Genomic DNA, 113,715 nt, shown 5'->3' with positions numbered 1-113,715 from the left:
TCTAAACTGTCGTGCGGAGCGACCCGTTTCTAGAATGAATAACCGCTTGCTGGTTTGCGCATCGATCACCGCGCATGATGTCGTTTTTCTAGATTTCGTTGCGGTGATGATCGAATTCGACTGCTTCAACTGATTTGGTAATCTACCAGTTTTTCGACTTCAAGGCTTCCCTGAGCAGCCCTCGTCCAGACGCGGTACTCCGGGAACACAGAAGTTAAACGGGAGACCGAAAAAGTGAGGTTATTAATCCACGGGATATATGATTTCGTAAAATCTTGGAAGGTGATCCGACGCCACTTTATCGACTGATAAAAAACGTAAATATTTAAGGGGTTTCGGTACAGGCGATACAATGTTGCAATGCTAAACCATGCTAAAAACATAAAAAAAATTCAAAAAGTTCACAATTTTATAAAATTTGGTCAACATATTCTTTAGTGCCAAATTTGACAATACAAATTTTTTAAGATTTTTCTTCTACACAGTTATATCGAGTAATTGATCACTAAAGTTCACGTGTATAAGCATAGTGTTTCCATATATATAGGTATACATTCCGGGCATAAGAAATCTGCTTTTGCGTAATTACTCGATAACTAGGCAGAAGAAAATTTTGTGTTTTCGCACTTGATATTGAATTACATTATCACCAAATTTGATAAATTTCTTAATATTTAGACTTCTGTACCGAAACTCCTTAAGGTTGATCCTCTGCGACAGCCCCAACCAAAAGTTATGTACCGTCTGCATATTAAAAGGGTTGATAATTCGTTCGGATCGTAATCAATAACTTTGTAAAGACCCTATAAATGTACTCTGTGCCAATAGATATAGTACAAATATCATTTGCTTTCGTAAAATTTATTCTAAAAGTATTTTTGATCTGAGATCGTGAGTAAATCTTTTGACGGAACTATCCGGGTTGCGCTTCAACACACAGAAAAGATTGCTTATACAGACGACATTCGCTTGTTCGCTTGCAAAATATATCGTACGCAGCCTAAACCTTCGTACTTCTCGAGACTATATCTGTCAAACTAGATGGTCAATCACCTTGATTTTTTTTCACAATATCTGTGATATCCTGCTCTAGCTCCTCCTCGTTTTTTATAAACTTCCTAATTTTAGTACTAGCGGTAGAATTAATAATGTGCTGTTTGCCTATGCATGGTCCATATGTTACGTGTTAATTGAGTCAACTTCAATTACATATATCTCGGGTTCGGGATGGTGAAACTTGTTAAAATTTTATAGAGGTGATGTTTATATGTTAAACAATACGTATGCCAAATTTAAATAATTTCCTAATTTAACTGTCTCGTGGAGGAACCACCTTAAAAAGAACGTTGAACTGGAGGAAATAAAATAATCATTTATTTTTAACCCTCCCACGTGCGTACATGTCTCTGAGAAATTCCTAAAATTGAGTAGATTGAAATTTCTGATAAATCATACTCGTGCAGGGTCGCTTGCACCAACGCGGGCGCTTGTCCGGTCAGTACGATTCATTCGATGTAAACCAAAGATCGGTGATCGAGTTTGAACGAGATATTTTACCAGAAAAATAAGGTTTTATCTCAATTTCCTTAAATACCTACGATAACGATGCTTTATGTATTTCCGGCGCGTGTGGACATTGCCACAACAAAACAGACTCATCGTCGACTCCACATTCAAACATAACCTCGAGAAAAGTTGCTCAAAAGAGCGAGCTCGTGCTAGATTCTCCATGAAGTTTTGTATACAACACGAGTCGGTTCAATGATCATCGAGTTGTTGTTGTATACAGCATGTTTGTTCGGATGTGTATTTATATAATTCTCAGAAGTATTTCTCGTGTCGACCACCTCGAAAGCGATAATTCTGGATTATGAGCGCATACAGCGTACCTCCTCGCAGCAGATAAAAGGAAAAAATATGAAAATAGAAAAAAGTTTGGACAGCAGCAAAAGCCTCGTGCAATCAAACCATTTATTTTAAGGATATATTGCACAGGCGATACAATGTTGCCATGCTAAACCATGCTAAAAACATAAAAAAATTCAAAATGATCAGAATTTTATAAAATTTGGTGAACATATTATTTAGTGCCAAATTTGACAATACAAATTTTTTAAGATTTTTCTTCTGTACAATTATCGAGTAATTGATCACTAAAGTTCACGTGTATAAGCATAGTGTTTCCATATATATAGGTATACATTCCAGGCATAAGAAATCTGCTTTAATGCGTAATTACTCGATAACTAAACAGAAGAAAATTTTGAAAAAATTTGTGTTTTCGCACTTGATGTTGAAAAACATTATCACCAAATTTGATTAATTTCTAATTATTTCGACTTTTGTATCATTCACCCTTAATTATACATCGTAACTTATTCACGAAAAGGGCTATAATGACAGGCCATTAGTAGACACAAAAGTAGTAAATACGATTAGTCTTTGGTCTTATCTTTTGTGTAATTTACTCTCCGTGTACTTCTCACTTAGATAATAAGGGTCGAAGAACAGTAGAAAAATATATTTTTTTCACTACTTGGCGCCAAGAATCTGTCGCCTCTTCGACATACGAAGGCTGCTCGCAGATCGATAATACACGACGCGATTCCTCGGCTTGTCGTTCACTCGATCGCCGTTGGCGCTTCAACTCGCTTCAGATAAGTAAGGTTACGTAAGATATAGAAATAGATATATTGACACATGGATATTTCAATATTTTTGAGTTGTTCAAATATTTATTGTGGTTTATTCATGTCTGGGGCGTTAGTAATCGGCGTTGAGTGCAACGAGTTCTCACCATTGTACCGAATCGGGAATGCTCAATTATTGTGAAAGGAACATTTTTCGAGAGTCTCTAAAACAGCCGGTGGACACGTGATGGCCAAATGACAGCGCTCTTCGTGTTTTCTTAGCCTCACGGAGTACGCGGATTTCAAGGGTTTTTCCTGGGAAAACCCCTTGGAAAAGGCCGAAGGGTCGATCTCTATAAAAAGGAGGCCCTCGAGTGGGCTCGGGCCTCTGGGGGCAGAGGACTCGAGCGAGGACGCGGAACGGGCAGTCTACTTTCACCAGACAAATCGGTTACGTTGCTGATCAGAGTTTAATATTATTTGTCTCGAGTCATATGAACCATTGTAATCCAATTGTCAATAGAGGAGTTTTAATGCATTGCGAATCAACCTATACTTTTTGAACTCGAATAAATATTCTTTCTACAATTGTTCAAATATTATCTGATTTTAGTAAAATTTTTATTCCCAATGATCAGTATTTTTGAGGCTTTTCAAGTTGATTTGCACTGCGTTCTTAACTGATATTGCATTTTGTTTTTATTTCCTTGTTCATATGACCCAATGTTATTATTTGTAAAAATCTAACTTTGTCTCCGTTATTTTTTGTTTTGTTACGTTCTGTTTGCTCGAATGCGTTAGATCGTTCCTTCATCGGTGGCTGGCTTATTTGTACACGAAGTTTACACGTGATCAGCCCGTCGAGCCGTAAACAAATGTCGCGATAACGGCCTAACCGATGCTCTCTCTTTGGTATTCGTATATGAATGTCGTGATTTAGTAATAGAGAGCTGTGGGATTTTTTCCGGAACATACCAGGAAATGATCGTAAATAATAAGAAAAAATGGCCGCGATATCTGCTCAACCGTTTCTTATAGCGAGAACGAGAGCTTTAGGATTCTCATCTTGTATGGCTGACCTGCATCTGTTGATGGCGTTCGCGGAAGCTCGTCCCACTGAAAATTACAAAGTCGTGTAAACATTTTTTTCTCTACTCGATGTTTTTTCTTTCATTTTCGCTCCCAATTCACAATGAAATATTACCGAATTTTCAACACAATTAATAAATGTCAGAATTTGACAGCTCACTTCAAGGGGTTTCATCACGGTCAAGAGGTCACGCGCGTGCTTAACAAGTTTAACAACAACGAAGGCTGTTAATGAATCGAGACGTTTCTCTGGGTCCAAGCTTCGTCGGAATCCAAACTCGGGAAGCGTGTTTTACAAATATTTTTCTACTACGTTCGTAAAAAATCGAAGCATCAAGACACTGTAACGAATGCTCCATTCTTGGTTTCTTGGATTCTCTCATAGAATTTTTTGTAAATGAAAAACAAGCACAGACTCAATGTTCTCTTTTATATACTCCCCGATTTGCCATTATTTTCGAATTTTCGAAATTCACAATTTTACGACGAAAGTTATTGAAAATAGGGAACTCAAGAATTCGGACCTCTCAAGAACGATCGAGGGTTCCAGTTTTGAGGTTTGGCTTACGGCACAAACCCTCGAGACCTCCAGTACCAACTTTTCAAATTTATATTCTTTTTTTGTTCTTTGAAAATGAGAAATTGAAAAAAGGGGATCATTTTGAAAAACTTTAGGACAATTTAAATGCTACGTCGCTACGAAAACTGAAGAGACTTTCGCTATTTTGAGGGCATTTTTAATTGGCCAATCCTGATCGTTTATTCGGTCTCAGTGCGTCAAAATACTTGTGGATTTTCTATTGATTAGTCACCACGGATGATTGCTTTCCGTGATCGTCCAATGCTTGGTAGAAAATTTTGATCACGCAATGTGTTAAATTTCAAATGATTACTGAGCAAAAATTTTTGTCCAATTTTGACTGCAATAAATCTTCAAATTTGAATATTTTTTGGCTGAAGTTCTATTACATTTGCTAACATAAATCGGAATTTCGATTTTATTCGTTATTTATTTTTTACCTCGAAGTCTCGAAGCATGTCTAACGCCAACGTTGAGTTCCTTGAGTGCAGCTATTAATTCCTTGCTGCTGTTCATGCGTATTTCGTGCTCTCGCAACAAATCGCCATTGACGATTTTCAATTGTTCGACGCGTCGTTTCATAGTTTCTACGTCCTCGAGAATTCGAGCATCCTCTAATCGAACTATGAGATTTTTAAGAAGAGCAGATCCACCAGCTGTGTCCGCTTGGAACCTGGTTTCGACTTCGCGCAATCCTGCGAATCGCAGGGACAAAAAATCATCGTTATTCGAGGAATTTGTAATTTTTTTCGGGAGCAGGCGAAGAAAACTGGAATTATTTATTTCTACAGGGTGTCTAACGACCTGAAAAGTCATGAAAATTCTTAAATGTCATGAAATTACACTCGGACCTGAAAAAATCATTAAATGTCATGAAAAATCACCAAACAACCTGATTTTTTAAGATCTCTGCAACGCTCATTGTCATTGTCGATTTTTTGGTTTTCTTCAACATGATTTCAAAATTCGCGGGGTGGCGACAATGTCTGGTTCGTCAATACTCATCATCGATATAAAAACGAATATCGAATGAATAGTTTGTAAGAAAAAAAAGATTCTTTATTTCAAAATAAAATGTCATTTCTTTGTTATTTTTATTGAATTTTTTTATAAATAAAAGATGAATAAAAAGTATCAGAACCATAAGAAATGTCATGAAAAATTCCTGTTCCTTGACTTAAAAAGCCTTAAAAGTCATGAAATTTCTGTTCTGGTCAAAATTAGACACCCTGTTCTATAATGCGAACGAACCTTTGACTTTTTCGAGAGCTTCTGTCAATTTGCGCTCAACTTCCGGAAACCTGGCTTCCGAGCTCATTTCCCGAAGGCCCAAGTACCCGGCCAAGGATTGCACTACGTCGCCGGCGAACTCGGGGTCTTGGGTCTGGACGCTCGCTCTTCCAGCGTTGCTGGACCGGAAACAATGGACGCTGTAATCCCGTAAACATCGAAGCCAAATCTCGATCAACCCGGCCTTCGGACCTTCCTCTGCGATCTCGAGGTCATCGACGAGAAGCAAACTCTGATTTAACCAGAGGGCGACGCGTTGCGGACGTTCGGCGATCTCAAACACGACGCCGCAGTCGCTTGGGAGAATGGCGGGGTTCTCGGGCCGCGGGATCACCTCGTACATGCAAAATCGCGGCAACTGTCGCGTAACCTCATAAACCTGCGGAATCGTGGTTGTGAATGCGCAATCGGGATTTTTTTATGGGACGTTGCAAGGGTTGGAGGGCACTGGGTCGTCGAATTTCGAAGGGACAAGTTTTTCGTTGTTTTTTTCTTCGGTGCACACGGTTTTAAAGCGATTCGGGACTTTTGTCTTCGGGTGTCCTCCCGGTTCTGATTGCATTGAAGTTCACACGAGATCCGAGCGCAGAGGAACTTGATACGCTTCGTATTTACGTGATGTGTAACGCACCTGCAGCAAATCGGCACCGGACGCACCAACGCAGACTTTGACATGGATGTCGACGACGCCATTTTTCGGGGGTCTGAGCTCAATCTCCAATTCACCGGTCGGTTTGCCCGGATGTGAGACGAGAGTTTCCCCGTCGAAAACTCCTTCGGCGAATACAATGGCGCAATGAACGAGAAGTCCGGGGCCCGCCGCCAGTGCAAGTCGCGCAGCGCCCCTAGCGGCGAACAAACTAACTGCCAATTTCGTGCCCATGTAACCGCTCGGAAAAGGAGCTTTGCGCTGACGCAGTTCTACCTGGAGAGCTTGTTTTTTAGCCAGTAAATTCCGCATCGCTTCACCCGGCTCCGGCGACTCCATCGGTGTGCCAACTGCGTAACCTCGAACTGAAAATCCTTGTTGGTCACCCGAAAAGCCAAGTAAGCTAGACCTAAATTTTCTTTCGCCCATTTACCTTCGCCACTCACGGAAACAATTACCAAATCCGGTCTTCCGGTGCGTCTGTAATCGGCCTCAACAAGACCTGCGATTCCAGCAGATAATTGAATTCTGAATATCACTTCACCGGTCAGACACGATCGAGCGTCAACTTTGCCACTGCTCCACCCGGTCAAAAGCTCCATCGCTCCATCCCCGTTTACGTCGAAACTTCGTACCGCGACGACTCTGTGTTTCGACTTTAAGAATCTTCGTTAATGTGCCAGGGAACGGGACTACTTGCGTCCGGCATTCGATCGAGTTCACGATTGTCAGGTTTTTTCATTTTAAGAACGTGGCGTTATTTTTACAGAAAAAGTAACACGATATTTGACATTTTTTATATCAAAAGAGGAATAAAATGTCTGCGATCTTCAACAAGGTCGATTAAGCACGGATCAACAGATTTGGAAGAAATTAAAATGATTTTCACAATACAGCCGCGTCATCGTAGTCGACGAGCGGAAATAATTTAATTTCACGAACCCGAGCGGTGTGAATTCACGTCATTTTGAGAAAATTCAACTTCCAAATTCTGAATAAAAAATGAAAAAATGGCTGAACAGGCTGATGAAAAGTTGAGGTCGATTTTTAGAAAATTTTGGCGATGTACAATCACCGATGAAGAAAATCGCTTTTGGGCTATGAAAAAACTTTTCTTTGCCAGTAAACTTGTTCCATTCATCTATTTCGAAGCGATTTTGCACTCACTTTAATCCTCCATAATCTCTGGCCACTTTCATAAATGCCGACAGTACCGTTACCGACAACGTAGGCGAATTGTCTTTCGGGAAGTGCAACGAGGCCCGTGACCGGCGCAGTTTCTTTCGTTTCCCACAACACAACGTCATTTTTCAGTACTTTTATCTCGAAATCGTCAGTACCGGTAATTAACTGAAGTTCAAAGAGAGAAAAATAATAATTGTATCATAGATTTTTATGAATTTTCGTGAGTAATTAATCGTTTCAGCGAAAATACCTCGTTTTCTCCATCTCCATCGAAATCAAATATCGTCAGAGATTTAACGACGTCACCCATGACGGTCCAGAATAATTCAACGCCCTCTGAGTCGAGAACGGTAACCGAACAGTTTCCACCAATGACTGCAACCAACTTGGGCAGCCACCCAACTTTTCCTATTGCCAAACAATGAGCGCCATCCGACATCTACATATGGAAATAAAAATGAAAAAACTTGAGGCGACAAACGTCCATTTTCGATAAATATTTGATGAAATGACCGATTTTTAAAAATATTTATTTGTCAAATTCAAAAGTGTCTGTCAAAGAATCTCAAAAAAAATGAAACATCCAACCCATTTTTATAGAATCGACAGAGTTGAAATCCTTTTTTTTTGTTGAAACGGAAGCCAGATTTTTTCAGAATCATAGAAATATTCCGGAATGTAATTTTCCGGTGGAGGAAATGATTTCTCTGTTCGGTGTTATTTTTCCCCGGAATTTTCAAAGACCCAACAATCAAAGTAACTCCAATGGGAATATATTAACCTCCTTATAGAAAAGATCTGCATTCTCTTCGACCTGATAAGCGAGGACGTGCGTTAAAGTACCGATTAACAGAATGTCGCGCTCGTCTTCGATAAGTCGTCCGGTGCAGAGTGCGGTCACCTGTAATTTTTTACAACAAACGCCAATATAAATGATTTTGTAATGTAATCAGATTGGTTATAATTAAAATTATTGTCATCACCTGACGACCGATTTGGAGTTCAGCAAGTTCGCCGCTCCAGGCCAACCTTCCTTCCAATTGCTCTTGGCCCGTTTCCGAACCCATATTTGACGTAGGCTGACGGTGAGGACTGTGAACCAAAACATTGCCCGAGGACGTACTCGCAACGAGACAAGCGTGAGATCCATCGAATTTTCCGCAACTGACTAAACTCTGTTCAACCTTTCTCTGTAAATTCAGTGAAAAAGCGGCCATTTTGTGAAGCCACCCTCAGTCTTGTGGCCACGAACGTTCGTCTTTCACTGTTTGTATCGTACTGACCACCTGTTATTTCACCTGGTCACAGGTTATTCGTTCGTATACGAGTTATCGATTTTTTAATGTCCACAACCCGTGAAAAGCTCTCCTGTCATCGATTCTTACGTTCTAAGGCCGTTGTGTCATTTGTGGGGGTGAGAAATGAACTGAAAAGATTCTTCTTCCTCGGGATTTCTCAATGGGGCCAATTTTTATTTTACATTGCTCAAAAACTGGGATTTTTTTCTAGGTCACCTAGAAACTTGGAATTTTTCCAAGTTAGTTTGAACGGCGGAAAGAATTTTTGTTCGCTCAACACACGCTGCGTTTATTTTGAACGAGATCATATTTTACAAATATCGACAAAGTGAATTTCTCGAATCTTAATGTATGTTGGAATAGCAAAGAAAATTGTTTTTTCATCAGATGTTGCGAATACTCCTAGCGACCATTCACTTGTAGAAAATTTGAGACGATGATCTTTATCTTTGGACTGCGTTCCCGCCACCCCCGCCTCCACCACCGCCGCCACTCGCACCAGCTTCTGGATTCACTGCTGATGTCATTAGAATGAATATCACTCCAAGAACGACGTAAATCCACTAAAAAAGAGAAGATAATTGGATTTTTTCACATTTTATCGAATTTACAATGACGAATGAATGAATTATCTAGCCAGTGCTCACGTATTTCGAGAGTAAAGATCGGTTGTCCTGAGTTTCCCCTCTCTCACGAGCTTCTTTTTCACGCTCCAATTTGAAGATATAAGAGGCTGTATCCGGGACTGGACCACCATCAGGATATTTAACTTGAACGCTGGTTGTCCACATTGTGGTCGACGGTCGTTCGAGGCTGCAGGGACCAGGAGATACTTGAGTCACCGAGACAGGCTCACCAGCACTGTCTAACCAGACTGTCAGAATGTCTTCCAATTCGGTGCCCATTAAATGACACTAAACATTTTCGATACGATCCAGTTATTAATACAGTAAAATGATATCCAACTTAGTCCCTTGAATGCATTCAAGATGGTTTTTTTTAAAGATTGAAAACAAGAAGATACAGCACGGAATTCAAGAATTTTGCCAATCATGTTAGAGAATGTTTTCGATTTTCTGAGAATTTGTTGTGTGAACTATTATCAATTTCAACAGATTATTGTAAGTTACTTTGCAGCAAATTGTGGAATATTTCTGCAAGATGAATTCTACAAATCTCCAGTAAACGTTTATTAATAAATGCAAAATGATAAAGAATAAAATAATAATGAAGGAAAAATTGAAGCAAAATATCAATTGTTATGATTTTGAGAACAGGTTTCAGTAGGAGAGCAAAGAAAAAAATTCAATGATGCATGAAGTGTGGTAACGAATATGATTATTAAAGCAGTGTTACAGCTTTAATTACTGAAAAAAGTAAAAATGATTTACCGCTGGTACGGAAGTAAGAAAAGTTGATTCAAAGCCTGACGGGCCTCTGGCAGTAATTTTGAGTCTGTATTTAGCATCGGTCAATGAGAGTTGTTCAAGACTGGCCATATCTTCCGGTTTAAGGCCATTTTGTCCGACACTTGAAGCACCAGTTCGGACATGGAAAATTGAAACATTCCCTCTTTCTTGCCACACAGGGACTGGATCGTCGTTGAGGGCATGCCACAGTCGCAACTGAAGCCATCCTTCATAATCGAATTCACCCTGTACTCAATAAAACGATGAAAAAATCGATGGCAATGAAAAAATGCTTATGTTTGCATGAAAAATTGAATTATAAGGTTAGGAGTGATAGTTCAAGTGATTTACGAACCTTGGATGCTGAGAAGCACAGAATCGCAAGCGTAAGGAAAGCGGTGTACGGAAAATACATTTTTTTTAAATTATTTTAACCCTAGTCAATATTGAAATACGCTATATGACAGATCACATAGATTCAGGCGTTTTTCAACTCGTCATTGTTGCTACCGTTTTATAAATTATAATTGTATGGATTTTTGTGTTTTAATTTTCACTTTTCGCTGACATTCTTTCCGGCCACCTCAAATGATATCGAATTTTCCTTTGAACCGACGAAGAACTATATGACTTGATGTGCTTGATGATTGACTGAGTTTTTTTAAGGTTGGATGTATAGTTAGTATAGTTGGTTGAATCGTTGAATCAGCGAAGAGAGGGAGGAAGAAGTGGAGGATGACACCACACCTATTCGGACGTTTCCGTGCAACCTTATTCGAATTCGGCAAACTCCGGTTTTCAATTTTGATTGTGTGTATTGTGACCGAGGATTATGTGTTTTTGCCGGAAAAAGACGCGTCGTCAACGCTACGTATTTTCCTATTTTTGCAATTATTAATCATTTAAAAAATACATTGCATGTGCAAGGGAAAATAAAAATCAAGTTACATGGTAAGCTTATATTTTATCAAGAACGATCTTCTTTTTCATAAGTTCAACAATCTCCTGGAAATAATGTTGTACTTTTTGAGGTTACTTTCTCAAACTCTATAATTAATTACAAGAAAAATGCGGTTTTTACGTGAAAATAGTATAAATAAATGATAACCCATCTACAGTCGTGGCATCAACTGTTGAACTATTATTAATTAGCGAAAATTTGAACTCTCAGTATAGAGTAACAATCCTGTCAGAGAATGAATTAGCTCTTCATTCTTTTAAACTTTGAGCTCAAACTAGTGGCCTCTGACCACTATTCATTACCAAGCATATCTATTGAATTTTATTCATTTATAGCTCAGGATGTTGAAATAAAATTACAACAAAAAATCAGATTACCATACAATTTAGTTCAAACAACTGGCTTACAGTTGGAGAAGAGTCGAAACATAACAAACTACCATACAAAAATGGGAAAATATCATACGATTCATTACAATATACTAGATAATACTATAAAAATATTATTGGAAAAGCATTACGATTATTATGAGTTACACCAAAACTTGAGAAATCAATTCACTTTTTAATAGCATTTTCTTTTCGATCAATAATTGATTAAAGAGACACAAGGTGAAAGACAACGAATTTAATTGTGTAAAATCAATTTAATGCATCAGTATCAGTAAAAAGATATTTAAGGGTATCCCTGAGTATATTTGTAGAGCATGGGAAATGTATACATCTGTGACATAAAGATTAAGAACAGATGATTCAACGAGTATCTTACGTTTCAGATGAACGAAATGGATCCAACAGGTGTGATTCAGATGATCAATGACCTGAAGTCGACATCTGCAAATTTCAGGCGGAACAGCGGAACATCGGTACGCTTGTCAGGGACAGGAATACCATTGGGGTTTTTGAGTGAAGAGACGGAATGCGAGACCCCACCGAAGCGCAAAAGGTTGGATGAATCGGGTGGATTTTCCATAAGTAAAAACAGTGATGGGTATAATTTATCAAGTCGAACTGGAGGGGAAACAGGGCCTACGAGTCCATGGGAATGGAGGCGTTTGAAAGGGGAAGTAGTGTCATTGAGAACAAGATTGTCGCATCAAGAGGCAAATGTTCAACAGTTACACAAAATACGTCGACAAATGGAAGAGGTATTCGACAAGGAGAAAACTATTTTGGAAAATCAGGCAGAGCTGGATAAACAAACGATAAAGCAGTTGGAAGCAAGGATAGACGCAACGAGAAAAAGTTGCCAGGAGGCTTGCGAAGCTCAATCCAAAGTCGAGAAGGAAATGTCACGTTTAAGATCGAAATTAGAAGCAAAAATAGTGACCCTCATGAATGAAAACGCTGCATTGCTTGAGGCTCAAAGAGCCACAGTTAGCGTCGGTAACGAGGAGACTTCGAAGACACCTCAGCAGAGAGACGAGGAAAATGAGAGAATTGAAAAATTGCAAGCAGCGGAAGCAAGAATCACAGAACTTGAGGAAAAATTACGATGCAGTAGAGAAGCCCAGCGAGACACTGAGCTTCAGAATGTTGAGCTCCAAAACATTCGCATAAAACTGGAGAATCTCGAAGCCGAGCGCAGTCTCTGGGAAGAAGGCAAATTATTATGTGCTCGTGCTGCTCGGGCAGGTGACCTCGAGCGTGAATTGAATCACGCTCGCGACACGATTGCCTCAATGCGCGAAGCCATCAAGGGAAAATTACTGCTCGAGGAAGAGATGTGCAATATGCGACAGAGGATTCAACACATGGATAAACTCGAGGAACGAGTTGCTGTTTTGGAGACGGAGCGCAGTGAAGTTTTGCGTAAACTTGGAAAATATGAGATTCTTGGTTTTGGCGGAGATGCTAATGTTCTCAGACGCGAACTGCATCGACTACAACAGTCCGAGGCTGTACTCACTGCTGAAGAAGGTCAACTGCGCTCCAAAATCGAATCTGCTCAACGTGAAATTACTAATATTACCAAAAAGTATGAGGAAGCGAAAAAAATTGCTACAGATATTACCTCGTCGAATGAGAGACTCAATAAACTCATTGGAAGATTGCAAAAAAAAATGATCCTTGTCACCCGCGAGAGAGATAGCTATCGACAACAGCTCGATTTATACGAGAAGGAAATGACTTCTATGGAGAATACCAGCCTCACAAATGATAGAATTCCTTCCCTGGAAAGAGCCCTCGAAGGATACAGGTGCATAACTACATTTCAATACTTATGATTATACAAGTTAAAATTTTTTTTTCTGGAATCCTCTTTAAATACATTTCGGTCGGAATTCAAAATATTTTTTTCCGATTCATCCATCGGACTGCAATGTACAAAACAGATTTCATCAACCGACTAAATTAGCAGGGCAGTAGAAATGGTACTGTAAGATTCACAAAGAAATTTAAGAATAATAGTAAAATTGAAAAGTGACCAACGTGCATTCCAAAGAGAATATTCTTCGGAGCATATTTTTCATTGGCGTAAAGTTTCTGAATTCGTATCGAATTTTTTAGATTACTGTTAAAAATTGGAATAAAATATTGAAAAGACGAATTTTACTCGTTATAAAAAAGATCAATGTCGTACGTGCAAAATTTCGACGTCATCAAATAAATAATCTTCAAATAGAGTCTTCGGTAAAAGTAAATGAAGAAAATATAAAAAACAAAAGAATTTCAACAGCGTTGTTTGAATGGTGGGAGGAAAATGTTTGATTATGTGAACAAAATATAATTGTTAAGATCTGTTACTAATAATTTCGGTTTTTAATTTATTCAGAGACCTCGTAACAAAACTCGAAGCGGAACTTGGTGGAACAGAGGCAGGCGTAGACAGGGACGAGTGTCAAAAACTTCGTGAGGAAAACGAACGTCTCAAGGAAGAACTCGAGCATCGTGCCTTGAAGGGTGATTTTAATTGTAATGCCAGAATAATGCACTTTTCGATGAATCCTGCTGCTATTGCGAGTCAGCTCGCCGAGGAGAAACAGCAGGCTCTCATCCGTGAGGTCGAAGAGTTACGGGCTCGAGTTCAAATTGGTGCGGGTCCATCGGCAGCTGGAGTTCCTTCGCTACACGCGCAAGGTACGACCTCCATTTTTTTTAAATTCCTTACATTTGTTACGACAATGTTTGAGTCTTGCAAGTCTTTTGTTTTTCGTCAATCATATCACATATGAAATTAAAAAAATCATAAAAACATCTTTTCCCCATCCTGATAAAGTTCGTTTATATTCTTTTTGCAGAAATAGCAGAGCTGAAGCATTCGCACGAAATAAAAATAGCGCGATTAAAAGAGGCGTTCAAAGTAGCATCGCAGGAGTATCGACAGGCTTGTTACCAGTTGTTCGGTTGGCGAGTCGATCGTACGAAGGAAGGCGAATACAAACTATTCAGTCAGTACGCTGATTCGCCAGACGATTTTCTGTTCTTCCACGTTGGTGATGAGGGCGTTGATCTTCTGGAAACTCAGTTTTCAGCAACACTTGGAGCGCTCATTGAACGACACTTGCAAATGCAACACAGCGTGCCGATGTTCATCAATGCAGTACAATGCGATTTGTACTCCCAGCAAACTGTCACAAACATTGTTTAACATTATTTACCCATTTCATCTCTTTCAACAATAAATTATAAGAAGGATACTTCGAGATACTAAAATGAAACAATGCTCTCAGAATTTATTGAGAGCTATCGGACTCCGGTGTTGAAAGAATGTGATAATAAATAACTACTTTACACTCATAAAAATGTGTATTTTTTTTTTATTTTATCTGTAAGGGATTCGTCAGCCTTAAAATCTTTGATTTTTCATTGCTTTATTTCGTTTGTGGAATTGATTGTTTAAACATTTTTTTTAGGCATGTGGTGAATATGCTACTGTTTATTGTTTGACAGAAACATATTTTGGGAAATTCTCTATAGAGGTGATAGTGAAATGAAGGAATTAGGGGAACGAGGTTTATCTTCAAATTCCAATTATATAGGGAAAAAAAACAAAATTTAAATGCTTGAAACAAAAGTCTGTGTCCTCTATTTCTTTTCACGATACGATAAAGATACGATAAAGATCGTAAACATGCACATATAAACATAAATGAAAATCATTGAGCATACGAAACCGGCTTTCGCCATCTTTTTTGCATTACTTTTGAAAACTCATTTTTGGGCGCTGCGATGTGCTGCCCTCTCATCAATTTTCAGCTGTCGACAACTATGCGCCGAACTCGCCGCGTGTCCCAGCCCGTTACAGCGTTATACGTGAGTACGTGACGTGTAGCTACCGTCAACCCGCAATACGCCACCACGTGGCAGATCTTGAAATGTCAAGACGTTCAGTTACACGGATCCATGTTACTTTCAGCAGCTGCAGTGCCCGAATAGCGTGGAGATCAAGTAGTATACTAACACGCGTCGCGTCGCTACAATTTCTTGCATTATTTTTGTGCTACTTCGTGATATTCGAACTATAAACATATAAAAAGTCTACTGTAAACCGATACAGGGAAAAAAACATGAAGAGCTTCGCTATTCCTCTGGTTACTCTCGTTTTTGCGTCTGTCGCATTCGCCGAGACGTGCCAAAAACCACAGGTTACCGCTTCGGCATACGTCACCGAAGATGCAACTATTCTTACAAACGTCGCCTTCACCACACAATTCACGTTGAAATGTAGTAACGGCGCCAAGGATATCTCGCTCTATGCTGAAGTTGATGGTAAAGCATTGCCTGCTGTGAGGTTGAGCGCCGACAACAAGTACCAGGTAAACTTATTGCAGAATCTTGCTCCAGTCTTCGAAAGACGACATCTCCTTCATTTTTTCTTTTTTCAATAAAAAATTGATTAAATTTTTTATTTTTATAAAGAAAAAACAAATCAAAGCCTTTGGTGAAATTCGTGAATCCTCTCAGCTGTCACAACTATCTTGCTTTGAATTTACTCCGATGCACCAATGTTATTTTGGTATCTTTTTTCAAGCACTAAGGAGTGCTACATAAATAGCATTTTTCATTGAAATACAGTTTCAAAAAAGTGATTAATAAAACTGTAATGCTTCAGTATTAGTTTGTTATGTTAATTAAAAACCTTGTGCTAAACTAAAAACTGGTTGTGTCAAAAAGCAGTGCTGAAAAATGGATGGATTCTGCAGTTTGTTAGAGTTTGATAACTTACAATATGTATTTAGTCAATGTCAGTCAAGAGAGTCAGATATTGATTCCCCTCCATTTTTGCTTGGTATAAAGTAAAGAAGCTCTAACACATTTTTGTATTATGATATTAAAGGTTTCCTGGACGGAAGATGTAAAGAAGGCACGTTCTGGCGACTACAGCGTTAAACTTTATGACGAGGAGAGTTATTCCGCTATTAGGAAAGCTCACAGGAATGGAGAAGATCCAGAGAGTGTTAAGCCACTGGCAGTTGTGATGCTCAACAACCCTGGTGTTTATCAAGGTGCCTGGATACATTCGGAACTCCTTGCAGCGCTTTTAGCGGGACTTGTCTCATACGCAGCATTCTCCACCAAATCAAAACTCCTAGCGTGAATCAAGATAACAACGAGCATTGATGCACACATGTGCAGCTTCGAAACTCGCTAATTCTTTTGTTTCACTTGTAAGACTCATTCGTTTGAGTTTTATTTCATCACTTGATTCATGTCTGTTGACTCGTTTTTGAGTCCACCAAACAACAGGAATAATAAATTTACTATTTATATGAAAAGATTGAAAGTAACCATTGGTTTCTTTATTTCCCAAAACTCTATCTAAGCAAATTCAATTTCAATTCTTTATACAAAATTCTTTTGTATATACAAAAAAAAATACAAATGAACAGACATTTCAGTAAATTTCTACAGGAGCGTCAGGACCGAATATGTGTTGCCAAGAGGGTGGCTCTTTCCAGCATGTGTCTTTGTTGCTTTCTGGAAGCAGCGATATCCATTGATTTAGAAATCGTGCAAATTCCTTAGCATCAGGGCTATTATTGCCTTCAGAGGAGAATCTGAACAACAGTGCACAAGCTATATTTTCCTTTGAAAGGAATTTGAATAGGCTGGGAGCACAACCTCCACCACGTATTGCCAATGGAGTGTCATTTGTATTCGTTATTTCCAATTTCTTCCATCCAAGTTCTTCAAACGTTTTCCCACTTTCCAATTCTAAGCTGGGCGAAACGACGTAACGCATTGGCTCATTGCTACTCAGTTGACGATCAACTCTTACAAACTGCCATTGGCTTGTCAGAATAATAACCTAAAATGAATAGTTACGTACATAAAGCTATCACGAGTGTAATTGTTAGTAAATTGTGTCAATATGTTTTCTACGGGTCATAATTTTTCGTGAAAAGATGTATCCGAAAATAAATATATGGTCGTTATATACTATTTACCTTGGAAATAGATCGTGCCTTGATAAAGTCTCGCAGTTCGTTGAAGACATCAACCAATTTAGTTAACGGTGGTGAACGTATTTGCAGAACAATTAATCGCTTATCCTCGTGTATATAAAAGTCAGCGGTCGTGCAGATTTCAGATGAATTTTTGTCGTAAGGATTAGCACCACAAAACGGTATAAAATCGGGACTCAGTAGTTGTCCGATTTTTTTCATTCCACTGTTGTAAATCAAAAGATCCACGGCCAATTGCGCCACATTTCCAACAGCTACCGCCGGTAGGATCAATGTATAATCCTTTATGTCAATGTTTTCGGGAAATTTAATCATTTTAATAAAATTTGAGCTTTTAATCTTCTAAAAACGGAATGAAAATGCACTTTTGAACGAGTTCACATCGGGTACATTCGACTTGGACGCGCTGACAGCAGCGTTCTTCTGCTTTTTCTTCTTCTTCCTATTTGGCTAGTGTCACGTATAGGGTCAGCGTCCAAGCAAGTCGAATGTACCCACCAACTATCAACTTGGTTGTTTTGCCGGTATTCCCACAATTCCGTATATGTATATATTTATGAACGTGTGTGAGTTGATCATCAGTCGCACACACGTACGCTCCACTCCGTTGGTGTAGTCATTCCGACTCAACTATGCCATTTGGTGCATAAGCAGCATAAGTATCTCGGGTGTTTTTGTTTAGATAAATCGTCATAGTTGAGCGAAAGGTGACTTTATTTATGTTAACTTTTGTCTAATGAATCTTAGGATTTGTAGTCACTGTAATGGCATTGTAATGTTTCGTGACTTCAATAACAGAACTGGTCGTTGATTATCCTAACCTTTAACTTACGATTTTTAATGCATTTTTTATAGAAATATCATCAGAAGTGCAATATTTGAAACTGCATCAGAAAGTATCTTCTTTAAAAAACTTGCTGGATATTTAAAATAATTGACTATTTACAATATATATATATATATAATAAATTCACACGAAATAACATTATACAGTTTCATTTCCGTTTGTTGAGAGGTATTGCTTATATTATCAATATTTACATCCAGTTCAGCATTTTATGTTGTGTTATAGTCTAAAGCTGCTGTATTTTTCAAAAAAATTACCTAAAAATGAAGATTGGGATGATTAATAACCCTTCGAGTACATACCTCCAGTCCAATTCTCGTAAGAACACCTGGAAAGTCTGGGGGTCACTGGGCTCTAGGTGTACGAAAAGGGTTAATTGAACAATTTTTGATTGGATTCAATATAGATTTCCATTGGGTTGCTAGAAACTAAAAATAACTTTGATATATTTTTATCATTTCTGTTCGATTTCAAAAATAGATTACATAAATCCTCAATTTTTTTCCAGCCATGTCGCTATTGATCGATATGGGTAGGAAAGCCCTTTCAGGATGGACCCCACTTGTGACACAAGTTCGGTATCGTTATCATGCAGACAAGATCGCCAAAGGTCCTTTGATACGACGTTACGGATACTCGGATTACGTAGACAAATTCAGAGGGCTACTAGCGAGAGAGGAAACTAAGCGGATAGCAGAAATACCTGTTTATCGACCAACGAATCCATGGATCGAACGAAAAGCATTGTTCGGACAGAATGATTATATCGATATATTAGGGAGCAATGACCTCCACCCCACCAAGATAATATACAGAGTACCATCCTGGTTACGGGGTGTGAAAGGCAATGAGTTTCAAATCTTGATAAGAAAGCAGAAAGTATGGTCGAAGGGTATATTTCCAATAGCGAGACCAACCAAATGGAAGGATTTAAATAAGAGAATTTGGTATCTTTATAAATTCCTCAATCGCAAAACCAAAACAACATTCAGTGAAAGACAGTAGAGCCAGAGAAATGGGGAATTTTTCATTGTATACATATTTATCGTTGATCACTGACAGCAGCTAAATGCTGTCAGGATCGACGAATGTTTATAAATAAATTACTTAGACACGTACAAAATAGTGAAATTTTACTTATTGAGATGATCAATCATGACAAAATTGATTCGAGACTGTTTTTTTGTTCTCGGTTGTTGATACAATCAAGAAAATGTAAATACTCATTTATATCTCCTTATTAAGCTTCTGCTAAATAACATTTGCAAAATTATCAGCCACCTCGAACATTGATCCTTCGTATCAACGCTATCCACATGGATTACATTTTTTTTGTTCAATTTTCATTCTCTCTTCTCTTTTTTATTTTTATTTTTATTAAAAAATATATTTATTTACGTCCAAGAGAACGAAATTCTTAGCGCATCTCGGTAGATGACGTTCGATAAGTACAGAAAAAAAAAAAGATCAGTTTTGTATAAAAAATGGAAAGTGAAAGCAATGGGTGGTGAGAGGCGGAAAAGGAAGAGGAGTAAATATATAACGGTGATTCGCTCACTCGTCCTTGATTATGGCCGTTGATTCAGTAATTATTCGTACGTCTCTGGGTACAAATCACGTTGAAATATGCACGAGGATCGATCGTGTCGTGAGTATTGTCGATTTTCGTTAAAAATTGGTAACGAATTGAACAAGAATCTAACGCGTTATTTATTTTTTTAAATTCCCGAGTGACTAGCGCGCACGGGGCTTGTAGAGCGGTTACTTTTTTACAATGAAATATTATATATATTTATATACTTTTTTTTTATACCGAATTCTGATTCTTGACTCTGAGCGTTCCTACGAAAGAAATATTGACCCTACACATCGATTTTCTTTCTGCGTTTCTTTTTTTTTTCTCGCTCGCTCGTACGCACACACACACACACAAACGAACAAGCACACATGAATCACAGTATACCTTGCTTGAAAAAATCTCGATAACAGTAGCTATTAATTTGCCTTTCTTGATACGAATTAAAAAATTGTCTCTCGTTCGTTTGTTTTTTCTTATTCGCAAGTCACTCTCGGTAGGTCGATCTATCCTTAATACCAACTTTTGCGTAATTCTTGCGAGCGGTGCAATAATCACGAGTTTAATACTGTTGTTGAGGCAATTGGATATGGTGGACCAACATTAGTGAATGAAGGCAGTAGGTAATAGCAACAAAATAAAAGAAAAGAAAACTGAATGAACCGGGAATAAAGCACCGAAACAACAAGGACAACAGGGTCGAACCGCAGTGAAAATATCCCTTGAAATATTCTCGAACGAGACGGAGAAGCGCGCGTACTATGCAATGGAAGAATACTTATTCTCTCGAGTTCATATGCATACTGAAAATTCAATTGTGGTTGTGCTTATTTCGGAAAGAGAAAAACGTGGGCGGGAGAAAACAAAACGAAAGAAAGGGTGACCATTGTTTTATTTATACTGGATGAAGCAATGACTATTAACGTAGAAGTCTCACTCGAGTCGTTAATATTTAGAAATAAATCATTCCGACAAAAGTTACACTAGTCACAGTGAAAACTTTTCTCAACCGGGATTCTCTCAGAATTTTAAATTTTGGATCACGTCCTGAATAATTTCAGGATAATAGTTGCTGCTTTTTCTGATTGTGTGATGTAATTCAACTTTGAAATGTTTCAGCACTTCCAGTGAATTTTGAATGTATTTCGACGAGCTCCTAAAATTTCTGACGTATTTTTTTGCGGGAAAACACCATTGCCCCCATTCATTTGGCAACAGCTCGGAATATTTTTTCCCCAAATATTAGAGATTCGAGGATATCTCCGCTACTAACAGTCATTGCTTCCTCGTGTATATTGCCACTCCGAGCAACCTCAAGAATATCCAGTATTCTTTCTCGAATAAAAAAAACTCGTGCGCGCCCATCCGACTCGGTGGAGACGGTGGGGAGTTTTTCGTTAAATCGCGCGAGGAACGATAACATTGTTTTAAATATATTAATTATAAACGGTAAAAATCTCATCATAGGTTATTTTGAAGAAACGAGAGAAGAGTCGTCTCGTAATGTCTGGTTGCATCTAAATTTCTCAAGCTATGCCTCTCCGTTGGATACACCTGAAGTTGGTACGGCTTCCCGGTTTTAATAAGGGCGTTTATCAATTCGCTAGTGTGAAAGAAGTGAACGTTCTCGTCTATGAGGCCGTGTATAATCAACAAACGATTCACGTCGTCCGGAAACTTGTTGACGTAAGTTAGCACCGAGCCATTTACGTAACCGGGATAATTGTCCTGTGGAAGATCCATGTAACGCTCGGTGTATCCGGTGTCGTACAAATTCCAACAGGTTACGGGCGCACCCGCGATTGCGATCTGTGAGAACAAACATTCCATATTTGAAAACGCTGTTTCGAAGATACCACAAATTATCACCGTCGCATGTGCAGATCATTGCATAGTCACCTTAAATACTTCTGGATAATGTATTATGCCCATAAGACTGAGATAACCACCGTAGGACCATCCATGAAGGGCGACTCGGTCAAGATCGATGTATCCAGTTTTTTCAGCTAATAATCTAAGCACTTCGACCTGATCGCTCAATTCGACGGTGCCCATTTTCTTTCGTATGTGACTCTCGAAGCCAAGACCTCGATTTTTCGAGCCCCTTGAGTCTATGAGAACAACGCAGTAGCCTTCTGCAGCCAGCATGTGAAATCGGAAGTGTCTCATTCCCTTCAAAAAAGGAGATTGAACAGTGAACGAGAAATTCGGGTTAAAGATCGTACGGATGATTGTAGAAAATTGGTCAATCATACTTTAAACGTATTTGTAACGAGCTGGACATCCGGGCCGCCATAAATTTGCAGTACTGTTGGATACTTGACGGAACGTTGAAAATTGTGAGGTTTGAAGATCATTGAGTATATCGTATCACCGGATGTTATTTTGTGGGCGTATATGCTCGGAGCGAACAATTCAGTTTCTGGGACCGTCGGCTCGACGAGATACCCGAGTCCTGTTAACGTAATACCGTCTACGGTTCGATCGGTTTGCGTTATTCTGAAAACCTGCAATTTCAAAATGACAAAAAACAACATAAATTAAGGTTACTAACGCCACGTAGTAATACGGTATTGAAGAAGGAGAAAAAAAAGCGAGAAATTAAATGAAAAAATGTGTATACGGCTAGACGTTTGCAACCTGACATGACGGCGAGGTTTTGATCGAGCTGTGCACCGTCACCATCATCGTACAGTCCTTGTTGAAATAAATATTATTGTAACTGGATCCTGGTCTGGTCAAAAGACGAATTTCCAAGGGTCGACGGAGTGAGACCGCGTAAGCGTGCTGCTCGAGAGGTCCTTCCCGCAAACCAGCGAAATAAACGATCGAATTAGCCTCGTCGACCCACAATTTTCGACGTAGAACTTGCCAGTCGCCTTGAGTTATCGCTATCTTAGATATTACACGGGGTTGCAAATAGGCGCTGTCCAAACGGTCGAGCGGCTCTTCGACTCCGTTGCTTAATCCTTGATTCGACAGAGATCGACAATGATCGATTAAGTACAGGGGAGACGAGACGCAAATTTGTTTACAGTATCCAACAACACATGTCAATAATGGAATAAAAACTCACCAGCTATGCTCGATGTAATTAAATAAAGATGCATGAATTGAGTTTCTTCGCTTCCCCAAATGAATTTCATCCGGGTTGGGTCGTCCGATGGTAAAAAGTACAAAAGATCATTGACGTTTATCCAAATGTTGCTTCGCTCAGAATACAAAACTCTGACACTCGCTGAGGACGGTGTGAAATGATTCTCCGAGTTGTAAACATTTGGTGGAGGTTCCGAAAAGTTGTCGATCGACAAAAGAACCAACTCGAGCCTCTGCTGTTTCCTGTCAAGCAGCTGAACCCACACGCTGACCAACTGCGTTAAGTTTTATTTTTTCTCCTTTGACAAAATAAAAGAGAATCGAGATACTCACTACTGGGCGTCCGGCGTCCAACCAACCCTCACCAAATATTCCATCCAGGGAAACATCGTGTGGAGAGGATATTGCAACTCTAATATCTCTATGTCGACTATCCGATGTGCCTCGGTCGTCCGAAATTGTACCATTTTTAGATTACTCTTTGCGTTGCACGTGCCCGCTCGAGGAAATCGAAACTCATCCACGTCACCAGTGTTCAGAGTCGAAGGATAGCTCGAGGCCGAAGGGAAACAAAATATTTTCACGTCACTCTCGTCCACTTCCTCATAAACTATTCTGTACACCCCGTCGTTTGATTTTGGCTGCCACCAATAGCCGATGTATCTGCTCGATTTAAAAAAGCACGCAAATACGATTAATCAGACAAAATAGTGAATTTGGAATTTTCGGAAGCTACATGATTGAGGTAAGCACCATTGAAACGCATCAATAAAATTCTTCAGATTCACCACTTCGTTATTTGAATTTTTTTTTGTTTTATTCTGGACTAAAATTTGTATATACTTGTTAAGCAATACGGAAAAAAAATTTTGTTGCATTTCAATTATGCACGTTTTGTTGCATATTTCAGCACGAAGAGAATCACTCGAATATATTAGTTTCGAACCTCATGAATTCTTCTTGCATCACGTATGACGGGGTCCCTGCTGTTAGCGGATCTTCCGACAGGTTTCTGCCACCTTTTCGAGCGTGAGTTAAACGTACTGACGATCCGGTGATACCGTGCGATAGGTACAAGTCACCCGAGCACGTATAAGCAATTAGGGCGTTGTTCCATGGGCAGATTTGAGGACATAATTTTGCTCCCGGTGTCGAAATTCTCAATTCCGACGGAAACAGAGGTCCAGCCTGACATAATACGTTCAATTAATTTTGTGATTAATAATCTCTCCAAAATCGAAGAAGTTCAACAGTTTTTGAGATACCATAAATATTGATTTTTCATAATATCTTTCAAAGTTCCTGTATTTTCGATTACGAAAGCGTTAGGAGATTTTTTTTCCCGCTTTTTAATGAATGTCTTGTTTTGTCATTTTAGATAGACGTGGTTTTTTTTTCACGTTTATCCATTTGCTGAGAATGATTCAATGTTTCAAAATGTGCTCCGACATATCATTGAATCTCATAAAAATGATAAGAGAAATTTCTGATTTTCCATTCATTGTGTTACATTTTTCAGAAAAATTTCAGGCAGAAAAATTTTAATTTTTCAGACAATTGAAAACTAACCGCATAACCTGTATCGACACATTGATAAAGACTACTGGCTGCTGGAAACACGATTTTTCCACTTTCCGGATGAATCTCATAGCTGGTAATACCCCATGTGGTCAGTCTTTTTCTCTCCCACAATAATTGCTCTTCTCGAGACAGCCTATTGATGCCGGACACGCTTATGGAAGAAAAATGATTGGAATATCAATACGACAACAATAAAGTGAATGAATCGATGAATTGATAAATTTCAGCAACACTGGGTATCAATTATCCCCCATTATTTTCTAGTGAAGTATTATTTTGTGCAGGAAATCTTTCCGAGCAGTCTTCTCTATCTTTTTCTTTATTGGAACATTTTATTCAAGTTTTGGCACGTTCAAAGCATGTTTTTGATTTTTATGAATTGAAATTCTTCGCTTGTCGCAAAATTATGGATGGGTAATTTCATTGGCTGAATACTGAAAAAAGAACAAAAATAGCACCACGGGACTGCATTTCTGATAAACAAAATATGGCCAATAAAAAACACTCGAGTTGCATCAAATTTAGAGTACCAATAACATAATGATTTTGGCAAAAGAAAGTATTCCGTGTCATGTTTTTGACAGAAAAGTTAATGAATGACAGGAAATTGAGGTTCATTTTTATTAATGGTACTCACTAAATGTTTGAGGAAACCCCAGACTGGCATCAATGAAGACTTACGTTGTTGAATGAATTTTTGGTTTTTGCATTTCGGACTGGGAATACAGAGCAGTGGTGTGATTTCCTCAGTTATTCATCAATTTTCAGACAATAGAATATATTAGAGCATTACCATGATGAAAAAAAGCTTGATAACTTGCAATTTCTCTTGAGGTTTGCTTTTAATTAGTATAATTTCTGATGGTATAAGAGTAAAAAAAATTGGTGGATACCCTTGGAAATTAGCTTCGATGACAGGAAGCCAATGGAGTCTGTAGCCGTTGGGATGATCGGAGAGACCTACGTCGACATATAGGAGGGTAGTTTCCCAAGCGTTGTTAGGAGTCCCCAAAAAATAAATTCTCGTCCTGGGAAAGAGGAGTTAAAAAAAGCATCATTAAAGTTGGATAAAATTGATGATTCGATCAGAGTCGTGGGTCACAATTTCACCTTCCATCCGGCAGTGATCTAAAGGTAACATCGTCGGGTACAGAGGCATCAGAAACACCAGACAATCTTCGTCTAAAATCTCGTACGACTCCCCGGAGTTCGGACCAAGACTTTTTAGCTGGTTTATTGGGTTCTCCGGAAGCGCTGCAGCGTGAGGCCGCTTCTTTGAAGGCCTCCATCGAGCTCTCACTCTCTTTCTCTTTCAAGGCCTCTTCCTCTGTTCGTATTTATTTATCTCGCTGTACACAGTCGTGCCGCTAAGAATCAAAATTCAAACGTTCATTCGCGTCGAAAAAAACTTGTAAAACATGAGAGAGTCCCGCGAAGCCGTGATATAAAAATCTATAGAACTCGTGTAGCATCGACGCGCTTCGGCGAACAAACTGACGACCCGTTTTTGAGGTTACAATCGCGTTGGGGTGTAAAAAAAAAAGCCCGCGAGCAAGTCCGGTTGGTTTGGGTCAACGTTTTATATCTTTTGCTTTCTTTTTTCTTCCTCTTTGTGTCTTTCGTTCTCTCGCTCTCTTCTCTTCCTCTGACGCAGCAAAATTTCAAAATAGTCTACTCGTTATGTACCCATCGATATGCTTCGGAAACAATAATTGACACGCATCGGAGATGGCTGTCACAACACACGGGTGACAACCACGCTGGAGTTTTTTAAATTTTATTCAACGCAGTAGCTCATCTTCTCGCACAGCTGGAAAGCGCGCTAAGTATCGCTGCTTTTTTTTTCTTACTATTCTGTTACCACTACTACTACACGCTGGCTGCTATCACTATCGCCCCCACACGCTGATCGACAGGATTTTATAAAATAAATGCACCGAGATGAATTTCTTCGGTTGTTATAGCGATTATTCACATGCAGCGCGAGGCTCGATACAATTCCGTTTCCTTATTCTGACAAAACTCTTTCGTTCCTAATAATCTTCTCTTCCTTCGTAATTTCGTCGTTCAGAAGAAAACTCGAAATAAAAATTTTGTTGAGTGAAATGATTACAATAATCGAGTGCAACGGTGGCTGATTTTTCTCCGGAATTTTCGACAGAGTGTGGTCTTGTCGTCTTGTGCCAGTGCCTCGAACTGGTTCGGCCTCTCTACTGTCATTTACGAATATTGTAATTTCTGCCGATGATGGACCCACCAAACTTTTACTTCGAACCTTCACCTTTCGTTTTTAAACTTATTTTTTATATGCTTTTTACATAAAATCGTTGACGTTGAGGTCACCATTTCGGCAAAAGATTTTGAAGTGGGGATAGCAGCATTCATTCAAAGGTAAACGCATATACAGTAACCGCTCCCATCTGTCAACTCCATAGGACATTTTACAGTGGGAAAAAAATAGAGTTGATTTATGGAAAAAGATGCTAAAAAGAAATTCATCAGTTAATTTAGTTAGTAAACACTTTGTCTTTTATTTTTTCGACACGGTTCAGTTTTTAAGAAAAAAAAAGTTTAACAATATTATCCGTTCATTACAGGAGCATTTTTTTAAGCGATGCAATACCAAGTTTTTCCAAGCGAAATTGGAATTCGTCTATTTCTCAGCATCTTTTCTGTTTTTAAGCATGTAACGGAAACGTCGTGAATGAAGAAGATTACTTGACATATCGGAAGAATATGATACATCAAAGATTCGACTGTATTACTCTTTCGTACCATGAACGCCCCATATTGCTCGGTGGCGCTATCCGCAGGAAATAAATACGTTTTGACGCTCTTAGACATACTGATTCCATCCATTGATTTCAGGAAACAAAGGAAGTTAACATAAAACTGAATCATTTTTTTTCACAATCGTGATCTCATATTGAACGTGACAACAATCGCACAACGGTTTTTGTCGTAACTATCAAACTTTTATCGTATTTACCAACGCGAAGAGGAATCAGAGTTATCATAAAATTCCGAGAGATGGCACGACATGATTTGTTCGCTCGGTAACGTCATCTGTTGATCTTTTACAGCACTTGGAAAGTGATCAGTAAAGTAATTCAACGCGAGGGATGAATTTCGTATATTCTTCCAAAAAAATCATTGGATTAGAACTTTAAAATTTAACTATTGAACGGAAATGTGACGGAAGAAAATGTCCTTGAAACTCATCCACAGACATTGGATTCGAACGATAATTCTCAAGGATGTTTACGAGCCAATTTGTGTTTTTCTAACGTGAAATGGATTTGGTTTTTTCCTGAATGCTATTTTTATTACCAAGTGTGGAAAAACTTTGCAAAAATACGATGCAAAATAATTGCCTGATTATTCTTATGACTAATATTTAAATGGAAGTTTTATCGATGGGAGAATGTTCGCACTCTTGGAGAAGGCCGAATCTTATAAAATCCAATAATTCGACGGATTTTCAATGGAATTTTGTTTTGTTTATGACTTTATAGACAGATGAGGGATTAAACGAGCGACAAATGAAGAACGAATCGCTCCTCAACGCGACATTGCGAGACGTGCGAATGACATCGCGGTGACTCGACACTTTTTCGGGAAACATTTTTGATATCTTCGACCATCCGTCGAGGGCGTGCGCGTCGGTTATAAAATCGATTGATCGAATGTGGAGAATTTTGTCCGCCAGAGGTACCTAAAAATTTGAGTGGGAAAGGGAAAAGGCGCTTTGCGAGAGTTTCTCAACGATGTGGGATTTATTTTCGATCGCTCGATTGAAGAAGTGTCCGGAAGTGAGTTCGTTATTATTACTTAAAAAATTTTTCCATTACACTACGTTAGAAATACTAGCAAGATTGAGAAAAATCGTAAACAGTTCTGCAGCAGAGTTCCGTTCACAATGAATTGGTTCGACCGTTGCTCAAGCACAAAAGGCAAAGCTCTCTCTCTCTCTCTCTCTCTCTCGCCGTGTCCCCCCTACTTTCATTCCGATCGTCGCGGTCGCATAAGGACAAGATGTCGCCTGATACGTTTCGCGTACGTTTCTCGAGTTTGTCGAGAAACAGAAAATGGCGATTCTCATAAAAACGTCAAAAGATTGAGACGAGGCACAAAAAATGTTGTGGTCGAGACGCCTGCGGTGTGTTTATCGATTTATTATGAGTGAAAATCAGTTGAAAGAATCTCCAAGTAGTACGAACAGTCTTGTGGTCGGGCTGCGGACGCTGCGTTTGTTGGTGTTCTCGAGAGATATTTCATTCTAGAGAAAGTTATTATCACTCCATCGTGATCAATAGACAGTGAAAATATTACGAAAAAACTCTTTATTTATGGTTCGAAGGGATGTCAAATATCTTTATGCAAAAATAATTTAATTTCTTTTTACAACTTTATAATAAAATTACATCGAACGAAAACACACGAGTGACTAAAATTACAAACTTCCAACTCACTCTTCGTCAGCTGTGCACTGTTTTTTGAGAGTTAGATCCCCAGGTCGATTATCGGTCGAAATTGTTCCCGATTTCACTGGGATCTTACGAAAGTGTCAATACCGCTCGCTTCCCATGGAAATTTAACGGCCAAGCGTGTTCCGAGTCGAAAAGGGCAACTTTGGGCGAAAAATCGGCATTTTTTGTTCCTCGAATGAAAAAAATAATTCCTCCGATCAGCTTTCCAGACACCACACTCCGATGTCTGGAAAAATATCTGAAAATCCAGCTACTTCGATGCAATACTTTTTAAGATATGCCCACTGACTTTGGGAGCGTAGTTTCGGGATAAACGCGTTTAAAGTTTCGGACGACGCTTCGAGCGTTCCGACGAGTTTCGACACCGCACGGTCTACAACTCAGTGAATTGTAATCCAATCACCTCCAAGTTTTCAGGCAACATTTCAAAGATTATTTCGAACGTTTTTTTACAAAAAAGCCATTTATACACGCGTGCATACTCGAATACGACGGTTTCCAACTTTTCCTTTTTTCAATTTGTGTGTTTCGTGTATCAAAAACGTCGTCTCCGATTAATTTGAGCAGCGCCCCGATCGTCTTTTGACGAGTCACAAAAAAATAAAAAATAAAACTGCTCAGATGTCGAGTTATTTAGGGGAAGGCATCTCGCTAGCGTACGGTGCTTCAGTCCATGTTTTCCGAGCGCAAGCGAGCGAAACTTATTTTCGTTGCATATTACACGGGCTGGGGAAACATGGAGCAGGTTCAGAGTGATCATACAAGCAGCGAGGATAACGAGAAGACGTTTTTTATATCTGGCAGAGTGTTATGAGCGCACTCGCTAATTAGGTGGATACTAATAGTGTGGAAGTACAACTACGGGAATGAAATGGTGAGAGTATGATTTCGTACACTCGACTTGAAGCTCGGGAGCTTAAGTTAATTCGAGAAATGAAAGAACGCATGAGAATAAGCGCTAGAAAATTAGTAATGACTTCGGAAAGAAGTGGCGTGCGTCGGGGAAGATCGATTTTCCGTATTCTTGTGATGTGTTCGGACAAGTCGATTCCGAGAGCCCGAGTTCGCCGAGGAATGCCCTGGGGACGAGAACATTTTTGATCTCTCGTTTCTGGTGGAGGCGAGTACGCGGGAGCGAGAAGCCGGCCCCGTCCGAGGAGCCTCGGGGCATAAAACATTTAGAAATTCTCCTCGACCATCGCTCCGGTATTCTTTTCCACGAGTCTCGGGCTCGTCCTCCGAGGATCCTCCGCGCGCATCCCCGTCGGCGGGCGCTAACGCCATCTTACCATTTTCCTTACCCGTAGAACTTCGATCCAAGCGGACTGCGGCGGAGGAAGCTCGAGGGTTTTGTCGATGGCGGTGCTTGTTTACGCCGGGGCTCGCGCGGGGATCTCTCTCTCTCTCTCTCCGTATATTTATACTTTTGTAGAGAGCGGGGTAGGCTTTTCGCGGCATCTCTTGATCGCGCGGGGCAAGGCTTACCGAGGCAAATATTCAATATGCTTGACTGCATTATGTATGTAACTGCTGCTCTCTCGGTTGCTCGGCGAGCGTCGTTCGCGCGCGGTCGTGCTGCTGGTGCGACGGCAGCAGCGACGGCGCACCCTCGATCCTCCACCCTTTCTCGGCTGCTCTCGGGCGCGCGTAAAAGTACGCCGGTGGCGAGCGAAGGGGGCTGCAGCGCTGGCGAGATCGAGAGCGGACCCGAGAGAGATTTCGTTCTGCGCGTAGCTCGTTTTGAATAAACGTCACGCGATGAGGCTGTGAGAGATGAACGGAGACTCAGCGTCGGGTGAAAAAATCGATCGATCGATGCGATATTTCGCTCCCCAGGTTCCTCGTCCCCTCGCACGTATGAGAGATGGCTCCCTCGAGGCACCGCGCTCGGCTCCCGCCGTACTTTTTTTACGCGACGTTTCTCCGACCTGGAGACACCACCAGTTCGCAGACGTTGTTCAGACTGCGTTACAAATGCTCTACGAGGCCTTACTACCGCGGAAGGGAAATTATTTCAGAAGGGAATGACTCGCGGCGAATTTTAGCCTCGTCTCGAGCTGCCAAAATCCTTTCGGCTATCTGTGCTTTTTGCATAAATCGTCGCACTGGGAAACGTCGGTGATGATTCTCGTTGCGTTTCAAAGATGCAAACCTCGTACCAAACACTTACCTGTCAAAGCTTATTTCGCTCGAGCGGAATCCTCCGAGTTTTCCCCGCTGACACGAGCCTCGCGAACACACAACGGGGGAGAATAAACTCTCTCATCCCCCAAAAATCTACTCGTGCATCGATCATCCGCCTCCACTCAAGCCCTCACTTTATTTTGGAGATTTGATGGAAATTCGGGCGAATCGATGTCTCGATAATCTCCACGAGCGAGAGAGCCCCCGAAACGTGGGGTCTGGACGGAGGGAGCGAACCTAAAGTGCACGCACACACGTGTGGCAAAAAATAGTTGGATAAGGGATGGGAAGGGCTCGGTAAATGCGTGTGTGTGTCACCCAGGGGGTCCCGATATCGATCCTCCGTTTCCTCCTTTAACTCAACCCCGGAGCCAGGCCTCCGTCGTACGGATATCGTACGAATATCTTGCAGCATATGTGTGTACAGGGAAAAGGAAAATTGCTGGCAGGTCAACGCTAGGAGAACATTCGAGCCGGACTTTTGTTTTATTCCTGAGGGTGCCCATCCCCCGGCGTCGGGGCTTCCATCGTCCCGAATATCGGCTCTTGCTCTGGGGCGCATACCAACGATTCTTCCTCCGAGTTTTCAATCTCAGCGTCGGAGCTTCGCAGCGCAGCGAATCTTATTTCTGTTACATTTCGAATTATTCGTTTTTGGGAGAGAACATTTTGGCGCGTTTGACTTGGGAGTAGTTCGGTAAACTCTTCGATGGCTTCTCCTGCTCCGGCTTCGAGCAGTATCATTCCATCATAATTCTCAAACGTCGGAACAAATGTTTCAGATTGACTGATCGCAGGCTTCGTTAATAGAGACAAATTCGATGGTTTTTTTCATTCAAGTGTTAACGCAAACAGGAAAACGCTTTCAAACGTGCGAGCACGTCGACGTAATAATTTATAATCGACCAAGTTTAGAAATTTAAGGCGGATCGCGGCTACGCCATTTTTTCACGAATTATATTTTTCGAAAATTTCAAAAGACGGAGCTTACTTGAAATAATAATTTTATCGTTTTGGAAATATTATCGGCAGAGAACCAACGTTTTAATACAATTTTCTTATTAAAAAAACGTTCGAAGAGTTCATTTTGACTAGCGCGGTGCAACAGCTGCCGCTGCCGTTGCCGCTGTCAGTTTTCTTTACAAATTTTATAGGCTATTAAGTCAGTTCACTGTCCAAAGTAGTATTGCGGTGGAAGAAAATGAAAAAATGAACGATAACAAAGTTTACCGGGAAAAAAATGGTCGTTTTGTAAAAATTGACAATAAACAAATGTGGAGAAGCAAACGAATGACGAAATAAGACCAAAGAGTCAAACTGACGTCACGTGTGAACGTACATCGAATGCAGCGTTGCCAAACGTTACCAATCCATTTGTCCTATAATCCGAATGATTTTTCATCAGATATTTTTTAATATTTCAGCCGATTTTCAACGGTAAGGTTCAAAAACTAAAATACTTAGGATTATCCACGAGATACAACGATCGATTTTTTTTTTGCGAAATCTTGGATATAACTTGTGAAAAAATTCGATAACTTTTAACGCGTGTACGACTTTCACGTGCCGGAGTGACGAGTGTCAGAGAAAAGTCGATATTCGATAATTAATTTGATGCTTAACGAAAGCAACCGAAAAACGACCGATTTCGATAGTTTTTGTACTTTTTCCGACCGATGCCTGGTCGCACAATCCGCTAAGGTAGCGTCGAAATTTTGAAAATCTGTCCAGCACGTATTGATCTTTGTCTACAAAAAATATCATCGCGCGTAATCTTGGATAGCGAATATTCAGCCTGCTCCAACGGAGCCTCGAGCCACGAATATGTGGAATAATTTTTTACGAAAGAGAACTTCACCGAGTCCCCATTTCCAGTGAAACGAGGAATCTTGTCCCTGAAAAATGAAAGCTGGAAAAAACATCTGAGGAACTGAACCGAAAGAAAAAATTAAGGGGTTTGGACGATTGGATGAAGTGAGTCAAACGAAATTGATGGTTAAAAGCCTCACGACGAATAACGTTCCATAAATAACGACGACACACACTTAAAAAGTGATCGACTGTCGTAATACTATCTGAAAGATATCTAAATCGGTAACTCTTGGCCCATTTCCGGGGTTCAAAACAATAGTTTGTTTCGTGACAGGCTGTTGTAACGGTTCAATCTCGATCTCGATCTCAAAAATAAAGCACGCGATCGCGAAATAGCGTTAGAGCGCGATTAACCCTCTCAGATCGAGGCCTATTTCAAGTCGAAGGAAATTATTCCCTTCATTATTTTATCTCAAGATACTTTCTAGCTCACGAATCCATTGTGACTTTTAGTTTTTTTACGAATTGACCTAGCACCGAACACCTCAAATACATCACATCAGCTTCCCTTTGAAAGGACACAACGTTTGGAGTATGAAGAACAAATGTGTACTCACTTTTCTTCTGCGATAACTAAAGCACGTTTTCACACAGCGCCAACTCAACGCACGAAACGGCGCGGCTTCATATTGATATTTCGATGAGTTAAGGCAGTTCATCTCTTGGTTTAGGAGTATCGATGGTGCAATCTAACCTTGCTCGATGGAACTAGGCAGTTGGAACTCCGGCCTTATTGACCGCTGCAGTTTTATGGGGCCTGGAAGGGCGTGTTGCGTAGAAGCAACTTGCGGTCCGAGAGGGTTAATGGAAACTTTTTGCACTCGAATTAGTTGAGTGGAATTATTTGATCCTGAATTACCAATGTTTTTTATTGTCCAATATTTGTTGATTTGTATCGGTGAATGGGAGTGCGAATATGCGCACACTTTGTACTGAGGATAAACATGTACAAAAGCACTTGGGTCGCTAAATTTTTCAGGTGTTTACACGCTTTTTCGAAAAGTCGATAAATTTTTTCAAATATACACACATACGTACATAAATATCGCATTTTTAGTATCTCGCAAGTACTAATCTACTTAGTTGTTACCGGAGCGCGATTCGTTCTCGCGGTTGTGACGTTTTTGTTTCATGCCCAAAAGTGCAATGTTCCTAAAACGCTCGAATGCATCGCTCCGCGTCGTTCGGTAGCGTTTCCATGAACGGTGTTCCGGGGCGCGCATCGTTCGATAGATTAGCGATTAGAGAATTTCGAGAGTTGCATTTTATTATTTTCCGGAGGAAGCGTTGACGAAGCGCTTTCGGTCGGCGCGTTGTGAATTCGACTTCTCCGGCAGCCTTTACTTTCAAACTCTTCGTCGGGGCCAGCGCGGGAGGGCCAGCGTGAGAGAGTGATTTCTGTAAACTCGACGGCGTAGCGGCGTCTTTCAACCAAAAGTGTACAGACCGCATACGCGTCGGCGGAGAGGAGCCCTTTGTACAAAAACGGGATCGATCCAACAGCAACGAGTGTAATTACGGAATATATATGAGTAAAGAGCACAAAAGCTACTGTACAGCAACGGAATAAAATACACATAGCCAACTAACGGAGATCGTGTCTTTAACTACTCGAGCCGACGAAGCACCAACAAACAAAGTAACAGAGGGTCTCTAGGCGCGCGGGTGCGCGCGGATCGGAATTCTTCAACGTTTTATTTCTTGGCATCGTTACGAGAAAAAACAAAAATCCAAATAACAGTGGGAGCGGTGAACTGAAAATTGATGTGCGTTAATCGGCGCGTCGAGAGGTTAATTCGATAGTTTTTCCGTCCTCCATTTTCCTTGTTTCCACCGGCGTCAATGTTCCGTGATGAGTTTACGCACAGTAGGAAGAAAAAAGCGACGATTTTCAAGTCATTCGATCCGCAAAATTGACGTTATTTTCATTGGAAATAACCCGAAAAGGAATTTTGAAAAATACTTCTTCGCCAATCGTTCATCGGTCACCAAAATCATTCAAATTCCACGCTTCAGTGATTATGAACGAGAGTTAAACTTTAGAGTTGATAAAATTCCCCGCGCCGGAGCTCCAGCAACCGAGAACAACTTTCGAATCACGCGATGTCGCTCGAACACCGGCGCGATCCGTTTTTCACGTGTCACCGATTCAAAGTGGAAATTCATATTTTTTTTCCTCATTTCTTCAATAATTGATGCACTGATCGATTTATCAACTGAATTTCACGATTTGCTAGTGTCCGCAGAGACTTTTTAAAACAATTCGATTTCTCGTACCCGAGCGGGGGGTACCGTTAGAAGATCGGCGACTCTCGACATCATTTCGATTACAGCATCATCGTGTCGTGGATAATGGTTGGTGGAGGCGTAAAAGAGATAAATATATACACGTCCGACCATATAAATATATACAAAGCGAATTAGCATGGAATAAGAGTATTTTTTTAATACGTTTTCTCAACAACAACAGGTACAGTAAATCAGTTTACCTGCAGTAAATACGGTGTTTGCACATTTGGCTTTTTCCCCCTTCTCACGAGTCGTCACACCAGTTATTAATATTCTCGCGTCGCCGATGTTGCCAGTGCTCACTTTCTCTCTTTCTTCGGTCCATTATTATTCGTTACACTTATTTCCACACCCATCCATTTTCTCTCTCACTCTCTCGTTCAATTATTTGGTTGAATTTGACTTGCATCGTGAGTACTTACAACGAAATATATCCTCGATATTCGTGATATATTTTTCCACGAAGTTTTAAAGCGAAGTTGGGCGTGTGTGAGTGTGTGTCCGTCGTGTTCGTCTACGCGTGTCGCTGTTAAGTGTAAATATCGGATTTGCTGGCGATTATACGCGTCAATAAAATTACGATAAATTATAAGCTATATGCGCATGTTGACATTTTGTTTGGCTGATAAACTAGCTCTATTGCGAACTAAAATGGGGAAAAGCCTCGAGGCAACGAGCGGTCAATGTCAAGCGAAATCATTCGCGCTGCATCTCCGATCAATTTTTTCCTTCGTCACGCTCGTTGCCAGCAGGCTCGCGGTGCTCGGGGAAAAAAAACATGGTCGCGTGACTATGTCCAAGCTTCGTATCGGACTATCGAAAATCAACGTGAGCAAACGAGACAAAAAGATCACTAAAGTACGCTCACATTCGATCCACTGCGCGCCATCAAAAACTCAATTTCACAGTTTTTTCATTTCTTTTGGAAAATTCTATAAATTATATAAATACAGTGACTAAAATGCATTTTAGGTGTATAAAAACATACACATAAAGAGAATACGTACGCATCGAGGTCCTTTCTCGGCACGAGATCCACTGAGAAATGTGATTGACTTCGAAGCAGTGCCGCCACGAGACAACGGCTCATTTTTCATTGAGACTCTCAGCGCACTCGCTCAGAACGAACCTCGAACGATGGCACATCTTACGAGAGAATCTAGTGCGAACGAGGCTACTACTGAATTAAATTAAAAAATGCGAGCATCTCTCCCTCTCTTCCTTTCTCCCCTTTCGTTACCTTATTTATGTACATCTTATTCGTATCGTGTATCGTAAATTGTTATATTTTGTTTGTTTGTTTCAATATTTATTTTATTACGAATAATGTAAATATCTTTTTATCACGCGCAACATGTGAAACGACTAAGAGCAACTTGCCGGAAATATATTTTTGAGGATAAGAAAAAATTTGATTCGTCAACGGAATGATTTCATTTTCTTCCCCGTCGCAGCACCCCGCGACCATGTTATTCCGGCTAAGGCTCGAACACTAGAGAACCAACGGGTGTACTCTAAATCCAATAAGATATGCGTACTAATAAGAGCTTTTTATTTACTTACGCGTACGTTTCAAATACACTATGGTTCAATGTGTATACGCTACATAATATTTACAGAAATGTTAGGGAAAAGTAACGAAGAAAGGAAAATGAATATCTTACGCTTCCAGGTACGCGACGAGGGTTGAGGGAGACTCGTTTTGAGGGCGAGGCTTCAGCAGCTAACGTCAGAATTAGTGTCGCGATGAACGTCGCTACTGAAACCATTTTTCATTGATTTATTCGTCTTAAATTCATTCTCCGGGCCTCGCGGGCCGAGTATCGAGAGAGATTGTCGATAGAGGCGACCAAAAATGGGAAAGAATCGATGTGCTCGGGACAGGCAAGCGGGGCTCGATCTTTCGCGGGTTGCCGAAACACGGAAGGAAAAGGATCCAAAAGGATTCGGGGGAGCAGGAAGGAAGCGTGCACTGAGAAAAGAAATTCGTCGATTCGACGAAATTTCGGTGGGCTCCGGCCTTCTTTGCTCTCGCAGCGAAAATTATTCATTCCAGTCAGCAATTGTTTGAATTGACCGAATTTTTGTACGGGTACATTTTTGTCGAATCGACTCGCCTCTTTTCTCACAGTGCTTCTTACGAATTATGATGAAATAAATAATTTCGTAATAGTTGAGGTTTCGAGAGGCCTTCCGGCCAAATATTGAAAAAATATAAATATTCATAAATATATATTATATGTGTATAATGATATACAAAGGAAAATATGAACGAACGCGTGACGGCTCGGGCGGCAGCTCCGGCCCCTCAAGTTCAATCTTGCTCGAGATCAAAAGCCTCTTTTGACAACGTGCCGCGACATATTTCGTAACAATGATATAAACCCGGAAAATACTACTCGTGGAATGTAGATCGGCCGATATGTTTATCAAGAGGGTTTATAGTAGTGACTAGGAGTAATAATTAGAGACGAAAGAAAAGAGACGCTTGGTCGTGAGCGAGGTATAAATAAAAATCGGCGTAGATGCCGCGAGATATTTTTTTTTCTCGTACCGACCAAAACACACATTTATCGTTAAATCATTCGGAGTGGTTACAGACTAGAACGGTACAGACTAGATTTGGTTGATGCGCAAACAATTGATCGAGCGCGCACGCTTAAATATTCATTATTTCTTCGCAATATTATTTCACAATGCGCTATGTTTATTCGGGCAAGTATACGCAACAAATATTTAGGATCCCCGCAAACGCTGTCGTCAAAAATATCGAATTTCGAGGTTCGATTTTATCGGCGAGGAGAGAAAACGTGAGATGCGCATCGCGATAATTCTCAGCAAGTACCGCGCAGTAATGCCGAAAAAATGCCAAAGTCCGCGACTGCGATGAGATCGTCACGCTTCCCCGGACAACGAGTCGGTCTCGAGGAGCTTTGGTAAAGCAAAAAAAATTTTTTCACCAAGTTTTCATCCGGGCGAACAGCCCGTGGAGCGTTCCAATTTTTCAAATTCCTATCGTTACAAACTCTCGTGTACACCCGTCAGTGATAATCGTTATTGGAAGAACAAGATGCCGGTCGCCGATATCATCGGCACACCGCTGTGTATCGTTATTATTCAATTTAATTTTTATTATTATTATCATTATTATCGTGATTATTATTATTGTTATTAGAGTAATTAATTATATTTCTCTTTTAAATCCTCGTCTTACTAACTGCCCGTTGCATAATCTTAAACTTTTGTTGAATTTTTCATTTTCCGGTTGGTTTGAATTTGTTTGTTCGTTTGTTTTCCTTAAAAAAAACACTCGCTAAGATACGCGTGGGTCCCATGTCCAAAGTGCTTCAAAAATGGTCTACAATCGTTTTTTTTTGTTCTGCGACGCACACGCAGCAACAGCATCCATGTACTTTTCACATTCACAGCATTTATCTTGTTTCATATTTTGTTTCGTTTTGTTCGTCTTCGTAACTAACTTATCGGCGCCTCGCGCGCTTTCGTACTCGCTATTTTAACTTTCTCTCTCGCTCCGAGCACGCACACACATACGCACACTCACGCACGCACGCAATGAAAAAGTATACATTTACCGAGCGCTCTTCTCGAGGAGCCCCTCGCCTCCTGTATATTACCCACCCATCACACGTGGATATTTTACGAAAATGAAAAATACATTTTTCACATCCGAAAAAACCCGTAATGCACCGTTAATTAACAATCGCGTTTCGACAAATGCTAATTTTGCGATCTATTTTTTTATCTTCATTATTATCTCGTCGAGGCTCAAACTTTTCTCTCTCCCTCCCTCACTCACTCTCTTTCTCTCTTTCTTAAGGTCTCTGCCATGCACACTCGCTTCCGGATACGCTGATGAACAATCGATTCCCATCATTTATACGTGTATAGATATATTTCCACAGTTATCCACGATATTTTCGAACGTAACTGCCCATTAATATTGCAGTTGCACCTATGAATTTACGGGTGCGAGTAACGATCTCTTCCCGTACGTATATATATATATATATATATATATGTATACAATATAAATGAAGGCGAATTATTAACAGGGTCACGGAGGAAAGTTTATTGGAGCGTCGTTCGCGCGTGCTGTTACGCTACCAAGTCGGAGCTGGCTTAACCTTTCGATTTAATGGATATCCAGCGACTCGCTTTTCACCATTCCGGAGAAGGTTTCCAGGCCACCCAAACTTGACGCAGCCTTGATACGGAAATTTTTACAGATAAAATTATTATTCTGCCGGATATTCGATCGTTTCGAGGCCTCGCGAGAGCTCGGAATTTCTGTAAAAGTCAAAAATTTTAATCGCGAGTCAGATGTTGTGTTGTTTCAGTTTCTCTTTCTTCGATATTCGTTTCTTGATCTCTCGTTATTCTTCGTTTCGGGGTAAACAAGCACGAGATATCGCACTAAACTTTGTCGGTTAGTCCCCGAATTGCTCCAGTTAATTTATTGTGGAAATTACACTTGGCAGGAGAGTGCACGCACGACTCGATCTTCAGCGACGAGCAGCAATGACGCGAGTCCTCCATTCTCGATTCTCTCTACTTCGTAACCGCAACCCCAACGGTTTTTTGTGTTTCTTTCGATCGTTGAAACTTCATTGAATTACTGATACTCCTACTTGTGTTTTTTTTGTCTGTTTACATGATTCAACGATCAAGTAGGATGATAAAGAGTTATAGAAAAACGGGAAGAGGCACGAGAGGTGAAGAGTCGAGGAAATAATTGTTCCATTCCGTTAACGGGTGTGTCGCCGACTCGTCGGAATTGATGGTCGTCATATTTCGTTGATCGATGAACTCGAGTGCGCGATCAACGCGGGTGTCCCGATATGCGCCATCGATTTACGAAATTCATGCATTTTTCTTATTCCTCTTTTTCACAAATGTGTACCGACGAAATGGATTTCGGTCGAGTCGACGATAATTTAATGAAATCCCGTTCGTTGGAGAATTTGAAAAATTCAACTCCAATAATGGAATCGCCCCAATGTTTCATTGGGAAAAATGTCATCTAGAAATGCCTGAAAACGCATCGAATCTAATGATTTTGATGATCGAACCAAATTACATTTATCGAGGGTACTAAATTACGAAGAAATTTCAGGTGGTTTCCGTCCCCATGAAAAGTGTGAAATCGTCGATGCCCATAATTTCATTGGCTCTCAAAGGATCGAGCTCCGATCGCAACAGGCCGAACAAACTCCGCACCCTCGTAAAACTCGTTGATGCATACGAGAGGTGAAAATGACAAACGGTTTATTAGCAAAGACAATGATAATTCTACGTACCGCATTCTCTAATGTTCCATCACAAAGTAATTACTCTATAGAAGGATGTTTGTTAACAAGTTCAAAATCACCATAAACGACTAGTAAAGTTTCTATTGGAATGGGAATCGGGATGAAAGAGGGGACGAGCTTACCTGCAGTTCTGGCATCTCGCAGTGGGCTTTTTCCCCCGTTGTTGGAGTCTCGTAATTCCTCCATGCAATCCCCTCAGAATCTGCCCCGCTTCTCACCTTTTCCTCTTTCCAAACCTCCTAATACATACAACCACGCATCAACAAATTTACCACTACCAAAATGTACTCTATGCCGTTATTACCAGTGTTATTACACGTTACTACGATGCTTGCCGCGCCACGCGTTAGAAAAAAGGGCTTGAGACATTCTCTTTTAAGGCACGCCGGTCAGGCTCTGTCGACGAAGATGAAAGAGGAAGGGGGCAAGAAAGAAGCGGAGAGAAAGAGGGTTTTCGTTGAGGTATTAAATGAAGAGAGGAAAAGCTCGATACCGTTTGAAATTCGACCCATCGCGATTGCTCTCCGTTTCCATTTGCCATTTTTTCGAGTGACTCGAATTTCGATCACGCAGTGCGAGTTCCCCCCTCGAGTTATTTGTTGTTTCATTTTCACGAGATCAGCTCAGGCGACGGGGAGAATTGAAGGGGAAGAAACGAGAAGGTACAGTCGGGAAATCCAGCGTGGGCTGCGACGATAATCCGCGATGATTCCGCGTGCGTGTTTATTCCGAAGCGTTTCGTCGTTCGCCGTTGAACGTGATTGAATAAAACTTTCGAGTTCGATCACCGAATCACACCGAAGCGGGAAATTGACGTTTTCATTAGCGATGACTGAACGCGTCGGGAGACGAGCGCGGCGTCAGTCTCGCCGAAAAAACGAGGCGCGACACCGACGAGGAGGCTTCAAAAAGGAGGAAAATAAACTCGCGTGAATGCGTACGTGGCACGGAAATTGAGAGAGAAAAGAGGATAAAATGGGAGAGAGAGAGAGAGAGAGAGAAGAAAAAACGAAAAACTTGCCAACGAAGAAATAGAAAAGTTGAGAAAGGGGAAAATGAGGCGGAGATGCTCGGGCCAATCGGGACCCAGGGTGAAACGAGCGCCCCGAACAGCCTCTAACTCGGCTAATAATGAGCTTAATATTAATTAGGCAATTAGCGAGCGCCACACCGAGAGCTTCGTGGCTAATTTTTCTCTCAGTATTTAGCTCGTTAGTTCGTTTGCCTGGTGACGCCGCAGGCACGCGCCCCCCCCTATTTTCCTCGATTCAGCCCGAGTACCTCCGACAAAAAATAACAACAAACAAGAAAGATAACAAAAAATGTAAAAAAGTATACTACACATCAGACAGCAACGGGGAAGAGGGAGAATACGGATTAGGAGACAATGGACAATGAGGACTCTTTTTAACTCGGCTAAAAACGAGGGTAGAAACAAATGCAGACGGCGTAGCTGTACTATTTGTGGTCTTTCAGACATTTTCACCTTATTTTTTCACCGTCCACGCCAATCGTTAATTCAAATATTTTCAAGAAAGCACGCGACGATAAAAAATTATAAACAAAAGCGAGCCCAAGCCCGGCCACCCTTTTCCGCTCATTCGTGGGCCACAAGCTTTATCCACGTATAGAAAAACCTCGAGCTGTCACAATTACGATAAACGCTCTGGAAAAATGCGTCTCAATAACGCGAGTTTCCTCGCCGCACCACATTCCCGTAAACTTTGCAGTCTCCGAGTCGTAACGAATGAAAAAATTAGCCACAAATGATACATCTACTCCTGACGATAGAAAAGGGGACGAAACGCCGTGCGCTAAAAGAGCACGGCTTGCCGAATTAATCAACGAGGAAATTGGAGTTTGATCGATCCATCGATGAGCTGGAGCGGAGTGTTGTCTAGGATTCTTCGGAAATGGCGTACGTTTTTAACATGTGGAGTGGGGAATTGGATTTTAGTTTGAGTTGGATATATTGATGTATGTACATAATCTAAGGCAAAGGTACAAGGATGATACACAAAGATGTTAGCTACCAATTTTGAATGACTACTTTATTGGCAATTCTTTTCATCTAGGCATCGACCTAAACTATTACGTTGCTGTTACCATATCTGTGTAGCGATGTGTCACTTCGTGTTCGTGTGTCTATCCGTGCGTGTGTATGCGCGCGTGTGTAGTTTTCCAATTTGTTGAGTCGTCAATCGGATTTCATCGATGACAAGAGTTCAATAAATCGAGGGCGTTTTATCCGTCCGTGGGAAACTTAACAAACCAAAGTTGAGAGACTAAATTTAGCTATTGTGTTGAAAAACGTTTGATCCGAGTCTAGAGACTTGAAAATGGAAGATAGGCTTGGAGGGGGGGGTTTGAGCCTCGAGTATAAAAATTTGTATCTTTCATTACGCGGAGATGAAAAATGGGAAGCAACGCGATTGTAACACTTTGTCAGTTATTTCAAACAAATATTACGCGAATCGATGACCAAGCAAGAGAGAAAACATTTTTTCCCCCATTCGTTCACCACGGATGAATAGCAGCGCTCTTCGAGAGCATTTTTATCAATTTCAATTTATTACGAACGCCCTCGAAATGCCGATTAACTACTCTTTATAACGTCAACATTGTCGTTTCGTGGTATCGTGTTCGTGCACCCTTAAATCCCATCGCTAATCACACGTTTTCATGCTTTTCGTTTTTTTTTCTTTCTTTCTTTTTTTTTTCGTCGTCGAAGTGTTAGTTTCAATACCTTTTACAATGTTCCTCACTGTCGTCCGTCTCTCATTCGTATAGTGGTACGAGTTTCATTTTTTCATGTTGCGCATTTCGTGTATGTTCGTTTGTGTGTATGTTTGTTTGCATGGATGTCATATTATTCATGTCGCACTAACAATAATACTAATGATAATTGTGACAATAATAATAATAATAATAATAATAATAACAAAGATACTTAATGCACAATCATAATACTAATAATAAGAGTAAGAATAATAATAATAATAATGATTATAATAAGAATAATAATAACCATATAAATGAGAGTGATGATGATGATGATGATGATAATAATAATAATAATAATACTATTGATAATAGTAATACGTTGCGAGTACAGATTCTCTGGTACACGAACAAAGTCTCGTTTTCCATCGCAAACGATCTTCTTCGTCTTCATTTTTTCCCTTTCTCTCCTCCACTTCAGTACTTCCTCTCTCTTTTTCTCTCTTTCTCTCAACCGCTCTTTTCGACAGGGGGAATGTTGGATGAAGAGATTTCGAATAGAGTGAAGAAAGGGTAAAAATGGATTGGAAAAAATGGAAAGGTGTGACGAGGTAGAATAAATTTGTGGAATAACGAAAGTGGATAATCGTGACACTGCCCGGAGCACTTGAGCTCCAGGGAGCTCGATAGCATCCATTCAATTGCCTTGTTTCGTGGCTTTGATTCCGACTATTTAAGGAGCGAGTAAAAGAGAGAGAGAGAGAGAGAGAGAGAGAGAGAGAGAGAGGGGGAGAGAAAAAAAGGAAAAGAGAGCGAGAGATAGAGAAAACAAAAAACGAATAGCAAAGACTAAAGGAAAATTTGGTGAGATACTATTATGAGCGAGCATGCTTCACCTAATTCATAAATATCAATATACGTGCATGTATATATACATATAACATGATAATTTACATGTTTATATATACGCATTTATACCGTTTTATATATATTAATTACTATATACAGTAATGATGATAATGAGCTAGTGGTTTTAGTCAGCGTTCAACAAGCTACGCATTACCGATGACATTCGCAAACAATCGTCATTTCCTTGTAAAGATAGAGAGAGAAAGAGAGAGGAGAGAGAGAGAGAGAGATAGAATAATATTAATAACAATACTAATGTAATATTAATACTAATGACGATAATAATGATAATAATAATAATAATAATGAGACAAATTTACGTAGATGTGATATCACGAGTCTTGGACTGAGATCTGACGTTTCATTTCGACAGTGGTGATGTTGGGGATGTTTGACGTCCGACCGATAATTTCCGTGCACACGACGGATGCAAGAGTTTGTTCTCTCGTTCCTCTTTCGATCGTTTCCATTCGTTTCGATACAATTATTATTGAGAATTGTAAACCGGATCGAAGATAGGATCGTTGGTATCGAGGTCATGTAATATCGTAGAATCGTTCGAGTAAACGAAAGTAAAGAGAAAAGACGAAAAATAAAGATAAAGAAAAAGAAAAAAAAAAAAAAAGAACGAAAAACAAGAGTAATAGTAATTGCTTCGAGGATGTGTGTTTGTCTTTTGTATGTTGATTCTCGAGCTCGAACGAGAACACGAGGGTATCGATCGAGCTTGAGAAGGATGATTCGATTTTTTTCTCCCAAGTTTTTCTCCACTTTTCGTTAATGAGTGAATTCGATGATGAAATACGATAATTTATAGTGGAACAAGAGAGACGAACGCGCGGCTCTCCTTGACAATTTGACGCGAAGATAACACGCGTACACGCACATACAGAGAGAAACTCACACACGCGCACACGTGACAGGCACTCGTACATACAAACTCGGACAATATTCTTGCCTGGCTTTTCGCCGTCGTTGAACCATTCGAATAGTCTCGGTGCCTCGCTCATCTCTCCTTTTTTTTTCTTCATTATTCCTCTTCGTCTCTTCAATTTTATTATTTTTTGCCGAATATATTTGTATATTAAATCACCGCGACTTTGCGGTGGCGGCGCGCGAGCCCATAAGTACGTATTCGCGTATGACAATGTTAATTAATTGTTTGTTTATTTATATATGCATTTATATGAGCGTACACACATTCATATGCATTCATCTAATAAATAAGTATGAATGTGCGCACACCAATATATTATTTTCGTATATAACGTTATTGTTTTAATTATAAATTAATAATACTCGAGGCTTCGTCGCGTACAATACCGTTCCGATGAAAAATCACGACGCGGATCGAAGAGAGAGAGAGACAGAGAGGGGGAGAGAGATAGAGAGTGTGTGTGTGGGTGTGTGTGGAGCGGGGAGAGAGGAAACTTATGAATTTTGGCTTCTCACTCTCTCGCGCTGATTATAAGATATTATTACTTTTTTTTGTTTTTTTTTTGCTTTTTTTTCTTTTCTTTTCGTTCGTTATAATAAATATCCTTGTTTCGCAACCGGATCAACAGTTTTATACTGTAATTATTATCGTTATCACTATGTGTTTGTTGTCGTAATTAAATCCTAACGCTTGTATATCGCGTATATCACTCGCACATTGTATTTGACCGTATCTTTTTATTTTTCTTCTCTTGTTGTTTTTTTTTTATTTTTTATTATTATTCTTATTATTCTTCTTTTCTTTCGTCTCGTTAACCCTAAGGATATTACTTATCGTTGAGAAGGATAATCACACCCGGTCTCTTTCATCGGAGATTCATTCTCGTTATTACGTTTTCTTTCTTTTCCTACCTTCGATTTTTTTTGTTTTTTTTCTCCCCCCCCCCCCCCCCCTCCTCACCCCCATTGTCTCGCTGATAGCGATGATCGATTAAATTATTGTTATCGTTATCTCAGTAGTTTAGTATACAATATCATTAGGTATAAGTTGAGTTATCGCTTATTGCTCGAAATTTCTCACAAGCCTGATGCTCCCCGACTCCGCTCCACGGTAACCAGCTCTGTTCCAGGTTTTTCTCTACTTTACTTGATTTCTCATCCTTTCGTATGTTTGATTGTGAGTTACGGAAGAACAGCGCTGGCCCGGAGAACGCGTCGGTGCCATCGGGACACTTTGACCCTTTGCACTCCAAAAGTTGGCGGGCTAATCTCAAAAAATGTCTTAATTTATACACGTTTTTTTCATTAATTTTAACTTTTTCTTGTTCTTGTTCTTCTTCTTCTTTATCAGCATTTTTATCATGCCGCTTAAATAACTATCGAGTATTCTTAAGTATCGAGCAGCTATTTATCTAGTCATTTAATTATTTGTATGTTTTTTTTCTTGCTTTTTATTTTTCATTAAGTAAATTCGCACTCGCGCCATCCCCGAACGGGGAGCACGTGTAGATAAATCACAATTTTTTTCACGACGAGGGTCTTCCGATCGCTTTTCATTATCTCGATCTCTTTCTCTCTCTCGCTCTTTCTCTCAAACTATTTATCACTCGCACACTCACTCGTACTTTTTCTTTTAGCATTCAGAGATATTCTCATCCTCGTTGAAAGCTCCCTCTCTCGCCCTGTTCCTCCTCTGGAAAAAGTTTTAACGCGATATGGAGATCGGAGAAATATTGTCTTTCGTAGTTAACTCGAAAAGAAAAATATATGTATACGTAACCTTAATCCATATTCATTTTTTTCTCCCTTTTTTTCTTCATCTTTTTCTTCTTTTTATCATTTTTTGTTATCTCGTTTCTTACTTATACGTTAAGTATTGACAACCCGCTGTCTCGAAGCGGATATTTTTCGAGGCGAAGCTCGTGCTTTTAACTCGTTATCCCTGTAACAGCCGTAGCCGATAATATTTTTGAATTCCTCCCTCGAAACTCGAGTGCCAACGATCGCTCTAGAAAAATTGTCACGAGGATTGGCTTGGCGATGGGTGAGCGGGGAAGGGGCGAAAAAACGAGCGTCTATAATCGACGATAGCGAGGCCCGAGCTGCGTCGAACTTCATCTTCGACAGTATTGCTTTCTCCACATTTTTCTCTTTTTCGTTTGAAATAATTTTTCAGTCTACAGCCCACATTTTTGCAGTGATAAATATCGCAATTCAAGTTAAATTACTTTTCTTTCCGCGTCTTCAAATAATTCGTAGTTGTTTGCTTTTCCTCGTTCTCGAGATTGACATTTCCCGCATTTAAATAAAGGCTACAGTTCACAAATGCACGCGCGCGCGCGAGAGAGAGAGACAGAGAGCGAGGACGTGGAAAGCAGATTAAATAAAAAATAAAAATTGCTGCTTCGAACGAGGAAAGCTGACAAGTAACAAGCCGCGCGGTAAATTCATTGCGAATTTACCGTTCAATTAATTAGTCGATTAAACTCATGTAACTTAAGAGCTAAAGCGACGAAGCTTCGTCTCGCGTTTTACTTCTCCGAACGCGGATAAGTTAAGGGGTTTGGAGAGACACAAGCGAGAGAGAGAGAGAGAGAGAGACAGAGAGACAGAGATAAAAAGCGTAAGAGGTAAAATAATTGAAAGGCAGTCTCGTTTGTTGTCCGAAAATGATTCGAATTAAGGACTTTCGTATTTTCTTCTCCTCTTCTCCATCCCTCCTGCTTTCGTATCCGTGACTCCCTCCCTCGTTGTCTAACTCGCGTGATCATAAGCGGAAGGGCGATGGAGGAGGGGAGGCGGCGAGAAGGAAGACTACGGAGAAGGAAATAAAAATTGGGAGGAGCCGCTGACGAAGAATGTTTGAGAGCTCGTGAGGCTGATGATTGCTGTCGTCGGTGTAGCGGTTCCGATCGAAAGAAAGAGCAGCGGCAGCGGCGGCGGCAGTAGTCTTGATCGGTGGGCGACGAAGAAGAAAGGTGGGGGCGATCGTTGGTTGGATCGTGGTTAAATCGGAGGCGCAACGTTTAGACGTACATGCCCATGCCGTACATCGAGCCCCAATCGACGCCCTGGAAGCTCGACATGTCAACGTTGGTGAGGGAGTATCCTTGATAGGGATTGGCCGGTGTTGGCTGTGGTCCACCGGCGGTCGCAGCGCTCGGCGGTGCCGGTTGTTGTTGGGGGGCAGCAGCAGCGGCGGCTGCGACCGCTGCAGCCGGTATCGGATACGGAGCGTATCGGTAAGCCGAGAGGGCTGGATAACTGCTGGCGAACAATTTGCCATAGCCAGCAACGGCGTTTTGTACTTGTGCCGCGGCAGCGGCCGCAGCCGCGGCCTGAACGTGAGCCTGGGCTTGAGCGGCGACGATTTGAGACGCAGTCGCGACCTGGAGCGGAGGCTGTGGCGCTAAACGGACTCCGAGTGCCCCGAGAACGACCCTTTTGCCGAGGGCGAGCGCGCCCTGCTGGACCGACTCCTTCGGCTGGGCTTTTTTGCACTCGACCTTTTTATTCTTGATCGTGTGGAAGTGAATCTCGCAAACCCTGTCGACGACGTCCTCGTTCTCGAAGGTAACGAAGCCGAAGCCCCGATGTCGCTTGGTCTGTTGGTCCATCAGCATCACCGTCTCTTCCACCTTGCCGAACTGGTTGAAGTACGCCTTGACCTCGTCGCTGCTCGTGTCCTGACTGACTCCACCGACGAATATTTTCTTCGTTCTGTTCGCCTGTTTGGCTCGATTCTTAGGCGTTGCGTGCTTCGGATCAATCTTTTTACCGTCCAACGTGTGAATCGGACACTTGAGAACTTTGTCGACGCTACCGGGCTCGGCGAACGTTATGAAGCCGAAACCTCGGCTACGCTGCAAGTCGAAAGACAAAGGGATTCGCGATAAAGCGATTTCCGGAGAAGGCGCGCGCGCCCCCCCGCCGCCAATAGCGTGCCGTCCGATCGATCCGAGCGCGGGGATCGTCGTCTCTCGCGGATTATCGCTCGGCACGCTACCGAAAACGGATCCGAGGCGCAGTCACATTCCCTGAAGCGAGAGTGTCGTTTGGTTTCCATCGGTCTTGAATTCCCTCCTCTTTTTTACCCTCCTTATCGAACGAATGCCATTTTTCGTTTGCCCCGAAACCAACCGACACTTTACACCTCTTTGTGCCAGGACCGAGATCGAATTGACAGAGCGAACCCCCGAAAGGAAACCTCCGTGTTTGCGTCTGTACACATCGATACACACGCACACACGCCAAAGAGCAAGAGACTAGGATAAAAGACTGGATTAGGTGGCAAACTGCGATGCCGCACGAACCTGCGTGACCGGATCCTTCATTATGAGGACGTCCGTGACGGTACCGAACATGCCAAAGTATTCTCGGAGCTTCTCGCTGCTCGTCTGCCACGAAAGTCCACCCACGAAAAGCTTCCCAGGCGCCGGATCGCCCCCGTTCGGTGTGCTCCTTCCCGAGCTACCGGAGTGACTGCCGTTTATCGGCACCAGGGCATTGTGGAAATCGTGCTCGATCCCACCGTTTGCCGCCTCCATACCGGCGCTGTAACAACCCAACGATCAACACCGTTATTTCAATCCTTCTCCCTTATCGGCTTCTCAAAATTATCATCGTTTTCCAATAATGTTAAATCCTTTCCGAAATCATTTTCACTTCCAGCTACTCGAGCTTCTGCCCGAGATATTTTAACAGCGAAAAGGCAGCATTTTCTCCTTTTTTATAGAGCAGAAAAAAGATCGCACGGGAAGTGAAAATATTTCTCGACTTTTTCCTCCCAGCTCGTGTGTGCATGAATCGTTAGAATAAATTCCAAATTTTTTGTTTCTACGGATGTGTGCAACACCGCGCGAAATGCGCATACGGAAAATACGGATAAACGTGGCAGCATTAGAGAACGAGGCCGCCGCCGGCGCCGCATCGATTTCAAGATGCGTTTTCCTGCGGAGGGTGGGGGGGCGGGGGGGTGATGCGATAATAATAATAATAATTCATCTACCTTACATAGACGATACGTGCGGTGTACTACGGTAACGAATGCGGCAATGATCAAATTCCAAGATACACTCGGGCTAATTAACTACGATTTAATCAACTCTTATTACGGAGAGTGTGCGTTCTCCCCTCGGTTTTCTTATCGGATGCGCTTCATTCACCGCGCGGCTTTAACCCCAACTTTGAGCTCAGCCCGTAAAAGACAGGCGATCGAGGGAGATCGGATGCGTACAACTCCCGAAAAGTGTAATTTTTCATTAAAATGAAGTAATTCGTTATAGGAGCTCGGCACTCGTAATCGAGATTATCTCTCGAACGTAAAGCTTCGTGCCGACTTGAAGGCTAATTAGGATTTTTAGAAAAATCCATTTTTTTATTGCATTTTTTGAAAGTGAACATTTGAAAGCACGAAACTGAAATTTTGTAAAGATCGGAGCAGTCCAAGTGTGCTTTTGAGCGACCTTTGCTTTTGGCTGTCCGAGCGCGCTAAAATACGCACAAAATTACGGTTTTCGACGGCTCGTTGATCAAATCTCCGAAACCATTCGATCGATCCTTACCAGAATTTTACCACATGTTTTTTACGACTACAGCTATAGCGCGTGTCGTACGAATTTTGAAATTTTGAAGGGAACTATTTTTTTTTTGCAAGAAACGATGAAAAAACGGGCTTTTCGTAGTTTTTGGATAAATGGCCGTCGTTTTGTCATTTTTGAAGAAATCAAAATCGTATGACACGCTCTCTCCCATTTTTCTATACGAAAACTGAGTAAAATAAATATTAAAAAAATGTTTGTGTATTTTAAGAGTGTATTTTTGAGGTCTAACACCTTTTTATATCCATATTTGTAATTTGAACCGTTCAAAAAAATTCGTGAAAATAGTATTTTTATTTGCTCGTCTATTCAGGGTCGAGCCCTCAAGCTGCTTCTGTACAAGTGTCAAAAGCGATTGATTCTGTCTAATTTGAATTTTCTGCGCAGCTCATACCGTTGGTTGCCGTACAGGTGGCATCTATTGCGGGAATTTTCTTCATTACCTACCACAGAATATTCGTGACGACGATCGATGTACAGTAAGCAATCTAAACAGCATCAAATTATTTGTCATTTATCGTGCAATGGGAAAAAAATAACCCGCTTTCGTTCCATTGACAGGCTCGACAAGAAACCACGCTGGGAAATGAAGAGTGTACCGGGGTTCTTCGACCTCCGAGAACCTCGAAACCTCAAGGTAATTTCGAGCGAGACTTGATTACGATTTATCTGAGCAGGGAGCAACTAACTAACCACTTTGTTCCGCGAAAAAAAGCAATGCCCGAAGCGCTGGGCTTTAAGTGGGCATCGATTCGTTCGCGGCTCGGATTTTAAGGGTGTGGGGATCGGTTGAACGATTCTACTTCCGCAACTCCGCTGTCCCGAGAGTGTCCTCCCATCGCGATACAGTTTAGACTCTAATTGGTAATTACAAAAATGGATGAAGGAGTAATTAAACGGTGGCTGGAAAGGGGAATGAGCGTGGTTCGTCTAATATCGTCAAAGTTTTCTCCCCGTTTGAATAAACGGGATGAAAATAAGAGCGGTTCCGAGGGGAAAGACTGATGCGAAACGGCGAGAATGATCGAGGCTAAGGATTCGTGTGGGCTCGTCGCTGAAAGTTATGAGCGGCAAGCATCGAGGAAGCTCCGTAAATCTTGGAAATATGAGAGTAAACGAGCGGTGTATGGGCTGATGTTGCTCGGTTTATAGGAAAAAACACGAAGCGGTAAGAAATGAAGAATAGAGAAGGCGAATGGTAAGGCGGGTGCGCGAGTGCCAACGGAGAACGAGAATGAAATCGAGCGCGGGAGAAACACAGGGTGAAGGATGAAGAGAGAGGGAGAAAAATCGTGCGAGGGAGTGCGCAGCCGGTGGATCAATAAAACCCCCGTTCTTGTCGTTCCGGTCGCCACCGCCGCCGTTCGTACGTAGTCGTAGTGACGGCCGCTTGGGGGTTCGCGTTCTCTCGAATCTACCCCGTGTGTGTGCACGGCCAAGCACGAGCCTTTCCCCTTGCCACGTATTGCGGCTGCGGCACCGTCGACCGACGAAACGTATCGTGACAGCGTAAAGAGACTGAAATCGTGCGCGCTCGCTGACTGGCTGAGCTGTGCAGTCCTCAGCCACTATGCTCGTCGCGCGATACTTTGCCGATTAACGAATACCCGGCGCAATCGTTGTATCTCCTTTCAATTTGAGATTTTTTACGATCATGAAGAAAATTGGATCGAATCTCGTTCCCGGGCTTTTCGGCCATTCGCGTGGTCCGTTGCTCCCCGGAGTCGCAGCATCCGACTCCGAATCGACGCGCGATGCTGTTGATGAGTTTCGTGAAAGAAATTGTTGGAGAGCTCGAGAGAATGGATTCGATCGTTGGAATACGCAGTCCCCCCGCTGAAATATCGAAAATCGAATATTTTCGCGGAAGCAAATTTGATCTCGTTTGTGTCCATGATCGGAGGAACTCGCTCGCAGCGAGGCTTTTTTTCTCTCCAGAAACGTCAACTCGAAGCGGAATTTATAAAGGAAGTGGACTAACAACGACGTCGTCCTTGCCCTGAATATCGCGGTGGTTCGAGGAACGCGATATTGACCGAGAATTTAGAAGTTGGCTGTCGGAGAGCGCGAGAGCGGTTGATTCACCGCGGAAAGGAACGCCATGTCTCGTGCGACGTGCGACGGCGGCGCGCTCGCTGGCGCAGCAGCGCCGCCATCCTGGCAACGAGGATGACGAAGAGCGCCGCCGCCTGCCGGTGGCGAATCCGCGGCGAACGAACCAAGGGCGTAGTGGGCGGCGATAAGGGAGGCGAGGGGGGCGAGAGAGGAGCACTGCGCTGGCAGGGGTCGTTCCCGAACGCGAGAGCCGTACGTCCGACGACGGTAAGAGAGAGAGAGAGAGAGAGCGGCGCAGGGAGGAGGTTTACGAGAGAAGGACGAAGAGCCGCAAGGGGTTGGGCAGGCCGAGAGGTGCAAAGGGGTTGCCGGGGTAAAACGAGAGGGTGCGGAGGCGCCGTCGCCAGCGAGCGACGCAGTGCCGTCGGGACGCTCGACCGAGTCGTTTAGCCAACCGCGATTCGGTCTGATCCGTCATTCCGAACGTACGATTATTCGCAAACTTTCTTCTCCGATGAAGAAATCGTCGCTTTCCCTCGTACGCATATTCTCGGCCGAGTGATCGATTCGCGCAATCGGAAACGCCGCTCTCGTCGTTCATTCATCCAACTCGGTAGAAACGCGTTTTTTTTTGTACGCGAGTGTCCACGAGATTTATACGGATCTCGCATATGCGCATATGTAGGCGTACACTTATACGCACTCGTCGAAGTTGTCGCAATTCCGGTACGATCTCGCGACTCCGAACTTACCGTTTTCCCTCCGAAGCGGATTCGTCATCCCTTCGACACTGCTATGGACGAGGAACCATGGAAAAAGATACGGTGCGAGTTGCCATTTTTTGTGAACTCAAATTCTAGACGACTCTGCTTGCGACTGCTTCAAATACAAGGATCGAGAGCGACGAAGAAGAGGAACGGGCCGCCATTCGCAACGCTCGGTTTCAGGGATATTGTCCTGTCACAGCAGTACGCCTTTCGAGAGTTACTGGTGTGATGGGACATTGTCCTCGATCCGTGGCACGTCCTTCGAGATTTCTCTAGCCTGCTGCTGCTGCTGCTGCTGCCACGTCGCTCTTCGCGTATCGTCGATACTCCCCTCGCCATCCCACGTAACCCCTCGTACAACTGGAAGCTCCGTTTACCCCTCGACCTCACTCTCACTTTCTCTTTCTCCTCCGAGAGCCACCGAGACTTTTGTACTCGCGTTCGAGAGATTTTCGAAGCGTCGTGTCCACGCTCCATTTCTCCTGTCGAGGTGATAATCCAGTGACTCAATCATCGCTATGTTTTCGACCCTCACTTTTAGCGGCAATTGCGAAACAGGGAATTCGCCGGTTTGCGAAAAACAATCGATCGAACAAGACTCCTCTTTCTTTCTCACCATTTCGACTGACTTTCCACGCTACTCTGTTCATTCGCTTACGCGTTAAAGCCCCGAGACGAAACCTTCGACCCACGGTACTCGGGCAGCACTTTTCTTTCCGTCAAAATTCGAAGCAGCTCGCGATCCGGCCGAATCGTTCAGCGACTCGAACGAGATTTCGGTGAAGATCGGACGGCTACGAAATTCCTGTTAATCCGACGAACCCCGCGCTCGTATCGTTTCTCTTTTTTTCTCACGAGCTCTCGACAACGCTGTTGGATTTCGCGAAGCATGAAAAACACGATTTTTCATTTCGAGTGCAGGCTCCCTACTACTAATGAGAAACAGAAAGGGAAAACGAGAGGAGAGAGAGAGAGAGGACGACACCGGAGGAAAGGATCGAAGTTAAGGGTCGCGAACACCAGAGGGGCAGCTGGGAGAGAAACCCCGAGGGTTCTTTTCAGTAGGCTGTTTGCTCGTGGAAGCGAGAAAGACGGGGGTCGGGTTAGGGAAACCACCGTCGACTGGTAGTGGCGCACGATCCTGAGAAAAGCACGGCTTTCACGAAGGACCCGTTCCCCGCCCACGTAAATGGAATACCGCGCGTGGAACGGCGAGCATGAGAACGCGGAGGGAATAATTTTCAAGGGGATTCGACAAAATTGAATATTCGGCGACGGTACTTTTGACCCCTCTTCGTAAATTCCGATCGAGCGGATCGGAAAAAACGATCAACTGTCATTGGAGGTTAGTTTAGTTAGCGCGGGGAGAACGCGCCGGTCGATCGGAGCTTCGTCGAAGGAACCCGCGGAGCAAAAGCGCAGGAGATCGTCCGAGGCTCGTTCGCGAGGGGGTCCGCAGAGAGTCAGCTTGGTCCGGACAGCCTAACGGGAATTGAAATGTTTTCCGGTCGATAGAGGCGCGGCAGCGGACGGACGCGTCTTTTTCTCGTCTTCGTTCCTCCGCTCGAATGTTATCTCGCATTCGTTCATATTTCCTCACGTTATCGTTCTTCTCCCTCGGGAGTTTCCGAGTCTGATGTTTCCGGGGGTGAAAGCTGTCGGGAATTCATACGCTGATGTGGGAAAAGTTTCGCAGACAGGCTCGAAAGGTTGTAGAGAGTTTAATGAAAGTTTGAACATTCGAAGAGTATCGATTTCACCCACGCTACTAAATCACAATGATTCCGAGTCAAGTTCCGGAAGAGCATTGTCCTAATTGATTTTTTTATTCTCGAGAAGCTTGAATAATTCAGTTTCGTAGTGGGGGCCGTTCCCGTTACAGAAACGATGATTGCCTCTCGTTCTCTCCCTCGTAATCTCAACTCGTTGGCACAAACTTGTTCCGCCTGGCAATCTCCTCGCGGCGTGCTCGTTGCGTGAATAATGAATCGAGCTTGTTACGCGGGGCTACTACCGGTCAACCGAATTAGCTTTATTGCCACGCGGGGGGGAATAATTCGAGGTTCGTCGCGAGCGTCCGCGTTGTCACAGACGTTCCTCGGTGTAGCGAACCCTTTCCGCGTCCTGTCCTTTACCGAGCCTCTGAAAATCAGCAGCGTGCGCTCGAGCAACGAAATTGAGGATGGAAGCTTGGGCAGCGCCCGCTCAAAAATGGGGGCTCCCCGACAGGATCACGTGAAAATCGCGCCTCCGGATAATCTGAAAGACTGCTGTAACGGGGGAGCGAATACTGATCGAAAAGGAGGTCGGAGGCGAGCTCGAACCGTCGAAGGGCAGAGACGCACGTGCGAGGAGAGCGCGCGGCTGCAATTACGTCGGTGGCACGCGACGCCGCTCGTTACCGAGGCCGACTACTCGTGGTCCCTATTTACGAGTTTCCTTTCAGCCTCAAAATAGAAGCGATACGGTACGCTGGATAAAAAGGAGCGCACACTCTCCGTCCGGAACGTCGTTAACGAGAAATTGATCGTTAACATGAGAAAACTCGGGGGCGCGCAACCTTGAAAAGTGCGAAGGAAAATCGAGTTGAAAGCGCCTCGGCGCACGTAAGCCCTAATCTTGAGAGATTTTTCCAAGTCTTAAGAAAAATAAGCACGGGAATGAAACTGAGACGAGAAGAATGAACGCGAGGAGGAGGAGGAGGAGGAGTGCCGGATGGGAAACAATTGATTAGCCTTGGATCAACGGGCGCGGCGCGTCTGGCTCTGAGGGAGAGAAAATGTTATAACGCCTCGTAGAGGGCACGGCCATCAGGTGGCAGCACTCTCTGGATGAGGGAGTCTCGAGGCCTACCGACCAACCCCTCCCGCCCTCGGATTTATCCCTCCCCGAAACCGAGAAAGAGCATCGCCGGTGTGATTCGAGCACTGGAATTGTACCAACGCTCGTGTGCCTTCCAGTGATAATACTAAAAATACTCGACGGACACGAGAACTAGAAAACCCTCGGAAACACTCCTACGACGAAAACACCTTGTTCAATCCTCATGAAAAATATAATAAAATCGATCAACAACAAACTCATTTCAGACTCGGTGATTATTTCGTGAGGGGAAAAAGTACCTCGAATTTAAACCTCAATATAATATTCGTCGCGGAGGATCACGACTCTATTAAAATGTGTTACTCCAACGGGATAACCGAAGAAGGACGATGCTATTTCTTCGAGTTTTGTCGATACCTTTACGCGGGGCAAAGAGAGAATCTGAGAGAAACAGTTCTGCCCGCAGTCTCAAGAACGTGAGAGTCATTAATTTGTTGTGTAGAGCAAAGGTCCTTAGATGGCGTAGAGCAGCGTAGTTCTTGAAATAATTGAAATACCCTTGCATCGATGTTGAATTAACGTTTCTTACAAACTGTGCGTAGATATTGTAGGCACTCTCTTTGTTCTACGAGTAGATTGAAAAAAACAAATTCCGATGTTCGCATATCGTCAGTTTCTTTGAAAAGGTGAAATTTTCTCGTTAGATATGGCTGAGTGTGCTTGCGAGATGTCCGACACAATTGAAATTCTGACTGGTTCATGGTTTCCCACTGTTCGCGAGCCGCGTCGTATTCACGTAAAAAACACTTGATTCATTTCAATAACCGCGCATAGTTTAGTTTTAATTAAAACTCTCCCGAGCCGAGGACTCGAGTCTCGCTATTTTTAAAAGAAATGAAAGACTCGAGTCACGTCCGAAAATCTCGTCTCCTTTTCCGCGCACGTTTGTCGCCCGAGAGAGCCGCGAATAATAAAGGCTAATAAGCCGGCTTAGTCGTAATTAAACGGCAAAGTTTCAAAGTTTCTTGGGAGGCCCCCTTGCTCGGGCAACAATGCGTACGCGCAGGGTTTGAGCTCGTTCATCGGAAGATGTTCTGTGAGCTGTTTCGATGCTTCGATAGGCAAAAAACTGCGCCGGAATCCCGAGACGGAGGACGCGCGTTTTATTCTATTAACGAGACCGAAGAGATTGTCCGGAAAGCGGGGGGGAATGTACGAGAAGACGTGCTCGTCCCGTACGAAGAAAAAAGGCAAAATGATGAAAAAGTGCGAGGGCTTTCGTCCAGACGTGAACAGGATTATAGCCAGGAAATTGGATTCTTGGATTTCGCGACGTTCGAGAGTCCACTCCGGTCACATTGAAATTGGCATGGTTGTCCACCGCACTTTTGTCTACTCTTGAAATAATTTCTCACATTTTTAGTCCGCACCTCCTCCGACCGAGATGGAAAAGAAAAATTGACTTTGCATTCGTTTCCTTAAAGTTCGCATCACGTCTGGCCGAGCCTGCTCAGATATTTCGCCGCATTCCAACGCAGCGAACTTTGTCAACGTTCGGAGGCCTCAAATTCAGCCAAACTCGCAGTTCAACCGCGGGGTCAGATGGCCCGAAGCTTCGAACGTCCAAGCGCGTTCAAGAAATTTTACTTTTCCTCTCGCTCAACTTTTCCACCCTCTTCTCGTATTCGGATCCCGCTCCGAGGGCAGGACGCGAGCGAGGAGACGGCGGAGGAGCCAGAGGCGAGGATGAGAGAACGAGCCAGTCGCGGTGGCAAATGCGGGCTGAGGCTACGCGTTATTGGATCAATACGACGGGGCTCCAATTAATCCGCGGGGGGTCTTACCCTCGACAGATGGCAAACGAAAAACACGATGTCGTGCCCTATACCCACATTCGCTCTGTTTCGATCCCCTTCCCAGCCCCTCCTCGCTCTCTTCTCTCCGACGTATCGAGGCTCGTACTCACGAAACCTATATAAATCTACAGCGAGCTGAGTATCGGTCACACCCATGCCTCTCCCTCGATACGCGCACAAACAAACTTTTATTTTCGTTACGTTTTACCGAGATCCCGTTGCATAGTAACGTATTTGACGATCCGGAAAAATTGGGATTCCCAGAGTCCCAGGGTCGGTCCGAACTCGGGGAAAGCCTGGAAAATGTGAAGGAAACTGAAACAAAAACTCTTGTTGCCGTCCGTCCATGCAAACTTCGGCATCCATTCGAGCTTTTTCCTCCCCGAGTATTTCAGCTGCCTTTGAAACGAACGGGCGAGAGAGAGTGAATTATGCCGGGGTTGTTCACTCCGCATTCGGAGTGCTTTGCGATCCTTGAAGCCGCGTGGAAGTCTCGCTGGTTTTCCCCCTCCTCGGAGGACCGTGCGCTTCGAATGTAACGCGACTCTTCCGAGGGACTCGCAGCAAGGGCGGGAGGGCGCGCGCTCGCCGGGGGGAAAGGATTCGGACTCGTTGAGGTTGCTCATTCCCTCGCTGCTTCGCTTTTCACGTTTCTCTCCGCGACTGACAGTCGTTACTCCCCCGAGCGAAGCAGCGCGCGCGCGCGCGCGAAGTTTCTTAAAACCGCAGGCCCCGCGACGCACACCGGAAATATCGTTGCGCGATAAGAGCACTGTTGGCGTTACGGGAGATCAGCATGAAAGGGGGCTGCTCATGTTCGATGCTAGCTACGGATGATAGCGGTTCCCCGTGCGGGAGAATCGACCAGGCAAATTCCTAGAGCCACCCTCTCCACTGTCGGTATTCCCTCGCAGTTTGTACCACTGAAAACTCGTTTTACCGACCCTCGGTAAAGGGACGTTTCTGCATCCCGGACGACGAGGCGACCCGTTGCTCCCTGACCGTCGGAGCTGATCGATTCGTTCTGTAAAACTGAGTACGCGAATCGTTCGCAGCCCGAGGTGCTTCGGTCGTTGAGACGAACGAGCTCGGGTCGTTGGAATTAAACGGAAAATATTGATTTTCAAACGCGCACTGTGCAGAATTGTTGGACGATTTTTTCGCGACGACTCGAAAGTCACGGAATTATTGATATTTTGTGACGACGCGAGCTTCAAGAGCTCTTTCCTTCATTGCCGAGTCTCCGAACCATTAAAGTTCGTTGTAATTTGCGAATTCGGGGAATACGACCCGACGGAATGCAGAGAAGACGAGTGGACGTTGCAGCCGCACGAGGCCGGTCGATTGGCCGCGCAGAGCTTGCGCGACATGAATTTCGCGTTTGCCAAGAGAGTCGATAGACCGTCGCTCTTTCAATAGACACACGGTGCCACGAAACTGGCTGCAGTTTCAAAAATTTAACTCCCCGTCAGCGGGCGATGATCGACCGGCTCGCAGAAACCTGAAAATCTCACCGACGCTCCGAGTGTCATCTTGATTAGCAATTTTTTTTCGTTCGCCCCGAACTTTCTCGTCTCCGACTAATTACGATAAATTTGACACTTCGGGAGATTGCAAATCATCGCGTCACTGATTCATTGCCTTTTGCAAAGGTAATTCAAGGTTCTTTTGAACGTCTAAAGACCTGAAAATTTTGTGCATTTTTCTGCACAAGCGGATTATTTTAGCACGATTTTCTATATCGATCTTGAAAAAAACTAAACATTTCCCAAAAGCTCGTCAATTTGGACTCCATCGACGCGCGGAGCATTCTATACGAGCTGTGAACTTTTTTCTTATTTAAAGTTTAACGACCCGAATAAATATATCGCTAGTTCACTGAGATCACGCATGGCTCTGTCCCATTACGGCCCGGGGCTCGAAGGAACGCAACTTGGTGATTTTATTGCTCCGTCAATGAGCTCCGAATAGAGTTGAATTTAACGAAGGCCAGAATGTTCGACTATTCTCTGCGTAAATTTCTTTTCCCCCGTGAATCGTAAATTTTTTTCAAGACTCTCATCCAATTATATTCAAACAACAGTTAAACAACGTTTGCAACGTCGATGACAGTTAAAGTTACGAAATAACTAATTCATCATCAAAAACGTGAATACAGTTTCCACATTTATAATCGAAGACGAATATGCTCCATCAGCGTTTTCGAGACCCGACCGCGAATTCGAGGTCTCAAACGAACTTTATCCGATAACCGTCGTAAAGGACGATCGAGAATAGGACAAGTGATGAACCGCGAGTGAAAACTTACCGCCGTTCGAGAAAACCGTTGTCTAGAAGCACAGATATTTACAAAAATGTGAAAGAAACTTGATCATATTCGATACTCTCTACTCGTGTCGATACTTCTGTACAAATGGATAAAACCAAAACCGTAACTAAGAATTACGATATCTCAAATGTATAAGGTGATGCGGCCTCGTACGGAGCAATGATACAGGGAAATAATGCGTTTAATGACAAAGACTATGAGAGTGTCGATATAAGAATTGCAAGTAAAGATCGATCGAAGAATCGAGTTTGAAATCGATCGGCCGCTCGCACGCGGATGTGGCGATTGAGGCACGGTCGGGCGAAAGACTTTCCGATCGTGACCTTGGCTCGACGCACTCTCGGATCGTCGATTCACAACCCACAAAGCTACGAGAAATAGGAAGAGACACAACGAAGATAATTAATTAAAAAATTACTCTATTTCAACAGTGTATTCAAAGTACGAATACCTTCGATGCGTCGAAGCCGATCGAGGCTCGAGGCTCGAGGCTCCCGATTTAAAAATAAACCTACGTTTCTGTATATTTATATACATAAATGTATATATTTATATCCAATAAATATACATACGAGAAATTTCTATTTGTTATCGCTACAGGGGTGGGGGGTCGTTATCTGTGGTTCTTTTTGACTCATGCGAATCGATAATTTGTGTGAAAACCTCAAAGAGCCTTGCCTGATTGTTCGTAGGATCGAGAGTCCCCTGTCGCCGGGATGACGTGTCTGGTATTCAGTCTGCGCAGCATCCTAGTATGTATTTCTCTGGCAAGCCTTACCGAGGCATGCAGAGATTATTCTCCGAGAAAGGTGAGGAGGAAAAAACGGAGTGTATTGTGGCCGTTGGCCGCGGACAAGTTTCGTCATTTTATTCCAACCGATTGCCGATACGTTCGTGGCGACAGTAATTTTATGCTCGTTCCATTTTCACTCGGAGTGCTGTAACGAGGTAGGGGAGATGACAAAAGATTATCTTGGCTTGGAATTGGCTGGTAAAAATGAGGGGTTTTTATCGTGGGTTTCGGGTTATTGCGTTGTTAAGAATCGGCACGAGAAGCGCCTCGACGAATATTCAGTTCGCCATTAAACCGTACAATTTCAATATTCTTTCTGGTGCCGCTGCCCAATCGAGAATCTCGTGGATATTTCGAAGGAGGGCGAGAGAGTCTAACGAATGTACGGAGCATGACTTATCGCGTTGATCGAACGTTTCCAGCCACACGTACAAGCCTCCAAAACTATATCGGTCGAGCCGCTCCGCGGCGGTTCTCCAGCGAGCTTATCTTTGCGTGTCTCTTCCCTCCGCGTTTGCTTCTCGCTCTATTCGCTCGTCCACAGTCGACAAAGATTCGGACGATCGTGACCGAAGCGCTGAATTGTAAGCGCTCAAAAGCGCGCGCCCGTGCTCGACACGGCGAGAGCTCTTCGCGTCGAAAAGATCATTCAATTAAAATTTTGCTGAAACTCAAGCGCCGACGATTCATCGCGATAAATTCATCGTTACGAGTGACGATTGATCGCGAAAGGCAAGCGTGGCCGGTCGCCGGCGCGAGCAACCCGTGCGTTTTCATCGGTTCAATAAAACCCGAAAAAAATCATTTCCTGCATGCTGATTTAAAGTGCGCTACTAAACGCCACGCAATTCGATGGAAAACATTGAAAAATATTCAGGAGCGTGGGCGCGAATAATCGAAGCGAGTGATTCTGGTCGTCGACCCACGGAAGGTACGATTCTTCCCAGCCAATCGTACCGTGCGCCAAACACGTCGAGTAAATTCTCAGTGACCCAACTGACATCGTACGTTGAAGAAATATTGAGAAGCAAAAAATAAAAAACAAAGGGGGGGAAAAAAGAAAATGTGAATCCGTTGAAAAATCCTCGAAGCCACAGTTACAATGGTGTTTCCAAGTGCCTCGCTTTCTCTCCCTCCCCCGCGTTCGCGATCTCCGCGATAGCAACTGCGAGCAAAGTCTATTATCTATCCAAGAGTTTCGAGACAATGCCGCGCGCACTCGAAGCGACCAGCCCGCGGGCCTTGCCGTCGCTCCATTTCGCGCGCTACGTACGTGGTACGCGGGGCTCAAGGCGGCCACGCCACCCATTCGCCCAACCAGTCCTGTATATTCCTGCGAAGCAAGCTCCGAGAATCTAATCGATAATCGGCCAAGAGAAATGAAAGAGCGAGAGCGTGGCGGAGGGAGGACAAAGCGAGAGAAAGAGAAAGAGTGAGCACGACGATTCTCTGCCAGCGAGACTCGCGATGCGGTCCGCGCCCGGTGTACGGCTGTGTGTAACGTTCGCCTCGATCAATATTATGTATTTTGTTGTTTTTCGTGCCAGGTTTGCTCCCGCGTATCTGCATACACTGTTCCTTGTTGCTGTGTGTGTGTGCGTGTGTGTGTGTGTGTGTGTGTGTGTGGGAGAGCCAACGAGAGATTGAAACGCTGGCTCGAGAATGTTGATGAAAAAAACGAGAACAAAAAACCCGAGAGCCAGTTCGAGTCGAGAATGGACCACTTTTTATCGGGATACTCCGACTATATTTATTTCGAGCTTAAATTTACCTTCGCTCTTCTAATAACCACGCCGTGAATCTCGCACGGTGCTCCGGAATTCCGCGTTCTTCGATCGAAATTGTGGCTACGCTAACTATCGGCTTGAGCCTCGAGAAATTATGGACGCCTACGGACTAACGTTCTGTGAAAAAGCTTCGATACAGTTGTATCAACCTGGTTGGGGCTACATCAAATTTAATCCTCTTCATCACTCCTAACAACTGTTCGTTAAATGTTCATCACAAGAATTATGGAATAATGGAAAGAAAATTCCACAGATTACTATCCATTTCGGATGAAAATTTGATTAATGAAATGAAGTTGTTTCGCGACTATTGGAACAAATTCACGTGCAGATACCACTGAACCGTCGCATCCGGCTCAAAGTTCCCAACAATCGCATGAACATCGCCTGGGAAAGTAAAATGGTTTCTCGAGATTTCATGCGGCGATAGTAAAAAAAATACATGAATTCTCGCGCAAGAAAATAATCCGAGGACGCTTGGTTTGTTTTCCAGGACGCTTATCGAGCTTTTTTAAAGATTTTAAAAAACTTTTTTCAGTGCTCTTACTTATCGAGAATTTCGATATTCTTTTTGAAAGTTTCGCTGGAGGAAGTACTTTGTGAGTTTATGAGAACCGTGATGAATGCATTGCCAGAATCGAGCGAAGGTTTGCCAAGTGCTTTACTCGATTTTTCTGCCCAACTAAATTTTTTCTGTATCCGAATTTTTTTCAATTATAATTCTTGTTATCCTGCACTTAGAATTAATTTAAATATCGACAACGAGTTAAAACGTATTCGTCTGTTAATGCTTATCGACCTTTACTTTTCGCATAACCTTTTGGGAAATTTGGACCAAGTTTTCTGACGATTCCCCGACCAGAAAAAAAAATTCGACACCCGCGATCTTTATAAAGTATTTTTTCAACCTCCGACCCCGATCTTCCTCAAATTTTCCAACCCACAGCTTCCATTTGAGTGTTTAACGTATAAACAATCGTATTTGTCACTTGCAAGAAAGTCGAAAAAATAATCACTAAAAATTGAACTAAAATTCAAATAAAAATTCGGTTCGTTTCCGCGATCTTTATGACCTCGCAGGGTCATAAAATCTACACGTATATAGTCAGTACATCATCCATGACTTACTAGTGTGTCACTGGACAGTGACTACTGGAGAAAAGAAGAAAAAAAAACAAATCAACATTGAAAATGTGTATGAAAAAATGCACAATTTTTTGATGCACGAAAATATTCGATATTAAAATCCTTGATACGTGTGTTAAGCTACAGAGTTCCAAGCGAGTGGTCACGATCGAAAGAAGTAAAGATACTTAACGTTTTCCAAACTGCTGCAACAATTGGATTTTGAAAGTTTTTTAAAATGATTGGAAACGCGGTATCTTTGGTGAAGAGTGTTGCAGCGAGTTCTCTTTCACAAATGCACTTTTGCGTCTCGAGTCGCCGGCGCGATTCTAGATAAAATAACTTTACAATGATAATCCGCACTGGCAAAAAAGTTTGTCGATCGAACTACAATCGCATTGGGTTCGACGGGAACTGGGTGGATTCCACTGGGTTTTTTTCTCCCCCAAAACAAAATCACTCGCTATCCCACAGCAAAATAGTTGAATTCAACGTATTCGCGACGCCCCAAGTCGGATTTTGTTCAAGCAACAAATTCCTTCACTCAGTGCGAGTCTACCTACGTGCTTATCGAATCGAAAAACCAATAACGGACTACGAGGGTAAACCAAGTTCAGGAGGGGTCGAAAGAGGCAGAGAAAAATAGAGAATCGATTGGAGCAGGGCGATGCCCAACCGACAATAGAGTGACATAAAAAATAAATCAAATAAAAACGAGTTTAACAAACCAGATTTGCTATACCAAAAGCTTGAGAAGCTTGAGCAAGCTTTTTCTCATTGTTTCGATGAGGTTTTTACCTGGAGCACGGATTCGTAGAGCCCACTCTCAGCAGGGTTATTTGAATATCATATTTCACGATGATGTACGCTCGACGACCTTTTCGAGCTGGACCTCTCACGTTGCAGCTCCGTTCTCCGTCGTCGCCTCTTTCTTCTCCTCGTCATAAATTCCTCAAGTTTCTCAGTCGCCGAAAACGCATTTCGTTGCATCGACAATTCGCATTTTCGCCTCCACCCAAGTGCGTACTCCATATTTGTCGCTCATACTTATCAGCTATTTTCTTACATTCTCCTGCATTAGTTCCTACCAAGTCTATGAGACATCGATCGTAAATACGCGATTGATAATTATTGAAATAAAATAAAAAAAAAAAAAGAAAAAAGAAAAAAAATGAAGAAAGCATTAATCGCTGGTGATGCAGTTGCTTCGAAAAAAAAATTATTTCCGACTCCGTTGAGAGCAATATCGAAACGATAATCGAGTCAGTTATTGAGGAAACTTGAGTATGTTTAGATTTTTTGGCAGCCGGTAGAAATTCGTTTAAAAAAGGCAAAATTCGACGTCTCATTTTTTGTAATGCTGCGAATCATGATTTCGATTGGTCCGAGTCTTCGATTATTCATTCGAGATTCGTGGTCATAAATTTGGGGTCCGGCCTGAATAACTTCGCTCAAAGTAACCTGGTAAAATAACCATGAAGAAAATAATCACCGAATAATAATCGTCATCTAAAAAGAAACTTTAAGCTTGTAATTACTTAATATTTGTAATTATGGAAAATAATTGAAATGTTCATTTGAAATATTGATTGCGAATAAATATGAAACCCTATGCGGGATTTTCACAGCTAGATTCGAAATGCTTGATCATTAATTCATTGTTTATTGTTTTTAACATCTCGAGATGTCTCGAGAACACCCACCCTGCAATTTTTTTACCTTCGTATTAGTAGGTTCGTGTGTGTGTTTTTGTTTAGGTTTTTGCGTATGTTTGTTTTTGTTTGTTTGCTTAGGTTTGTGTCCAAGTGTCTATTTTTCTCTGTTTGTTTGTTTCCTCGTTCGTTTGTTGGTTATTTTACCAGGTTATTTTGAGCGAGGTAATTTAGGATGGGAAGCGTAAATTTTCTCGAGTTCATAAATTCGCGACTAGCGAAAATCCCACGTAAATGGTAAGTAAAGCAGAAAGTATTGGCGAAACGAGTATTATTTGAATGGTTTCGTTATCTCGAGCTCGAAGCGGCTTGGCAAGGAAAAAATAAGGAAGCGAGGGTTAAACAGGACCATTTTGGGGTTTGTAGAGAGATGAAAATAGAGACAGGAAGAAGAGATTATCGGCGGTGAGTTGGTTGAAGGTTAGCGGGCAGGTAAGTGGACGAGAGTGTGCCGTCAGAACGTACCTCTGGGAGGGAAGAGCGGCGCGGCGTTCAAGTTCCTTCGAAAGTGCCACAAAACACGAGGGACGCGAGGAGGAGCGTCGAGGAGCGTGGGCAGGTGGGAAAAAGGAAGGGTGAAGGAGAAGTAAATACTTGGAAGATAAGGGAACGCGAGCGCACGCGGAGAAGCGAGGGAGATGCTTCGGGGGGAACGAGAAAATTAGCACAGCACGATCAGAGCCGGCGATGAAATGAATAATAAAAAAACTTTTATTTGTCACATTTTATGGTTGATTGGCGAAGGTAAGCTGGGAATGGAGCCAAAGTGCGAGATTATCGTCGGGATATTTAGCGACAAATTCGACTGCGGAAAACTAACCGTTGTCTAATAATATAGTGCGTGTTGAACCAAACAAAAGTGTATAATTGACGCTTTCATCGATTTTATTCCATTTTATTAACTTTTCGCTTTCCATTCCATTATTTCATTAAATTCATCGTCTTTTATCGTCACTCGGACGTTCGTACGATTATATTTGTTTTCACTCTTGAACGTGCACGCACGTATTCGGAATGTTTCTCGCACGATTGGTAAGTAGCGACGGTCTCGTTGTACTATCGATAAGGGAAGAGTGGTTTGCGCGAACCTTTCTCAACGATTTATCCTCCCCTTTCCTGCAAAATCAAGGTAACTCGGTTAATTCACCCTCCCCATGGTCCCTCTCATTAAATACTCAATCGAACGGCTACTCTCTGACCATATTTTATGGCTCTATCTACTGTGCTCTCAGAAAATATTATTGGTAGTACGAATTAGTAAATCGAATATACGATGAAGCATTCCACAGGTCGGTTCGGTCGAGTCACGACCCTAACCATTTATTTTTTATCCCCTTCGTCATTATTCTCTCTTGCGCGCATTAATATTTGTTGGAAAGATGAAAAAAGAAGCGACGGATATCGACGGACGGCGACAAACCCGATGCATTTTCATTATTGAGTCTGACGATCGATACTCGTAACGAAGCATCGTCTCTAAGATCACTGATCAAATTACTTCAACTGATAACTGAAATTTTTCAATCGCAGGAGCGACGGAGAAGCCGATCAAAATTGTACCTTCAAATTTTTCCGCCCAAGTTGAAAATTCACACAAACTTTCTCGTTCCTTCCCGAATAAAGGTGCAAAACTATCGTAAAAACAGCGGACATCGACTCGAAAATATTCGGAGCAAATGCAACTAAATCGTCAACAAATGGTTAGGGTCGCTGCGCCTCGATCCGGTCTAATCTCGATTCCCACATTGATGTACACGTCTAAGTAGATGTTTTAGTTTGGGTATTAATCCGTAAATGCATGTGTGTGTGTGTGTACAGTCTAAACCGAATAACACTATATATTGATCACTACACGCGCGGTACAACGCTAAGTTTGTTACGAAACTACTTTTTGCTAAACACACGCCAACACATTCATTTTCATTGTTATTTCTCTGCCGCAATATTCATTTCCGATGTGACATCGGCGAGGGTCTTCTAACAGACATACGTTGTTACAGGCCTACACTAAACATTCAAACCTTCTAATAAATATCCATTGACGATCGTTCGATTAATTATTAATGGTGCGAGTTAGTTTGGATTAATGAAAGTGATTAATATAAAATTGGTCATTTTGTTGAATAAACGAAAAAGCGATGCACAAATATATGTAATTTATGATATATTGTTACATAGAATTTGTTAAAAAAAGCCACTACATGAGCACAAACAATATATAGAAGAATCGCAGAATTGGAAGCGTATATGGTGGAAATATATGATCATTCAAATGTACGAATATAATTATTGACTTTGACGAGAGTTTCACTCCAACAATAATGTGATACGCAGTGTTATAATTCCCTCAAATCCCGTAATTCGAGGGTCGATTTAATGAACTGGCTCTCAACATTTTGACGAAATAATTCATCGCCACGGGGGCGCGCGAGAGAACGTGGCATTTGAAAACTGATCTCTGCGGCTGGTGGAACGAGAGGAAAAGAGGACGCGACGCGTGTGCGCGCGTGTCTGTGATAATAATCGGTCAAACACGAAATGCTGTTTCGTAAAACGTTCGCTCGACGGAAAAACTAGTTTAGCAGATCGGAGCGGACCTCTCGCTTGAATAGCGGTAAGGGAATTCGGATCACTCAGTCAAATTACGACGCTGCCAGTGACAATGAAGCTGCGCGCTAGTCGGTAAAGAGACCTTCCGACAACACACGCGACAACCTGCCCCCGACGCTCTGCTTTATCCGGCGCTAGACTTATCGACGGGGCGACCGACCGGGAGACTTCAATTTCGTGCCCATTGTTGTCGCGGATGAAAAGGGGGTGTTTTTGAAACTGGAAGCTCGTAACTTCGTTGGATAAAGGAGGGAGATTCGTAGCTGGATTTTCGGTCGAATTTAACATTCTATAAATGTGTCCGATGATGACATCGATCACTTTGTTTACGGAGTTTGGGAGCTCGGAAACTGGATTTTATTGTTATGTTTCGCGGCATTTGTATCGCCCGGAATCTCTCATTGTGGCATATACGCATGAGGCTATTACGATTTTTATTCGTTCGAGATCAGAGTCGTGGCCGGGGGGAGTATCACGAAGATCGATTTTCAGCGTTGCTTCGTACCAGTTACTGGCCCGTTCACGACACTTTTATGGCATCCCGTTTCGGGGGGGTTACGATGACGCACGGCGGCGGGCTCCGAAATGATGCGAAGCACAAGAAACGCCGAGTAAAACGCTCGAGATAAGAACGCGTGCGGCGGAAGAGCGGATGGAGTAACTGGAAAAAGCTCCCTCGTCGCTCAATGTGACGAGAGGCCAGGTACGGATCGATCAAGCTCCATGAAGGTGGAATCGATGCGAGGCTCGCACGCAGCAAGTTGGGATAAGGAAAAATATAATCGGGAAGGGGGAAGGAGAAAAATAAAATGCGAGAGAAGAAATAAACGCGTATCGATTGACTTACGTATAGAACCGAAATTCATAGTCGCGAGTCGGCTCCCTGTCAAAAGACACGGAAGACCGTAAAAGCCATAAAGCCTTGTGAGACTCGCGCATATCGCGTGGCGATCATTGCAACTTTTCTGTCTGCTTGACGGGGGAGCATCGATACTCGCTCGTTTTCATCCTTTTTCGTAACTTCATTTTACGTTGCACTGAGAAAAAAAAAATCGGTGTGACAACTCAATGTTTTTAGTTGATATTTTTGTTGATTGATCTAACCAACATCGGCTTGGGAATAATAAGAAATGGTTCGTTTGTCCGAATCACTGAATTTTTGTTTATGTGCATTAACTAAACGAGTCAAATCAAATATTTTGTTCGAAAAACTCGAAAGGTTTGTTTATTTCTACTTAATTCACATACACTTTTATTTGAATGTCAAGTACCGAAGCATCTAAACGGTTCTGTTGAGAATTATTAATATTTTGTAAATCGAATCGTATATACTGGTCGGTTCAATACAACCCAAAATTTGTTGAAATGTATTATTATATTGGCCAACACGATTTGTGGATAATAACAAATAATTTTGACAGTCGGATTTTTTCTTCGTGTGGCTTAACCAAAGCTTATCGGTGACGAACCAAATCAGTCGTCTTGACAAATGTCTACCTCGAAATAAGAGTTCAGTATATTTTAAATAATTTTGTTAATTCAGCTGCAGGTTTGCTGACCACGACACGATCTACGGAGATTCGATATACAACTATTTTACGTAGCAGCAAAATACGACGTTAGAGTAACCCAAGTATCGTCCCATAACCCTTAATTCCGTTAATCCAAATCGCTGTCTATTTGAACTAAATATTTCAGTGAAATTGAACATTTTTCAAGTGTTTCAACCAAATTTTATTCTCAGTGTGATCGTTATATTCACGTTTTATTGTGTACCGTTCGACTCATTGCTTTTTCTCGTGTCGTTTCTCCGTTTGTGCAAGAATTCAATGCTCGTGGGTTAAACGTTATCGCATCATCAAGCTCCGAGCTCACATTTCCTTTCCTTTTCCTCTTCGATCGAGCAAGGCTGCGCTGATTATTCATAAATTTTCAACAGAACGTCGTTTAGTCCATAAGCCAACAGGGTGAATGAAAAAAACGAGTAACACAATAAAACACCGAGGGAAACATTATTTGAGCGTGAACCGAAGAGGTTTTTCATTAAAGCGCGGTTTCAAGAGCGTTTGGAAAATCAAAGGGAATTTCAGAAGGTAGACGAGCCAGGGGCGAGAGGAACAAGAGAGGCACGCTGAAGAGGTGCGCTGCTGGATCCACGGGAGATGCTTTTACCTCTCGTTGTAGGTCAGTTTGGTCCGATGGTCCGCGATGTCGACGCGTGCGTCAGTATATACCAAGACTGACCGAGTGTAGATGCAGCGGTTTATACAATCAAACGCTTGCCCGCAAAGCGCAGAGGATGCAAGAGCGCGAGAGAGAGAGAAAGAGAGAGAATTTCGGTTTCCTCTCATTCGGGACTGTACCCACAGCCGAGCAATTTCTCGGAGTATTGTTCCCGTGACGAAGGAGCGTCTTCCATCATATTTGACGTTTCATCAACATTGTTACGCTAAAAACGAGTCTCCCAATGTTTCGTGAGCGTTAATCGACGATTTCGTTTCGTTTGAAAGCCCGGATACTCCGACTACCTGTAGAGGAAGGACCTTTCGAAGGAGTTTCGATCCAGAGTGGCCAGGAGGGCCAGCAAGAATTGATGAAACACGAGAAAAAGGGAAAAACCACATAGACGCATATTTATAGAGTTTGCATGGGTGAATGAGAATCGGACAAGGGTAAAAAGCACACGCTCCTGAGTAGCGCCGCTGCGGCGAGAGGCGAGCGCGGGGACCTCCGCTCTGGAGCTCCGCACGGTGGTGCCATCTGCACCAGTTAGTGAGAAGCTCGTCTTAAAAATCATTCCCTGTGGATCAATACTCGGGACGGATGGCCAGACGACGCCGTCACCGTCGAGCTTGTACAGAGCGCGCCAGAACATGTATGCTTTCGAGAGTCACTCAGCTTATTGCGCCCGCTTTTGTCATCTTCTCTTTCCCCTCCCGACTCCTCTCGTTAACCGCTTCGCAGTCTTTCATTTGCTTGAACAACGCGCGTGTGTTGAAAACGATAAAGGAAAAGGGGCTTCGATGTGAACTCGATGCTCCTACCTTGTCGGCCGGTTCCGGAGGATCCGCAGGGAAACCTTCCAAACGATACGATCCCGTCGAGGTGTAGGATGACGCAAGGGTGTCGCTTCGCGGTTTAAAGTTAGAAAAATACCGGCCAACCACGCATCTCGAGCAGAACGAGGAAGACCCGCTCGTTCAGTTTGACCCCTCGAATAATCGACGAGCTAAGTTAGATGGAAGCTGAGAGAGAGAGAGAGAGAGAGAGAGAGAGAGAGTCGGAGGGCGGAGGGGAGAGGAGCTGAACCAATTCGAGGGGTTTCCCGAGGCTTGAGCCCCTCGCTTGTGCGGCTTCTGCTAATAACATAATTCGATTTGGAGATACGCGCGTGGGGCTGCTTCGTGCTCGATATGCGCGCATTCCACCGGATTGCGACTCCGCGAACAACATTTATGCTGGGATTTCCTTTTTCTCGTATTTCCTGTGAGCATTTGTTGCGCGCTTCTAATTATCTGGAGACGAAAACGAGCGCGAAGGGATTTAACGCGAGTTCAGCAGGGTCGAATTAACCTTGCCGAGCAGGTCAGAGTGGTTTTAAAAAATGCGAATAATTCGCGACCCGTGGCGTCGCCATCGATGCGTATTTTAGCACGAAAATTCGAGGCCTACCTTAATAACCTGCGAGAATGTTTCGTGTCAATAAATATCGTTCCATTGGAGTTTAAATCTCGTAATTACGTCGCAGCATTGGTTTGTGGTTACGGTTCAATGAAAATTGTCATCTCCGCCCTGGGATTCGAGGCTGCGAGCTCTCGGGCCACGCACAGGCGTTATTTTAATTACGAACTCGCAGGAGGACGAAGCGAGTACAAGTATTTTCCTTTTTACTTCTCCATTCTCATTTTCAAAGGGAAGAGGAGAACGAGGTTGCGGTAGAGGGGAAAAGAAAATTGAAATTTCGCGGACCGTACGAACGATTCGTCGTTTCGCACAGCTCACAGGCGCCCGCTTCCCATTTTTATTTCACCTACCTCGAGTCCAAGTCGCGCTCGCCGATGCGCGAGTCTTTTTTCCTCGAAGAAAAGAAATATCAGGAGGGCAGAAAATGATGAAAAAAGGTGAAAAAGCGTGCGGCGGGGCAGGAGGAGATGACGAGAAAGCTGGAGGATTGAGAACGAAGAAAAGGAGACGAGAAAATTGAAAACACCGCGACGAGAGTGCATGGGGCTGGGATGTTTTGGTGCGACCAAGAGATGGCTGAAGCGAGCTAATCCCAAGCTCGTTGGGAAAGCGGAGCAACATCGTTTGATCTCTCGCGACGGGCTTACCTCGCGTACCCCTCCCCCTCCCGCGCCAGCGTTTTTTCTCATTCGGGCGCCTTTCCTCTCTATCTTTCTACTCGTAATCTTCTCGGGCCGCGTGCCTTTTTCTCTCCGTCACTCAAGCACATCGCCCCGTGGAGTTTTCTCCTGCCCCGCGCGCACCGACCAAAGCGATCCGTGAGATCGTGAGATGCTTTCCCCCCACCCCTCCGTGACGATGATGAAACAATGCACGCTTCGAGAGAATACACGAGGAAAGCTCCCACGAGCTAAAAGGGTTCTGGGGAACGCTCTCTTCGAGGAATCTTGCGGCTGAGGACTCGCACTGTGCGAATATTCAACACGAATAAACCGAAGGCCGTGGACTTGAATAATTCCACGCCTCATGTATCAGTACTTTCACGTATCGAACGAGAATCTATGAATTATTTGTTTCTCAGACACGTGAATTCTGATTGACAAATGCTTTACGAGCGTAACGCCCTGCGCGGTAATCCACGAGAGAGTCTTAACGGAAATGGCGAGCGGGCGGGGTGCATGAATAAGGAAAAGGAGCGAATGGGATCCTTGATGCGTCGGTGGTCAGCAGCGATCCCTCGAGACACGCTCGAGCCAGGAGCAGGCGTTGTGCCCCCTCGTGTTTGCTTTCGATCCTGTCGAGACGTACGTCACACCCCGCCGTCTCGGGAACGATCGCATTTGAATGTGAACGGTGTGAGAAACTGGGGGAAAAATTCTAGCTCAAATGTGAAATCGCGCGTGTACGCTGCTCTCGTATTCGAGTTCTTTTAATTGCATTTTCCAAATAACGCCGTAAACGAGTTATCCGAGGGACGAGTCGACCACGATTTTCAGCTGTGATTCAAACTAGTTATCCAACGAGTCAGTTTCGTACGCGAAATGCTCCGTGGCGCGTCCGGACTTTTCGGAGAGAGAGAGAGAGAGAGAGAGAGAGAGAGAGAGAGAGAGAGAGAGAGAGAGAAAATACGGCTCGTCGTAAGCGGCTTACCCGAAGAGCAACGTCGAGCTGCTGACCTCGGGAATCCTCTCCGCCGTACTCTCTACTGTGAGTTGCAAATATTCTACGCTACGAACGACGAAACCGCTCCTCCTCGCTGGTACATCACCGCCGCATTACTCGACAAACATCCAAGTTGCTGCTGCTCACTCTCCGTCAACTTGCCGTCTCTTATTCTTGTACTCGACTTCACAACTGATGCTGCTGCTGCTGCTTCTTTTCGCCAACGAGCCAACTTAATCCTCGAAATACCCTTTCAGGACTCTCTGCACATATTCGCGAGTTCATTCGCGAATTCACAGGCACTTAACCGAGAAATTCTTTTCACTTTTCTGGTTATTTTATCGATAAGATTGCAGGGCTGCTCGTTACAAAGTTGGATGGATGATCGAGCGGAAAAGCGATTCGGTTTGTTCAACGAAATCCTCTAATTCAATTTACTTTGCTCAATCCTAATGTTAGCCTTGTCCGAGGTACCAAAAATAGACTGTGACTAATGGAGATAATAATTGGGACGCAGTTGAACGAGCCTCCAAATGTTTGACGTTCTTGAATGAGCGGAAAAATATCTTTCACGATTTTCACCATGCCGGGAAGGGGGCCAAGCAAACTTTGATTGAGTCAACCAAGTTTTTCCCTCGCTGCAAACGTCTTGAAATTTCGAGCTAAATATTCTCGTCCGAAAAACTCAATTTTCGTTGTTTCCAAATAAAGTTTCGTTACAACAAACGAAACTTCGTTGAAATATTCGAAATTCGTTGTCTCGATGGAATTACTTTGGGGCTTACGTTCAACATGATATTTTTCAATATTTCGTTAAAAACTGGTTTTTTATATGCGCGTGAAAATTTACTCCAAAGCTTGCAGCTGCACTCTCAGGCTCCTTTATCCGAGTCTTTATTTTCTAACGCTCGAGTTTCGTGGTTCAATGGTCCGAGGGATTTATCGTCAGCTAATTATACGACTGGCCTTCCGCGTAATTGAGTTATAGTTGGAAAGAAAACAGTCGTAGGGTTGCATCGGATCGTCGCAAGGTTTTTGTCCCTCGCGGAATAAATAACGTCGATAGAATTGAGTTTGAGGCTGGCGAACGGGTTAAGTACAGTAATTGGGACAAATTGAACAAATCCGTAATTCGAGAAAGTCGAATTGTCTGTTCTACAAGTTACGCTGATACGTTTCGGAGATTAAACGAGACGAGGGGGAATCAAGAGAGCGGGAGACATTTTCTCAGTCGGAATTGGCCCCGAGGGAGAAATCTATCCTGCTGGCATAGGGGCAGTGGCGGGGAAGGCAGGGGGCATCACCTTTGGTTCGTCGATAGGAAAACTCCCGATTTCTGCTTCGCCTCTCCGGTGCCATCCGGAAATAGAGTCGTCGCGAATCGAACGGCGTATTTCCCGAACTTTGAAGCTCGGATTTCCGACAACGCGCTGTGGATATCTCAGCAGCTTGTAACGCGACTCTGCACTTGTCGTCTCGGTAATACGTAACGTCTCTTTCGGTAGAAGGAACGCGAAACGAGAACTCGTAGATTCGCGTGATACAAACAATCGACGGAAAAAATGGCGTCGTTAAACTGCCTTTCCGAATCGCTTCGAATCTCGTATTCGAAAGGAACATGCCAAGGAAATAATCTCGTTTCGCCTTAACCGAGAGTCAAGCGCGTGGAAAAAGTCAAAATTCTGTTGAAAACCCGAAGGGAAACAAAACACGAGTTGAATCCTGTGACAAAGACGAGATTTCCTCGTTTTATAGCGCGGATATAGAAAACCCGGAGTCCATATTCTCGAGTATATATTTATATGCGCTTTTGTCGATCGCTTCTCCTCCAAGTGTGTGTTCCGCGCACGTACACGTGCAAATTTAGCTGCGAATGTGCACGCCACTCAACGGCACACACACGCCAAGAAAAAGCCTCACGATTTTTCTCACGTCGCGGTTGCCTCCACGAGAGAACCTCGCGCGCGCGAAATATTCTCCATAAATAATTCATACCGGTTAAGAAAAGTCTAGTTTGAACGAGAGATTTCGCATCTACGGCATATTTTTTTCTCTCTCTCTCTTTTACGACTCGTGAATTATTCGCCGATATATGGACGAAAGTGTTACAAAGCAAAAAAAAAAACTTTGCGTGTCAAATGTGAATATTGACGTTCATCGGTCTGCGTTATTTGGAGCATTGGACGAGAAATTAGGAAAACATTTTTTTTTAAATCTCATTTATGACGTCAAAAATACAGTCGTAGGAAAATTTTTCTATCAAAGTTCTTTTTTCATCGAAATACAAAATGTTGTACAAGCTGAAGGTTAATTGACAGATTTAGTGAGCCCGTAAACCTCATTTTATTACATATTGTAAAAAAAAGCGAAGAGAAACAGAACATTTGAATAACCGGACATCGAAATTTTATGAATATTAATAGCCGTTTTCCAAAAGACTAAATTAAAAAGAATAGATCGTAAAAAATCAATGAAAACCACAACGCTGAAGTTTGCAACGTCGGAGTCCAACGAAATTAGCGAAAATAACATTTGTAACTCATCAATTATTTCACGAATCATTCGTGTGGACTGGAAAACCACGAATTGTAAATTAGGCAGGTAACAGAATTGGAGAATTACTGGAATTATTAGAATTTTCCAATATCATTTCGTTGGCCTCCAACGTTGCAAGCTTCAGCATCATGTTAAGGAGGGTGGATCGCGACGATACAATGTTGCCATGCTAAACCATGTTAAATACATGAAAAATTTCAAAATTATAAGAATTTCATAAAATTTGGTAAATGTATTCTTTAAAAGGATATAAAAAATACAAATTTTTTTAGATTTTTCTACCACATAGCTCTCGAGTAATTGAACACTAAAGTTCACGTGTATAAGCATAGAGTTTACATATATACAGTTACACATTTCGTGCATAAAACTTCAATTTAACGCTCAATTATTCGATAACCATGTGATAAAAGAATTTGAAAAAAAAATTGTATTTGTATACTCGATGCCAAAGAATGTTATCACCAAATTTGATAAAATTCTGGTTATTTTGATTTCGTGATCCACCCTCCTTAAACCCTAATTTTACGAGGCGGATATGAAATACGAAAATTCCAGTGTGCGAAGATTTCGTTCGGCCGAAAACGTAATTATTCGTATTTCGTTGTTGATTGCAGTTGAAGCGAAAGCACGAATGGAAGCCAGCGATCCATTTGGACAACCGTTACAGACTGATGAGAAATGAAAAGATGCTGGACGCGAATGGCAACGTTACGGACCAGATCGGCGTAGACGAGAACATGACCCGGAAGCTCGGAGATGCTCCATCGTAAGCCGGCGACGCCAGCTCATTCATCAAACATCCCCAGACAATAATTCATTGGAAATCATTCAATAAATCTACTTTCCTTCTTCTTCGCTCAATAATTAATCATAACTGAAAAGATCGATTGAAAAATATCCGGAGAAGACGAACTTGTGCACCGACAGGAAGTTCGAAAATTTCAAAGTGCAGACATTAACGGCGCAGCACTTGCGTTACGCGTCGTCGTGAATGGAGTCTCGAGCAACGGAGGAGGAAGACAGTGGGTTCTCTTGTTCTCAGACACTGTAAAATCTTTTGTCGGTTCGTCCAAGGCTCCATTTTCCTCAGCCACTTGGGTCGAACATGACCTCGTTCATGTCGCATGCATCAGCGACTCGTTGATGCATGATTATCCAAATATTCCTGCGTTGCGTTAGAACGAGCAATTATCCGAAGTGGGCGTTTAATCATCGCTGGAGATCGTCCCTAAGAAATAACTCGCGGCTCCCGCATCGAAATTCCGTCGGAATCCAACTTCGTCGCCCAGTAAATAAGAAAAGGGGGTGAAAAAACTGGACACGAATGAGAGGAGAAAAAAATTCACGACACTGAAGTTGGCAGCGTTGGAGTCCAACGAAGTGAACAGATAAAAACATTATTTGTAATGCACCATTCTTTATTTCACGAAGCGTCGGTGCGAGTTGAGAAACTACGAGTTGAAAATTCGCCAGGAAACGAAATTGGAGAATCACTGGAATCATTGGAGAGTTACTTCGTTTCGTTGGACTTGAACGTTGCAAAGTTCAGTGTCATCGTTTTCCTCACTCCACCGGAAAATAGATCGAACAAGGGTTGCAAGTAACGCGATGCAGTTAAGGAAGTTGAGGCATTAGAATGAAAATGGTGTCATCGCTTTTAAACGAATTGCATCTTATAAAGTGAAGTGTAAAAAAAATCAGTTAAATTTTCAGACAGTTTGGGAGCGTCGTTGCTGAGAAAAATCAATAACAATTTGGGCGAAATTTCCGTTAAAAATGATGCCAAAAATATGAAATTTTTTGGGCAACATGAGCAAGGTTTGCCGAATAATGTCAATTTTTTCAGATTTATTAGGAGATTTGCTGAGATCATATTAATAACAATCTGTTTCTCGTGCACTTTTTGAGGCTAGGATCGTCACCGTTCGTTTTTTCGACCGAGCTTTCACCAGTTTATCGTCTTTTTTTTCCCAACTCTTCTTTAAGAGTATGGATCAGTCGACTAACCTCACTTGGAATTTTTGAAATTGAAATTCTCTGACACGGTTTGACCGATTAAAAAAAGGCTCTGTCAGCCTACGAAGAACGATGGCAAAAATCGACTGACAGAGCCTTTTTTTAATCGGTCAAACTGTGTCAAAGAATTTTGATTTCGAAATTTGCAGCTATCTCTCTCGCACTCACGGTTGCGATATACCGACTGATCCATCCTCTTAAAGTGTATAAAACATTGCCAAACTGTAAACTGACCTAACTTTTGAAAGGTACGGGTCATAACTTTTGGGTAAAAAAATGACTGTACAGCCTCGACTTCCTTGAAGAGTAGCATCGAAGGTTGACAAAAAGCAATGAAAACAACGTGTACAAGGTGGTTCGTTGAGAGAGAGAGAGGAAGTGGTGGAAATCCGGAGATCAAAGAGACAGAGAGGCGTGCAAGCTAATGATAATATTATAGAAGCGATTAAGGGTTTCCTCGTAGCCGGAGCCAGGTGCGCCGTTCCGAGGCTGCTCGGACGACGACGTATATCGGATCGTTGTGGCTCATATTGTTGTGCCGGGTTGTCCCACAGGCTTGTCGTGTATTATATTATGGAATTACGGACATGGTAGTAGTAGTAGCAGCAGCAGCAGGAGTATTGAGACTGCGAGGTTGAATCGTCGAGGAGCAAAGCAAGGGGAAGCGACGAGGGCGCACAGGAGAGACAGGACAATAAGGACGGCAGCTGCTGGTTCGATCGCCTCGTGCCGGAATATCGTCGTGCGTTGTACAGACCCTGTGCGTCGTCCTGACTGGCGTAGGCGCGTACGTGTAAGCCTTAAATATACGTGGGACGAAGCCTGGCACTGAGTGTGGCCAAAATGGCACGATGCTATAGCTCAAAGTCCGGGAGTAGTCACGAGACTGACGAGCAAGTCGTCGTTGGGGGTTTTATGACTAACTTTTCTTCTCACGCATCGTCAATCGATTTGCGACCTCGTCACCGGTTACAAACTGATCACATCCTGAAACGTAACCGAGGGCCGGAGTAAATGGAGAGCGGGGAATATCGGAGCGGGAGTTTGGTCGCCCGTTACGAGGAGAGTCGTCGCAGGCTCCTTCTAGCTTCAAAATCGATTCGGTAGGTCGAAAATTCGGTGCACGGAGCTTCGAATATGACGAAATTCTTGATCTCGGGTGGTGAAATTTCTCATTGGTACTGCGGCTGCGCGGATACTCTGGGAAGAATTTTTCTTTCGAATTATTTCGAACCGCGCGCGCGCACCGCGACGGAATTGGAAACGCGTGCAAAGAATTTTCGGTGCGATGGCGCTTCGATATCAATCTGATAAAATTCTCAACGACTTTACAATCGAGCTGTTAAAGCTGATCGTTGGAAATTGTCGCTGTTTTTACGGTCGCCGTCAAGCAGCACGCCCAGCTCCGATATTGTATCTCGCAGCAGCATTGACGCTCCCCCCGTTTGTTCAATAACGAGAAAATCCCGATTAATTGGAAGCTCGAACGACGAACAAATTGCTGGAATTCTCGAAAGCACTTTGCACTGTACCTGCATGCGTGCATGGATGCGCCCGAGAAAGGAATTTTCACAAACGCTACAGTACGAGGGTACTGCTCGTGCTGCAGGACAGATTGAGGGATGGATGGAATGCTGCATGTGAGAGGATACAAGGACCGTAAAGCACGTGCGAGTGTTGCTCGCTCGTTGTGAAGATATTCGCCGAACGTTCGTCGTCGTAAAGTCGGCGTTGATGCACCGTTGGTCACTTTTACTCTCGCGCGCACACACGGCGCTGTTCGCAATTACGTTCGACGATGGTCAGCTCCGAGCGTCCCCGTCTCCACCGGCAGTTACTTCTCTCGATATCATCGGCGCCGCCGCAGCGCGGGGAAGAAACAATTTTCATTTCGTAACACGCCGGACCCGAAAGTGTGTGTGTGTGGGGGGGGGGGGGGGATTCGAGTATAAAAGCGAGTTTCCCCGCAGCGTTGTACGCAATTGGGAGGAAAACGCCTGCCAGGAAGCAAAGCCTCGCGTAGGCAGATGAAAAAAGCTCGAAAAACACGAAGATTAAGAGTTCACGCGTTAAAATTCTAGTCGCAGATCTACAAGCGTACAGGCAAGTATGCAAACAACTTGAGAATGAAATGGAGTCGAGTGGACGAACGAGAAAGCGGCAAGAACGCCAAGGAAAAAAAACAGGACTGAGCTCCGACGCGGCGGAGCAAAGGGAGATCGCGTTGTCTACGAGCCCGGGAGAGGCGGAGAAGGCGAAGGACGAAGAGCGTTTCAAGGGTGGCGAGAGCGAGACGCTCCCAGTTTCCCTCGACCGCCTGCTCTGTCGTAACTGTGTTTGTGCGTACGTTTTTTTCGCGTGGCTTATCCTCGGGCTTTTCAGACTCGTGCGCGCGATGAGGTACATTCTGCAGGGAAATTTGATAGGAGGCTTTCCATTTTTTTCAACGTCTTGGGAAGCCTCGCTGTCTTTTAGCACGTTCCAGCCTCGGAGTCTCTCGATTTCTTTCGAAATTGTTAAATCCTGTTGAGATTAAATCCTACGTTTGAAGAAGCTTGGGAGACTTCAATCGTGGCTTTTTAACCGGAAAACTGTCTTTTCCGTGGAGTATTTTCGACGAGCTTTTTCCTTTCTTACCGAAGAGCTGCGAGCACAAATGAGGAGAGCGCTAATTAGCAGCGGACTCCTCCCCGTTCGGGCATTATCGTTCGCTTTTTTAACCAGCTGCAAATAAAATCATCCGCGCTTTATCTCGAGACGGTTCGGCCCGCTGCTCCTCATTCGCACCGCTGTGTGTACACACAGCGGATTCCCTTCGAATGTGGACACAAAAGCCTCGCGAAACATTTCCGTCTGCGAGGATGCGCACGCTTGCGGCTCCCCCGCGCGCCCCGCGACGACGAACGGAGAATAACAAAAAGGCAAGTGACACTGTAAGAATCTCATCTGGTCTCGTAAGCGTGAATGAAGGAAGCCGAGCGATTTATGAATACGCGAGACGACGCGGACTCCTCATTCGAGCTTTCATAAACCACCTTACAAAAAGAGAAACTCTTCGTGCAGCCCCCGAGAACACGAGAATACTCGATGGAGAAATTCTATTTGGACTACCCCCTTTTTTCAAATTCATCCGACCGTTTTTTTACTTTTTTCATTAAGAATTTACGTAATTGGACGATTCCCGATTTATGACTAAAAGAACTGCAATTAATAAAACTAACTCGGCCGGAATTCAAGCTCTGCTTAACCAACGAAGAGTCCTTTCGTTATACGACGCTGAAGTTTGCCTGGATTTCAACGAAATAAACGAAAAAAACATCTGCGATTCATCAATTTTTATTTCACGGAGTATTGGTGCAGGCTGAAAAACGAAGAATTGTAAATTCTACGGAGAATTAAATTGGAGAATTACTGGAATTATTGGATGGTTTTTTACATCATTTCGTTGGAATCCAACGCTGCAAACTTCGACGTCATCCTTTCGTTTCACTGGACCTTCCCATTCATTTTTAAATTCAATGAGAAGACGAGTAAAAATCTATTATTTACTGAGATTTTCAGAAAAATTTTCTTCTCCATACCCAGCGAGAACGAATTTTACACCATAAAACACTAGAAAGTAGACCCTTAATTTGCCTGAGTTTTCCAGCATAAAACTGTTAACAGTAAACACGATAATACAGCGAATCCTCATCAGGATTACCTAAACCACCATAAAATTGTTCAAGTCAAATGAACTTTAAATACTTCGAATCATTGATGAATTCCAAACATTTTCCCTGTACCAACTGCAATAAAACTGCGTAAATTTTCCAACCTGCTCTGGAATTTGATCTGCACCTACTCACTTATTTACGAACCGATGACGGAAGCTACCACAATCCATTCGATGATTATATTGAAGATAAAAAACGTAAATTCTGTCCGAAATGTATTTGGCTCGTCAGTTTGAATGACGCTGAAGTTTGCAACGTTGGAGTCCAACGAAATGATTTAAAAAATCCCTCCAATAATTCGAGTAATTCTCCAATTTCATTTCCTGTCGAATTCGCAATTCGTAGTTTTTCAATCTGCACTGATACTTCGTTAAGTCAAAAATTGGTGAACTACAAATGTTTTTTTCGTTCATTTCGTTGGACTCCAACTTCAGCGTCGTCAGTTTGACGGATTGGAATAATCGTCCACTGGAAAATTTTTTATGGATGATGTCGATCTTTTTTTTTCGTGTGCACATTTATTAAATTTTTCATCATAGGAACGATCATTTTCAAAAAGACACACAGAAACTTTGAATTAAAATTTTCCATTGTACCGTTCGACTTGTTTTCTTTTTCATTGCCTCGAATTTATATAATAAATTGTAATGCTGTACGTATCTGGGATGGAATTTTATTTTTTTCAATTTTCAAGCGCGATTTTAGGATATTTATTTCTCACGTTTTATTTAAATTTTTTTTTCCACTCCTCTCATTTGTATTTTTTTAAATATGTTTTTTCATAATTCGTGAATTTTTTTTCGCATTGCGTCGAAATTATTTACAGTTGGTTTAATAATCTTTTTATCAAAATTTTCTACATTTTTCGTGATAAAATAAGGAAACGAGGAGAAGAATGAACGTGCTCGTCCCAGCCTTTTGTTCCCTAGAGAAATTTTCGAGGTTTTTTCTTTTTTTCAATATTACTTTTATTCCTTGATCGTTCACTCATCTATGAATGATGAAAATTTGCGAATTTCCGTTGCCTGCTCACTGTGATTCTTAGCTTAATCGTTTCCGCCGTCCCTGCTCATACCGTAAGCGCACTTTTTGTGATCTGAATCGGCAATGAAGATTGGTCAGTCGGATGATGGAATTTCGTCGATCGAGCATCAATTTCTACGGATTAATTTCCCCCCTGATAAGATGATGAAATCTGGCTCGAGCGTTTGGGAAATTCTCCCACCCGAAGAAGCAACGTTCCAAGGGATTTTTCGTCGGCCCCCAACGCGTCTGGCCACAACGAAAACTATCGATCCTCCACACGAATGTAGTTTCTTCATGAGGAATCTGCTTTCTCGGAAAATATTTGCTCGCACGCATCGAAGGAGATGGGGGAAAGAGGAAAAGCCGGGGCATAAGAGTGGACGCGGGTCGTAGGTGATCGCGTCGAGAGGCACACCGCGTTGAGCGATTGCATAGCCCCGTGTCGCGGCTATTTCGGTCGAGGCGACGTTAAGGGTAAGTAGTGTCTTGGAGAGCATGTAAGTATCGGTGGTGCTTCGAGTTATTTTAGTATCTTATCCGGCGAGTACGTACTCGGGGCTTCGCTGTTCCTCATCGTCGTTAAATTTACCTTTTTTTATCTTTTCCACTTATTCGCGCGGGGCAACCGGGGTTTGGGCCATTAATCTGTCGCGAGAGGGAAAGGGCGAGCTCGATCTTCTGCTTCCTATTCGACAGCCGATGCAGATTCGAACGGTCGAGGAGCGCGAAAACTTTTCGTTTGCCCGATATTCCGGAAGCGAAGGATTTTTCGTGCCGCTGTGGAGACGGCTCGGAGGAAAGCAACGGGGGAAAGAGACGGGCCTGCGACAGCCGATCGCCCCGGCACAGCTGTTCACTGCACCTGGCTACTGCGCGAGGCTTTTTTCGCCCCGAATTTTGCGTCGGGCCCGAGGCCTCGTCAGGCGTGGCACGAGCCGTCTGGTGGTGGCGACGGCGGCCGGGAGGCGCAGCAGCCAGGTACGCTTGTGGCGAGCGTAAACTCGTTGGGGAAAAACGAGCTGTTTTGTCAACGAGTAATGATGACCGGGGGTTTCCCGAAGCGGGAAACCTCGGAGCTCGGGTCTCGTGGGTTCGATGTATCGACGGTGTTTGCGAGGGACATCGGGGTCTTGGAAATGGCGCACGTAAATTACTCGAGCTGGGATATTATTTCAAGAGCCGGGGGGAAAGACGGGCGCTCCGAGCCCTCGTTTCGAGCTCCGCTGCGCGCTGCTTTTCTTCCGCGAGCCTGCGGTCGATCAGCAGCGAAAATGTCGGGCTCAAGTGCTCCCCGCGATTCTTATCGATGGCGAGCCTGTGTGAGCCGTAACTTGAGTTGCGTTTTCAGAAGGAATAACGCTCGTCATAAAAACGGAAAAAGCATCGGTCGAAATGACCTTTTCGTCGTGCCATATGCGATCCGAGGCCTCAGCGAAAAGAAATTGTTCGCGGGCGAAATCTTCGCGGTTCACGGCAATCGTGGTCAAATTATTCAACGATAGAATTGAGCCGCGTTCATCGGACAATGAAAACGCGTACGCGGTGGAGTGAGAAAGCAGCGGAGAAGGCGCGCGGCGGCCCGAGGACGAGCAGGCGATCGGGATAAAAGCAGGTAGCGAAAGAAACGACGAGACAATTGGAACGAGAGGGCATCGCGTGCGTGGTTCCAAGGAACGCGCGCGCGTTGTTGTTGCTCGTGTCAGCACTGTTTGCGAAATCGATGATAGAAGGAGGGAGCGAGAACTTGCATTGGCAACGTCAGCCCGGTGGGATGCTTCCGCATGGAAATCGCCAACGCCGCTCTCCAACTATACTGCCAATTCGAGGAACGATTTTTTCGCGGTTCCTCGCCGACCTTCCCGACACTCGGGCGCCTCGATTCCGACACGAGAAGCGAGCGAGCCGCGAGAATCTCTCCGAATTCGTTCGGACCGCCCCGTATAAGGTGGGTGGATTGAGAATGCACGAGAAAAAAGTGGCACGCCCGAGGTAAACGGATGCCGGCCTTGAGTGCGAGTTCGCTCCGTGGAGCACACGCAGACCAGTGGATCGGCATGGGCGTACGAAATGCAGCATCGAACCCTTCTGCCATCCGAGTTAACCTTCGCGAAAACTTATTCTCGCGTTAATTTCCATCCACGGTTCTTATCCGACCGGAAAAATGAAGCTTCAGCCGCACCAACGAATTTTCTCATCGTTCCAACGTTGATCGCAGCGGTGAAAATATTTCATGAAAATTCATTCCCGGAGCTAGATCCTCGTGCGTCGAACTAGTGCAAGTGAAAATGAGAGAAAAATTGAGTCAACCTTTCGTCGAACTCCGGGCCAATTTCGGTACGTTACGAAAAATAATGAGAAAGAACGAAAACGAAAGTGGGGCTCGAGTGACGCTGCGAGCGTGAGACAGCCCCAAAAAATTCGAGTTTTGTGACGAAATTCCCACTCCTCGAGACTGGCTCGCTCGATTTACTTTCCGCAAAGGCCAACGGGAAGGAAAACATCGAGAAATGCCTTTTCATTATTGTTTTATTCATTTATTGAATCCAGTCCCTCGCGAGTGCTTCGAAAAGCCTTAAGGAAGTTGAGGCATTAGAATGAAAATGATATGTCATCGCTTTTAGACCGATTGCATCTTATAAAGTCAAGTGTAAAAAAAATCGCTTCAACTTTCAGACAGGTTGGGAGCGTCGTTGCTGAGAAAAATCAATAACAATTTGGGCCAAAAACACGTAATCTTATGGAAGTCAAGACGCATTCAGTGATTCAGTAAAAAATGATGCTAAAAATATGAAATATTTTTTTCGCAACTTGAGTAAGGCTTGCCGAATAATGTCAATTTTTTTTTTCAGATTTATTAGGAGATTTGCTGAGATTATATTAATAATAATCTGTTTCCCGTGCAGTTTTTTCAGGCTAGGATCGTCACCGTTCGTTTTTTGGACTGAGCTTTCACCAGTTTTTCGTCTTTTTTTTTCCCAACTCTTCTTCAAAGTGTATGCAACATTGCCAAACTGTAAACTGCCCTAACTTTTGAAAGGTGCAGGTCATAACTTTTGGGTTAAATAAATGACTGTACGGCCTCAATTTCCTTAAGGAGGGTCGATCGCGACGATACAATGTTGCCATGCTAAAGCATGTTAAAAATATGAAGAATTTCAAAATGATAAGAATTTCATAAAATTTGGTAAATGTATTCTTCAAGAGGATATAAAAAATAGAATTTCTTTTAGATTTTTCTACCACATAGCTCTCGAGTAATTGAACACTAAAGTTCACGCGTATGAGCATAGAGTTTACATGTATACAGTTATACATCTCGTGCATAAGAACTTTGATTCAACGCTCAATTGTTCGATAACCACGTGGTAAAAGAATTTGAAAAAAAATTGTATTTGTACGACGCTGAAGTTTGCAACGTTGGAGTCCAACGAAATGAAGGAAAAAAAACACTTGTAATTCACCGATTTATTTGACAAAGCATCGGTGTTGGTTGAAAAACCACGAGTTTGCAAATTCGGGAGGAAAGAAAATTGGAGAATTACTCGAATTATTGGAGAGTTTTTTTTTACATCATTTCGTTGGATTCCAACGTTGCAAACTTCAACGTCATGTATTTGTATACTCGATGGCAAAGAATTTTATCAACAAATTTGATAAAATTCTGATTATTTTGATCTCGTGATCCACCCTCCCCTTAAAACCGTGTCCGAGTACGGGAGAGTTTCCTTCGATGCTCGGGGACGTCGAGGCACTGCCGCGTCTGCGATCCGCGTGTGATTAACTCCTTCGCACAAGAAGATTGTGCAACGCTCCGAGAGAAGTATCAGTATATTTAGCCCCGACGTGCGGTTACCTTTCGAGGGGACTTATTCGTGGACGTAAAACCGGGAGTAACGAGCCGATATCGCGGGCGCTGGTATCAATTACTTTCTCGATCGACGGTAGAACAAATGCAGGATAAAAACGGAGTGCGGTGTCGACCGGTGTTTACGAGAGAGAAAAATAACTGCGAAAAATGCGGGCGAGTGTGAGAATCGGTAAAAAAGGGAGAGAAAGCTGCGGCGCGCACGGTTTCGCCTTCGACGATCCAGTCGCGATTGTCGAAGCGTCAATATTTCCCGGAGCTGACCGTATCGCGGGCAATTAACGCGGGCAGCGCTCACCGACGCTGCTCCCCGCCTCGCCCAGACGAGAAAATATCACTGCTCGTCGCATGCATCTCTCGAGATCGCTGAATTTCGAACCGACACTGCGAGAGAAAGCGTTCGTTTCGCGACAACGGTCTCGCTCGATCGACCGTGTCTCCCAATTGACACAGGATCGATGACTTTTCGAATTTTTCCCCGATAGTTCGCTGCGTCGCTCCTCCCTCCGTTGGAGCTTCGCGAATGAAGAAACAACGCGTTTATTCGAAACTAATGACGCTCGAAAGGAACCCTGGAAAAATGTTTTTCGCTCAATTTCTCGGTCGGTGGGCACCGAGCGCCAAAAATGCGGGAGAGAAAATGCCGAAATTCGTCTGCGGCGTTCGCCCCATCGAAATAAAGTCTCAGCCACGAGCGTTCTGCGCGCGAAGCCTTCGCCTCGATCGGTCGAGCGACGCGGAAGAATTTTTCTTTCGAAGATTCGAGGGTCGCGAGTGATCGATTCGCACCCTCAAGATTCGAGGGAACGTTGTAAATGACGCGAGACAAATAGTTTCAAAGTTTTCGATCGAAGCACGTACGAGCGATGTTTATTGGAATCCGGCGAGGTCACCAACGGAACGCGGAGCGACCACTTTCGTAGCCAAAAATCATTATCAGAGTCTAACAACAAGAACCAGACGAATTAGTTAGCGAAAAACAAAATGTGCAAAAAAGACCATCTAGTACATTTCGTCGATGAAGAAGCTGGTGAATAAAAACTGATTTTCCGCAGTACGATTCCTCGAAGCAAAGTTCATTAGCGTTAAAAACTCACGTGGCGTGATATAATTGCGCGAAGGAAGGGAGAGAAAAGCATGGAAAGCGACGATAAACAGTCTCGTTTGAGGATGGAGTCCCAGGAGAATTTCGTGACATCGAAAGGAGGAGAGAAGCAAAAAAAAACAATACGGAAATCGTCGAGAGTGCTCGTAAACGCGAAGCCGACGAAACAAAGTTTATTTACCAAGTTGAATTACCAGCTCGGTCTCTCGACTCTCCCCCTCCCTTTTCTTCCGTCTTAGAAACACTTTGCTGAATGTTCACACCTGTACGAACGACGCGATGATGCTTGAATCGTCAATTCTTAACCTCGACATTGGACGACGATTAAATACGTTGAAACAGCGAAACGAGGAAAAGTAAAAAATACGAGGAGTTCGATCGAAATAAGTTTTTCGTTTCCCCGTTCATACACCGCGAACGAGGAAGCTTTGTTCCTCGGTCTGACATAAATACACTGACACAAAAGTGTGAGAATAATCCGAGCACCGAAGCTCCGCGTATCCGCTTGGTGGGCCCCCTTGACGGGGCAGTTTAAAGGATACTCGACGGTGTGTCCCCCGGCGTTAATAATACATCAACCAACAAACCAGAGTTCAAACAAATACCGTATCAAACAACGAGTAACAAAAATAGTCGAAACAAGACAAAATAACAACTTTCGTACACGAGGAATTTCAGTCCATATCTCTCGACTTTCGTTTGATTTATTGACAGCCGCGATTTGCGGTTGAACGTCAAAGGGACATAAATTTAATGACAGGAGAGAAATGCTCCGTGTACGCAAATACACGCGCTCCTCGATTTTGTCAGGCTTCGTATTCATCGTTTTACTCTCGCGAAACAAACGAAACAAAGGAAAAAGGTGAAGAAAATATGATAAAAACAACATGGCGTCGACGGGTGACAAGATCGAGGCTCGCTGGAGGTTTTTGTTATTCGATAAATCGACAAAATCAAGGCAGTAAATACGTAAGTAAACGCAAAATATTGAAGCTTACCCAACCGCCGGAAAAGTCGTGTAGGGAAACATCCTCGGACACGCTATTATTCCAGTGTCTCGGGAGTAGAAGAGCGTATTCTTCTCGTCGCAAATTATTTTCGTTTTATATTATATTATCCTCGCGATATGTATGTATGCATGTAAATATATGTTGTAACGGCGGAAGACTCGTGTTTTTGTTGAAACTCGTCGACACTATTATTTTAAATCGTCGAAATGTAGTATTCACCAGGACGATCTTTGACGAATGTTGCGTATGAAAACGGTGTAACAAACGTACGGAGTTTAGGTTATAGACAGAGCACACTGTTATTCCGGTTTTTGCGAAGAGATGCACAGAGAAAACAAAGAAAAACACACACACGCACAGAGGCACACGCGCGCGCGATGTTGAGCAAGGAGACACCGGCCACTGTGAGCGGCGATGATCCTGGAAGAACTCGCTGCTTCTCTCGATCCTCTCTCTTTCTCGTCTCTTTCTCTCTCGTACTTTCCTCGAGTCTCGGAGCGGACCAGGTTCAAGGTTACACCGCCGTGGTGAGCGCGTTGTTGGCGGCGTTTTTCTCCCGCAACGGACTCGAGAAAGCCAATTTTACCGAGCGATAAACAATCTTGAGAATTACCTCTCGACTTTAATAATAAAAAAAGCAAAAGAGGAAAAACAATGGTAAAAAATTGATGCCGCGAGAGTCGGAGAGTATCCCACGAAATCAGTGAGAAACGTCAAGAAGGCAACCACCGCGTTAAACAGTCGCGACGAGACGAGAAACACACGTCGCTTTGCAGCCAGCGCCGGAGAATTGAGAGAGAGAGACGGAGACGGAGAGATCGAGGAGCGAAAGAGCGAGCGTATGCCAGTGGAGGGAGCACTGGGAGGGGGTGGGGGATGGTGCGCGCACACTCGATCAACGAATGGCGAACGAGGAGCTATAGAAACAGCACACTCTTGTATCGAAACAAAGAAACGCGTGTGCGCCAAATCTTAGTAAGTACGATAATATTTGCTTTAATTTTGCCAATTTGATATTCCTCCAGAGACACTATTTTTTAGTCAAATATATTATTTGGTTTTAAGCCCCCGTTCATTCAGCGTTGTGAATATGCGAGATTGCGATTGGACGACAATGATTCACCCTCTTTGGCAAGGGGAAATGGCACGTGTGTGATGAAGGTGAATGCGTGTCGGCTCACCGAGCGTCCCCTTTCGCTAAATCCTCTCGTACAAGACGACGCACAGCCAAAAGTTCTTTATTATTTTCAATGTTTAATTGTATAATTCGAGGAATATAAAAAATATATCGCGATAATTTTTTTCTTATCCTCGTATCGAATCGATTTAGTTTTTCTCTTTATGGGAAAACGTTTTATTTCGTTTGGTGAATACATACGAGGTGTATATAAACGGTGCAAGGACAAGATAATGAAAGAGAGAGAGAGAGAGAATAAAAGAGACGAGAGCAGCGTGTACACAGAGAGAGCGATACACGACGTCGAGTGAGCGTCGTCGTCTCTACTGGCGTTTGGTTCTCTCGATACTGTTCGCTCGTTCTCGTTGCTCTCGACGCTAGCTCGGGCGCACGGTTGCTACACACAGCTTGCCACTGCCGCTGCTCTCCTCGCAGTTATCCTTTTCTTTACCGAGAGAGAGAGAGAGAGAGAGCGAGAGCTCTCTCGCTCTCTCTCTGTTTCTATCTCTTTCTCCGGTGTGTCGGCGACGGGGCAGCTGTGCCGGTTTTCCGTGCGCGCTCTCCACCGCCCTATGTACATGAGCGAGCGAGGGCCGATGTTCTCCCCGGGAGAAGGGGTACGGAGAACCCGTACGCTGCCGCTGCCGCTCTGGAGAAGAGGGAGAAAGATACACTCCCACCCTGCATCGAAAACGCTCTTTCCTCGTTCGAGAGGGGAGAACCAGAGCGCTGGAGCGACGGAGAAAATACAGAAGAGCAAGAGAGAAAGAGCTCGAGTATCGGCACAGCCGCGGCGAGCGGTGGGGCGAGGGCGAGTTTGAAAGGGACTCGCAGCTCCACGGACGCGAACAAAGTATATACACGAACACGACTATAGTGTTGCGGAGGACGAGCGGCGAGCGCGACAGAGAAGGGTAGAGCAACGGCGGTAGCTACCGACTGCCGCGCCACGGCAGTCTCTCGTACTATCTCGTACCCTCCCGTGTATAAGAGCCTCGCACCGCCGCCGCCACCGCGCCGCGCGCTCTTGGTCCTTGCCCAGTGGTTCTCAATTATTTCTACCCCCCGTGTACAACCTCACGGGAGTCAATGTCCTTCCGACGCTGATGCTACTATCCCGCTACGTTATGGACTATATTTGTGTATTATAGCAACGAGCCACGCTCCTCCAACGATCTTTTCTACAAACCTTTCTCTCTCTCCCCCCGTTTGTTCAGGCTGTTGTCCCTGATAAGACCCGACCCTCTCAATCGTTCCGTGATTTTTCAGTGCTTCGAAATCACGCCGAAAACATTCGTCAAAGTCCTTCGTTCGCGTGAATCTTTACTGTCAGGTGGATCGAGTTTCTATAGAAATTCAGATTTCTCGGCTCGGATTTATGGCCACCGGAGTATATCATTATTAGACGATGCTGTCAGCGTATCGAGAACGTTCATCGATGCCAATATTCAAGCGAAACCGAGTTCGAATCGTTGACACTAACCTCAAACTTTTTTCATTCCCTTTTCCAACAAAAATCCAATGTTTACAATAGAAAATAAGTGGGCACGTAGAAACATCGGAATCCCACGAAAATATGAACTGTACCCGAGTTTCGTTGCTCTCCAGAGGGCGGTACCTTCGACACGACGATTCTTTCGAAACATCGCATTAATAACATCAATTACGTAATACATTGTTACGTTTGAGTGAGTGCGCGGAACGAGTTTGCTAAGAATGTAACCACCGTCGAAGAAGTAAAAGCATTGAAATTTAACATGAGACGAAAAAATAAGCAGTTCTCGCTGACAGAAGCGAACAGACGATCCGTTAATAAAAGTTTCGCGAGTTAGCGTCGAATTACACGAATGAAACGAACGGATCGCCGAGTTTATCTACGTCACGCTCAATGACTCGCGGATTTGGTTGATTCGACGGAATCTTCGAGGGGCTCTCTGTACGTACATACAAACATTTCGTCTAATATCAGATGTTTTATTCTCCAATCAGTGCTTCTTGTCCCGCCTCGTTATAACCTGCGCCGTTTAATTCGAACGAAAAAACGGCTGTTTCTTCCTACCTCGCATATCCCGTTGTATCGTCTCGAGGAGGAGACTCTTCTCGCATCGAGATTTATCGCAGATGATTCTCAAACTCGAGTACAAGATTAAACGCTTCTCGCTCGCGTTCTCTCCACTTTTTTACGAGTCGTAATACGCGCACGGCTCTAATCGTCGACTCTTGATGACGATGGGTGCGACCCACCGGCAGAGGATTTCCCTCGCCTCGTACAAATTACTCGGCACAGCGCCGCGACGCTGCTACGTCCCCGTGCCGGCTCCGCCGCTCATCCACTCTCGCAATTTTATCTCGTATTCTTTCCCCGCGGAAAAACCACGAACCACCTATCGCCGGAGAGCCGAAGTGCGCGGAAAACGTGACGACGTACAGCACTAAACGGGCGAGCCTTTTGTGACGGTAAAGAGCGAAACAGCAGAAAAAAAGACAAATGAAAATCGAGGAAGAGATTTTACGAGAAGACTTTTGTACAGGCGAGGTTCTCGGGGGCTCCGAGGATAAATATGATGGAGCAAAAAAACCGCTGTAACGTCGATTTTATTAGTGGAACTCTCAACAGTTACCCTCGGAAATTCCACCTTTTATTGACTCCAGTGAACATTATCTTGGCTTAGACGCTCCAGAATTTTACGCTGGGATAATCAGCGCCAGAATTTTCAGCGAAATTCATTTCGAATTCACGAAATTGCCACTCTCTTTTCAATTGGAAAGGAAAGATCCAACATTTCTTTCAAATTCGTGAAAATTTCTGTTTTTTTTTTTTTTTTTTTTTTTTTACAATAAGAAACGATAAATCGTGTTCGCGAGCTCTCGAAAGGGTTTCTATCGATCCCAGGAAAGATTTAACTCATTTTTTCCCAACCGCTAGAGCTTCGACGAGGTTCGGCGCCCTGCTTGATCTCTTCACAATCGCGCCAACGAAATGATTTATCGTTACGTTACATAAGAGCTTATAAGTACGAATAAAACGTCAAAAAAAAAATTCTACCACTGGTTACTGTCGTCCCTCAGTCCTACGCGGGATATCCAATTTCCGTACGCGGTTTTTAAACGCATCCGAGTACGGGGGAGAAGGAAAAAGTCGAAAAAAGTTGATGTCGAAGTTCGCAACGTTCGAGTCCAGCGAAACGATCTCCAACAATTTCAGTAATTCTGCAATTTCGTTTCCTACACGGAGATACTTTTATAGAAAAAATTACTATGTTTTTATAGTAACGTCGGACCACGTCGGTCTTATAATAATAATCGCTACAGAGTGCGTCAAATAATGCTAAAGTTTGGGGAACCATTAGCACAGTTCGTAGTCAATAACGCGCTGTGCTATATCAAAAATCAACACCGAGCGAATCTTTATCAAAAACGTAGTAAATAATGAAATGATTTGATGAAAATTTAGGAGAAAACGTAGCAGTCGTTTCTGTCTGCTATACGAAAAATTGCTCCATAGTTTCGTATTTTCTCTTTTACCGCAGTGAATTTAGCTCAACAAAATTCATGCGCTCACCAACTATACGAGGCGTTGCGAGTATAAACATGAAAATTAACCAGTCGCACATACTAAAATTTCGAGCAATTAAGGAGGGTGGCTACGTTCGTCAAATTGATAAGAAATTGATCAAATTTGGCGATAATGTTCTTCAACATCAAGTGCGAAGACACGATTTTTTTGAAAATTTTCTTCTGCTTAGTTATCGAGTAATCACGCATTAAAGCAGATTTCTTATGCCCGGAATGTAGGAAACGCTATGCTTTATACACTTGAACTTTAGTGATCAATTACTCGATAACTGTACAGAAGAAAAATCTTAAAAAATTTGTATTGTCAAATTTAACTCTAAAGAATATGTTCACCAAATTTTATTAAATTCTTATCATTTTGAAATTCTTAAGGAGGGTGGCTAGGGACGATACAATGTTGCCATGCTAAACCATGTAAAATACATTAAAAATTTCAAAATGATAAGAATTTAATAAAATTTGGTGAACATATTCTTTAGAGTTAAATTTGACAATACAAATTTTTTAAGATTTTTCTTCTGTACAGTTATCGAGTAATTGATCACCAAAGTTCACGTGTATAAGCATAGCGTTTCCATATATATAGGTATACATTCCGGGCATAAGAAATCTGCTTTAATGCGTAATTACTCGATAACTAAGCAGAAGAAAATTTTGAAAAAAATTGTATCTTCGCACTTGATGTTGAAGAACATTATCACCAAATTTGATCAATTTCTTATCAATTTGACGAACGTAGCCACCCTCCTTAAGTCCAGTTGAATTCACTAATTTTTAACATTTCGTCAAAGACACGAGTGACATTCAGACATCGATGCATCGGTCGATGTAAGAACGTCGCAGAGCTAAACTTTGCCTGTCGTACACAGTTAAATTTGAGAGAATTGCTTTCGGAAAATTGAAATGACTATGGGCTTTGGTGAAATGTAATGGAATGGCGATATAGAACAGCGCTGCTACAAAACAGCAAATTTTTCTATAAAATTCATCCGAAATATTCGTACAAAATAATTGCAAATGTTATTATCGTCAAATTCGTTGGTCTCGAAGGTCGCAAACTCGCGCGAGCGTCGTGGAAAAAGAGACGAAGCATAAACGCAGCTCGACTCGGAGGAGGCTCGTTACGAATCGAGGCTCAATTGCACAGTCATAACGCGTTCAACACTTTTATTCTCTCCCACGACAATGGCGTGCGACAAGTTCGACGGACGCGAGGAAGAGCGGAGAGAAAAAAGTGAGGAAAATAGCGGAAGAGGGGAAGGGAAGGAGGGATTAAAAAACGTTGAGCTCTGAGGCGTCCGACGATTCCGCGAAGACCTCGATTGAGTGAGAGAAAGCATTTGATTTGTTATCGCCGGCATTCTCGCGTCATCCTCTCGCACACTCTGGATGAGGAGGTTTAGCGAGGGAAGCAGGTCGGAAGGGGCACGGCAAAGCGGCTGAGATTAGCGGTGCTGCTGGCCGGCTTCCAAGTAGTCCGGCAAATTTTGCAAATCTCTTTGCGTCCGGTGTACATGCGCGGGTGGAATTGGCCGATTCCTCGAGGAGGGGTTGCCGCGCGCGCCCTTCAAGGGGTGCTTTTCAGAAGGGGCGATTGGAGGGAAAGGATCGAGCGAGTGGGAGCGGGAAACGGAGGTAAATTCGTCGTTGATGGCACGCTGATGATGCGCGACGAGTCGTTCGACTCCGTTGTTACGGCGAGCGCGGAATCGCAACGGCGTTTATAAAACGCCGGAGCTCCTGCTCTCGGTCTCGGGTCGCGCGCGCGCGCGCGCAAAATATTTCCACCTCGATCGGTACGAACAAAAAGCAGGAAGTGCATACAGCCCCCCGTTCGTGTAACCCGAGCGATCGCGTGCGAGGGTGAAACCCTCTCGCCGCGAGGGATCGAGCGCGAGGAGAAAAAGCGAAAGAGCAAGTTGGAAGAGGAAGAAAGCCCCGTAATGTGCGCGGGAAGGAGAGATTAAGAGGGAAGTTACGGGCCGGGGGGGAGGGAGACAGCGAACGAGGAAGCAAGGATATATGGAGATAGACAAAATGGATAAGAGACTCGTGTCCCGGGCGCATTGCCCGGGGTTGCAGACTGCACTGGTGGTGCTTCTTCGCGACGGGCGTTGAAACTCCCTCGCGGAAATGCTCCCCAACGACGCAATGCTCTTATTATTCCTCTTGTTGTATTCGCTGCATATGAAAAATGCCGCTTTTTCGGAAGTCGTCTGAAATTTAAGACCGGAGGGAGGGAACCGGGGCGCCGGGAACGCGAGAACCGCGGAACGATGCCGTTTTCCTGAGATCCGCGTAGGAAGAACCCGCGGAGAAACGATCGTTCGAGTGCGATAGTTACGAGGGCTCCGCATCGTTCGATATCTTTTTAGTACAACAGCTGTCCCGATAGGAACCTCCAAGTGGAACGTTACGTGCTCGCTTACACCGCTTTTATTTCTTCCATTCGCCTTTCGATTGCTGGCAGGAGGGGCTGCTGGCGCGTGGAATTGAACAATCGAGAGGGACGAAAGAGTCGAGGAGAAGAGCTCGAAGGAGGTTGAGCAACGCGCGGAAACTGGGGAGGCTGTGTCGTCTGCCGGAAGCTCGGTGACGCTCTTTACGTTCGAGACACCGCGCGAGAATCGCATACAAGTTTTCCCAATCTTGACCAGGCTCGCGAGATATCGTGCTGGAAACGGACACACGGTTGCCGATTCCTTGATTTATTCTGCTGCGGGAAACTCGTGCCGGGTTGGACGGAGACGCACTCCGTTGGGGGCTGCGAAAGACACGGCGGACGGGGACCGTCTTCGGGGAACAAAAGGGTTGTGCGGGCACAATCAATCGCGAGAACGCCCTCGTTCCCAGTGTCCTAGAAACGCTTCTCCAAATTACTGACACTTCCTTTTAACGGGGCTTACTCGAGATGCGGAGTTTCGCATCTTTTTCTACCTTTTTTCGCTCTCGCACAATAATGCGGGGGTTTGCTCAACAACAGATTCTTTCGTACCGACTGCGGGACACGACGGACTTGACCAACTTTGTCGCTGTGAAGTTCTGGCCGAATTTTCTATTCGCTGATGCAATCGGATCTCCACTTTCCATTCGAATTTTCAAAAATCAGCGCGATTCGATCGGTCCTTGGAAATGTTTGGGAATGCAAATTCTATGGACGGACATTTTGTTTGCAAAAATAACACACTCACGGAGATAACCGATTCGAACGAAACGAGACAAACGAAATTCCACCGATTCCACCATCCCAACTGTTGGAATCGCGATTCGTCGTGAAAAAAGAATTTGTTGTTTTAACCTAAACGAGAATTTGGTTGATCCAAACACACGATTGATAGCATCGAGTTTAAACAAAACTGAGATTAAACTCTGAGATTAAACAAAACGTTTTTACCAACAAATTTCATTTTCCCGTAACGATTCGTTGAAGCACCAAAAAAATTCGCTCCATCGGAAAATGTTTTTCTCACCGTACCGTTAACGAGCCCACAAAACAATGCTCGCAGGAAATCAAACGAAAGATAAACGAACAAAAATAAACAAATCCGAGCCAACATCATTCGTTAAGGAAAATCCCAATTTTAAGAGTTGAAATTTGGAAATATGCCAGAAATATGCACCGTTCATCCATTCCCGTAATTATTATAGGATCTGCGACGATTTGGATTTAATGAAATATAATTCTCCCAACTTTAAATAGCCAAAAACGAGAATAAGAAAATATAACGTTTTTAGACATCAATGATGTCTTGAGAAAGCCTTGTCATTGGTGAAAATCACTTGGGAATGGAAAAAGAAAAACACTTATTTGAGGTTAACGAGTAATAACGACATAAACAGTGGGAGGTTTGACAACACGATGAGCCAGCTGGTTCAAAATTTATAAATGCACGCGCATATAAACAGAAAATGGCTCTTGTCACATTTCGCTTGACGATTTTACTACGAAAGTATTTAAACCGCTGTCACAATATTAAAAATTGATCAATCTCAACAAATAAGTTACACATAATTTTAACAATTGCGAGGATAGATTTTAATCGTTTCTTTGATCATGAAATGAGGAAAAACGGTTGAGTTGTTTTTTGAATGGCAAGCAACGCATGATCTTCCTTAAATAAAGGCGAGCATCCTAAATGACAAAAGTTACAGCATTATCGCGAGAATATTTATCTTTTCATATATAGAAATAACCAGAAAATAAACGACGCTGTTAAGAGTCGCTGTAATGGTGATGCCCATTTCCACGATCCATTATTGTTGCAAGATTATTTCGATTACTATCGAATCGTTCGAATGAACCATTCGAAGCGTTAATTTCTGCAGCAGGTATCTCAGTCGGAGTAAAATAATCGATAATTCCCTGAAAAAATCGATAGTTCTGTAAGTGTGTGCGTGTGTAAAAGTGTCCGAAGGAAGGCGATAAAGGTCGTAATACCGTTGTACCGCGACGTTTAATTGCGTCATAAGCAATGTTTATAGTGAGGTAATGAAAAAAAATGTTCAGCCGGTATGCATGGAGCGTCAAAGCGAAGGCTTCGCCTTCGCTCTTCAAAGTACAATTACCAGCGTAGAAACTTGATGCTTTTATGAAACGAAAAAAAAAGGAGTAAAGAGAAAAGTTGTGGCAGCGAAAAGGGGCAGGTGGCGGGGTCGGATCTACAGTGTGAGAGTCTCGTGTTTATATGCGTGTACGGTAGATTGCTGCTCGCTCTTTTTTTTCATTGCGTTTCCCTCCGCTGCGAGCATCATCACCGCGTTACCACATTAGAGTCTCAGAGCGCCCTTGGCTCTGTGCTCTCACGAGATGCTAAATAATGAGATTCGTGTGCGCGGTCCTGCCGGACTGTTGGAGAAAACCGAGGTAGCTACGGGCAAACGTGCATTTCCGTACATGACCGCAGCTCCTATCACACTTTTTCTACCTCGCCGTTGCACGTGCGCGCATCCCTGAGTCTACAATGGCCTGATTGAATGTCGCTGATACAGTTAGTCGCCGGAGAGTTGTTCGTCAGTCCACTCCTGGCTGGCGTTGCCACTTTGCACCATTTTATTTAATGAAGGACTCGCTGTTCTCTCAACGAAAGCAATTAATGAGATAAAAATATTTGGGGAGTTTGTGGAAACTCGAAGCCTCGAAGCGGCTCAATTATTCGAATTATTTTTTACCTCGAACGGTGTTGACAGTAAATCAATAAATGATTCGATGCGTTTGTCATTGAATGGTTTCGACGAGAATGTACGCTCGAAAAAGGCGATTCGACAGTTGGCCCGTGGCTGGGAGAGGCGCAACGTTTCTCCTGACTTTAAGGCGGCTCGATCCTCAATCCTCTTATTTTCTCAATCCGGCTCCCCTTCCCACGAACCTAAGAGAGTTCCGAGTAAGATACACGCGTGTATACGGCGCCCCAGGCATTAAATTAACATCGTGTTACCGCCGCGGCGTCACGGGTCTCCGTCGCGTTGCGCCACGCCGCCAAGTCGAGTGGATGTCGCGGGGCTCTGAGCAAACAGCCCGCACCTCGGGATGCACGCGCTGCCGCGAAAGCTTTCGAATGTTTAAACATATTGCGGCGGGCGCTGCTTCAGCCAATTTTTTCAAGCCGCACGCGACGATTGAGCCCAAGATGACATTCTTTTCTGTAGCGTAGAAACGAACCGCTGAGGCGAGCCGAATATCAACGAGGCTGGAAAATATGCAACGATGCGCGATCCGAGCTCCATCGACTCTCGAGTTATTTTCATTAAATTTTTATTCACTCGCGGACCGACGGTAGCCAGAGATGCACGCAGCCCCAGCCAAATGTTTCGCTTTCATTAAAATATCAGCGGGAAACTCCGGACAACTCGCTCCCCGAACAAACCAAACACAACAGCACGCGGGAGGCTGGAATCGGTTTATGCATGTAATCGAGGTGCGAATGGGATGGTGAAGCGTATGGAATAATCAGTCATGCTCCAACCTTTGGGGACGTTGATTTGCAATGATATTGGAAACGCGAATTCAGAAACATGTTAAATGAACATTTTCCTGGATCATTTTCGTGGCAGTTCGAACGAGTTTGTTGACATTATGGAAAATTTATTCAAATTTTTTCCAACGATTTTCGATCTTTCTGAATACTGAATAGTAAAACTTATGAAAAAAATTTTTTCCATAAAAATTCAAAAAGAGGAATAAAAACGTCTTTCATATATTTCAGATACTCCAAAAACAATCAAATTTATCTTATTTGAAAGATTTATTGAAAAATTGAAGAAATATTCAATTTAATAGCGTCGATTCGCATTCGAAACTCCACGAATTTATTCGCAAAATATAAATTACTGGAGAATTTAAGGAATTTAGATAACGAGCTACAAAAATGGGAGGAAAGCAGGAAACTTCGTGGAGGCTCTGAGGAAATCTTTCAAAGTGAATTGTTTCATCGTTGAATTTCCCATGTCGCTTTCCTCGTCGTTAAGCAAGAACGGTGCATCACATCGGTCCTGCCACCGGTGCTATCGACCCTCCTCCATCTCTGTGCCTCCTCCGCAGTCAAAATATCACGGAAATTGAATCGATAAATTTTGGGGAACGCAAATCGAGCCAACCGACGCCTCGTTTTCAATCGAAGCAAACTATTCCTCCGACCACTTCTTATTGTGGTTCGGACGGGAACCAACATCGATCTCGAACGACGTTTTTTATTTATCTTTTTCTTTCTCGATTCGCGACGGAATAAAAACGAAACTTTTCTACGACGCATTTCCTCTTCATACAAGAATCTTTGACGATTTGAAAATCATTATAAAATGTTGGGTCATTTAAAGCGATACAATTCTGTTTTTCTGTAACCATGAGAGCATTTCTATCGAGAATCTTTAAAAACTTGGATTTTAACATCATTTTACAGGCTCAAGTTCGAACCGATTTTTCGCGAAGGTTTCCTGGCAGTCGGTGGAAAAACGTAAAAATAGTTTATTCTCTCTCGATTCCTCGTCGTCATTTTATATTGCAACTCTTCGAAGCACGAATAACGCATCGAAAAAATTCGTGACTCAAAATACTGCACTGATTTTATTTGCTCGAAACACATCCGCTTCGAAGCCCGCAAATTTTCGGAAAAACTTGACGAATTATCGATAAAGAGTCCAAGACCCTCGCCGCCCTTTTTCGTGTCCCTTTTTGACAAGGTTGCACTACTTTGAATTCTGCTAGCTTCGAGCCAGATCCGATTCCCGAAAACTCCAGGAATTCAAATTCCCAATCGTCCGTCGCGACAGTCGTGAACCGGGGCGTATTCTCAAGACGTTTTTATAAGTCCTGCTCGAGGCTGATCGTTTCGTTGGCGTCGTAATTTGGGCGAAGCAGATTGGAGGGCACGCGGTCAGTGTTGTGCGGACGTGAAGTTCGAGAAACACATGTAAAAAGGTGAAAACCGGGGGCGAAAGCCCGGGGAAGAGGACACGAGAGACTCGAGAGGACGGGGAAGAAGGAAGAGGGAAAGGAAGAGCGTCGATGGAGAGAAGGAGCGAGATAAGGACACGCGTTCGAGGCAGTAGTACAGCCCGGTTTGTGTCAGCCTCAGCTGGCCTATGGGCGATGGACTGGGGGCGCGACGGTACCAGGCCGCGAGCTTTGCGTGACCGAGGAATGCGTGCACAGCGAAGATTTCGATCGCTAGTTGCTGGGGCACGACGTTTACGATTCGCCGCTAACCACTTAGGGTCCGCTCGCTCCACCGCTCTGTGCTCGGGTGTATAAATGTGGCATTTTTAGATGCATCGTTATGAAAGCGAGACCGTTAGTATGGCGCAGAGATTTTCGACTAATCTGCGAGCAGCCGGGAGGCGAGAACGGTTGCTTTAAGGTGCTTTATACACGGGGGAATAAAAAGCGGTGCGGAGGGTCGAAGAGGAGTTGGAAATTCCGGCGGGGCATTGTGTCAGACCCCTCGGAGTTTTCCTCCTCGTAAATATAATGTTCTTCTCTCCACAGAGGAAAATAAAAGCCCAAAAGGGGAGAAGCCCGAGCGCGCGGTTGACCCAAAACGGACGGACACAGTCGAGGATTGAAGAGAACGAAAGATTAGTTGCTGCTTGAGACATGTGCCGAGGAACACGTTTATCGTTCGAGGTCGAACACCGTGCTCTCGGGAGGAGAGCGAAACGGAACGAGCCCAGGACTTGTCTGCAGTGTGCAGCTATTCCAGATATTCTCTGGCAGGAACGCTTCCGTGCTTCGCCAGAGCCTCTGTGATTCTTTGACTCGTGTAACTCCCTCTCGCTCTCTCTCTCCCTCTCTCTCTATCTTGTGAGCCCTGGCACTGGCGGATCAGTGGAAACGTGGATAGTACGACCGCACATTGTGTGTTACAGTATCGCTCTCGAGGAATCGTAGAACCAGGCGGCTTTCTTGATACCCGATAATAGGATGACCCGGCGCACACACACCAACGAGCTCGGTGTACACGTACACGTGGAGTGCTCTACGTCAGTCGCGGAGATTTCCACTGCTGCATCGAAGCTCGAGGGCGATATCGCTAACGGGTGAACAACGCTTGAGGTCGCTGTGCGCTGTTTGAGTTCTCGAGGCTCTCACTCCGAGCCAAACGGTGCATCGGCTTGAGCTTTCGATGCTCCGCTTTTCAGAAATCCCGAAAAATTTTGAGGAGCCGCGAAATATGCGCTGCGGGGATATCAGAAAGCTTGCGACCTTAAAACGCCCCTGTTTACCAACCACGGCGGAGGAAACGACTCAATTTCCAGCACCGACGATATTCAGCAGCTGCTGAATATTGCTTTGCATTCAAATAAGGAAGTTCATCCTGGAGCGAATTAGTCAAAAGAAAAATTATTGCGACCAGCTTTGTCGGTCCAGAGAGTTTCACAACACGGCGACCTCGGGGAATTTCTTACGCGCGTTCACGTCATAATCAGTGCTCAAACGTTCGGCATTGTTAAAACGTGGTGGAAACTTCTAAAAAAATCAAGTTTTTATTAATTACATCTATATTTTCTCACCCGTCTTCCACATTTTACTGGAAGTCCCCAGTGTGCGTTGCGTGCATCGGAAAACGTAGTTTCTGGTTTCAAAAAGCGCGCGGTTGCAACGGTTGCGCGCGGTTGTAGATTTATTCTTCAGATATTTTTCTGTCACTTATGGGAAGTTTCTGCAAGAACTGTTTGTCGATGCGTGCAAATTTCATTTATGCGATATCGGAAAAACCACTGAAGTCCGTGAGAGACCGTATTAATTTGGGGAATTTGTTTTAATTTTTTTGCTCACGAACAAAGTATCCTCGGGCCTTAAAATCTTGACCATATCCAAATTTTTAAATCGAATTCGCTTTGTTAATTCGATTACACCTTAACGGACTTCCTTAACGGCTCCAAAATAATTGCAGCTCTTTTCATCGCATCGTTCGCCCACCCAGCACAAGATTTCTGAGTTTCCAGACACCGAAAAAAGTGTTGATTCAGCAAAAGTTTTTGGTCGATCCAAAATATTCTGGCAAACACGCTTCAATTAAATTAAACGAAACTGTCGTTGGTTCAACGACGTTCGAGACAAATTTATTTGAGTCAACCGATCAAGTGTTCGACCCAACCAACCTTTTTGGAACCAACCAATTTCATTTTGTTCACGTCCCCAGCAAATTTTCGTCTCCAGCGAAGAGAAAATTCGTACAATTTTTATCACAGCAATCCCCAAGTTTTGGAAAAGTATCCCCTGCAATTTTTCACCCAAAACGAACGCGTCTTCGAGAGCTCGTTTACGCAGAGCATTTTCGTGCGAGTGCTCGACCATCCATTCGGTAGAGGTCGAGCGAGTATTCCCGATAGTTACCGGATGTTTCCTCGAAAGCCAATAACAGCGAGGCGCAGGCGAGGGAGAGAGAGAGAGAGAGGCGCACGTGGAATCAGCCTTCATCACCCTTCCCGCAGAACCGACCAGGTTCATGCCTTTCCGCTTCGCGGCGTGGACACAGATACAACTCCCGGTATTCTATGGATTATGTACCAAGCGTGTGGATACAGAGGCTCCACTGTATACAAGGATTCGGGCACAACTCCCGCTCTTCCTGTGCAAACTGTGTCGGATAACTATCGTGCTTCGTCCGCGGGCGAGCTTCGCTATGTGTGTACGTTAAACGCGAGACGAGCTTTTGGAACGTGATCGCGTCAAGCTATCGGCTGTACGAGGAAGGTGTGCTGGACATATCGATACTTTCCCTTTCTTCCAGCTATCTTGACTCTGCTCGCTGCCCTTGTCATTTGTTAAGCCTGCTTTGTGCCAGCTATAATCTCAAACAAAAGGCCGACACATTTGGAACAAGTTGCCCTTTGCTAAAGAGTGCGGTGAGTTGAGTTTCTTCCTCCTCCGACGTTCCCTTTACCCAGAAAGTTTTTTTCGTCAGAATTCTGGCTAACTTTTGTGCTGAAAATATGGCTGGGACGTGGGCTAAGAAGGCGTATTCGATGAGGCAAAAATTCAGGAGCGTTTTCAGTCGGATCCCCCAACCGGATTTGATCGAGTCTCGTTCCTAAATCCCCGTTTCTCGATCATTTTTTCAAGCGAGAGATTCCGGAGCATGTTCCACTGAAAATAGTGTGTCGAGGGATGATGGATCCGCCGTTCCAACTGTACCGGATCGCACGAGCTTCGATTCGGGGGTTCGACAACCTCAAGCTCTTCCGGATGTCCTCGCACATCGCCATCTGTCCTCTCGATACACATTACTTAGCTGATAAGTGTACACGCGCATATGCGCGTTAATGGGTCCACGTTACACGGCTACGAAGGGTTCTCCGCGGCGGATGCGGAGGGAGAGGAACGGGAGAGCGTGAGAGAGAGAGAGAGAGACCGGCGGCGATATCACCGCCAGATCGTTATACCAAATTCCCGTGGCTGTCGTGCCATGCCACGCGATTCCGCCAGCACCATCGCTGACGTGCTCGCTCTCTGTGTACGTGTGTTCCAGCGCGGCTATAGTTAGCCGGAGTAAGGTCGTGTTCGCGGTGTATCGATCCCAGAAACTCTCGTGGCAAGAGAGCTGGGAGACAGGATTCGCTGCTTCGAGAGGGAACACGGTGAGAATGCTTGGATTAAGAAAGGCGCGAATACGGAGAGAATGGGAGGGACTGAAACCGAGACGGAGGGAGGGAAATACAGGGGCGGGGGCGCAGAGGCTTCCTTGATGTAAAAAACGACGGTTTTTGAAACATTTGCGAAAGTCCATTCGATCCAATGTTATGGGCAGCAGCGAAGTTCGATTCTTGTCTTCGATTGGACGGCTTCGGAATCTTTGACAAACGAGTACACGCGCTCGCGTGGATTTTCACGTCCTCTTGTCTATCTCCTGAATCCTAGGGACTCTTTAATAACGTGAAACGTTTTTGTACGCGGTTCAGTTCTGCAGGAATAGGCGACAGGCATGTCGTCGGTACTCCGCATCTTTTGACAATCGGTCAGGTATACTGCAGTGGTAAAGTTCGAAGTATTTTGTACCATTTTCCGAAATCCGACTCTTCATTATTGGGAGAATTGATTCACTTTTTCGTGATCGAAGTTTATTCGATTGTTTTTTTACTGCAGTCGTTCTACGTTGGTTTTCATAGCTTTCGATTTTTCTCAGGGCTTCTTACACTGAGAAAAAACGTTGTAACAACTGAATGTCTTTAGTGGATATTTTTGTTGCTCAATCTCAGTAACATCCGCTTGGGATAAATAAGAAATAGTTCATTTATCCGAATTGCTAAATTGTTGTTTATGCATGTGAATTAACTAAACGAATATGAAACCAAATCTTTTGCGTTCGAAGAAATCAAAAAATTTCTTTATTTCTACTTAATTCACATACACTTTTATCGTATATTTATTTGAATAATCAAGCACCGAAGTATCTAAACGCTTTTGTTGAGAATCATAAATATTTTGTAAATCGAATCGTACCGGTCACTTCAATACAACCAAAAATTTGTGGAAAATAACAAGCAATTTTGACAGTCGGATCTTTTCTTCGTGCAGCTTAACCAAAGCTTATCGATGACGTACCAAATCAATCGTCTGTACAAATGACCTCTAATTCAGCCGAAGATTGTAGCATCAAAATATGAGGTTGGAGGAACCCAAATATCGTCACACAACCCTTAATTTCGTAAATCCAAATCGCTATCTGAATCATAATCTAAATATGTTGCGAAATTTAATAAGTACATTGTCGCGCGTATGGGACTAAATATTTGATTTAAATTGATCATTTTTCGAGTGTTTCAACCAAACGTTTTTCTCATTATGGGAACGGAGACGTCGTCCGGAGTCTGTGTTGACTCGTAGCTTCGTGTTTGACCGTAGCTCTCGTCGTTGAAAATAAAACATTCGCTGTATCGACGGCATTGGGGTTAATTAAATGGGGAAAAAGCTGGAGAAGAAAAGGTATCTGGATCGAAGCGATAACCAAAGACGTAGCAGCGCGCTGCAATAGCGCGGGGACGAATGTGTCGACACGGCGGCGTTGGCGAGCGAAAATAAATCCCTGTAAAAACGAATCTGCCCCGTCACGCTTGAATAATATCGCCTTAGCGAGATACCGGACGTGATCACCTAGGAAAGCGTTCGAACGGGCGAGAAAGTCGGTGCGACGAGCCGCCTCGTCGTGCGCGACAAATAACTCGGAAAGTCGAATCGGATTGTGCGAGAGGCGAAACGATCGAATGAAAGCGGAACAAGAGGGAATATCTCGTTCCGAGTATATCCCATCGTTGCTGCTTGCTGGATTAAACTTACGACAGACTTTCTGCCTCGACGCTCTGGACTGGAGAACGGGATTCCTTCGAAATTCAAATAACCATCGATATTTCTGAATCGAGATACTCGTATGAGCTCCCAGCGGCATTTTTTCATCGGATTTTAATGATTCTCTCGGAGAATGCCATAAAAACTTTGATCCTCCGAGCGCAAGCTCAGTTCAACGAGGCAAAGAAATCGTTTTGAAGAATAAAATCGAAATAGCGCGACGATGCAGAAGCCTCCTGTCGCGGTTTCTAGGCGAAATTTTTCAGTGTCGGATACAGCTCGGCTCTGAACCAAATCAAGGGCTCAGTGACGTTCAGCTGTTCGGAAGGCTGGCGTTATTGGATAAAAATGCACCGAGAAAGCGCTCGGTTCGGCAAAACTTTTTGTAGGGTCAACGAGAATCGTTGTAAACAAAATGAAATTCGTTGATTCAACGAGACGTTTCCGTCGTAGCTTGTTCGCTTCGATTCGTCGTTCCAACAAAACTCTTTTCTTCAATCACCAAATTTCTTTTCCCCCGCGTAAGACGCAGATGCTCGTGGATCAAGTGAGTGACGAATTAGTCACGTCTGCTCGGCTCGCGGTCCTTGCCTCTGCACATGCGAGCATCTGCAGGTCTCCGAGGAACAACACACGGAGCAACGGAGCCGCGTATTCGCCGCAGCGATAAGGAGACCGGCTGGTTTTCGTGGCGTCGCTTATCGCGCGGCAGGCATGCACGATGCGGACACTCTGAGAGCCAGAGACCGGAGCGGAGGACGAGGAAGAGGGGAGGAGAGGTAAGAGTGAGAAGAACAAAGTTTGCAGCCGCACTGAGGGAAAGATTAAACGAATTTTGAGGGGGAGCGACCCGCGGGGCGCGGTGTTTCACGAGTTTTTATATCGTGCGCCCTTCTCTCCAATGGCGAGGCATTTCGGAAGAAGGAAAGACTAAAAGAGGCGGTGAAAAAAGTGTATCGCGCGGCTAAAAAAGTGGGACGAGGAGGTGGAAACGCTCGGCGATTCTCCGTTTCAGAGACGGCCGCGCGGCGAGCTCGTGAACGAGACTCTGGCCCGTGTCCAAGAATTACCGAGGCAGCGTAATACACTTTGAGATGAAGAATGCCTCGAATATATCACCGCCGCGACCTATCTTACTATCGAAACGGCTTGGCATTAATAATAATAACAACGATAAGAATAATGGTAACAAAATACACTTTTCTCGTTTGGCTCGATTTGAATGGAGCGTCTAAAATGCCAGATATTTTTGAGTACCGAGTGAACATGCCTCCGTCGTTGTACGGGAGACATTGAAACATTTATAAATATCTACGATGCGTTTCGTAGGTGCTCGCACTTCATTCCTTTCGAGATCCGTCACTGAGTTATTTTTTGAACTTCGATCTCAAACTCTCCGGAGCCCAAGGACACGCTCGAGACGAAAAAATCTACTTCGCCGTATCGCTTTCCGAATTATTCAACAGCTTCCAGAAGATCAACATCCCAAAGAAGCATTGAAGAGGCGAACTTGAGAACCTGGACTGCCGCTCGGACCCGCGGCAAGAAAATATTGATCGGGGCATAAGAATGATTCTCGAATTGAAATAACGGAACAAGTACTTTTCCGTTCCTTCAGAGATCCGGAAAAATGAGCGATCCGCTGAACCTCAGTCTCGTTAGCCTCTTGTCGCTTATTGACGGAGTAAATCGTCGGAAGGGCGAGAGGCAGCGGACGGAAGCGCGGGGCACGCTGGGCCACCCAGCGGTAAGGGTCCTAAGCCAACATCATGAATGAGCTGCGGGTGTCGAGCCTTCTCGCCGCGTCCCTATGGATAATGCAGGCGGAGGTTGCGCGGGAATCGTCGGAGGAGCGAGTGCCACGGCAGCGTCGCTGGGGCTCTGGAGAACGGCTCTCATAATGACATTAAGGGCTTGGTAAAAATGCTGTTTTGAAGGAACCACCGCGAGGAGTCGAGTATCTCTCTTACCGACCGTGGTCAGCCGACCCTCCGGAACGGGCTTCTGCTCATTGCATATGGCGGTCAAGGGGGGGATCGGAGGAGCGATGGTAATTAGACTCATTACGAGAAATTCGTTCTCGCGAGTGGTACTTGGAAAAGAGCATTCATTAAAAACGTTGTGGAATTAATGCGGCTTGCTTTTAGTGAAAAATGATCGAAACGGTGGCAGCGGCCTCGCTGTTTCCGCACTGTCCTCGATTATTCGCATCGAATCCAGGGGCTCGGGAAAAAGTGTGATTGGCTTATTCAGTCCTCTAGTCGGACGTGGACGACTGAAAATCTGTCCGCAAAAGCGATTTTCCCGGGACAAAGGGACTGGAACATGGTCCCTTATTTATCGCGAACGAGAGAAAATCATTAATAAGTCACTGAAATCTGTGGCTGTGCTCGATAATATCGCGGAATTGGTCCGCGCGCTTACGCCAGAAGGTAACGCGTCGTCGGTGCGTCGTATCGATTTACCGGTCACGTGTGTCACACGCTCCACGTACGTGCGTGCGTTAACACCGACGCTGATCTCCGCTGCCTACGTGCTGCTGCGGGACTGCTCGTTCGACGGCTGCGGAAATCGCTGGATCGACGGACGAATTATTTTCATTGGAAATGAACGAAATTGAGGAAAATTTAGCTCGAGGATTTGGCCGGGCGCGGGGGGCGCTCCGGTAGGAATTTTTCGTTGAATCGCGTTCGGTATTTTCTCTCTCGCTTCGTATCCCCGGAATGCTTCCTATCGAGAGTGAGAGGAGGAGCCGGAATATAAAAATTTAACGTCCGACGCGGGGCGTAAAAAATGAAATAAAAGCTCCCGTAAATCGGGGGCTGGGAAAGAGCTTTGGTATCGGATTTTCTATATGTACGTTTCGAATGACTTTGACCAGCGGATATTCTATATCCATAGCGATTACGTGGCGATATATGCACTTGGCGCTCGTGCGCGCTGCGTACCCTCGATTACGGGGGACGAGCAGGAAGAAAAGAGAAAAAATTTATCTGCCGCGAACCGAACGCGAGTGCAGATAATTAACGACGCTTTAGCTCAGGCGCATTGAGCGAGCCGCTGCTGCTGCTGGATCCCGCGAGCTTGTGGGAAACCGTAAACGCACACTGATTGCTCCGCTAATATATCGAGGCTTGCACACGCCGCGGAGAGGGACGGGGTTGCAGGTAAGGGAAGCGAGAGAAATTGTAAAGCCGCACAAGCGCCGACGGCAACGGAAATCTAACGGTGAACAGCCGAATCGAAGGCGTTTAATTGTTTTCGCAACGATCAATTAATTCGTTGAATCATTCCGGAGGGGAAACGGTCGAATCGAGCTGCAGATCTGGGAGGTCAATTTTTTCCGAATTTCCATGATTCGCGAGAAATCCTCGGTGCTCGCGTAACCCATCGAAAACCGGGTCGTTTCGCTCGTACGCGAGAAATCATTGCACGAGATTTACGCTTTATTTCGGGAAGAGCTCAATCCCGAGAGAAACGAGCCATTTACCGTTAATGAAAACGCCCCGTTAAGGTACGTCCTCGCGGAACAAAGCTTCCTCCCTTTCCTTCCTCGGAAGGGCAATCGCGCCCGCTGATTCACGAACAAAGCTCCATCAACCTGAGGGACTGTAAGAAAGAAAAGACGAATGAGGACGCTGAAGAAAACGGAACAGCAAAAGGAGACGGTGAACATAGAAAGAGGGAAATGGAGGGAGCGCGCAACGAGGCAAAGGGCGTCGCGAGTACTGTCCTTGCAACCCTGCGCTTTTGCCAAAGCCCAGAAAGTTAATTAGTCAGGTGGCTATCGGAGACACGAACTCGTGTGAAAACTCGCGGCAGAAAACCCTCCCCCGGGTCCTCTCTCCGGAGACGAACACACACAGGAAATGAGGAAACGAGAAGAGTGTTTTCCCCTTTGGCAGCATCCCTCGTACAGAACGTCGCATTCACCAGTCAAATTCAAAGCTAATCCAATCAATAACTATCCACGTCCGCAACAGCAGTGAAAAAAAAAAAAAATATATCGAAATTCGGGAGCTTACATGAGGGAGCAATTCCGGACGCAGAGTAAATGCGGAAACCGCAATATATCTTTATGTTCCGAAACCTCAATTTTCGCGCACTTGAACTCGTGCGATTGCTCTATCGATGTTTAGTGTACTCGCATTGTTCGAGGCGTGGAGTGACTTATTTTCTTTGAGGTGAGACCGATCATAAAATTTCCTACATTTTGATCTAATTTTTGCCTATACATTAAATTAATGAAACTACGGGATAAACGGTTTCAATGTTTAAAAACAATTTACTTAATATCCTCATTCCATATAAGAATCATTAACGCAGTTCAAAGTCGGGCTTACCCTACTGTTTTTTAAATTATTAATTAATTTGTGAATTCACCATCCGAAGACTGAATTAGTCACAAAGTTCCACAAGCGAAAGTACGAGTCGAAAATATATTTGCGATACGTGTACCAATTTCTAATGGAATTTAGATTCAGCCCAAGTGCCGTCCACCCCGCGGAAGTTCGGAGTAAATCCGAATTTTACGGAGTGTTGTTTTTTGCTAAATATCTAGCAATTTTTTCATCTACCTGTTAAAATTTACATCGGATATTGTAAACAAGATATCAAGGAGTAAAATAGACCGAAAATTTATTTCGTAGTTTCATTATGTGGTTGGTTATTATAAATTTCCCTCGAGCGATCGGAATTACCCCAATTTCCCCTAAAACGTTGGCCAAAGAGCCCAAATGTGCAGGAATAGCCAAATGTCCGGAGCTTGCAGCACTTTCTCTCTCTCTCTCTCTCTCTCTTTCGCTCTCTTTCTCTCCTCGCCACGCTCTTATTCCTATTCTCTACCGTCTTTTGGAGAAGCGACGAGAGACTTGAAGCCTAGCCCTAAAGGACTTTAATCAAAACTGCGAGTGAGAGACCTACTTTTCTCCTCGTACTTTAGTCTCGTGTTTTCCTCGCACGTTCCGTACTTTCCCTCTTTCTCGTTCTCTCGTGCCCGCTGTCTGCGACGATGCTTGGGCGTGTTTCGCGGCAATAGCGAGTACGGCTGTCTCCGCGGCTATGCATGAGTCTTTTAGCGCAGCTGGAGCAACAATGTCGAAACTGTGCACCCTTTCTCGCTCTTGGCTCATTTTCTCGTTGGAGCTCGGTGTACGCGTGCGAGCGCATTGTCCGTGTCATTTTATTGTTCTTACAAGACTGAATACCGGAGTTGTGATACGACGAAGAAAATGGCCGTTCCGGAGGCGGCAACGAGTCCTGGACAACGGCCATTCTGCGAGGCACCGCGTGCGAGGAGTCTCGAAACGCTTGGAAAGCCTGTAGAGGGCGTTTTTTTCTCGCTTCTTCCCTCGCCCTTTTCCCTGCTCGTCACCGATCCGCTGTGAATAGTTGGAAAAACTAAAGAGCTCAACGGAGAGAAGGAGCTTGCTGAGAAATGAGCACGCTTCAGCTGCTGCGCGCCGGTTGAAAGCGCGACGCAATCCCAGTGGAATTAAACGCGCAGTAATGCCACAATGAAAATAATCGTAAACATGTTTTTCTCGGCGGTGCTGCGATGGAAGACTCGGCGATGAAAGAGACTCGCGGAACAATTTGCATTTTGTAACTCCGACCCCCGCGCGCTTTTAAATGAGGAAAAACTTTCTATTTCCCGCTGCTCCTCGAGAATACGAATGACCTCAGCATCATTTCTGCGGGATGCCCCGAACTCAAGCCTTCCGTAGATTAACCTAAAGTCTGACTTATAAGTGATGATAACGTTCCTGAAATTGCGTGCATACAGTTCCCCCAACGGCCGAGCCAAAGTATTCTATATCAAGGCTGTTGAAAACGTTTCATCAAACAAGTTTTTTGTGTGCATTTTAATGTGGAGATAAAAATGTTCACGTTTACTCAGCAATTGGGTCCGAAACGCATTATTCTTGCGCACAATACTGGTCGTTTGAAAGCGATAAAAGTGCATTTAGTCTAGTCCCTTAATTCGACTTTAATCATTTGGATCCATAAGTCTCGCTAATACCATTTTTATAATCAAAATATTATATTTTATTGTACGTAAAATTGTAAATAAAGCGATCGTAAAACAAATAATAAATCAACTGTCGCCCCGAGCTTGTTAGCGTGCTGTTTTGTTCTTGCTGGTTCGAGGCTAAAACGTCAGACTGGGGCCAAAGGGGACAGGAAAGAGTACTCCGGGTAATAAACATCGAAACCAGGATCGATCCTACCGGGGACAATTGGAACACGCTAAAGATTCGAATATGACACGAGCGATAATCTTGAGGGACTTACAGCTTTTCTCTCTACTGTGGAAGATTGCGAGGGAGGGAGAGGTCAACGCTGATTATTGTATACGTGGAAAGAATTCTACTTTGAAAATCATCGTGACGAAGAAACTTAGTGGAATTTTCTTTATTGAAAAAAAAAAGAGAATTTCGATGTCAAGCAAGGTCCTCCAGGAATTTCGGTCTATAAAATTGCATGGTAAAAGTGATATTTTAGCGTTCGGTTGGGATTATGCTGGTCAAAAATGTTGCAGAAAAGCAAATAAACGTAGGAGCAGAGAAAAGTTTCAATATCTCTTGGGGAATTTTGACGTAAGACGTGCCATAAATTCTGTCGTGGTGCATTGCAAACATTTTTCTAGACTCGTCTCGTCCACAATTTTTATATAAAAGTGATTCCACCGTTGGTAACTCCTTGCAACGCACGTGACAAAATTTACTATAATGCGTTACAAAAGATAAT

At 43.7% G+C, this 113,715-nt stretch overlaps 9 protein-coding genes and 1 long non-coding RNA gene across 15 annotated transcripts; 5 read left to right on the top strand and 5 right to left on the bottom strand.

The window, feature by feature from the left end:
* Positions 1–2,441: 2,441 nt before the first annotated feature.
* On the bottom strand, positions 2,442–8,727 carry LOC122406256 (Bardet-Biedl syndrome 2 protein homolog). The gene is made up of 9 exons (XM_043411611.1): positions 8,407–8,727; positions 8,205–8,324; positions 7,674–7,862; positions 7,406–7,588; positions 6,672–6,894; positions 6,221–6,603; positions 5,551–5,968; positions 4,740–4,994; positions 2,442–3,746 (listed from the first exon to the last, which is right to left on the bottom strand). Exons 1-9 carry the CDS (start codon positions 8,638–8,640, stop codon positions 3,652–3,654), a joined length of 2,100 nt encoding a protein of 699 aa, XP_043267546.1. The 5' UTR covers positions 8,641–8,727; the 3' UTR covers positions 2,442–3,651.
* Positions 8,728–8,983: 256 nt separating this feature from the next.
* On the bottom strand, positions 8,984–10,790 carry EMC10 (ER membrane protein complex subunit 10). The gene is made up of 4 exons (XM_043411613.1): positions 10,486–10,790; positions 10,113–10,376; positions 9,369–9,635; positions 8,984–9,284 (listed from the first exon to the last, which is right to left on the bottom strand). Exons 1-4 carry the CDS (start codon positions 10,543–10,545, stop codon positions 9,165–9,167), a joined length of 711 nt encoding a protein of 236 aa, XP_043267548.1. The 5' UTR covers positions 10,546–10,790; the 3' UTR covers positions 8,984–9,164.
* A 97-nt stretch (positions 10,791–10,887) lies between these two features.
* On the top strand, positions 10,888–14,831 carry Mad1 (Mitotic arrest-deficient 1). Its single transcript, XM_043411612.1, has 4 exons — positions 10,888–11,081; positions 11,867–13,290; positions 13,867–14,171; positions 14,333–14,831. The coding sequence occupies exons 1-4, from the start codon at positions 11,079–11,081 to the stop codon at positions 14,680–14,682; spliced, it is 2,082 nt and encodes a 693-aa protein (XP_043267547.1). The 5' UTR covers positions 10,888–11,078; the 3' UTR covers positions 14,683–14,831.
* Positions 14,832–15,424: 593 nt separating this feature from the next.
* Positions 15,425–16,822, top strand: Tapdelta (Translocon-associated protein delta). Its single transcript, XM_043412126.1, has 2 exons — positions 15,425–15,850; positions 16,372–16,822. Exons 1-2 carry the CDS (start codon positions 15,602–15,604, stop codon positions 16,630–16,632), a joined length of 510 nt encoding a protein of 169 aa, XP_043268061.1. The 5' UTR covers positions 15,425–15,601; the 3' UTR covers positions 16,633–16,822.
* On the bottom strand, positions 16,813–17,961 carry LOC122406589 (proteasome assembly chaperone 2). The gene is made up of 2 exons (XM_043412125.1): positions 17,483–17,961; positions 16,813–17,343 (listed from the first exon to the last, which is right to left on the bottom strand). Exons 1-2 carry the CDS (start codon positions 17,813–17,815, stop codon positions 16,930–16,932), a joined length of 747 nt encoding a protein of 248 aa, XP_043268060.1. The 5' UTR covers positions 17,816–17,961; the 3' UTR covers positions 16,813–16,929.
* A 96-nt stretch (positions 17,962–18,057) lies between these two features.
* mRpL51 (mitochondrial ribosomal protein L51) lies at positions 18,058–19,465 on the top strand. Its single transcript, XM_043412127.1, has 2 exons — positions 18,058–18,207; positions 18,856–19,465. Exon 2 carries the CDS (start codon positions 18,858–18,860, stop codon positions 19,350–19,352), a length of 495 nt encoding a protein of 164 aa, XP_043268062.1. The 5' UTR covers positions 18,058–18,207; positions 18,856–18,857; the 3' UTR covers positions 19,353–19,465.
* Positions 19,464–26,802, bottom strand: LOC122406586 (dipeptidyl peptidase 9). 2 transcript variants are annotated; one of them, XM_043412119.1, is made up of 11 exons: positions 26,714–26,802; positions 25,711–25,967; positions 25,494–25,628; positions 24,589–24,751; positions 23,966–24,207; positions 23,353–23,682; positions 23,000–23,286; positions 22,564–22,892; positions 22,179–22,430; positions 21,823–22,095; positions 19,464–21,732 (listed from the first exon to the last, which is right to left on the bottom strand). In XM_043412119.1, exons 2-11 carry the CDS (start codon positions 25,887–25,889, stop codon positions 21,385–21,387), a joined length of 2,538 nt encoding a protein of 845 aa, XP_043268054.1. In that variant the 5' UTR covers positions 25,890–25,967; positions 26,714–26,802; the 3' UTR covers positions 19,464–21,384. The 2 variants fall into 2 exon arrangements, with proteins under 2 accessions (XP_043268054.1, XP_043268053.1); XM_043412118.1 differs by lacking the exon at positions 26,714–26,802 and adding an exon at positions 26,287–26,594.
* A 50-nt stretch (positions 26,803–26,852) lies between these two features.
* On the top strand, positions 26,853–27,439 carry LOC122406594 (uncharacterized). The gene is made up of 2 exons (XR_006260018.1): positions 26,853–26,991; positions 27,198–27,439. It is a non-coding gene; the product is annotated as an uncharacterized lncRNA (long non-coding RNA).
* Positions 27,440–28,102: 663 nt separating this feature from the next.
* On the top strand, positions 28,103–77,703 carry LOC122406592 (uncharacterized). 2 transcript variants are annotated; one of them, XM_043412128.1, is made up of 4 exons: positions 28,103–28,412; positions 51,319–51,410; positions 51,493–51,568; positions 77,308–77,703. In XM_043412128.1, exons 1-4 carry the CDS (start codon positions 28,368–28,370, stop codon positions 77,461–77,463), a joined length of 369 nt encoding a protein of 122 aa, XP_043268063.1. In that variant the 5' UTR covers positions 28,103–28,367; the 3' UTR covers positions 77,464–77,703. The 2 variants fall into 2 exon arrangements, 1 of the variants encoding a protein (XP_043268063.1); XR_006260016.1 differs by lacking the exons at positions 28,103–28,412; positions 51,319–51,410; positions 51,493–51,568 and adding an exon at positions 54,013–57,052 and having other exon boundaries at positions 77,308–77,417.
* Positions 46,045–91,034, bottom strand: msi (musashi). 4 transcript variants are annotated; one of them, XM_043412122.1, is made up of 4 exons: positions 90,810–91,034; positions 89,420–89,727; positions 49,645–49,885; positions 46,045–49,194 (listed from the first exon to the last, which is right to left on the bottom strand). In XM_043412122.1, the coding sequence occupies exons 2-4, from the start codon at positions 89,449–89,451 to the stop codon at positions 48,358–48,360; spliced, it is 1,110 nt and encodes a 369-aa protein (XP_043268057.1). In that variant the 5' UTR covers positions 89,452–89,727; positions 90,810–91,034; the 3' UTR covers positions 46,045–48,357. The 4 variants fall into 4 exon arrangements, with proteins under 4 accessions (XP_043268057.1, XP_043268056.1, XP_043268055.1 ...); XM_043412121.1 differs by lacking the exon at positions 90,810–91,034 and adding an exon at positions 90,613–90,803; XM_043412120.1 differs by lacking the exon at positions 90,810–91,034 and having other exon boundaries at positions 89,420–90,606.
* Between the last annotated feature and the right edge of the window lie 22,681 nt (positions 91,035–113,715).

Source organism: Venturia canescens, chromosome 2, assembly GCF_019457755.1.
Source record: "Venturia canescens isolate UGA chromosome 2, ASM1945775v1, whole genome shotgun sequence".
Classification (NCBI taxonomy): domain Eukaryota; kingdom Metazoa; phylum Arthropoda; class Insecta; order Hymenoptera; family Ichneumonidae; genus Venturia; species Venturia canescens.
This window is presented reverse-complemented; position numbering and strand designations above follow the sequence as displayed.

Coding starts and splice junctions, on each gene's coding strand:
- LOC122406589 (XM_043412125.1), bottom strand. CDS start 17,815: ATGATTAAATTTCCCGAAAACATTGACATAAAGGATTATACATTGATC. Junction 17,344..17,482: donor AGGCACGATCTATTTCCAAG/GTAAATAGTATA, acceptor TATTCATTTTAG/GTTATTATTCTGACAAGCCA.
- msi (XM_043412122.1), bottom strand. CDS start 89,451: ATGTTTCCCTACACGACTTTTCCGGCGGTTGG. Junction 49,886..89,419: donor ACGACTTTTCCGGCGGTTGG/GTAAGCTTCAAT, acceptor GGGTTGTTACAG/CGCCGGTATGGAGGCGGCAA. Junction 49,195..49,644: donor TGAAGGATCCGGTCACGCAG/GTTCGTGCGGCA, acceptor TTCGACTTGCAG/CGTAGCCGAGGTTTCGGCTT.
- Tapdelta (XM_043412126.1), top strand. CDS start 15,602: ATGAAGAGCTTCGCTATTCCTCTGGTTACTCTCGTTTTTGCGTCTGTC. Junction 15,851..16,371: donor GCGCCGACAACAAGTACCAG/GTAAACTTATTG, acceptor ATGATATTAAAG/GTTTCCTGGACGGAAGATGT.
- LOC122406586 (XM_043412119.1), bottom strand. CDS start 25,889: ATGGAGGCCTTCAAAGAAGCGGCCTCACGCTGCAGCGCTTCCGGAGAA. Junction 24,208..24,588: donor GTGTCGATACAGGTTATGCG/GTTAGTTTTCAA, acceptor GTATTATGTCAG/GCTGGACCTCTGTTTCCGTC. Junction 21,733..21,822: donor ATTATCCAGAAGTATTTAAG/GTGACTATGCAA, acceptor TTGTTCTCACAG/ATCGCAATCGCGGGTGCGCC.
- Mad1 (XM_043411612.1), top strand. Junction 13,291..13,866: donor AGAGCCCTCGAAGGATACAG/GTGCATAACTAC, acceptor TAATTTATTCAG/AGACCTCGTAACAAAACTCG. Junction 14,172..14,332: donor TCCTTCGCTACACGCGCAAG/GTACGACCTCCA, acceptor TTCTTTTTGCAG/AAATAGCAGAGCTGAAGCAT.
- EMC10 (XM_043411613.1), bottom strand. CDS start 10,545: ATGTATTTTCCGTACACCGCTTTCCTTACGCTTGCGATTCTGTGCTTC. Junction 9,636..10,112: donor TTCTTACTTCCGTACCAGCG/GTAAATCATTTT, acceptor GAAAATGTTTAG/TGTCATTTAATGGGCACCGA. Junction 9,285..9,368: donor GATCTTTACTCTCGAAATAC/GTGAGCACTGGC, acceptor TCTCTTTTTTAG/TGGATTTACGTCGTTCTTGG.
- LOC122406256 (XM_043411611.1), bottom strand. CDS start 8,640: ATGGCCGCTTTTTCACTGAATTTACAGAGAAAGGTTGAACAGAGTTTA. Junction 7,863..8,204: donor CAGATCTTTTCTATAAGGAG/GTTAATATATTC, acceptor TTCCATATGTAG/ATGTCGGATGGCGCTCATTG. Junction 7,589..7,673: donor ATGGAGATGGAGAAAACGAG/GTATTTTCGCTG, acceptor TTTGAACTTCAG/TTAATTACCGGTACTGACGA.
- mRpL51 (XM_043412127.1), top strand. CDS start 18,858: ATGTCGCTATTGATCGATATGGGTAGGAAAGCCCTTTCAGGATGGACC.
- LOC122406592 (XM_043412128.1), top strand. CDS start 28,368: ATGTGGGATTTATTTTCGATCGCTCGATTGAAGAAGTGTCCGGAA. Junction 51,411..51,492: donor GTGACGACGATCGATGTACA/GTAAGCAATCTA, acceptor TTCCATTGACAG/GCTCGACAAGAAACCACGCT. Junction 51,569..77,307: donor GAGAACCTCGAAACCTCAAG/GTAATTTCGAGC, acceptor TGTTGATTGCAG/TTGAAGCGAAAGCACGAATG.